The following is a 144,179-nucleotide window of genomic DNA, read 5'->3' on the forward strand; positions in this document are numbered from 1 at the left end:
AAGTTAAGCAACTTGGGCACAGATGTTTCCTCTCTCTAAAGCTGCTGGTGGCAGGGGGGTTTCATAGATCACCTCATTCAGATTCTCCTGCAGGGGCTAGTTTCAAAGTACTGACTGACCCTAATCTATTATCAAATTCACTGGCTGTCTGAGTCTATCTAACCCTTTAAAGTAACAGAATCCTACTGATGCTATGATAAACACTCACCTTGTGGAAAGAAATGTGTTTCAGATCCTGGATGGTCCAGAGGAAAGGTCAGAATGACCAATGTTGGGCAAAGTCAGCATCACAAATTTTTTTCCCTTCAAGTAGATTATTTTGTTTAATATAATCTTAATGTACCTTATTATATGTGTATATATTTGATATGGTTTTAATGTATATTATTTATAAGTAAGGAATGGACGTAGAATACACTGTTGGGATGTTTGTACCTTACACTTAACATTATAATGTGATGTTAAATTACAGTGGGGGAACAGACTTGAGAAAAGCATTTTCTTAGTTTGACCATGGCTTAAGTTCCTCTCATTCATGAAGCTTAGTGGCTTATCTCTGATGTTATCTATGATCCTGATAGATTTGCTAATTCTTAAGCCACAGGGCTAAATGGGTTAAAAGAATAAAATGCATTTGTGGTGAGAGAAACTGAGAAATCCATACCTCCTGCATCAGGGAGGACCAGTATCCTTTTCTGGATAACAAATAAAACAGCCCCTTAAGCAGGGACTGCAAACACAAATGCCTTCAGACAACAGACTGTCAGATACAAAAGGGAAGGCAGGTTGGGGACATCAGTAAAATAAAAGCCTGCAGCCATCCTCAGGGCCAGTTTGTTGGCATGAGACACTGTAGGTCCCAGGTTTTCAGACTTCAACATCCCTCTTTAATAGGGATAGTCTTGTCACTCAAACTAATAGCTGACAATCAAAAAATAGGTTACTTCAAGTGCTTAAAATTCTTAGTAAAGTTCTTGTTAATCCTAAAATTCTGTGAGCTTTCTGGATTTTCAAACATCCTCTATACCATGAACTAATCCAATCAGGCCAGCTTCCATTTCTTTCACCATGTTTATCCATTCACCGTTTAATGGGCATTTGGGTTGTTTCAATTTTCAAAGCTATTATGAAAAAAGCTGCTATGAGCATTCATGTATAAGCTTTTGAGTGAAGACGTGTTTTCATTTCTCTTGAATATATACCTAAAAGTGAAATACCTGGGTCGTATGGTAGCTGTATGTTTAACTTTTAAGGGATTCCAAACTGTTTTAAAAAGTGGCTGCACAATTTTACATTTTCACCAACCATGTGTGAGGGTTCAATTTCTGTATATCCTTTCCAACATTTGTTGTCCATCTTTTTTTTTTTTTTTATAGCCATTCTAGTGGATATGAAGTAGTATTTCATTGTGGTTTTGATTTGCATTTCCTTGTTGTCCAAATACCTTGAGCATCTATACATATTGACCATTTGTATATCTTCTTTACAGAGATGTCTATTCAAATTCTTTGCTCATTTTTTTTAAAAAAATGTATTATTTGTAGTTTTATTATTAAGTTGTAATAGTTTTTTAATATATATTCTATATATTTGACTCTTGTCATATATATGATTTGAAAATATTTCTCCCATTATGTGGGTTACCTTTTTATTTTCTTAATGTATCTTTGAAGCACAAAGGTTTTTAACTTTGATGAAGTTTAATTTGTCTAGGTTTTCTTTGGTTGCTTGTGTTTTTGGTGTCATAGCTAAAAATTCCAATGCCAGATCCAAGGTCACAAAGATTTAAACCTGTGTTTCTTCTAATGTTTTATAGTTTTAGCTCTTACACTTAGTCTTTTGATCCATTTTGAGTTAATTTTTGTACATAGTGTGAGACAGGGTCCAACTTCATCTTTTTTTGCTTGTGGATATCCAGTTGTCACAGCACTATTTGCTGGAAAGACTCTTCTTTCCCTCTGTGAATTGTCTTGTCACCCTCATCAGAGTAGTTTTACTTTTGCCCTAATTTTATTTGCTTCCAAGCTAGCCTTGACTAGCTGTGCCTTTCAGCCAAGTTCAAAGTGCATTTTCCCAGACAAAGCAGTGTCTGCCAGGTAATTAGTGAAAACATTTGGCAAAGAAGCCAATTCTGAGGAACAGTTTACTTAATGTCTATGAAAACATTTTCCAGGATGAGTGATCATAGCAATGTCCTGGGTCTATGAGAGAATAAATGATTCTGTGTAGAATCATCTTAAACTTTCCTTAATGCGATCTAGATTGGATTTCTTGAGGTTCTTATGACAGGGTGGCAAATCTCTTGACTACTTGTTTGAATTGATTTTGAAAAGTTTATTTTATATTTTAATAGTGCTTTTTCATTTTTAAGAGAAACAACATCAAAGATTAGAAATCTCTGGATTTTTTTAGGAACTTTTGAGAATGCTACATTTATTGAAAGGAAAATTTTAACCTATGTACTGAAAAGAAATTTTTTGAATATAAATAAGTCCTGAAAATATAGAATGTAAGTGCTGGCAGATATGTGAGATTATACAACATAAATCCTTGATCTTTAAAGGGAGAATAGGGAAGCCTACAAAGGTCAACTTATTTATCTAGGGGATGCTCATGTAATCAGGCAGTGAAAAAAGGTGGCAGGAGACTGTAGCCAAGGTCTTGAAAAAGTTGAAGGATGGAAGGAACTTTCAAACTTGTAGTAACTATCCAGGTACAATAATACATACAGGATGGGGCAAAAGTAGGTTTACAGTTGTGAGTATGTGAAACACAGAGTTTATTCTTGTATTATTATTTATTAATTATTGTATTATTTTCCATATGAACAACTATAAACTTACCTTTGCCCCACCCTGCAGTCAGAGAATATAGTTAACAACTGGAGTGCTTCTTCCAATATGAGAGTTGACCTGTCAGCTATCATGATATAGTAGCTAAGCCAACAGGAACTAGGTTAAGATGAAAAGAGGTATTCAGACCAAGAGTATGTTACAATAAGAGATAAAAATCAAGCAGTAGTCCTTTACTGTGGGGTGGGGAATAGCAAACAGCTGACTTGAATGTTTTAGATAAGGAGAGAATCTTGAAGAAGAGAGAGGTTAAATTGGCCATTGAAAGATGAATTTTATAGATGGCCAAAACTTAGAATAATGCTCTAATGCAAAGGCTTGAAGGTGTAAGAGGTCATGGGTTTTTGTGGGGAGGAAGACTGCAGATAATTCATTGGGGGGGGGGACTGCTTTATAGAAAAACATGAAATGTGAAGCAGGGCAGTGTAGAAAGATGAGACTGAGGCCATGGGCTAGCATTATAGTCTGTGGGCCCTTTAAATTATATATGGTTATTGGCGTGAAGGGCCATTGATGTGCCCAAACAGGATGGGAATGTTGTTGGATTGACTTGGGAAGATTTCTCGTGCAGCATTGTGGAAGACACAGCATTGAGGGAGGTGTCAGGAGTGGAGACAGAGACCAGATAGGGGGCCAGTAATACTAAGAGATGGTGAGAGCCTGGACCAAAAGTACTGGTCATGAAGGTGGAGGAGACGAGGAGTTTTGAGAGCATTACAAACAGTCAAATGAAGAGGCCTCAGCTATGGATGGAACGAGGGGTGGGAATAAGAGGACAAAGTCAGTATAATGCTCAGATCTCTGTTTGATGAGAACTGGAAGCCTTATGGATGTCACAACAGGGTGGCCATACATTCCAGTTTGCCTGGGACTCTCCTAATTTTAACCCTGAAATTCCCATGTCTCAGAAAACTCTCAGTCCCTGGGAAAACTGATACGATTTGTCACCCTTACCATGAGCCTGATATGCTGAGCCCTTAAGTCACCACCACCAGGCACCTACCTGTTCATTAAGCTGCTATCCATCCCCCAATCTCTGTCAAGTTTTCTAACAATGCATCTGCACCCTATTCTTAGTTCCCTATCTAAGATCAAACTTCTCACCTGAGCAGGACAGCTGCATTGACTGAAGTGCAATTAGCCAGGTTGCTCCATGGACCCCTCCTCCCAGTCCCGGCACCTTGTTTCCCACATTCTGGTGAGAAAGAGCAAACAAGGCAGGCTATTCAGAAGAGACTCTAGCCCCTCTGTCTTTAGCTATCTGCCCTCACTTTTAGAGCCTTGTGCTCTGTGTCCTTCTCATTAGATTGTCCTCAACTATAGTGTCCATATGAAGTCAGAGTTAGTAGTGAGTGGGGAAAAGAGCACCAACTTTGGAGTCAAACACATCTGAATTGGACTTCATTTGAGTGACCTCAAGCAAATTACTTAATGAATATGTTAGCATAAATGACTTAAAATAAATCTTGGTTTGTTTCTTCATAAGTAGTCACAAGGCACACATGCCCTTCCCTTGAACAATGAATTTCTTCCATAAGCAACCGTATTGAACCCAAACCCACCAAGCCCAAATAATGAAAGAAGCCACGTGGGGAAGAGCAGTGAATGCTGTAGCTATGCCAACAGGACATTACTGCAAGAGAGCATCCTGCCTAACTTCCTGTATTCATGTTAATGACATATTGTGAGATACTCTACACTTAGGTAAAAAGTAATTTCCAAGAAACACAGGTCAGCTTGACAGTAAACTGAATTGTGTCAGTCTCACTTACTGCACTTAAAATGAATTCACCATTAGGAACTAGGTTAACACTTAATCTTGCTCCAAGCTCAAAAGGACAATATTTGGTTGGTAAAAATGGTGAAAGAAATGCCTTTTTCTTTTTCCTGAGAGAGAAAAATAGGCACTCTGGGCTGCAAACAACAGGAAATTCATAGCTGAAAAGAGATTACCAGGGGAAATTATGTCACTAGTTTCTTTAAACTAGTCTCTAGCTACACCCAAAGCGGTTTCTGACTGAATAATGTGAACTATATGGACTTTACAAAAGGAGTGAACGCTGGGTCAGCTGGTAGTTCTGTGTGATCTGTTTCAGTGGATCCTTGGCTTCCATTTCTAAGAGTCCTAGTTTCCTAGCAATCCTCTCAGAACACCTTACACTCCAGTCCGCTTTCCCGTCTAGGTGCTGACAATAAATGCTACATCCAGGAGTCCTGGGTTAACTCCTAATCCCCTAAAATTTTTCATGAGGATTATAATATTGTCTCATGTGTCCAGACTGCTGTCATATGGCTCCAGAAATTTTAAAGTAGCTTTATTCAATTTCCTTTTCTAATGGTATACTATGTATTCCAGAATGTTCTTTCACTTCTTCCCCCTTCTCAACATCCCTCCCCCTTCCATCCCCGAGAATGTCCTCCTTTCTTCTCCCAGAGTGCCCTAGATAAAGACATGGTCAGGCTTGGATAAGAGAAAGACATTTCCCCCACCCTGATGGAGGGTATGAGCAGTAGTGGCTGGGCTCCAGCACCCAGGTGTTCTGGCAACTGTTTTTGCTGGAGGTAGGTCCGCCTCATTTGGAATTTGCTTTGATCCTCAGTTCATGGGAGTTCAGGTCCTTTCCTCATAGGACACAGTTCAGTCTTCATCTGTTCAGTCAGTCATTTACTTCATGGCACTGGAGGAATGATTATTGAAGTTGTGGTTAATAATAAATGATACCAACTTAGGTGTTTAGGAACTTGTGCATGAATCCAGAGTCTCTAGGGTGTGTTATCCTATCCTAGATAAGGACTTATCCTTTATTCTAGGAGGTGAAAATAAAAATTGATAGTTCATTGATGAGGGTCTGGAAATTTTACTATATACATTATCTGTACATCTCACTTTCACTAGGAAGATTCGTCATCTTAAGAAATAGAGAGGCAAACATAAAGACATTGAAAACATTAAAAAGTGCCAAGGTGAATGACTCTGTATGCCAGTTTAAAAGAGGGAGAAATGACCTCATTTTTATAGTATCTAAAAATGCTTTTAGGCACTGCTCACATATGGCCCTCAAAGAGTAAGCCCTTCACAGAGAGGAAGTTAGGGAATTTATGAAGACAACCCAAATGTGTAAGTGGGGGTTCACCATGAATGTGTTTCAGAATTAGTGACTAGTTGAGGCTAAGAAACAAATGCCTGTCAGGAGAAAAATCTGACTTAAATTCCTTGACTCGAGGTATTAACAATAACAATACTAAAAGGCATGCACTTTCAACTCTGAAAATCTAAGAATGAAAACAGGAATACATAGTTGAAGCAAATGCAATATCTTTTTTCTTTGTTTATATATGTATTATTTTTCAATCACAGTTGACATTCAAGAGTATATTAGTTTCATGTATGCATCATAGTGATATATAATTTACAAAGTGATTCCCCTGATAAGTCTAGTACTTTCTTGACACCATACATAGTTATTATAATATTGTTGACTATTTATGTACAAATGTACCTGACTGCTTTTGCCAACAATAAAAGCATTTTGGCCCTGGCTGTGGGGCTCGGTTGGTTGGAGCATCATCCTATGCCCTGAAAGGTTGTGGGTTAGGTTCCCCGTCAAGGCATGTACCTAGGTAGTGTGTTCAGTCTCTGATTGGGTCACATATGGGAGGCAACCAATCAGTGTTTTTCTCCCATATCTATGTTTCTCTTTTTCCCTCCTCCTCTCTCTAAAAATCAATAGGCATGTCCTTGGTGAGGATTAAAAAAAAAAAAAAAAGCATTTTGACACTGTTTTCCCCTTAGGCAAAGTGTATACTGGGTATACACACTTTCTCATTTAAGTGTTTATGGGTAATTTTGCAATGGAGCAAATATTACCCCACTGAACAAGCCATATCTCTTTGCAAACTTAAATACTCTATTGATGAGCTGCTCTTATAACCTATAATACATAAGCAATGAGAGTAATTGGTTTCCATTTATCTATACTTATAGTTAACTTTAGAGAAACTTTTCACTGAGTATTCACTTGTCCCTAGAAAAGGAAAGTAACTTAATGTCTGCTGTACTCAAAGAGTTAGAAATCTTATTGAGGACTTAAGGCTTACATGCATTATTAAAATAGTGAAAAATATGTCAGTCTACTCATGGGCCAAAATGTGACTTACAGATACTAATTCAATGATTCTTATGTTAGTACACATAAAACTATGTAGAAAGCCAATGAAACATGAAGATTTCCAAGCCACATTTTGATCCAAAAGGGCAACAAATCTGCATTTTTGTCAAGCACTCAGGATTATCTTTGATGCAGTTAAACCAAGTAGCCTCTTGAGCAGATGCACAGGGGTTTGAGCAAGGACTGGAATTGTCAGGATAAATTTATAGAAAGCAGGAAAGTTGAGATGAGGCTACAAGATCTCACTTCAAGGATGGGTGGAATTTAAAGAAAGAGAAGGGAAGCATATTCTTGGAAAAGGGAAAGGTCTGAAGAAAAGCCCAAATTTAGTAGATGTGGCCTAAGAAAGGGACAACCAAAAAACAAGCCTGAAAGAAGCATGTGAGATGGCCACATAAAAGCTGATGTCCGCTCCCCTCATTTTGGTTGTCCATGCAACTTAAGCCTCTAGGACAATCTAACTTCTTTATGGAGGTAACCAGAATACATAAAGGAGACTATTTCAACCTCTTTATGCTTAAAATTATGTCTAATTTTAAGGTTGAGGGAACATGAAAAAGCAAACTCTAGAGCTACAATCCCTAAGCCAACCAAACCCAGTGCCTGTGTATACAAACTCTAAATGTGAGAATTTAGTAGGACACATGCTTTAGGATCCAGAAAGAACTGGATTTGAATTATTGTTACACCACTTATACCTGGCACATTTTACTTGGCCATCTTGAATTTCAGTTTCCAAATCTGTAAAATAGAAATAATAACAACACATACATTCACACCTTGTATTGGGTTTTGAAAATTGAGGTGGTAAATATAAACCCCCTGACACATAGTAGATATCTGTGAGTGAATGAACACTATTTGTAATATTTTTTTATCTTTGTAAAGTAGATGTTTTAAGTGGATTCATTGATGATTACAAATTCTGTGATTCATTTTGGGTCAGAAAGATAAAACCGCACAATAGTGATGTATTAAGAGATATTTATGTTTTTCTGTACAAAAAAAAAGAGGCAAAATTTAATTGTGGAACTGGTTAACAATGTGATGTGATTTAAAGGGTTCCCTAAGGTATGTTTCCAAGAGACTCAAAGTTTCCAGTTAGAGTCTCATCCCCTGGTGATTCTTGCAGAGGTATGCTGTTAATATTAGTCATTCGTGTTCAGTGTGAATTATTTCTCAGATCTTTTCTTTTTGTCACAGTGGAAAGAAAACTGCTGAGGGACAGAGATTGGATGGAGAAAGAAAAGTTGGAACCATTCTGTAATAAGGGGCACCCACAGAAGATCCAGTGGCTAGAACCACAGGCCATAATATGAGGATCCTGCAAGCCTTCATCTGTTGAGAAACAGGCACTAGAATAGGTAAAATAGCACACAGAAAGGAGGCACTGACAAATGTCAAGTGCTTTTCCTTTAGCCTCTGTCTGGTTCAAATACTATTGTTCCCTGCACTTTAAATTCCTCATTTCCATTAAATGTCACACAAATGCTTTTTTATTTTTGCTGTCATGTCACAAAGTAAAATCATCTCATGTGAGAAAGTGAGGCTTACACGTACATTCTCACCAGATGACTGAGGGAAATCTGAGGACAGAAATGGTTTCTTCCAAAAATAGTTTTTAAAAAAAGCAATGAACTATTACATAAAAAAAATAAATATTGAAACTGCTTTAAGTAATTCTGTTTTTTAATGTGATTTTAAACACTACTTATTATTGCTGCTGTTTTATTGTTGCTCACTATTTATTGCTATTATTATTTATAATTACCTTCTCTTTCTGATTTGGAGACTTTTTCTGTTTATGTTTCACATTTTTCTGAATCATTATATGTATTATTTGTTTAGAAATTTAGACTTTTAGAGGGAAAAAATGCCTTTTCATTTACATTAAAAATATAGTGAGTGTTGGCTCTGGCTGGTGTGACTCAGTTGGTTGGAATGTTGTCCCATATACCGAAGGGTTGTGGGTTCAATTTCCAACCAGGGCACAAGCCTGGGTTGGTGGGTTTGATCCCCAGTGGGGGCATGTAAGGAAGGCAGCTGATCAGTGTTATCTCTCACATCGGTGCTTTTCTCTCTCTCTCTCCCCCTTCCTATCTCTAAAACCACTGAGCATATCTTAGGTGAGTATTAAAAAAACCCAAAAACAAATAAACAAACAAAGAATACAGTGAGTGTTGGTGAAAGATTAATTTTTCTTGACCAGAAAAGAAAGGAGAGTTACATTTGAGTGGTATTAGAAATAAGGTCTAAATGCTAACTATAGATTAGATAAAAGTGAAGTTATTCCTGCCAAAAAAAAAAGGACTCTAAATTATAGAATGAAATGTGCTTTGTTTATATCTAGGACCAGGTGCATAGTAGTTGCTCAATTGAGGTTTATCGGATGATTAATTTACAATACAATGAGAAGCAAACCAGAGTCCCTAGCCCTGAGGAGTTTCAAAATTCATCCTGCATATCTTCACACATACACACACGTGCACACACACACCCTTGGATGGCCCTCATGACTCACCTCTGTGCAGATCCCCTCATGATTATTTAGTCAGTATCAACACAATAATATCAGCTCAACCTTGAAAGAATCTTGCACGAGGGGTGCTTATACTAGGCTTTACAATAACTTCCGGTTTCTTATCAAAAGGGGCAATAGTGTCCAGGAAATACATAAAACTTTGCTTTCAAACTGTGAAGAAATCATTGTGCAACTGAGTGTGGAATCTGGGAGAAAATACTACTCAATTTCGGAAGCAGTGCTAATTATCTTTTGAGTGAGAGCCAAGGATTACTGAATGAGAGAGGTCAGGAGTTCTGTAGATCAAACTTCACACAAGCAGTGTAGAAGGTTGCCTCAGTTCATTTTCTGAGAAGTTCCAGAAAAATCCTCTGTACCAAAAACTTGCCTTTTCACTGAATTTCCTACTATTGGATTTGCTGTTTCAATTCACACATCGAAAATGTGCATTTTTAGAAAGGGCAATGGGGGCACCCAGTCAAGACTTGCTCAAGGCACCACCTAAGCATGGTAACTACTCCTGTCAGGGAGCCCTAATGTCAGGGGACACCCAAAGGGGTGGAGAGGCCTCACTGTGGCAAACTCAACCAACCCTACTATTTTGCCTTCTCCTAGACTTGGCCAGTCTATATTCCAGTTCATGTAAACACAGAATATAGGGAAAGAACAGTTTTACCTTTCAAAAGCTACACCAGCAAATGGTCTTTGATTTCTTGTAAACATTCTTGGGCTTATCATTCCACATTAATTGTGACAGTAAAACAATAAAGATTGAGATTTAATTTTAACTCATGTTGGTCAGTCTAGGGCAGAAAGTGAAGATGATGAGCTGGAGAAATATTAATCCCAGCCGGTTATTTAACTTCAGCCTCATTTTGAGGAGAGCACTATCAAAGGCACCCACTCAGGACAATGAAACTCCTCAGTTATATTTTGGTTTATCGCCGGTGTCTCTTCATAGTTTTCACTCTACTGATTTTACTGCCCCTACCTATCATCCTCCACACCAAGGTAAGTGAACCTGGACAACAGGCTGCTGGGTTTCCTGATTTATTTAATTGTCCTTCCCTATTGGTCTAGGTTTTATTTCATTTTGGTATACTTGTAAGCAATTTTCTGTTTGCTTTGAAGTGCAGTCAGTCTACTAAGTCCAAAATGATAAACTTTTGCTTATAATTTTTAATCCCTTAGCAATATGATTTGCATCAGCAGACATTCAGTGAGCACTTTCTGCCAGGCATGATGAATGTCACTCGCTGGTAAGAGGACAGGCCCTGGAGCCAGGCTCTCTGCTTTAAGTCCCAGATTGATCACTTGCAAGCTGCGTGACCTGGGCAAGTTACTTAACCTGTCAGTGCTTCTGTTTTCTCATACGTAATACTGGGAGAGTAATGGACTTGCTGTGGGAATTAATGAGTAAGCATTCATCAAGCACAAGTGGTGGCTGGTATACAGTAAGTGGGGTGATGTGGGTCCTCAAGTGCGTTGACTCCACAGCTGGTGCAATTCCTGCTATGATGCCTTTTCTCTGAGTAGAGAAAAGCAAGTATTAATAAAGGTTATACCATTCTGGGTTAAAAGAGGATTGTTGTAATTATACTACCAACGGTCCTCCAGCCTCCCTCAGAAGTTGGCCACTAATCTGAGAATCTCTGCAGGAAATCCATGTGAGCTAATGAAAAGTACTTTTTGACTCCACCAAGGTCTCCTCTATCTGCAAAGCTGGCTAGGAGAATGGCCTCTGCTGCCCACAGCTGCACCTTGTCTGCTGCCAGGGGCAACCACCCAGTGGTAGCCTCCCAGGCTGGGCCTCCACTTGCACTGAGGCCTCCTAGTCCTCTGTGGAGGAAGGAAAGAACTCCTCACTCCTTTTGGTCAAACACTGTCCTGAGCCCCCAGATTCCTACAGAATTTCTAGGGCAAACAGCAAGCACAGTCATTGTTTCTGGTTGACTATTACTCCCCTCTCCTCCCTGCCCCTCCCACTGCTGCTACTTCTGAGACTCCTGTAAGAGTCTCTGGCAACCACTAGATGACAAATTTGAGTCTCAGACATAGTGCTCTAATCCAAACACCCACCTCCAAGCCTCTTTGAAGACATGCCACTCCATCTAGCATGTATGATGGCTTTCTCTTTCCAGCTCCCCAATCCTGAAGTCCCCTACACCTAGCTGGATCCTACCATCAGCTCATCCTGGTTCATATTTGGACCCCTGCTCTAGCATAATGCCTCTGGGTTAGTCTCAGCATAGGTCCTTACTTTACAGCAGTGAAAATAAGAAATTAAACCAGTTGAGACATACTTAGGCCATGACTGCATATCATCTGTGCTGCTTCTTTGACATATAAACCCAGGACACTTTGATTATATTCCATAATTTTCAGAGAAAATGAATATAAACTTTTTGAAGGAGAAAACAGGTAAATAAATAAAAAACAATTATATCAGTGCATGATTCATTAACTGGAAAGTATAATCTTACTAAGAAATGCAGTCATTGATTTTTTTCAAGGTGCTGTGATAAGAGTACATTAGTCCTATGGGGAAAGCAGGGGCCTGGCATTTGATGAACTATGTTTCTCTTTCTTTTCCTCTAATCAACTCATTTGTTAAAACCCAAGCAATGTTGATGAGAGGGATTTTTTCTAGTACAATAACATGATTTCATTTCTTGGCTACTCTAAATACATAGTCAATCATTTAATCAACTGCCAATTAAATTCAAAGAATATTATTTTAACTGCTACTTACAATGAAAGTAGAATTTTTTTTCCCAGAGAATATGTGCCTTTGTAGGGTATAAAATTTAAGTAGAGTTTTACTTTGACATAGATGCAAGGTAATTTATTATAACTTTCTGGTTACCAAACTGGAGAACCCTATGCTTCTAAACACACAGAAACAGAACAAATAAAAATTCAAGCAAAACAAAAAGTCAATTTTGCTTTATGAAAACATAATAAATCTACATGATCTAGAGCCAACAAACAATGAATTATTGACTGATTTTGTTTTTCATTTTCCTACTGGTTATTGAGTTGTTTGTATAGACTGACCTTAACACTTATCTTAATTCCATCTCAAGTAAAAACGTGGCATCAATAATGAGAGACCCTCATTGGTTTTCAATGTAATGTTCAAAGGGGAAAAGAAGGGATTCACTCAGAAAAGCTTGCTTCTGTACCAGGTATGCGGTCAGCTGCTTTACTTAAATTATCTTATTTAACTTCATTACAAACAATAAGACAATCATCTGTGTTCTATCATTCTCACTTTATGTTTGAGGAAAATAATGCTCAAAGGCCACATGGATGTTGTGGAAACTGGATTTGATCTTGGGTTCTCTCACAACTTCTAATTGATGCTTTAATAGTGGTTTTCTTTGGTCTTTTCTGTATTTTGTATTTTTGAAGATTTACCTTCTGTTTTGAAAAGTTACATAAAGTGTGGCTTGATAATCATTTATCAACAACTCAGGCATTTCTCTTCATGATAATGCTTTAAACAGGTAAAACCACAGAAGAAGGAACATCGTAGCATTTCCTCAATTGTCATGCTACTCACTGTCTCTAAGGTAGAAAATTGCAGTGATTCTAATCATTGGGGATGGGCCTTGTTAACCAGAGGAGAGGTTCAGGCTCTAATAAAGAACAAAAGGCACGTGTTTCAGCAAAAGGATGCAATTAGGAGAGACAGGTTGAGGGAGCTACTCAACTGTGCTCTGGAGAGAACAAAATGCAACTCTTTCATGCAAGTGAAGACTTATTGACTAGGTTAACAAGAATTGGTTAGTTTCAATATGCAAATAAGGGAGATGGAAATCACAAGGAAGAGGTAAAGTCCAGGTGTGTCCATACAGCAGTTCTTGTTCCACAATGTTTATGACTTAGCCTTGAGCTGAGTTTAGCAATAGGTTTAGCAACTTAATAGCAGTTCTGAGAACTGAGGCACAAGACATGCATTTGCCCCACTTCCTTAACAGCTTCCCGACTCTCTTTTAAAGTGACTCTCTTAGCAATGCTTATTCTATTTTATTTCTCCATTATCAGCCCACGAGAACTGAAGTAGTGATGGGTCTTCTTATATGTGTCATTTGGTGAATGTTCCAGACTCCAAGCTATACAAGCTGATGATGTCAGCTTGTCAGAATATGATACCCCTTCTCTTTCACATCAAATGCTCGCTGTGAGTCATGGCATTAGGTTGGCATCTCGATATCTTTAAGTTAGAACAGACCTTAGAACTGTGTTTCAGTTTTCATGGAACTGATACTTTATAGGAGAGTATGCCTCACCCCAGAATTCCATGGGCATAAGCTCAACTTTAATCTTTATGAGTTGCAATTGGCTACACTTATCAGGTTGGGTTCCTGTCAAGTTCATCCTGTTTACAGCTGGTCTACAAAATACTGTGCTACATTTTAATGTTTACAAGAATAGCATTTAGTAAGAATGGCTCAGACCTTGAGACCCTTGTCTTAATATTTCCAATTGACATCTGTCTGACTCTAGAGCCAGTGATTGCAATCACAACTGAATAGGTATATCTTTATATCTTCAACAGTGGTAATAAGTATACTCCTAATACATTGGTGTAAATGTTGCTTTACTAATGGAATCCTATTTTCTTATTGCTTAACACTGAATCATCAGTAATGCTGTCTTTTTTATTGTTACATAGACATCAAGGTAGCCTTAGTCCTTCCCCAATTAGTAGTTATTGATCAGTAAAACAAGCTTATAATGTAATTGCTATTTATGTAAATATTTGAGTGAAATTAATAATTGCACTGACTTTTTCTCATTTTGGAGAGGAAATTTCTTAAATATTCTTAGATAAAAACTTGCTTAAACAGGCCTAGGCTATGTCCATAGCTCCGATGATATTATTTTCTGTGAAACATTGTTCTTCTGTGACTATTTCTAACATATTGCTCATTTTTACTCTTCTCAGTACTCTGTGCTATTTCTTTACTTATTTTTCCAATTCTTGGCTTTTCTTTCTATAATGAAACAAAAAGATTTAAAAAGGCTGGGTCTGAGGAGCAGTAAGAGGAGAAAACTGAATAATATTTTTGTTTGTTTGTAGAGTGCATTTCTTCCTAGTATGTTTCCATCTATCTAGTTTATCCATTAATTAGGGCCCCTTTTTGAGATAAGGAGACAGGGAAACAGCCACCAACTATTGAGCAGCATTCTCCAGTTGACTAGTTGTAAAACCAAGACCAGATTTCAATTTTCTCTCAGGTACTTCTGTATTTCTCTAGAAAATATTTTACAGCAAGAGAGACTTAAAAAGAGAAGAGAATAGGAGAGTGAACACAGTAGGGCTTTAGTGCCTGCCAAAGACTCAAGGAAGAAGCCTTAGCCTCACCCCTTAGCACTAAACCCAGACAACTCACATGACAAAATTATTTGCCAGAGGATGTGGGTTAGGGAGGGAGGAAATTCAGCTTTAAGGGCTGGCTCTATTCAAGTGTTGTTTCCTTCACCATATATTCATTTTATACATCATGAATTTCAAAGTTAGAATAGAAATTCTAATAAATAAAATAAATGATACACAATGAGAGACTTATGGTGCTGAATCTAAATAAACTAAACAGATGGGAGCAACACAGTGCTTGTAAAGAACTGTAAACTTTAAAGGGATAAAAGACCTACTTAGAAGTCTATCATAGAAAATGAAAATGAGTGGGAGAGAATTTAAAAAGACAAGTGAAAGAAGAGGGGGGAACAAATTCCAAGGAAACATAAAGAACTTTTAAAGGGCCATATCAAATAATTAAATATTTTAACAGAAACAATTGATATCATTTTAAATGTTGCTTTAAAATATTTTAGGGATGTAAGATATGTGGGGAGGAGGGATACTATAAACTCTAAGAAACTGAATATTTTAGACAAAGAGAGCATCAAAATGATGAAGGGCAAGAAAAAATAGAAAGTAGAACTCATGTTAAGAGTACTGTGGTAGATGAACAAAACCAGAAAATCCAAATTTCATCTATTTTTATCTCATGAATATTTTATGAGAACTTCTTAAGCCCAAAACGTTGTGCCAAGTGAACCGTGGGATCTAAGCGGAGGTGTAAATTAATGTTAATGCTTTCAAGTAGCTTGTAGAATTGCTGAAAAGTCAATATATACTACGGCAAACCTTAATCACGCTTAAGGTTGTGTATAAATATAAATCATTTGAACTAGAGATGTGTAATTAATAGGTGGGTAAACTTCTAACAGTTCCACTTGCCCATGAGAACCTGCTACCCTTCACCCTTTATCTCAGATAACCTGCTACCCTTCACCCCATCTTTTGGCCTGAAACCTGCATGTCATCTCAGATGTTCCTAAGCTCCCATCATGGTCTGTGTTGCTTTGCCTCTTATATCCACCCCCGCTCCAATCTGCTTCCCCAGCTCCTTTCCAGCTGGCACTGCTTTCTTGAGGCTGACTTCATCTCTTCCTTGCATAAACCATTTTCACACCCTTCCCTTAAAATCTCCAGTCAGAATACTATTTTTAAAATGCCAACCTGGTCCCATTATACCCCTGGTCACACTTCTTCAGGGGCTCCCTTTTGCATACAGGGGGAAAATATTTAAATCAAACATGTATACACTTATGGATCTTTAAGATTTTACCATTTATTTGTCCTAACAACCCTTCCCAAAGCCCCAATACCTATCTCCCCCATTCACATTTCCACACTAGCAGTATTTCTCTTAACAAGATCTCACAAAATATTCATGAGATAAAAATAGATGAAATTTGGATTTTCTGATTTTGTTCATCTACCACAGTACTATTAGCATGAGTTCTACTTTCTATTTTTTCTTGCCCTCCATCATTTTGATTCTGTGCCTAAAATATTCACATTCTTAGAGTTTATAGTACCCCCCACCCCCATATCTTACATCCCTAAAACACCCACTGTTAGTGCCTCTATCTTTGTACATGCTGCATCTCTTCCTGGAAAGCCCTCTCCTTTTGCCCTGTTCTTGGGACAGGAGCTCAGGCTGGTGTACAAACTGAGTGTCATCTTCCATGTTCTTACTGCATCGTGGGGACATTGGCCTCCTTTAGAGTATATATTCCATTTTGCTTTTACCTTTGCTTCCCATATAGACTGTACATACCTAAATAATGTGGGACATATTTAATTTGTTTCCTTCTGCACCAAACATATGCCTGTTCCATGGTAGATAGTTGATAACTCTGCTGAAGAGACGAGTTGATGATCTTGAATGACAGAGGTTTTGGAAAATAAAACCAGATCTCATAGGAAGGACAGGGCTCAGGAGAAAGAGATCATAAAAGGAAGGAACTTCAAACAGAGTGAAAAGAGTTACTAAGGGGCAGACACGAATGTTGTAACAGGAGGGTGTCTCTTCCACAAACTCTTCTTTTGCTTCTATAATACATTTTTATACTTAGTTTGGCAACGATACTAAATGTGAATGCTCCATAACAAGCATTAGAAACAGTCGATATTATCATCCCCATTTTACAGATGAGCAGAGACTCAAAGAGGTTAAGAAATTTGCCCAAAGTCACACAGTCTATAAAGGGAGCGGGAAGATTTAAGCAAAGTCTGTCTGACTCCCATTGCTTCTTTAGTGGTGTTTATATCAGACCTTTAAAAGTCTGTGCATGGGTTGCTTTACTCCATTTTCCTGCATTTGCAATTACGAAAGCGCATATTGAGATGAGGCTCCCTCTGCCTAGATTGCAGAGGAACCAGGACTTACAGCTAACCACTAGTGAAGGGAAGAAATAAACTTTGGTTGTTTAAACTGCTGAGATTTAGGGAGTTTTGCATAGCATAACCTCAACTGTCTTGATTTATCTAGCATGTTCTGAATAACTCCCCAAGTGATTCGCTCAAGCTACCCCTGGTCCATTTTCTCATTTGAAAATTAATAGGACTCTTAAAACAGTTTTAAATGTTATCTGTGTGGATCAGTGGCCCCAAATTTCCCTGAGGTACTTGCTTAAAATCATAACCTCTGGATGTGAAGTCCAGGACGCTGCTCACTTAGCAGACTCCTAACATAGTTGAAGCAGTTAATCCATGCACTGCATTTTGATCAGACTCTAGTGCATAGTCAGATTGGAGAACTGAATGATCTCTATGGCTATTTCTGGGTCCACTGTGTGCCTGGGGGGTAGAGACAGCACATCTCCATTGTTAATTAGTTGTGGAGAGTAAATGAAAAGAAGGAGCTAAAAATTTCCCAGAAATTGGCATAATGCAGCCACCAATTGTCTTTTCCTGATCTCCATTTGAGCTAAAAATTAAAAAGAAATGCTAGGTAATTTTTCTTGACTTTGTAGTTTAGTTCCTTTTGAGTCTTCATCTTCCAAGATGAGGATATTTCAAGTCATTTCAAGCTTTGCCGTATACATGGCTTAGGTCTTGAGAAATCATTGCAGCATTAGTGGTAGTTTTATCGTGAACCATGCAAAGTCTTTACAGGCTCTGTCAAATAATAATAGTGATTTTCTTGTAGCACACAGATTTAGAATGCATGATTTTTCTCCTTTTTTAATTGCTTTGTGTTCTCTTTAGAAAATCAATTGCAGTGAGTGAGGCCTGTGATTGGTCCTACTTTTCTCAGGCTGTGCTGAGAGATCATATCCACATACGTACTAATTCATCAGGCAAATTAGTACCTAATATTAGTCAGTGTGTCATTAAAACTAGAAGGAAGGGTGAAGAAACCTCTTATATTTTAAAGCCTAATTTATATTTCAATTCCATCTGGAGCTATAATTTAAAATAGAACCAAGGTGATTTTTAAATATAATCAGCCAAGATAATTTGACAGCCAGAACTTGTTGGTGGGGAAGGGGCAGCCATTGTTCAGATTGCATAGTCATAGCTTCATTTGCCTTTTCCACCTATGCAACAAGGGCCCTGGCTTCCTGTAGTTGAGGTGGTTAAGAGTAGATATGCTGGAAAAATGTAGAGTCATTCACCCACTGGGGTGAGGTTTAAGATATCTGGTGCTGACAAGTAAGAGATAAAACAGAAAAGAGAACAAGGCAAAGAAAAGAGCTTCCTATGCTAAAGGACTTTATTCCTAGCGACTAGGACTTTATTCCTAGTGACTATTTTATATAGGGATCATGATATAGGAACAAAAACAATTGTAGAATGAACAGAGAGAAGTAATTTTCATTCATTAAATATTACTGAGCACTTACACCATGTCAGGAACTGTTTTAAGTGCTGGGATTGGGGCAATAAATGAAATGAGGTATGTTTTCAGGGAATTTATGCTTTAATTGAATCTCAACTTTACCACATACTAGCAATGTGATAATTGATTCTTAATTTACCCTGGAATTTTAGTGGAGACTAAATAAGTCATGTGGAATAGCAAGTATTATATCTGGCATATAGTAGACATCATAAATGTTTTCTTCCTATCCTTTTACTTAATCATAAGTCAGAAAAAAATTTTGTTTTACTTGGCAAATATCTTCACCTTTCAAATAAGCTTTTCTATCTGTAAAGGCTATGATCAGCAGTCTAGATGAAGGTTATACAATTAGGACCCCACACCCACACCCAAAATCTTTCCTCCACTCTAAATACAAAGCAAATCACTATTTCTGTAGATCAGAATGGGTCACAAAAGCAAACAAGTGGAGTGAAGTTGAGAAGCTGTGGTCTCAAGTGCTCCCACATCATTTTGGGGTCAGAGCCAGGTTCAACGTCTCAAGCTAAGGGCTGGAGAGAGGTTTTGCATTGTCCTGGCAGGAAAGGACCTCAAGGTACCAAGATAAGGTGGACTTTAGACTGGGAGCCAGGGACTGGCTGGAGGAAGTTGTAAAACTTGTAGATGAAGGACAATGAGAAAGAAAACACAAAGAAAAGACAGCTGCTACCCAGGATAAATTTGAAAATTAAATCTCAAATTACAATGGGACAATTAAGAAAGACTGACAAAGCCCGGCTGGGCATGGCTCAGTGGTTGAGCATCAACCTATGATCCAGGAGATCGTGGTTCGATTCCCAATCAGGGATATGCCCAGGTTGTGGGCTTGATCCCCAGTCAGGGGTGTGCAGGAGGCAGCTAATCAATGACTCTCTCATCATTGATGTTTCTATCTCTCTCTTTCCCTCTCCCTTCCTCTCTCTGAACTCAATAAAGATATATATATATATATATATTAGATAAAGAAAGACTGACAAGAAAATCAACACAGAGGTGAAAACACTCCAAATGAAACAAAAATAATAGGGGAATCGGCAGGTGAGAAAAGGGGGGAAAAATCCACACAATAAATAACAAAGTATTTTTTTAAGTAGAGATATATTAATTAAGCACCAACAAAATGGATAATACAGAAGAAATGGATAAATTCCTAGAAATATACAACCAATCAAAATTAAATCATAATGAAATAGAAAACCTGAACAGATCAATAATGAGTAAGGAGCTTGAATCAGTAATCAAAAACCTCCCAAGAAAAAAATCCCCAGGACAGATGGCTTCACTGGTGGATTCTACCAAATATTTAAAGAAGAATTAATGCCAGTTCTTTTCAAACCCTTTCAAAATAATGAAGAGGAGGGAACACTTCTGAATTGATTTTGAGGCTAACATTACCCTGATATCAAAGCCAGACAAAGGACACTAAAATAAAAGAAAATTATAGGTCTGTATTCCTGATGAACATACATGTAAAATTCCTCAACAAAATATTAGTAAACTGAATCTATTAGAACAGTAAAAGGATCATACTATATGACCAAGTAGAATTTATCCCAAGAATGCAAAGATTATTTAATATACACAAATAAGTTAATGTGATTTATCACATTGACAGAATGAAAGATTTTTTTAAAAAACACATGTTTTTCTCAATAGATGCAGGCAAAGCATTTGACAAAAATTCAATATCCTTCTGTGATAAAAACTCAACAAGTTAGGTATAGAAGGAATGAACCTCAACATAATATATGATGCATATGACAAGCCCACAACTAACATCATACTTATTGGTGAAAAACTGAAAGCTTTTCCCTTATGATTAGGATTAAGACAAGAATGCCACTCTCACCACTTCTATTCAACACAGTATTGAAAGTACTAGCCAGAGCAATTAAGCAAGAAAATGAAATAAAAGACATCAAATTGGAAAGGAAGAATAAAATTATCTCTGTGTGCAGATAACATGATCTTATATGTAGAAAACCCTAAATACCCCACAAAAAATGTTAAAACTAATAAACCAATTCAGTACAGTTGCAGGATTACAAAATCAACATAAGAAAGTCAGTTGTGTTTCTATATACTAACAAGTGACTATCAGAAAAGAAAATTAAGAAAACAATCCCTTTTATAATAGAATAAAAAAATAAAATAAAATACCTAGGGATAAACTTAATCAAGGAATTTCACCTTCTGCACTGAAAACTATAAAACTGTAAAGCATTGATGAAAACAAGTAATGGAGACACAAAATAAAGGAAAGATATCCCAGGTTCATAAATTGGAAGACTTAATATAGGTAAAGTGTCTATACTAACCAAAGGCATCTACAGATTCAGTGCTATCCCCATCAAAATGTCAATGTCATTTTTTTCCAATGGCATTTTTTACAGAAATAGATAAAACAATCCTAAAATTAATATGTAACTACAAAAGACTCTGAATGACCAAAGCAATGTGAGCAAAAAGAAGAAAGCTTGAGGCATCACATGTCCTGATTTCATCAGGGAAATACAAATCAAAGCCAGAGTGAAATAGCATCTCGCACCTATTAAGATGGCTTTTAATAAGAAAAGATTATCTTGGTTATGATGCAAATTAGAACCCTTGTATACTGTTCATGGGAATGTAAAATGATGCAGTCACTATGGAAAACAGTATGGAGGTTGATAAAAAAATTGAAAATAGAATTACCATATGATCCAGCAATCTCACTTGTGGGTGTATATAAAAAAAACTGAAATCAGTATCTTGAAGAAATATTTGTATTCCTATGTTTATTGTAGCACTATTAACAATATCTATAATAACATGTTAAAGGAATACCAATAAGTGAATGGATAAAGAAAGTGTGATACATATATATGTAAATATATATATATATCAATAATATATATGTAATATATTTCAGCCTTAAAAAAAAAAAAAAGAAGCCCCTGCCAGGTGGCTCAGTTGGTTGGAGCATCATCCTGTACACCAAAAAGGTTGTGCGTTCGATTCTCAGTCAGGGCACATACCTAGGTTTCAGGTTTGATCCCTGGTCAGGGCTCATACAGGAGGCAACTGATCAATGTTTCCCTCTCCCCTCTTTCTCCCCCTTTCTCTCCTTCCCTCTCTCTCTTCCCCTCTCCCTCCCTCTCTCTCACTTTCTCTTCCTTTCTCCCCCTTCCTCTCTCTCTAAAACCAATAAACACACTCTGTAGTGAAGATTTTTTTAAAAAGGAAATCCTGCCATATGCAATAGCAGAGATAAACCAGAGGGCATTATACTAAGAGAAATAAGCCAGTCACAGGGGGACAAATACTGCATGATTCTACTTTTATGAGGTAGTCAAACTCTTAGAAGTGGAAAGTAGAATGATGGTTGCCAGGGGCTGGGTGAAGAGAGAGAGAGAGAATTGTTCAATAAGTATAAGGTTGAGGTGATAGTTACACACGGGCACGTGTTTAAAACTCAGCAAATTGTATAAATGATGTGCAGCTTCTTGTATATCAATTATACCTCATTAGAGCTTTTTTTTTTAAAAGAAATATGAAACAAGGAAGGCGAATATAAGAGAGAGGCTAGTTGGGAGTTCCAGAAATGAAAAGTGCAGTATCTGAAGTTAAAAAAATCAACAACAAATGAAATAAACTATAAATGTTAAACTAAGTACAGCTGAAGATATAATCAGTGAACTGGAAAAGAATATCAGGAATTCATCTACAAATCTGGCAGAAAAATAAAGAAATACATTTTAAGTAAAGAAAGATTAAGAGGATTAATTCAGAATTCCCAACAGATATGTAAAAGGCATTCCTGAAAAAGAGGGGACTAGAAGGGAGATTGTATTTACAGTAATAATGATCGAATTCTTCAGAATTAAAAAGTTTATAAAATATAAATGTATATGAATATACATTTCTAAGTACAAAGCAATTTAATTAAATATTAGTCCATATTGAGATACATTGTAAATGAAACTTCAGACCATCAAAGATAAAGAAAAAAATGTAAAGCTACTAAACAGAAAAGAAAATCTCTATAAAAGGATGATAATTAGATTAATTTCTCATTCTCAACAATAATGCAGATATCTGACAAAGATATACAAGACCTTGTGGAGAAAACTAGGAAATCTCATAGGAGGAAGTTAATGAATGCCTAAATGAATGGAAAAATTCATAGATGGGAATGTTTTAAGCCACATCTACACTATAAATTTTGTGTAATTTGAATAAAAATCTAAAGTTCAAAAACTCTAAAGAGTGAAAACCTAGAACTATTAAGAGAAGTTTGAGGAAAATGTAAGATTAGGGACTTGAGATACAGATGGTAAAATTTATTGAAAAGTTATAGTAATTAAAAGAGCTTAATGTTTCAAGAACTGATTTTTAAAAGGTGGTAGTAGGGGGAGGTGATTAAGGAACAAAATAAAAGCCCAAATACATATATGCCTGCATATGCTGAAATTTGGCACAGGAAATATGTAGCAATATGAATTAATGAGCAAAAAAATGGATCTTCCAATAAAAAAAAAAAAGCCAGGGCATTTAGGCTATCCACTTGGGGGAGGGGGAAGTATCAGATTTCTATATAAATAAATTAAGGCCCTACACTGGAAAAGAAAAATTTTAAACGCTAAAAAAAATACTACAATATATAATACCCAAATTTCTCATGCAAGATAGTAAAAACACAAGACATAACATAAAGTAAACACTAAAGTTCAAATGCACTTCTTCCACTGAGAAATTTCTTTTTTTTTAATTTATTTTATTTTTTAAAAAGTATTTATTTATTTATTTTTATTGTTCAGAATATTACAGATGTCCCCCCCACTGAGAAATTTTGTTACTACTTAGAAAACTTTCTTTATCCACATGGAGCTAAATACAAAGGTGTTTATAGCCTTACAAGAGTAAAAAATTGGAAGCAAGAGCCCCAAACAACCATCAGTAGAAAAACAGACAAGTGAATTATAATATATTCATAAAAACAAATAGATATGCTGTTAGAAGGCTTCTAATACTTCAAAAACTTTTAATGTCAGGGACAGGAATTTTTCATCCATATTGATTATTGGTCTGCATAGCTTCATCTCTTTGGTAGTATGAGAGAAGCTTCTTACAATAGGAAAAGTGGAGATAGTACTACATGACCCAGAGAGGCACAGTGTACACATATACACATACAGAGCAGGAAACACTAGTTAAGTGACATTACACTTCATACATTTGTGTTCTGCACAACTGCCTCTGTCTGACTGGGTGTGGTTTGCTGAGATTCTAGATGTAACTTTTGAAAGTGTTAGTGGGTATATACATTTTGAACAGAAAATTATTAATTTTATTTTTGAGAGTTTTCTGGACTTACCTTCCCATCCCCCTTGCTTCATGTAGTATTGTGAGAAGGAATCATGATTTTAAAAATCTTTATGTAAGATCAGTCTTTTTTTTTTTTTTTTAATATATCTTTATTGATTTCAGAGAGAGGAAAGGAGAGGGAGAGACAGAGATAGAAACATCAATGATGAGAGAGTCATTGATCGGCTGCCTCTTGCACGCCCCCGACTGGGGATCAAGCCCGCAACGGGGGCATGTGCCCTGACCGGGAATCAAACCTGATTGCCTGGATCTTAGGTCGACGCTCAACTGCTGAGCCACGCCTGGCCGGGCTGTAATATCAGCCTTGGTCATAATTTTGAGTCTTCTTTCTGTATTTTCCTCTACAACAAACAAAAGTAGACATTATTTGTATTACTGTCATTCAGTTCAAGAATTCATAATACTAAAATGCTTTGCTATTTTTAGATCAGAATTTGATTCAAATTTTTACTTGCTATGGTCGCAGATTTAATTTAAATAAGGCTATCAGATGTACTTGACTTTGAGCAGATTTGAGAGGGAAAACAGTTCACCCACAGTCCAATGTACTTGACAATTGGCCTTCTTTATTGTTTTACCCTTGTTTGCTTGTGGTAGCAGTAGTGGTGGTGTATAGCGATGGTGTGGTGCATAGTGATATCAGTGTTGGTGTATAGTGATGGTGTGGTGCTGTATAGTGATGGAGGTGGTGGTGTATTAGTGATGGAGGTGGTGGTGTATTAGTGATGGAGGTGGTGGTGTCTAGTGATGGAGGTGGTGGTGTATAGTGGTGGAGGTGGTGGTGTCTAGTGATGGAGGTGGTGGTGTCTAGTGATGGTGGTGATGTATAGTGATATCAGTGGTGGTGTATAGTAATGGTGTGGTAGTGTATAGTGATGGAGGTCGTGGTGTATAGTGATGAAGATGGTGGTGTATTAATGATATTATTGGTGGTGGTGTATAGTGATGGTGGTGGTGGTGTGGTCCCACTTTAGGAGCAGTGGACTGGCTAAGAAGGTAGAGAAAGAGAGGGATAGAAAAAAATTAAAGAGAGCAACAGGAGACTAAGATGATATAGTTAGAGATCTTGGGACACTTAGAATTTCTAGTGACAAAATAAAGCAATTTTTTCCTGTGACTCAGAGCTGGATGTCTTATGAGTTGCAGCACAGTTAGACAATGTCTGAGTTTTCCTCCTCATCAGAAGAACCTGTTCGCCAAAAATCACTCACTCCTATATTAGGTTTTTTGAATATATGTAAATAACAGGAAACTATAAAATGTTATCCTCTATTGTTCCTTTCTTAACAAGAATATTCACAAATCTTTGATTTAAAAAATCTCAAATAAACCTACATATTTTAATATAAGATTCTTAAAAGAAAATATTTGACACTGTGCCTGGATTAATGGTCTATTGTTGAATGCCTAAGGAGTGTTGACAGGAAAGAACACTTTCCTGCCCATGACTCCAAGACTGACCAAGAAAGATCACATAATAGAAAATGGGAATTGAAAGAAAGAGATATTTCTAGGATGAACCCATCAATAGAATGACTGTATAATTTATTAGCCAAAGAGGGATACTTTTGAGAATGAAAAGGGTTGCTAAACAGAAGGAACACCTGCACAACATGGGTAAATCAGCGCTATCCTGAGGAAATTGGGCCAGATGGCCATCTGCCCATCAGAGGGGGGTCATTCTACTATCCTCCTTTTCTAGACTTTGGGCTTCCTTAAATATGGAAAAATGGGACATTTCCCACAAATTCCTGGAAGGCAGCTATTAGGAGCAATGCAGATATGGTGCCTTAGTCAGGGACTCATATGCAAAATTACAAAATTTGTATAAGTGATTTGGGAAAGCTCCACAGACAAGATATAAATTTGAACCACACATTGAGGGATAGGCAAGTTTTCAAAATAGGTTATGAATCTAGGGATTCAGCTTGGGCAAAAGGATACTACCTGGAAGCAACTCTCTGTTTGAAACTTGAGCAGAGTTAAAGATGAAATAGAAGATATGGAAGAGGAAGTAAGCCATGCTTCTCAAAACTTAACCTATATAAGAATCACCTCAGGAACTTGCTGGTTCTGATTCCATATGTTGGAGGGAGGGCCTGAGATTCTGCATTTCTCACAGCTTTCAGATCATGCTTGATGCTGCTCTCCATGGACCCCAGAGTGAGCTCACAGAGAAATTCAAAGAAAGTGTTGATTCTGGGATAGCGAAGCAAGATTTGCGAGGCAGGGCAAGTGGGCAGCGTTTTTCTTATCCAAGATTTTACTCAAATGCTGAGAAAAGCCAAGCAATTAAGAGAATGCATGAAATGGAGTGGTGGTATTGTACAAAACTGAAAAGTACATGTCAGTCTCTAAAAGGTAAGCTTTTCTCAAGTCTGGAGAATTGTTGACATAGAAGAATCTGATCCCAATGTTACCAAATTTCTTAGTTTTTCAAGAGAAGCCAGAAATTCATATTTTGTTTTTAATATGAAATCTGCTGGTTTTTAAATCCTGACTCAAATTAAATACACACATACCATTGTGAGTCAAATAAATTGTATTTTCTTACTAGGCTTGGCAATTAGCTCACAACTACTTCATCTACTAAAGAGTCACATTAGGTCAAAGCATTCAGGAGTCCAAAATAGGGTCACAGGCAGTAGCAGCTGGCACTTAAGGACACCTGGGGACTTACTGATATGACTGCCTGGTTGAATATTATGGACTAGAATTCAGTAAAAGAGTGCATGATGAAACCAAGGATGGGAACACAAATATCAAGAAGATATGTAAAGAAGACTCTTTAAAAATAGAGAGTTGATGTCAGGAAGTAATGGGGTAAGTCTTGTTATAGTTAGACTGAAGGTGGCCTTGAATACCAGATGAGGATTTTGAATTGTTTTCAATCGACTACTGAAAATCACTGACTTGATTGTTTCAAATAAGTGTTGGGCCTGTTAAAATATGAAAGCATTAGCTCAACAGGCTAATAATTTAATACGGGAAGTTTTGCTTTTTATTCCATCCCCAAAGTTGCCCTATCTGAACAGAATATGACTGTCTAGATGAAGTAGATCCCTGTTGAAATGAAATTTCATCCCTCATGGCAGGGGTTATGTGTGATGAACAGAATTAGCTAGCACCGTTTCCCTTTCTTTCTTTCTTTCTTTCTTTCTTCTTTCTTTCTTTCTTTCTTTCTTTCTTTCTTTCTTTCTTTCTTTCTTTCTTTCTTTCTTTCTTCTTTCTTTCTTTCTTTCTTTCTTCTTCTTTCTTTCTTCTTTTTTCTTTCTTTCTTTCTTTCTTTTTCTTTCTTTCTTTCTTTTTCTTCTTTCTTTCTTTCTTTCTTTCTTTCTTTCTTTTTCTTCTTTCTTTCTTCTTTCTTTCTTTCTTTCTTTTTTTCTTCTTTCTTTCTTTCTTTCTTTTTTTTCTTCTTTCTTTCTTTCTTCTTTCTTCCTTTCTTCTTTCTTTCTTTCTTTCTTTCTTTCTTTCTTTCTTTCTTTCTTTCTTCTTCTTTCTTCTTTCTTCTTTCTTCTTTCTTTCTTTTCTTTTTCTTCCCTCTTTCCCTCCCCCATTCCTTTCTTTCTTTTTCATTTTTCTTGTTTTAGCAGTCCAATGGATTTGTGCTCCAGATAGTTGTCAGGGTGGCTAGCCCCTTAATCTGGCTTTATGCAAAGGAATCAGAAAATCAAAGTGGATTCTGGAAGATGATTTGGTTTTGGAACAGCCTTGTCTGCAGTGGAAGAAGTGAGGTCAAATCTGAGGGGCAGATTTGAGAGGTAAAATAATGGGGAGATAGAGGACAGAGAGACTGGTTGGTTGTGCCTAAAGAGCAAGGTGGTAAAAGGCTCCATTTTGTCTTGAAATTTAGGTTCTTATTATCTTTCTATGATAGAAAACATAAAGTCATCATGGGGAGCTTTGGGGTTATTCATGTGTGTTCTAAGAGAAAGTGCAGCCCTGGTCTTTCTCCTACATTGGCCTTTTAAATTAAGCTGGTAGTCACAAATTCGCTCCAGAGCAAGTTAGGAAGATTCAGTCAAGGCCTAGCTTTGTTTTATTGTTTGTTCAAAATTATAGAGGCAGACTTTGAATAAAACTGTCAACATCAAAACACCTTTATTATTTCTCCTTTAAGAAGATAACAAACCCAATAAAGATACAATATAGTCCTGGCCAGTGTGGCTCAGTTGGTTGGAACTTCATCCCTTACACCAAAAGGTGGCAGATTTGATTTCCAGTCAGGGCTCATATCCAGGTTGTGGGTTTGATCCCTGGTCAACTCACATGTGGGGGACAACCAATCAATATCTCTCTCTCTTCTTCTTCTTCTCTCTAAAAATCAATACATTTTTTAAAAATGATATAATCCTGGATTATTAAGGATGTCTTGGAAGCCCTCTAAAAGTACAGGGATGCTAGGTGAGTAAATACCAAACCCAGAGGACTCACCCTGAGGTAGGTGAGTTAGGGGGTAACAGAGCTAGAAATTGTATTGCTCTGGGAAAATCTTAAGTAAAAGGTTTCATTAAACTCAGACAGTTTTTGTAAATTTTTCAAATTTAGCTCAGAATTTGTAGAGATTTAGTAGTGTGAGAGCAAAACAAGGCTATATATAATAGATGCTAATCTTTATTGATCACTTAGTATGTTCTGGATGATTTCATATGAAAATTATTTGTGTAAGCCAAATATAATGATGAATTTCAACCATTTCTTAACAATGCCCTAAAACATAAGTGTGTAGTTTTATAGTTAGCCAAACAACAGACTTATTAAGAGTCTCAATCCTGTTGAGTCTCCCTGTGTCTCACGAGGAGCTCAGTTATCTTTCTAAAAAGCAAGGCAGAACGTTCTTCACCACCAGGTTCATATCACTTGGAGCTAATTAAGTCTCATCTATGCCATGTAAGTTGGCTTTGTCCTTTCTCTGAAACAAAGTACAGCAAAAGTTTTCTCGTAGGTTGATTTCCCACTTTTAGCAGAAGGAAAGGAAGGCAGGTAGGTGTATATGGGTCCCAAACAGCCAGGCACCAAGGAATGCAGTGAAAAGACAGCTGTACCCTGCCCCAGGGGAAAGGCAGTAACCTGGCCATTTCTGCACTCCAGAACTGGGAGTGCATTTCTTCAGCCAAACAAAGGTGAGCACTAGCATCCATATACACTGATATGAGCACAGAAACTTGACTATATGCTGCTATCTGTTTTGAAGGAAATGTGAAGGGAACTTAGTGAATGAGGAGTTTTTTAATGTTTTTGATTTTTCATGTGTATTAAATTTTTGCTCTTGGAACCCCTAAGAATGACAGTTTACTGCCCAGCTCAAAGTGCAGGGGCCTCAGAGTTGTCTCTTTCTTTGTGACATGGTTCCATTCAGCAAGTGTGGTTGTGATGTGAACTATGATTTCCCAGCTTCACTATTTCACTTTGTGTTTTGCTCTTTCCAGGAAGCAAGATGTGCCTACATACTCTTTGTTATTGGCATATTTTGGCTCACAGAAGCTTTGCCTCTGTCTGTAACAGCTTTGCTGCCTGGTCTAATGTTCCCATTGTTTGGAATCATGCCCCCCAAGGAGGTAAGTTAAATTCACTTACAAATGTTTGCCATGATAACATTCCTTGTTTTGTGCTGATATTTTCATTGACAAAGGTTACATTTAAAGGGAGCAATAATCCTGTTAATAACACCTCCACTTGCCAGGGCCAGATACCTCAGTTGGTTAGAGCATCATCCTGATATGACAAGGTTGTGGGTTCAATCTCCAGTCAGGGCACATACAAAAATCAACCAATGAATGCATGAATAAGTGGAACAACAAATCGATGATTTGTTGTTGTTGTTTTTTCTCTCTCTCTTTAAAATCAATAAATAAAAATTAAGAAAAAAATAGCTCTTCTATGTAAGTCCTTCAAACTTCCAGTTGCTTCTCTTCTCTAAAACTCTGTATGTGTGTCCACCTTCAGTTGGACAAAAACCAAACACAGGGTGCAGCTTCTTGAGTTATGCATGTCAGTAGAAGAACTGTGTGTCCAGTCTTCCCTGGCTGACATCTAAGCCTGGTGCATCACTCCCAAAAAAAGGCCAAGTCTTTTACATCCTAAGTAAGCTTTTTGTATTTAGCAGAATTCAGTCTCACACTGTGTTAGATGTCGGGGCCTGCTGGCAGAGTTGAACGGTCCTGAGGAAGGGGTGAAGATGAAGAAAAGACAGACACAAAAAAGATGGGATCGGGAGGGCTGCAGCTCATGCCTGTTGCCAGGTGCCAGCCCCGAGTTTATTTTCCCAGCTCAATTTATACAGACACTGTTAATTTTTCTGAATAGCACCCCGCTCCACATTCCTACCCCTTGAGTAGTTCCTTCAAGGCCATTGAATGCTATCTCAGAGTAAACACCCTGCCTCTTGCAGGAGCTCTGACATTGGTGCCTATCTTTGTTTCGGCTTCTAATGGGAACTTGTAGGGAGGATTGAGTCCTTGGCTTGGTATGTGGCTTGACTGTCCTTTAACCCTTCAGGCCGGGACCCATATCCTGATAAGCTTTTCTGGAACTTAAGGCCGTAAGCTAAATTAGTATTGCCTTGGTGCCTCAAGGTCTGAGTCAGGGAGAAGGAGAGCACATCGGCAGCTCACCCAGGCACTGTGCCTGGGCCACAGCAGCTCACCCACATCTCCCTGGGAGCAGGGGAGCACATCAGCAGCTCACCCAGGCAGCTCCTCTGTGCCTGGGGCCACAGCGGCTCCCCACAGTTAGAAAGCAATTTTTGTGTATAATGAAGAAAAAGCTTCCATTTTCTTTTCCAGAAACCTGACATTTCCAAAGATAAAGCCTAATTAACTTCCATGTGTATTTCTATTTTGTTCTTGCTGAGAGGTATTTACTCATGCTAAGAGGTGCTTCTTACCTTTATGCAATTTAAAGGTATCCATCTGAAGAAAATGAATTCAGTTTCTTATTAAAACCATGAAATGCATTGAAACCAGAATATCTATCTCCACACAGTCTGCAGCCACCCAGCATACAACTGCCTAAACCACAGCCCAAACACTCTCAGGAAAAATGTCAAGTTCAAGATGCCACTCTGCAATTTATCACCTTTGGGCTTATTTCTTCTTCCAAGGCCCAATATATTACTATAATGAGGCTCATCTGTCTTATAATGTAGGTGGAGATTTTTATTTTTTTTTTACTAACCGCTGATATAGTTTTTTCTTTCTCTCATTAGGAGAAGCTATTATTCCTTTCCTTATTTTCATGTTGCTCATCCCCATTTTGGAGTCCTTTTTTTTTCTTTTCACTTCTGATCCTTTCTGTTCCTCTTTTCTTACTGCATTTCCTACTCCCTCATGATCTTGACTCTTAACTTTCTAGGCACCATTGATTTGGAAGAGTGTGGCCGGTGCTGAACTTTAGTTCCTCTCATCCCCAGGCTGAAGTTTTGCTGTCCCACAGAATCCAAGAGCTATAAACTTAAGAAGTTTCTCAAATGCTCCAACACTCTATAAGGCTCTCAATAAAAGAAATATAAAAAGAGAGGGCTGGTAAGTCCTCAAAAATAGGGTGTCAGATTAGTAACCCCTCTCTTGCTGGCTTGTGTGGTCCCACTGCCAGAGAAAATTAAGTTTAATAATCACATATTTGTCTCTTATGGTTTAATAATAATCTGACTGATTAAATTAACATTTACAAGAGACTTAGATAGAAGCAAGATTAACTGGAATCTTGGGGGCATTTCTGTAGCAAGCGGGCTGGAGGGAGACAGGAGGAAAAGGGTACTTAGGAAGGCCAGGCTTTGTGGGAACTGCCAAAGAAATAACTCTGTCTCTTCAGTATGTGGAGGCCCAACGAGGGGCAGCAAAACTCTAGGCATGAATGACAGTTGCATTACTCAGGCTGCTGATAGCTGTTCAAGAGTCCTTTATACTCAAAGTGTCAGCCTCGGGCTAATTTAACAGTACAGAAGCTTAGACTTGGAAGGGAGCTGTGTGAATCATTCTATCCTGGGCAGGGATTCCCCTCCACAAGGTCTCTTACAGATGAGATCACTCAGAAAGTGCTTAAAGTCTTCCTCTGTGTGGGCTTAGAATACCTCACAAGGAAATCCATACCATTTGTGAATAATTTTAACAGTTAAGTGACTCAGCTTTATTGAGCCTAAGTCTGAAACTCAGTCACTTTGACTCTTTAAACTTTTCTCTTACAGCTAAGATTTCACCAATAAACCTCACCTTTCTTTCAAATAATAGTGCTGCTTGGATTTGAGAATAAATATAATCTCTTTAAGTTTTCCCACCTTCAGTTTTTATGGTTTTCAGACCTCAATTCCTTCCTCGACCCCACCACCCCCACCTCCATTGTCATCACCACAGTATTCTTTTCTCTGGCTGAAACTACCTCTGGTTTGTTAATGACACTTAAGGATTAACTAGTTAATTTAAAAAATGTCTTTCACAGAGTAAGCACTCAATATATGTTAGTCAATGCTAATATTATTTGTACACTGACAAAAGTGAATAGATCACTCTAGAAACATTCCTTTTATTTTTCTTTGCCAAAATAAGATTTTCTTTTGAAAGTCATGTGAAAAACACTAAGATTCAATGGATGTAGATTCCAAATTCATATTCTGTCCAATCTCCACCATTTCTTTCTGTCATGCCAAAAAGTTGCTGTCTTTGGTAATTCTTATTTTTAACTTCCTGAAGAAAAAAATCTTTTCTGTTTGTTTGTTTTTGTTGTTGTTTGTTTGTTTTTTAAGCATAAAGCTTTAGTTCTAGGAAATAGTGTGTTTATTGGAGATGAATATTTTTTAAAAAATCAGGTAGATCTAGTATGTTCAACAACATGGGGGTTGGGGTGGGAGTGAGGGAGTCTCAGCCAGAGGTGAAGTGGAAAGGTTTTCCAGGAACCTTTGCAACCAGGAATTCACATGTGGAAATGGCACCCAGGAACTAGGTCCTATATGAACTTGTTCTGTCTTTGCATTGTAAACACTAGCTACCGGTCCTCCTGTTAAAGCTGGTGCAGCTTGCAGCTGCTCCTCACGATCTTTGGAAGGAGGCTGTGATCTCTGCAGTGTTAGTGTTGACAGCAATGCCATAAATTGGAAAGTGGTTTTCATTTTCTTCCAGGTCATTTAATTCTGTCACACATAATGTCACTAAGTGAATGTCATCTTCTTGTCTGTCAAATTCACTAAGAAGGTGATGAGTAAGTTTTTGTGACAACTGCCCGTGTCACCAAGTCGCCCAGGAGGTGCACTTCCAGCTTTCCACACTGAGCATGGTTGGAAAGGATTTTATGGAGCTCGTGACTGAGAGGAACTCAGCTTTGGTGTAGGTTCCATCACAATGTGTCAAGCAGGTAGCTCACTATCTGTGTGCCTCAGGACCACAATGTGACAAGTGGTGGCATCATTAGAACCCAGAATGGAGATAGAGCTATCCTTTGAGGAGGTCATTGCAAGCTCTCTTTGCTGAATATACAGCAGGCCCTGGGGTCCCACTTGTTGAACAGACTGACCTCTGAGAAGTCTGGCTCTTTTCTCCAGAAACAAGTGGGCTTGGACAAGATCCCCCATGGCCCCTCAACCAGCAACAGCACCATGGAGGGGCATCCCTGACAGGCCCAGGAAGGCGTCTCCCCATGCTGGCTGCCTGCCAACCCCCTCTAGAAACATTCTGATTGTTGCAAAGCGAAAGTGAGTTTATCATCTCCCTTCTGGTATTTCAGCCTAAATTCATCTTAAACTTTATGTGACTTTTTCACCTGTTAAGCTTAACTGGCACTTGAAACAAATCAAAGTTCTTACCACTTTTAGTGGAGAAAACTGTTCTTTAGTCTTGTGATCTTCTGTCCACACAGGGAAACTGACCTTTTCCTCAGAAAGAGCTGATGAAGCTACAAGGAAAGAGCTAGAGATTTAGTCAGAAGACCTGAACCGAAAACCTGATAGTCACAATAATTACTTGTATGATCTTGATCATGTCCCTTAATAACTCTTATTTTCTCATCTGTAAATGGGAATGATAATGCCACACAATCCAAGGGCTGTAACAATCAAATCAAGTAATATATATGAAATGGTGAAAACTAAGTATCAAGTATTCTTATGCATTTTAATATTCACACTTAAAGTTTGCTTGATAGTGTTAAACTGTTGTTCCAGCCTATTGCAGCATTTGGGAATTTCACCTGTCATTGAAGAGAATAATATGTCTTTAATACCCTTATCCAAGTTCACAGCCCTACACATCTCTCTCTTTGGCCACCGTAGCTTTAACCTTACTTTACCTATTTATCAAGCCTGTGCTAAAGACCTATACCTTACTGCTAGAGGTGGTCTCTGTGTCCTCAGTTCTTGTCTTGCTTGTAGGAAGGAATTCAAGCAAGAGACAGTATCAAATAGCAAAGCATGCAAGAAATTATTTGCAAGAAAAGGAAATATACTCAGATACAGTCCAAGCAGGCAGCTTAGCTGGCCGAAGCCGAACCAAGTGCCCCAATTGTTTGGGTGTTTGTAGTTTTATACCCCAGAGTTGGGTTGTGCAAAACAAAAACAAAAGCAAAAGCAAAAGAAACAACCTCCTCAGGTTTCAAGGTTGCCCCACCCAGATATTAAGCTATCTCTTAGACCACATCTTGGAGGAGGTTTTAAGTGTCCCTTTTGCTCACTCTTGAGATTGCTAACTCTTGGTTAATTTTTGTTTGTCACATCTCCCACATCTTCCCTTGATCTTAGGCATCTATCCCTGCTCATGTAGATCAAATAATTACCTACTCTAACGTGACTTGCTTATTGTTGTATGAAGAATATCAACAAGTATTGAATTTCTCTCATCTGTTGAATAAAATTTGAAATGCCAGATATTTAGTGTGCCAATTAGATTTCCCCAAACAGGTTTATTATTATTATTAAAACACATTTATATATAAATTTAAATATATAAATGTAAAGATACACACATGTACAGTAAAATGTTGTATTAGATATTTACTCAGTCATTTAATAGATATTTATGTGCTAGGACTCTGCCAGGCACTTTGGAATGCATCAAGGAATCAAAACAGACAAAAAGTGCCTGTCTTCCTAGGAAAAAAGAGACAACAAACAATATGCCTAATGAATAGGTAAATTACTCAGTGAGTTAGAACGTAATTGATGCTATGAAAAAAATGCAACAGAAGAATGAGGATCAGGAGAGGGTTTCAGTTTTAATAAAAATAGAATTATCAGAGTAGACTTCAAAAAGGTGTCTGTACCTGAATGAAGGTTTACAGGAGATGAGGGAGTTAGCCATTTGAATATATGGGGAACACCATTGCTGAAGGGGAAATACCCAGTGCAAAGACCTTAAGGCAGGTATATGTCTGCTGGGTGACTGGAGCAGAGTGAATGAAGGAAAGAATGGCAGAATATGATGTCAGGGAGAAAATGTGAAGCAGAACTAGACCATGTAGAGCCAAAGTAGGCCATGATAAGGTTTTAACTCTGAATGAAGTTAGACCCTCTAAAGAGCTTTGAGTTGAAAGGTTATATGATTGATTTGACTTTTATTTTAAAAGGATAACATGGGCTGCTGTGTTTAGAACAAGGTAGAAAGGAGACTACCTATTAGGCTTTTTGCAATAATCCAGGTGAGAAGACATGGTAATTCAGACCAGGGAGAGTAATAGGGATTTTGAATATATTATATTTATTTTTAATTATATATTTTATCAACAATTTACTGAATAATTTGATATGACATATGAAAGAAGGAAAGGAGTCTAAGAGCCTCATAACTTTTTGACTTGCCAACTAGAAAAATGAAGTTGCTATCAATTGGAATGAAAGCTATGAGCAAAGTAGGCTTGTTGCAGGAGAGAGATGGACACCTGGAGTTCAGTGCTGGACACTAGTTTGAAAGACCTATTTTATATCTAAGTGAAGATGTTGAGTAGGCATTTGAGTCCAGAGTTCATGAGATAGAGCTGAGCTGGAAATAGAGATTTGCTAGTCATCAGCCCTAAGATTTGATGAGATCATTATGGACTGAGTGAAGATAGAAAAGCAAAAAGAACCAAGAATGGAGTTCTGGAGAACTACAGCATTAAGAGGTTGGTGAGAAGAGAATATGATAGAAAAGAAGACTGAGAACAAAATGTTATTGAGGTAGGAGGAAGATCACATGAGTGTGGGGTTCAGAAATGCAAATGAAGCAAATATTTTAAGAATGAGGCAAGGATCCAGAGAGTCAAATCTTCTAATAGATCAATTAATGCGAAAACTGGAAATTGACCATTGGATTTAGCATTACAGCATAAGTAAATATTCTCTTAAATATATTATCAAAATATAGGCTTTATAATTATACACATTAGAACTGACAAAATACCCTCCAAAAATCTCATTTAATTCACAAACTTGATGTGAAGTATTATTTTACTTTCATGGGTAAGTATATTGGCTTGTAGAAAGGTTGCTTAACTGGTATAAATTACATAGCTAAGAGAGAACCCAGGTACTCTGATTATAAAAGCCCATGTTTCTTGATGAAATCCCATTTGAAACAAATATAACTATCTTGATGTTGTGAATGGATTTCAAATTTCATTAGGAATTTGATTTGACATACCAATTTTGTCTCCAAAATAGATATATTTATCAGTGTCATTTACAAACCAATAGCACTTTCTCTTATTACCTCTTATACAAGTAGACTATAAACACACACATATCTACCTATGGCTAACATTCTTCTTCAAATATACTAACTTTGATGAAAAACAAAGAATGGGTAATATGATGGAAAACAGAAAAGCAAAAATTCCTTCTTAGGTTTAACAACTAATTTCACTTAGACAATTGGGCTTCAGGCCATAATTTGTTTATGTATTCTATTACAAGATTTACAAACAATGAGTCTGAGGAACAAATCAAGCCTGCAACCCAATTTTATTTTATTTTTTTATTTTTATTTTTTAAAAATATATCTTTATTGATTTCAGAGAGAGGAAGGGGGAGAGAGAGAGAGAGAGAGAGAGAGAGGGAAACATCAATGATGAGAGAGTCATTGATCGGCTGCAGTCCACAACCCGGGTATGTGCCATGACTGGGAATCAACCCCCGATCTCCTGGATCATAGGTCTATGCTCAGTTGTTTGAGCCATGCCGGCTGGGCAACGAATTTTAAAAATAAAGTTTTATTGGAAACACACACAGCCATCGTTATTCATTTACATATTATCTTTGATTACGTTTGTGCTACAAAGACAAGTTGAGTAGCTAAAGAAATCATAAGGCTCACAAAGTCTAAAATATTTACTATCTAATTCTTTATAGACAAAGTCTGTCAACTGCTGGTATAATCTAAAAAGATTATAAAAAGTATATCTCATGGTCCTGGACCTATTTCTGTGTTTAATCAATTACTAATAATGGCTTGTTTTTATGTGTTCCTTTGTGCATTTGTCCTCTCATTTAAGTATAAAGTATTGTTGAAATAGGGTCAGTGGGGCTTAATCCAATGAACAAAACTGCAAAAGAGATAAGGGTAGAGGAAAGCTCAAAAGCCTATTTATCTTACAATGATCAAATCAAGTATCAGATCCTGTAAGATTTTCCAAATTTCCCTTGGAAAAAGTGGTCACTTACTCTTGAACCTCAACTACACCATGAAGATGTAACTCTCACTCACATGTGATGCATTATTGTGCTCTTTGTTAACTTATTTTCCCTCATCTAATAACCTATAAATTCCTTGAGTTTAGACTTATTAATTCAACATCTATTGAGTGCCAATATATGCCAGTCATGTGCTAAGTCCATAAATACAATGGTCAATAAAACACATTTGTGGCTAGTCAAATGAAAGGGATGAGGGATGGTTAAGTAAAGAAATGATCTCTATATAGATTAAGATGTACTATAACAAAAGGACATACCATCTAACAAGTCTGGGGTGGTTAGGGAAGGCATCTTGGAAGAATTAACATCTGAGTTCATTCATGAAGGAAGAGGAGGGGTAACCAAGGTGAGAGAAAGTATTCCAGTTAAATGACAAGCAAGTGTTACAGCATTTCTGTGTTTGGGAACTGCACATGTAGGAAGAAGTTGGTGGAGCACTGAAAGACTAAGCTGGAGAGATGAGATGGAACTAAATGATAGAGTCTTGTAAGTCATGTCGAGAAGATTATATTTGGCCTTTAAAGACGTGGGGTCCACTGAAGGGGTATAGGAAGGCTAATAATGTGATTCACAATTTAGAAAAGTGATATGACAATGGTAAGGGGTGAATTAGAAAAGGACAGTTTATACAGTAATCAAGTGAGAAAAGATAAGGAGCTTAATGAAGGTAGTAATGTGCAAAGAGAAAAGCAAATTTAAAAGATTTGAAGGAACAGGAAATAATAAGATTTGATGACTAATACACACATATTGAAAGTGAAAAGGGAATCATGGCTGACCTTCAGGTTTCTGGCTTGAGGAACTACTTAATCACCACAAAAAGGGGTATGTTGAGTTTTTAGATATTTGTGGGAAGTTCAAATGGAAATGTCCAACTGGATATACCAGTCTGGGACTCAGAAGACTTACCTGTCTGGATATAAAGATTTTAATGTCTACAGCATTCATTCAACAAATATGTATTCAATGCCTACTATGTGCCAGAGATTATTTTAGTCACATAGAGATAGAAATTAAAATCATAAGAAGATCAGTATTTAAGAAAAAGGCAGAAGAAAAGTATTTCTAAGAAGGCCAAGAAGGAAAATTCAGAGAGGCAGGGATAGAACCAGGGAGAAAAAATGGTTCATAACTGTGAAAGTACTAGTAGATTAATAAATTGAAAGAAAACTTATACCAAGATTAAGGGTTGAAGAAGTTAGGACAGCCTTTTGGGAACAGAGTGTAGATAATTGGAACTTCGGAACTCAGTGACCACACCTTATTCATTGATTCCCTTCCTCCCTCTCTCATTTATCAAATACTATTTACTGAGCTCCTACTCCGTAGCAGGACTGTGCTAGTTGCCAAATACACAATAGCTAGCAAAACAGAATGTGTAGTGTAATAGAGAAGACATACAACAAACAAGTAAACAAACAGTATTTACACAATGTGATGTGCTAAGAAGAAAACACACAAGGCTCTGCAATACAGTAAAATAGTAGGATCTATTTAGAAAAACTTATATTTGAGCATTGAAGAGGTAGGAAGAGGGATAATTGTCACGCATTTATACCTATAACCCCTGCTTATATAACAGTTTTGGTGCATGGTAGGTGCTTATTCAACGTTAGAGTAATTAATAAATAAAATAATAAAAAATTGATATAATTATTTATTTTCTATTGTGCAATTACTAAAAAATGTAAAGAGAGAAATATATACTTTGAAAAGCATGACAAATTAACTTTTCCACTTGTCCACTTCTATGCAAGGGTAATTTTCAATTTTTATTTCTTTTTAAACCAAGCTAAGCTTAGTAAGCAATATTAAAAATGCAGGTGCAGTTTAAAATAGGAAAATCATCATGAAAATTGTCTTACTTCTATATGGTTTCAGAATATTAGAATAGTTTTGTTCCAATTCTTCCATTCTTTACTAGATATTATTTGATTTTTTTAAAAGGATTTAAAAACTGCAGCAGATTTCCTCATTTAAAAAAAATTTAGTTAATTTATTTTTAATCTTTATTGTTGAAATTATTACAGGTGTCCTATTTTCCCCCCAGTTGATCTCCTTCACCTCACTCCCACCCCCTCCCCAGGCCTTCGCCCAGTTATTGTCTGTGTCCATGGGTTGTGAATATATGCATATAACTTCTTTGGTTAATCTCTTCCCACCCTCCACCCCTCTTCCCTCTTCCCTCTGAAATATGATCGTCTGTTGCATATGTCCATGTCTCTGGATCTATTTAGTTTGTCAGATTCTTTTGTTCATTAGCTTCTTCTTAAAGAAGGCCCTTCAACATTTCATGTAGTACTGGTCTGGTGGTGATGAACTCCTTTAGCTTTTCCTTGTCTGAGAAGTTCTTTATATGATCTTCAATTCTAAATAAGAGCTTTGCTGGGTAGAGTAATCTTGGTTGTAGGTTCTTGTTTTTCATCACTTTGAATATTTCTTGCCACTCCCTTCTGGCCTGCAAGGTTTCTGTTGAGAAATCAACTGACAGTCGTATGGGAGCTCCCTTGTAGATAACTAACTACTTTTCTCTTGTTGCTTTTAAGATTCTCTCTTTGTCTTTAACTTTAGGCATTTTAATTGTGATGTGTCTTGGTGTAGGCCTCTTTGGGTTCCTCTTGTTTGGGACTCTCTGTGCTTCCTGGATTTGTAAATTTATTTCTTTCCCCAGGTAGGAGAAGTTTTCTGTCATTATTTTTCCAAATAGGTTTTCAATTTCTTGATCTCTTTCTTCTCCTTCTGTAACCCCAATAATATGAATTTTGGGTTGCTTGAAGTTGTTCCAGAGACTCCCTAAACTATTTTTATATTTCTGGTTTCTTTTTGCTCTTCTAGTTGGGTGTTTTTTGTTTCCTCATATTCCAAATTGCTGATTTGATTCTCAACATCCTCTACTCTACTGTTGATTCCCTGTAAATTATTCTTCATTTCAGTTCATGTTGCCTTCATTTCTGAACTGGTACTTTATTATGTCATTGATGGTCTCACTTGTTTTCTTAATAGTCTTACTAGTATCCTTGAGCATCCTTATAACCATTATTCTGAAATCTGTATTGAGTAACTTGCTAGACTCTATTTCATTTAGTTCCTTTTCCAGAGATTTCTTCTGTTCTTTCCTTTGTGAAATATTTTTTGCCTTCACATTTTGCTTCCAGGTGTTTGTTTCTGTGTATTAGGCAGAGCTGCCATGATTCCTGGAATTTGGAGAGTGGCTTTGTGTAGTAGGTGTCTTGTAGGGTCCAGAGGCTCAACCTTCCCAACCTGAGTTGGGCCTTCTAGGTGCTCCCCTGTGTGGGCTGTGTGCACTGTCATGTTGCAGTTGAGCCTTGGTTGCATTGGTGTCACTGGGAGGAATTGACCCCCAGGCCAATCAGCTGTGAGGATCAGCTGCAACTACAGCTAGAGAGCTGCTGTTCTGGAGACACCCCTATGGAGCAGGATTTACTTCAGTGGAGCTTTGATGTTCACCAAGTGCACCCCTTGAGTGTATCACTTGTGAATGTGGTAGGGTTGTAATCCAGGATGGTTGAGTCTGGCCACCAGGTGTATGGTCTCTAGGGCCTCCCAGGAGGTGCAAAGTCAGCCTCTGCCCAGGGTAACCCAGCATAAGCTACGCAGCAAACAGCTTGGCTGTTACTTGTGTTGGACTTGGAGGTGTCCAGGAGAGGCCAAGCTATGAACCAATACAGGCTGCCACTAGTTCCAGGCCTGGGGCCATGAATCAAGTCATATGGAGCATGCTGCTGCTTGTTTGAGAGATTTTAGGAAAGTCCTAAGCATGAGGCTCGAGAGGCCACTTGCACAGAAAAGCCGCTGGAAATGACCTGGATGAGCTTGCAGGTGGGGAGGGGCGGGGCCTCCCGGAATCATGGGGCGGGGCCAAAGGTGGGAGTCAAGTGCTGGCGATTCAAATATGGTGCCCACCCACCGGCTCCATTGGAGGAGGGCTCACCAAAGGAGCAATGGTGTCCGCCAGCTCTTCTGCCTGGGAGAAAGCTGCCCCTCCACCTCTTGGCCCGACTTCAGGCAGGTTAGTTTTTCCCCAAGTGTCACAGGTCCTTTCAAGCTGCTGCCTGGCGCTGGGCTCAGAGGGAGCGTCCGGGTGAGTCCGTGCCGGGCCCTTTAAGAGGAGCTGCTGGGGCTCCCGCAGCCTCCGCGACCCTCAGCGACAGTCCCCGCTGGTTTCACAGCCGGAATTGTGGGGATGTCTCTTCCTGGCCCTGGAGCCTTGGGCTTGGGGTCTGAGGTGAGGCTGGGACCCCTTGCTTCTCCGGGAAACTTCCACTGCTGAGATTCCCTCCTGGGTTTAACCTGTGGCACCGGGTGTGGGCCCGTGGCCACATCCCAGGATCCAGCCCCGATCCTCCTGCGTCTCCTCCCCTCCTCCCGGTCTCGGTGCTGCTTCGGTTCCCTGGTTGCGGGGCTTCTGTTCAGCCAGATTCTAGGAGGCTCTGAGTGATGGTGGTTCTGTATTTTAGTTGTAATTTTGATGTGGTTGCCGGAGGCGGAGGGTGCAGCTATTACCTACGCCACCATCTTGTTCAAGAATCCTCTGATATTTTAAAAAGGGATAATTCCTCTTATAATTCTTGTCTTTCTGGGCAGCCTTGCAATTTAATTTAGCTAAGCATTTTGTAAAGTCAGTTTCCTGAATATCAGTCCCATGAGGTACTCTACTTAAAATTTAAAAATAAGGTTTCTATGGTTAGATTAGTTTGAAAAGGGTGTTTTACATGGAACCCCACTCTTTGAGTGTGACAATATATGTTAGTATTTAAAGGTTTTGAGGAGGCCTACAGGAAAGAATATTCTAGTCTTTGAGGAAGGAATATTCTAGTATTTCAAAATTCTGGTTTCTAAACATATTTGACCACAAAATCTTTTTTTTTTTGAGAAAAATATTATATACCTGACATATTTCAGAGCATTTTTTGGTAAATACTGCTGCAAATGGTTGCCCAAATTGTCTGTACACTTTACTAAATCTGAATGGTGTTAGCTAAAAATGGATTGAAATGTTGATCCCTTTCAAGGGCATTTACCTTATAATAAATAATTTTGAAGGTAAACCATTTAAAATACAAATGGTAACAAAGATATTAGTGAGTTGGAAGCTCAACTCAGAACTTTCCCAAATTACAGTCATTGACATTCTATGATAGGAGTATAAACTGATTAACCCCAGTTTACAGATGGAGAAATTAAGGTATAGAAGGCCTGATGCTATTCAGCTGTTTAAAAACCCAAAATCCTGGGTACTATTTTTTTTTGGTATATTTTTCCTTAACACTACTATTTCTGCATAAGAATATAGAACATATTTAAATTTGTGTTAAACATATACATTTCTCTTAACAAAGTAGAAAGATTATGTAGGTGAAAGTCAAAGTTAAGAGCAGTGAAATAATGCCTTTTTTTGTGTAATATTATTTCCCCCCACTGACCTAAATAATCATGGGTTTAATTATAATTTCAGGTGGCATCTTCTTATTTCAAAGATTTTCACCTACTGCTAATTGGAGTCATCTGTTTAGCAACATCAATAGAAAAATGGAATTTGCACAAAAGGATTGCTCTGAAAATGGTGCTGATGGTGGGTGTGAACCCAGCATGGTAAGCACTGCATTTACTGTTCCAGGTTAACATTCCAAACAGATCATTTTTGTGCAGAGCAAATAAGCAAAAAAGTAATGCATAGCTAGGCAATAATTTGCATTGCAGTATAATTCATGACTTTATTTTCTCTGAAAATATGAAAGTGATATAAAGTGCACTTGACTTGTAGGAGGAGAAAAAGAACTTTCCTTTCCATGAAGGCCTAAATACAGCAAGATTGCACACAACTCTCTTACCTTTTATGCACTGTAGAAATCAAAGCTGAGAGAAACCTTGAACCTCAACACACAAGATTAATAGACTTCACAGTAGATTTTATAAAATTTTGTTGATTTGTCTCATTATACTTTCAATATTTGTTCAAGAGCATCTTTAATCACAGGGAGGATGTTAGGAACCAAAGACAAAGAGATTATTGACAAAATACAAATATGTGCAGAAAAGTTCCAAGGTGAGCATTTTTCATTTTAAATGAACTGCTGCAAAGTGAAATAATCAATTAAGAAACGTCATCTATAGGATGTGAAATCACTCACTTGACTGATTTTCCCAACCAAAATGATCCCCCCCCCCATTAAATTAATTGGCTACTTGAGTTTTAATTCCAGCTCTTAAGAATGTAGATGTAAGCCAAAAAACCTTTCCAGTGTCAAAATCATTTGCATAATGGAATTATGCTTTAAAGCCTTAGGTGGTTGTTCCCTTCTCATCTTTCTTTGAAAATGAGAAAATTGTATTGAATTCTGTTGCATAATTCATTCTAGGGTATAACCACATCTGTGTTTATCATTTATGGAACAAATTGTTTTGTTAAATACAAAAAAAAAAAATAACTCAGATGAGACAAAGGTTTAAAAATATTTACTTAAAAATTTTATAACATATATGTATTAAGGACATTTCACTTGTTTAAGAGTGAGATGGTGTTCCATGCTTCTTGGGGTGCTACAGAAATGTGTCTCTTTTCCTTGACCATCTGCTCACTGACCCCAGGGGATGCAGGAGTGCATTGCACAGTGGGGCACTGTCTATTATGCCACTAAATGGCTTTTCAATTTAAGGCATTTTTATCACACAGAAACCTTATCTGATCTCAACCATTTTTTATTGGAAGATTTTGTATCTTGCCAATGCATTGTTAAAAGCATTTCTAGCTTTCCTTTTTTAAAAAAATTGAATTTATTTAAATGATATAAAATTAATAATAAAATTCTATAGGTTTCAGGTGTACAATTCTATAATACATAGTACATCATCTGTATTTTGTATTGTGTGCTCACCCCCCAAGTCAAGTCTCCTGTCCATCACCATTTATCATCCCTTATACCTCTTTTTTTAATGAATCATTTCTTGTTTAAGCAGGTTTCTAAAAAGCTTTCTTTTGTTTTGTGTTACACATAGAAAATAATCACCTTATCTGAAGTTGAAACATATAGTGTAAAATTTTTCTTGTAGATATATTTTTAAATGGAGTCAGAGAACTTAACAAATGGCTCTATATGGAAAGATGTGCTTCTGAATGATTTTCTGGAACCTCCTACTCAAAAGAGATCATATTTTATCCCAAGTGTGATTTTGAAAGCTTATAGACATGGCTTAAAATCCTGTAGCTTTAGGTATGTTATTATTAAGGGGAAGAAACACTCTATGTATAAAAGATGATATAATATATCCAGTTCTTGACCACACGCAGGAATGTCACATTCAGAAGAGCTGAGTAATAGAATCTACAGAAAATTCTGAACTGCATTCTAGCCATTGATTTTAACCATTTCCTCCACCCACCACGTATAAACCCAAACAGTGAAAAAGTAAAAGGCAGATTTATAAAAATTGATCTCTCTCCTTGCCCTTATGTCTTCTTGGCAACATCCTATTAAACAGAGATATGACCAAAAGATAAAAGAAAGAATAAGGGATCCTTGCCCTATCCACTTTGGCTCAGTGATTAGAGCATGGGCCTGCAGACTGAAGGGTCCTGGGTGTGATTCCCAGCAAGGGCACGTACCTCGGTTGCAGGCTCGGCTCAGTGGTCAGTAGGGGCACGTGTGGGAGGCAGCCAATCAATGTTTCTCTCTCTCTCTCCTTTCCACTCTCTCTGAAAAGCAATGGGAAAAATATCCTCAGGTAAGGAATAAAAAATAATAATAATAGTAGAGGATCCTAAATTGAAAAGTGGTTGTACCTTATTTTACTATGATTTGAAGGAAAGTGTCACCTGTAAAGGACATTCAAATATTGGCATAGTAATAGAAGCTGTTATACCCTCTAGCAACTTGCAGGCTGGTTATATGTTTAGTTGTTATTCTGTTATGAGAGAGAAGACTTTTATGGTTTCCTGCAAGATAAGTCTTACAAGAACTCCACTCTTACCTCTGCCACTTTGATTTCTCTTGGCTGTGACTCTCTTCAGAGTTTGTTGTCTGGGGGGAAACCTAACCATCAATGTTTTGAAAAAAATGAATTCCCAACTCATAAGCAGCATCTTTTACAGTTAAGTAATATAGTTAGTTAAGCTAGGAGCACAGCTCATACTAAAATTCCTCTCATTTCAGGCTGACACTGGGATTCATGAGCAGTACCGCCTTCTTATCTATGTGGCTTAGCAACACCTCAACTGCTGCCATGGTGATGCCCATCGTGGAAGCTGTGTCACAACAGATCATCAGTGCTGAAGCACAGGTCCAGGACACTCAGATGGCTAATTTGAGTGGATCAACCAATCATGGACTGGAAATAGAAGGTATCACATGTAGATACGGCCACAGGGGGACTATATGGGCAATAGGCATAAACTCAAGAATTCTGGGTTATATTTTTAATTAACTTGCACACGTGCATGATGTGAATTTAACCTTCCTCTTTCTATATTTCCCAATATTTATACAAGGGAATTACATTACCTCAATATTTACCTTAATTAATGATTGAATTTACAGTTTCTAGCAAAAAAGGAAGAATGCTTTTCCATTCTGTAGCCAGTCTGATGGAACTCTCTCTCATGTCTTTATCAGTAGACCTCCAGGTTACTCTTTTGTACTGAAATTATCTTCTTGCATAATATTGGGAATCTTTAATTCCTACATTCTATTTGGAACAAGTATCTCATTTTACTGTAGTTATTTGTGCCTCTGATAAACTGTTCCGATGCAGTGAAAAATCTTAGGGGATAATTATGGTTATAAAATATGTTGTTAAGATATTATGCCAGTAGAGGTGAATTTGTTTGTTTTTAGTTTCTAGTAATGCTTCTATCACACATACACACACACGCACACACACACACACACACACACACACACACACAATGATAACCCTTCATTTAAATTATTTTTCTTGTATTTAATGTTTTGCAGAATGTGTTGACGAACATGAAACAGATGAGAAGAAAGAGAAAACAAAACCAGTTCCAGGGTAAAGAAAATTGACATTTTTATTATGATTTTTCAAATTACATTTTAATATTATAAACTGGGTCAATTTATTTTTCAGACACAGTAATGATGCAGAGAAAACTTCAAAAAAGATGGAAAAGGTACATTAAATTTGATTTTTTTCTAAATAATTACACATGAAATTGTATCAGAGCTGTAGTTAGATATGTATACATTTTTAAAACTTACTTGCTTCCTTATTTATAAATTACTTTGCTAGCCTAAGTCAAACCACAGTCTAATGGTTCTCTTTTTCTTAACCTCTAAATATTTCAGTATATATTTCTTAAAATCAAGGTCATTCTCTTACCTAGCCACCATGCAAATGTCAAAATCAGGAAATTAACATTGATAAAACACTGTTATCGAATCCACAGACTTTATTCAGATGTCCCCCATTGTCCTACTTGTGTTCAGTGGTAAGAATTTTTCAGGATCTAAGATCACGTGTTGAGTTTCAGTTGTCATTTCTCTCCAGTCCTCCTTCACCTGTATCAGTCTCCATCCATCTTCTTTGCCCTTCTCCACTTTGACATTTTGAAAAGATGGGGCCAGTTACTCTGCAGAATGACCCGTGATTGAGGTTCATTTGATATTTCATTAGATTCAGGTTATGCTTGGGTGGCAGGAATACCCCAGAAGTAATGCTGTTTCTTCTCATTGATCCTATTAGGTGGCAGGCAATTTTAACTTGTTTCCATATTAGTGATGTTAACTTTGATAAAAAAAAGTCCTGGACATGTTCTCCGGGTTTACAGTTTTCCTCTTTGTAATTAATAACTAACCCATGGGGAGATTATTTGAAGCTATGTGACTATCCTGTTCCTTAGAGTAATTGATGACTCTTACCTGAATCAAATTACTATAATGATTGCCAAATAGCGATTTTTTAACACTGTTACTCCTTCTGCATTTATTAGTTAACATTTTACCAAAAGGGCCTTTCCATCTCTCTTATTTATTATTTATTTCTGTCAATATGGATCCATGGATTTTTATTTTATTCAATGGGTTATAATCCATTACTATCATTATGTATTTTGATGCTCAGACTCTCCCAGATTTGGTCAGTGGGAGCTTCTTCAAGCTGGCTACTGTGCCCGTCATTCTGACTTCCGCACAAAATGGTCCAAGCTTATTCTCCCAGCCCCAGACCTGGACTCAGCCATTTTGCTAAGGGCTTCTGGTTCTTTTTAGTGGGTTGTGATATTAGAACCCAAGATCTGGAAACTGGGTGTGCTCACTGCTACTGAAGTGCCATTGCTGATGTCCTTTCAGTGGACAGACTGGGTAAAATAGCCATTTCATATCATTCTTGCCTTTCACAATTTCATATTTGTAACTCCTTTCTCTCACTCTGAGAAGCCTGGATCCCAACAAGATCAATATATTTGCTCAATTCTACAATACACATAATATTGCTTCAGAATTGCTACACACACACCACTATTAACAATAAACTTACTAACCCATTAAGTCAAATTTAAATTTTCTTTGCAATTCTTTTGATCCTTTTATTTTTAGACTTATGGTAATGAAAGTAATGTAGCTAAGTTACTTGGATTATTTTCCATTTTTCTTTGATATGATTGTCACCATTTGATATATAGCTAAGTTTATTTATTTCTGCTTGTTTCCAGCTTTGATGTTAAAAGAAAATCCTTATTGATTTAAGTTTTGGCATTTTTATTATGATGTGTCTTGGTGTGGCTCTCTTTGGATTCATCTTGTTTGGGACTCTGCACCTCCTGGACCTGGATGTCTGTTTCTTTCACCAGGTTGGGGAAGTTTTCAGCCATTATTTCTTCAAATAGGCTTCCTGTCCCTTTTTTCTCTCTTCTCCTTCTGGTACTCCTGTGATTCCATTGTCAGTACACTTGATGTTGTCCCAGAGGTCCCTTAAAGTATGCTCATTTTTAAAAATTATTTTTTCTTTCTGCTGTTCTGATTGGGTGACTCCCAATTCTTTGTCTTCCAGATCACTGACTCACCTGCATCAACTTATCTGCTGCTGGTTCCTTCTAGTGTATTTTTTCATTTCAGTTATTTTATTCTTCATTTCTGACTGGTTATTTTTTATGGTTTCTGTCTCTTTCTTAAAGTTTTCACTGAGTTCATCTATTCTCCGGAATTCATTGGACATCCTTATAATTCGTGTTTTGAACCCTTTATTTGATAGATGTTTTTGTCTCTATTTCATTTAGTTCTTTTTCTGGGCTTTTGTCCTGCTCTTTCATTTGGAACATATTTCTCTGCTCATTTAGGGTACCTGTCTGTGTTTGTTTCCATGAATTAAGTAAAACAGCAATCTCTCTAGGCCTTGAAGGAGTAGCCTTGTGTAGGACCTACCCCTTTGTAGACTGCACAAGCCAGGCGTCTTTGGCAGACCAGCTGTACTTGGAGCATTTCTGGGCCAAAAGAAATTGGGGGGGCAAGCTTCACTTGGGCCTGGAGCTGGAGCTGGAATGGGCATGGGCCAAGGGAAGTCCAGGGGACAAGCTGCATGGGATGCCTTGGCAGGCCAATCGGAGTTGTAGCTAGAGTAGGCTCAGGCTTCAGGTAGTCTTGTAGGCAAAGCTACACTGTGGCCTGGAGCTGGAGTGGGCATGTCTACTGGAAGTCCTGGGGATAAACTACACAGGAGCTTTCATTAGGGCAGGTGAGAAGCTGAGGAGAGTCCCAGATAGAAGTTGCTCCTGTTGGGAGCTAGAGCTAGAGCAAGCCACAGGGAACCCTGGGACAAGCCACACCTTGAGGAGTAGCAGTAGCTAGGGTGGGTGGGAAGCTGAGGGCTCCTGGGGGCAAGCAGCCTAGGCAACCTTGGCAGGCAGGCTGGAACTTGGAACTGAAGCAAGCTGCAGGGAGACCTGGGGGATAAGCAGCAGATCTTCTGGGGGCTGAGGGCACTGGAATGGAATGGGCCTGCAGCTAGAGCACCTGGATCAAGCTCCTGCCCTTGTGATTAAGGGGGAATGGGAGGGCCACAAATGCCACTCTGGTGCCTTCCAACTGCAGAGAGAGTTCCAGCAGCTCCCCTCCCACTTGACAGATGCTCTAGGGTTAGTAAGTGGATTTCCTTCCTGCATAGCCTACGTGTCCTTTAAACCACTGTGGGTTTTTTTCTGCTGTGCCCCAGGGAAGGCAAGTCTGTGTGGGAACCTTCCAGGGTCCCTCTGGACTACAGGGCAGTGTGTTGGGTGGAGTGTCCACATTGCAGTGTCTCCGGCTCTCCTACATGTATCTGTGAGCTCTTTCTTGTTTGTTGTGCAGAAGCTGTTCAATCAGCTCTCAGGTCTTCAGGGGAATTGCTCTGTCTCTGTGTAAATTTGATGTATTCCTGGAAGGAGGTGAGTTCAGCCTCTTCCTACACTGCCATCTTGGACCAGAAGCTCACAGTGTAATAGTTGATAAGTCCTTCTTCATAGATAGACCCAAATCAACATCCTAATAGAAAACATTTTATGCTTTGAAAATTAACATCATTATTTTCATCTTTTACTAAGTCCTTGGTGGTGGCAATTAGCATATGTAGTTTAAAGAAATAGAATTTCAGTTTCAGAATAGTGTTTCATTTTTTTAATTAAAATTTTGCTTGCCTGATAGCCTGATTTTCATTAAGAGCATCCTCATTTCTTCCAGTTTATGAACTTAGAGCAACTCCTATTCATGTAATTACAATCCAGTTATCTTTAGCATCCCCATTGCCACCAAAAAATTCAGTGCCGAATTCATGAGTTGCTATTGCCAAATCAGATGGGAAAGTTGTTGTAGCCATTCCAGTTATCAAAGGAAGGAAGGAGACTCTTGTAAACTATCCCATAGAATTCATTTCACTAGAATAAATCAATATAAAAATATTACACTAGGTTGTGGGAACAATATACCTCAAGACCCCAGAAAAATAATCCTGCATAGAAATAGTCCTAAAGTAAGCATGGCATTAGGAATAAGAGAGTGGGACATATGTTCCTTCCTCAGGCTATAATGCATTAGCATCAACTCAATAAGGAAAAGAGAACCCTCTCATTATTTACAGAAACCTTCAAGGAAAGAATGATTTCTATGTCAAGAGAAAACAAGTACAAAGATACATTTTAAGCCATTAGTTATAGTATACAATACAGGTTTTAAAGATAAGAATTGAATATATACTTATGAAAACATTATCATCTTTAGGGATAGAAGTAATTTTTCTAAAACGTAGAAAATTAACAGTATACCAGGTAAATTACGGAAGAATACACCACCAATGGACTTTAAAACTGTTATGAAAATTGGAAAGAATATCCTCATACTCTGTAACTTTCTGTGGTCATCTTTAGAAACCCAGTTTTCTGGCATGGTGCCTAAATTTTAGGTTAAGTCCCTTCAAGTTGATTTGACAGCCAACACTGTCCTGGGCATTATAGGAAGGTCTATTAATGAAAAGACCTCCTCCTTACTATAAGCAGCTCAGTCTTGTGAGGAACATTAACTTAAAATAAACGTGTGACATAAATACCACAACAAAGGCATGCACAGAGGCCAAGTCTTCCAGAAGCCAGTGCAACTAGCTTAATCTGGGCTTATTGCAGGGGTGTATGAGGTAAAGAGAGCTGAGTCCGGAAGGAAGGTGGGGTGTGCAGTCAGAGGAGGGCAGGCTCCATGTGTGCACAGACTGTGTCTACTTTGTTCACCATTCAATCCCTTGGCACATGCCACTGCCTGATACAGAGAAGGTATTCAGCAGGTGTTTATCTTTATTGATTAATGAATGAGTGAAAAAGGAAGAGTATCCTATTCAGAAAATACAATGAAATCAAAGACCCAAATATGTAGAGAACAGGGTTTTTTTCAGGACACATCTTCAGTGAAGGTGCTAAGGATGAGTGTTTTTGTGGTAAGTGAAATGTCAGGATAGGTTGGGCCAAGTTAAAAATAGCTGTTTGTAAATGAAAAGATGTTTAGTTTATCTTAAGGGAAATAGCATCAAAGCCGCGGGCAGCAGTGTAAGTTCTCCCCCTCAAGAAGCTTACTGTGGCATATTGTGAAGCGAAGAGGGTATGGACCTAAGTGGACTTTTTGATTAATCAGGCTTTGGGGATGAGAGAAAAGAAGTATAGAAGATGCCTCTGCTACAGTGAACTCTGTAAAGGTTGATTGTGATGCCACTGATTGAGATGGGGAACACAGACAGAGGAATACGTTTTTAATGGAGAAAAGTAAGAAAATGTGGGTGTATTTTTGGCAATAAAGATTGAGATCTGAGTTTAGGAGAGCAGAGTAAGGCCTTTGAACAATGATTCTATGGTCTTTCTAGAACCCAATGCATAAAAATTAAGCTTTATGTAAAAAACAATTAAGAGATAACTTTTTGCTCTACAAAATGTTCTTTATAAGACATATTACAAAAGTACTTTACATATTGCACATTTAAGATATGTTTTGATTTTTAACAATTATAAATCTCTTCTTAGGAATGAACATGTTATATGATTTGTGTTATAATTATAATAAATTGCACCTGTTCTTGGCCAGGTTTTTACACTAGGTAATTTAACAAAATTATTATGTAGAAAAATCTGTATCTACTTCACCTAGCTATAAAAGAAAGGAATATTTACATTTATAATGTTTTGGTCTGTTTTCTTCTTGAAGTAGATGGCACATTCTATTTAATTAAAATAAATGCTGTGTGGTTTGGCTTTGAATTTGAACTACAAGGTAAAAAAAAAATCAAATATTAATACTTTTGAATGGAAAAGGTTTCAAATAAATTTCAAAGAGAGAAAAATGGAGTTAGATTTTTTTTGGTAATTTGAATCATTTTGCCATGTTCCTACTAAAAAATTAGGTTTGATTTCTATTGAAAATTACTATAGCCCTGGCTCATTTTGGCCAGTGGTTAGAGCACCGGCCTTCGGACTAAAGGGTTTCAGGTTCAATGCTGGTCAAGGGCACATACTTTGGCTGCAGGCTCAATCCGAGCCTGGTAGTGGTGCATGTGGGAGACAACCAATCAATGTGGCTCTCTCACATTGATGTTTCTCTCCCTCTCTCTCCTTTCCACTCTCTTTACAAAGCAATGGAAAAAATATCCTCCAGTGAAGATTAAAAAATATATATGTGTATATATATATATATATATATAAATTACTACAATTTTATACATTTGAGTGATCATTTGCTTAGTAAAAAACCAAGGAATTTTTTCTAAATTTAATTAAAATATTTTTTGCTAATATGATTAAATCAATCCAAGATGATGATCAATAAGCTTACTTCATATTTTAGAATTAAATGCTTAGTTTTTAAAACTTATGCAGTATATTTTTCTCTAAAGTCAATAACATACACACTGAGTTATATGAAGTTAAGTATGTAATAAGCAGAGTTCCCCATAGTAGAAGAAAATTAAGAATTACCACCAAATAAGTTCTAAATTTAGTGATAAAAATGATATTAAGAAATATACATTTAACATTTGCTCAGATATTACCTTGTCTATGAGGCCTACCCTGATCAACCCATTTTCATTGTTGCCAATGCATCCTCCTTCTAATCCCCTAAACCTGCCCTGCTTTTTCCAAAGCATATATTACCTTCTTACAAACTACACAATTTACTTACTCTTTGCTTGCTTTTTTAATTCTCTGCTTTCTCCACTAAAATCTTTGTCCATTTGTTTATTTGTATGTCAAATACCTAGTTAACTGCCATAGTGTAAGCATTTAGTAAATATTTGCTGAGAAAATGAATAAGTTCAGTAATATTTTTCTTAAATAATTAAAATTAGATTAAAAAACTCATTCTGAATATAAATGATAATAATAGAAGAAGAAAACTGATAAAGGTTGAAAGATAAAACCATGGATCAGATTAATATCACCTTTTCACAGCTTTATTGAGATATAATTAACACATAACATGTGTCAGTTTAAGGTGCATAATGTGTTGATTTGATATACATATATTGCAAAATGATTACCACCATAGTGTTAGTTAACACCTCCAACATGCTACATAATTAATTATGTGTGTGCACATATGTGTATTTTGAAAACATTTAAGATCTACTCTCTTTAAAACTTTCAAGTATGTAAGTATTATCATAAGGTTGTACATTAGATCCCCAGAGCTTCCTCATTTTATAACAGGAAGTTGTACCATTTGAACATCTCCCAATTGCACCCACCTCCAGCCCCTGGTAACCACCACTCTATTTCTATGAGTTTGGCTTTTTATATTCCACATATAAATGATACCATGAAGTATTTATCTTTCTCTGTCCTCTTGGCATAATGGTATTATAACAACAGCCATTCTGACAGGTGTGAGGTGATATCTCATTGTGGTTTTGCCTTGTATTCACCTGATGGTAAATGATGTTGAGCACCTTTTCAGGGACCTGTTGAACATTTGTACGTCTTTTTATAAAAATATGCATTCAGTTCCTCTCCCCATTTAAAAAAAAATTGCATTGTCTCCGTTGTGGGTTTTTTTCTATTGAGGTGCTTGAGTTCTTTACATATTTTGGATATTAACCCCTTATCAGATATATATTTTGCAAATACTTTCTCCCATTCCATAGGTTGCCTTGTCCTTTTGTTGATTGTTCCTTTTGCCATAAAGAAGCTTTTTAGTTTGATTTAGTCCCACTTGTTAGTTTTTGCTTTTGATGTCATAGCCAAAAAAATCCTTGCCAAGACCAATGTAAAGGAACTTTTACTCCATGTTTTCTTCCAGGAGTTTTATGGTTTCAGGACTTATATTTAAGTTTTTTTATTCATTATGAGTTTATTCTTGTGTATGGTGTAAGCTGGTGGTCTAGTTTCATTTTTTTCATGTACCTGTCCAATTTTCCCAACATCATTTATTGAAGAGACTGTCTTTACTCCATTGTATGTTCCTGCCTCCTTTTTCAAATATTAATTGAGCATAGTGGCTTGGATTGATTCCTGGGTTCTCTGTTCTGTTCCACTGATTTATATGTCTGTTCTTGTGCCAGTACCAGGATGTTTGATCACAGTGGCTTTGTAGTATAACTTGTATCTGGTATTGTGATCCCTCCAACTTTGTTCTTCTTTCTCAAGGTTGCTGTGGCTATTTGAGGCCCTTTTTGGTTTCATGTAAATTTTCAAAGTGTTTGTTATAGATCTGTGAAATATGCTTTTGTTATTTTAATAAGGATTACATTTACTCTATAGACTGCTTTGGGTAGTACGGGCATTTTAATGATAATTCTTCCCATCCATGAGCATTATATATTCTTCCACTTTTTATATCTTCCTCTATCTATTTTGCAGTGTCCTATAGTTTTCCGAGTAAAGATCTTTGACCTTGTTGGTTAAGTTTATTCCTAAGTATTTTAATTTTTTAGTTGCAATGCTTAATGGGATTTTTTTTTTTTTAATTCAGCTCTAGCTGGTTTGGCTCAGTGGTTAGAGCATCAGCCTATGGACTGAAGGTTCCCAGGTTCAATTCCAGGCAAGCCCAAGTACCTCGGTTTCAGGCTTGATCCCAGGGCTTGGTCATGGTGTGTGCCGGAGGCAACCAATCATTATGCCTCTCTCACATCCATGTTTCTCTCTCTCTCTCTTTCCACCTTCCACTCTCTCTGAAAAACAATGAAAAAAAATATCATCAGGTGAGGATTAAAAAACAAAGCAAAATGTCATTGATTTTTTTGTTGTTAATTTTGTATCCTGCTACTTTGCAGAATTCATTTATTAAATCTAGTAGTTTTTAGGTGGAGTCTTTAGGATTTTCTATGTACAATATCATGTCATCTGTGAATAATAACAGTTTCACTTCCTCCTATACAATTTGAACGCCTTTTGTTTTTTCTTGTTGTCTGATCACTGTGGCTAGGACTTCCAGTACTATGTTGAATGAGAGTGGTGAAAGCAGAAACCCCTGTCTTGTTCCTGTTCTTAGAGTAAATACTTTTAGTTTTTGCCCATTGAGTATAATTTTGGCTGTAGGTTTGTCATATGTGGCCTTTATTATGTCGAGGTATGATCCCTCTATTCCCACTTTGCTGAGAGTTTTTAAACAAGAATTGGTGTTGGATTTTGTCTAATTCTTTTTCTGCATCTCTTGATATGATGATGTGATTTTTGTCTTTCAGTTTGTTTATATAATATCACATTTATTGATTTGTGAATATTGTACCAGCCTTGTATCCCTGGAACAAATACCACTTGGTCATGGTGTATGATCTTTTTAATATATTGCAGGATCTGATATGCTAATATTTTGTTGAGGATTTTAGCATCTATGTTCATGAAGGATATTGTAGTGTCTTTATCTGGCTTTGGAATTAGGCTAATGCTGGCTCATAAAAAGAGCTTGGAAGTGTTCCTTCCTCTTGGATTTTTTGAAATAGTTTGAGGAGGATAAGTGTTAGTTCTTTGAATGTTTGGTAAAACTTCCTTGTGAAGCCATCCTGGCCAGGCCTTTTGCTTCCTGGGAGTTTTTCCATTACTGTTTCAATTTTATCAGCTGTTATTGGCCCATTCAGGTTCTCTGATTCTTCCCAAATCTACTTTGAAAGATTGTATTTTCCTAGGAATTTGTCCATTTCCTTGACATTGCCCAGCTTGTTGGTATATAGTTGTTCCTAGTGTTTTCTTACAATCCTTTGTATTTCTGTGGTTTCAGTTGTTATTTTACCTCTTTGGTTTCTGATTTTATTTATTTGGGTTCTCTCTCTTTGTTTCTTGATGAGTCTGGCTAAAAGTTCATCAATCTTGTTTGTCTTTTCAAAGAACCAGCTCTTGGTTTCAATGATCTTTTGTATTTTTTTTTTTTTTTTTAGTCTCTATATTATTTATTTCTACTATGATCTTTATTATTTCCTTCCTTCTACTTACTTTGGGCTTTTCTTCTTGTTCTCTATGTCTTTAAGTTGTAGGATTAGATAGTTTATTAAAAGTTTTTCATGTTTTTTCACATAGATCTTTAGTGCTATGAACTTCCCTCTCAGGACTGCTTTCAGTGTGTCCCACAGATTTTGAGTTGTGAGTTCATTTTCATTTGTTTCCAGAAAGTATTTTATTTCTTCCTTGATCTCATTGGTAACCCATTCATTGTCTAATAGCATGCTATTTAGTCTCCATGTGTTTGAATATTTTTGAGTGTTTTTACTGCTCCTGATTTCTAATTTCATGTCATTGTGATCTGAGAAGGTGCTTGATATGATTTCAATCTTCTTGAACTTGTAGAGACTTGTTTTGTGTCCTAACATGTGGTTTATCTTCGAGAATGTCCCATGTAAACTTGAGGAGAATGCATATTCTGAAGCTTTGGGGTGAAATGTTCTGTGTCAATTAAATCCCTCTGATATAGTGTGTCATCTAGAGTCACTGTTTCCTTGTTGATTTTTTTCTAGCAAGTCTATCCAGTAAAATCTGTGGGGTCTTAAAGTCCCTTACTATGACTGTATTGCTGTCCATCTCTCTTTTAAAGTCCTCCAGAATTTTTTTTTTCTTTTTCAGCCTGTGTGAGTCTTTTGTTCTGAGGTGGGTCTTTTTTAGACAGCACATATTAGGGTCATGTTTTCTTATCCATTCAGCTACCCTATGTCTTTTGTTAGGAGCATTTAATCCATTTATACTTATAGTTATTATTGATAGGTACTTAATCTGTTGCCATTTTATTTCTTTATGCCTAAGATTCTCATTCTCTCTATTTCAACTTTTTTTTTTAAAACAATTACTGTTTTTTTGTGTGTTTTTTTAAACATATATTTATTGATTTCAGAGAGTGGAAAGGAGGGGGAGAGAGAGAGATAGAAACATCAATGATGAGAGAGTCATTGATTGGCTGCCTAGGCCGCAACCCGGGCATGTGCCCTGACCGGGAATCAAACCCCTATCTCCTGGATCCTAGGTCAATGCTCAACCGCTGAGCCACACCCAGTCGGGCTCTATTTCAACTTCTTATTATAGCAGTCCATTTAACATTTGTTGCAATGCTGGTTTGGTGGTGATAAATTCCTTTGGCATTTTTTTTTTTTTTTTGGTCTGGGAAACCCTTTATTTCACCATCTATTTTGAATGATAGCCTTGCTGGATAGAGTAGTCTTGGATTACATTGAATACTGCATGCCATTCCCTTTTGGCCTGTAGAGTTGCTGATGAGTAATCAGCTGACAGACTTATGAGAGCTTCTTTGTAGGTAACAGATTATTTTTCTCTTGCTGCCTTTAAGATTCTCTTTGTCTTGAATTTTTGGCATTTTAATTATGATGTGTCTGGGTATGGGCCTCTTTGGGTTCTTCTTGATTGGGACTCTCTGTGCCTCCTGAACTTGTGTGATTTTTTTTCCTCATCCAGGTTAGGGAAGCTTTCTGCCATTATTTATTCATACAGGTTCTCTATCCCTTGCTTACTTTCTTCCCCTTCTGGCTGGTACTCCTATGATGCAAATATTATTGTTTCATGTTGTCCCACAGCTCCCGTAAACTGTCCTCCTGTTTTTTAATTGTTTTTTCTTTTGGATCTCTGATTGAGTGATTTTTTCTACTTTGTCTTCTAAGTCACCAGTCTGATCCTCAGCTTCCACTAATCTGATATTTATTCCTTCCACTGTATTCTTTATTTCTGCTATATCATTCTTAATTTCCTTCATAGTTTTCCTCTCTTTTCTCATGCTGTCGAGTATCCTTACAATCAATATTCTGAACTCTATATTTGATAGATTGCTTATCTCCATTTCATTTAGCTCTTCTTCTGGAGAATTCTTGTTCTTTCATTTAGGGCTTGTTTTTTGGGCTCCGCATTTTGGCTGTCTCTTTGGGTTTGTTTCTATGTATTAGGTAGATCTGGTAGGACTCCCAGTTTTTTTGGAGGGTCTCTGGTGCAGGCCAATGTCAGATGCTGTTTGTAACTGGCCTTGAGTAGCCTGTTTGGAGCTATCAATAATCCACAGGTTGTGGTTCCCTCTGCTGGGGCTTGGTTCGATTGGACAGGACCAAGATGCACACCAAAGTCTGCTTTTCCAAGCCCTGGGTCCAGAAGCAGATCAGGCAGAGACTCAAAGCACTTGATGATCCACCTTTGCCTACAGGCTGACTGTTTTTCTGAGTGTCGTAATGAGCCTCAGGCTATATACCATAACATGGTGTAAACTCCACAGGGTAGGGCAAGAAGTTTTCCAGTTGGTGGGGAAATTGCTTCCCGCCACCCCCAGGCAAAATCTGCCTTGCTGGTAAAGGTCTGCCTGAGAAAGATGCCCTCTGAATTATGGGGGTATGACTCAACAGAGGAATCCAGATATCTGCCTTCTGTGCTTTATCCCCACAGCCAGCATCACTGAATTCTCCTCACACAGCTCTAGTCCTCTCTTCCTTCCTTCTGCCTGAGCCCAGGGTTAATGGCTGCACATGAAATTTTGTGCATTGGCCCTCTAAGAGGGTGCCTGCATTTCCAGCCATCTCTCCCTGGCAGACCAAAACCCTGGTCCTTTTCACAGCCAGTTGTTAGTAGGGAACCTTTCTCATTTCTGTTGCTCTGGACTGGGGGATTCAACTTGGGGTTTAGACTCCAGATTTCTTGATGGGAACACCCCACTGCTGAGATATCCCTCCCAAACTTCAGCTGCTGCCTGTGGGAGCCCAGCCAGTCCTCTTGTGTCTCTGCATTTCCTACCAGTCTCTATGTGGTCTCCACTTTTCATCTTTGGTTATGAGGGTGCTCTTCAGCTTGTATCCAGTTGCAGCTGATTATTCAGGATGGTTTTTCTATATTTTCATTGTAATTCCAGTTTTGTCCTGGGAGAGTATCAGTGTAGCTTCCACTTAATCCACCACCATCTTGGAGTCTCCATAGCTCAAATATTTTTAGAAAAACAAGAAACCAGAAGAAAGGAAGAGTCAAAAGTGACACTAACAGTACATGGGGCCATATATTTGTCAGGATCCAGTGGGGAAACTGAGAGACCAATCATCACATATTATTTTCTGAGAAATGAGTTCCAGGTATCCAAAGTTAATTTTTACATACCAAATGAAAAGCCAAGTTGCTAGATTTCCCCCTTCCTTATAAGCACTAGTACTATTTAAAGAGATACCCCAGATTTTTGCACTAGCTCAATTTCTAAATTTCCAGCAATCTTTGAATAAAAAGAATGGGAAGAAAATTAGTATGCTTTTAATAAGAGGTTTGAGATCATTGTTTATTATTCATCTCATATAATTTGTAGTTCCCCAAAAGGAAAAGTTCAAAGGAAAAATTTCCTTGAACAAATTGCATCTTGCTTTTAATTAGGTAGTGTTTAGTTTTGGGATGAAAATTATTATTTAAAATCAAATCCTATAAGATAGCACTCTTAAGTGTTCTTTAAGAAGTCAAAGAACCATGTAACATTAATAAGCATGATTCATGATATCAGAGACAAGGGGCATTATTTCTTCCACTTAAGGAAATATTAATTCTAAAATATCTAACCCCTAGGTCAAATATGAAAAAGGTATTTTTGATCAGAGCAGGTAGGTGCTACAATCAAAAGTTGGTTCTCCTGGATTACTCTTTCCTTCTACTAGATTGGATGAAATTGTGTGGCAAAGCCAATTGTTAGTGTTGCTCATGCCTCACCTGACACAACCTAGGTGTCTCCTTTTACTCATCCAGCCAAATCCTATAGTTTATAGTAGAGAGGTACAGAGAGATAGATAGATGATAGATAGGTAGATGATAGATAGATGATATAGATAGATAGATGATAGATGATAGATAGATGATAGATAGATAGATGATAAATGATGATAGATAGATAGATAGATAGATAGATGATAGATAGATAGATGATAGATGATAGATAGATAGATAGATAGATAGATAGATAGATAGATGATAGATAGATAGATGATAGATGATAGATAGATAGATAGATGATAGATAGATAGATAGATAGATAGATAGATAGATAGATAGATAGATAGATAGATAGATAGATGATAGATAGATAGATGATAGATAGATAGATAGATAGATGATAGATAGATAGATGATAGATAGATGATAGAGATAGATGATAGATAGATAGATAGATGATAGATAGATAGATAGATGATAGATAGATAGATAGATAGATAGATAGATAGATAGATAGATGATAGATAGATAGAAGATAGATAGATAGATGATAGATAGATGATAGACAGATAGATAGATGATGGATAGATGATAGATGATAGATAGATAGATGATGATAGATAGATAGATAGATATATAGATAGATGATAGATCAATGATAGATGATAGATGATGATAGATAGATGATAGATTAGATAGATAGATAGATGATAGAGAGATGATAGATGATAGATAGATGATAGATATATAGATGATAGATAATAGATAGATGATAGATAGATAGATGATAGATGATAGATAGATAGATGATAGATAGATAGATAGATAGATGATAGAGATAGATGATAGATAGATAGATGATAGATAGATAGATAGATAGATGATAGATAGATGATAGATAGATAGATATAGATAGATGATAGATGATAGATAGGTGATAGATGATAGAGGATAGATAGATGATATAGATGATAGATAGATAGATAGATAGATAGATATAGATAGATAGATAGATAGATAGATAGATAGATAGATAGATGATAGATAGATGATAGATAGATAGATAGATATAGATAGATGATATAGATGATAGATAGATAGATAGATAGATAGATAGATAGATAGATAGATAGATAGATAGATAGATGATAGATAGATAGATAGATGATAGATAGATGATAGATGATAGATGATAGATAGATGATAGATAGATAGATGATAGATAGATAGATAGATGATAGATAGATAATAGATAGATGATAGATGATAGATGATAGATAGATGATAGATAGATAGATGATAGATGATAGATAGATAGATAGATAGATAGATAGATAGATAGATAGATAGATATAGATAGATAGATGATAGATAGATAGATATAGATAGATAGATATAGATAGATAGATGATAGATGATAGATAGGTGATAGATGATAGATGATTGATAGATGATAGAGGATAGATAGATGATATAGATAGATAGATAGATGATAGATAGATAGATAGATGATAGATAGATAGATAGATAGATATAGATGATAGATAGAGATAGATGATAGATGATAGATAAATAGATAGATGATGATAGATAGATAGATAGATAATAGATAGATGATAGATGATAGATAGATGATAGATAGATGATAGATAGATAGATAGATAGATAGATAGATAGATAGATAGATAGATAGATGATAGATAGATAGATAGATATAGATAGATAGATGATAGATGATAGATAGGTGATAGATGATAGATGATTGATAGATGATAGAGGATAGATAGATGAGATAGATAGATGATAGATAGATAGATAGATGATAGATAGATGATAGATAGATAGATAGATAGATATAGATAGATAGATAGATGATAGATATAGATGATAGATGATAGATAGGTGATAGATGATAGATAGGTGATAGATGATAGATGATTGATAGATGATAGATGATTGATAGATGATAGAGGATAGATAGATGTATAGATAGATAGATAGATAGATAGATAGATAGATAGATAGATAGATAGATAGATAGATATAGATAGATGATAGATAGATAGATGATAGATAGATAGATAGATAGATATAGATAGATGATGATAGATAGATAGATAGATAGATAGATATAGATAGATAGATGATAGATAGATAGATATAGATAGATGATAGATAGATAGATAGATGATAGATAGATATAGATGATAGATAGATAGATAGATAGATAGATAGATAGATAGATAGATAGATAGATATAGATGATAGATAGATGAGATAGATAGATGATAAAGAAGGGTGAGAGAGAGGGCCAGAGAGAAAAGGAGAGAGAGACTACCACATATTTTTAAAGGAGCAGTGGCAAAAAGACAAGAGAAAAAGTTTGATGAGGATGTGGAGAAAAATGAACCCATGTAAATTGAGGCAGCCACTATGGAAATTAGTATGGAGGTTCCTCAAAAAATTAAATATAAAACTGCCCTATGATACGGCAATTCTGCTTCTGGGTATTTATCCAAAGAAAATTAAATCACTATCTGCACTATTGTGTTCCTTGTAACATTATTCACACTAACCAAGAAATGGATACAACCTATGTGTCTGCCAATGGATGAATGGGTAAAAAGATGTATGCATTTACAATGGAATATTATTCATCCATGAGAAAGAAGGAAATTCTGTCATTTCTGACAACATGGGTAAATCTTGAAAGCATTATTCTAAGTGATATAAATCAGACAGAGAAAGACAAACACTGCATGATCTCATTTATATGTGTAATCTAGAAAGAAAAGGGAAAACTCATAGACACAAAGAGCAAAAAAGTGGTTGTGGGTGGAGTGAATAGGGAGAGGTTCATAATAGGATACAAGCTTTTGGCTATAAGATAAATAAAGTCTGAGCATAAAATGTAAAATATAATGACTATAGTTGATAACACTGTTGTGTGTTTGAGATTGGATAGGGAAATGGTACTTTCATGTCTCACCAATTAAAAAAGAGAGAGATGTGAGGTGATGGATGTTTTATTGGCTAGATGGATGTAATCTTAACTAAGATGTTCACTTTAAATATCTTATAATTTTACTTGTCAATTATACCTGTAAAAAGTTGAAATAAATTGTAGGATATTTGAAGTGTACATCTTGGTGATTTAATGTATATATTCATGATAGAAAGATTCCCTCTCCATCTAGTTGACTGGCACATATATCACCTTATTTATTTGTTTGTTTGTTTATTTTGGTGAAAAATTTGAGTTTTACTTCCTTGAAACATTGCAGGTGTGCAGTGTAGTGTTGTCAACTGTAGTTGCCATGTTTTGCATTAGATCCTCAGTCCATATCTATCTTATAGCTGAAAGTTTGTACCCTTTACTTGGTCTTTTTAAAAAAAATCCTCATCTGAGGATATTTTTTCCATTGCTTTTCAGAGAGAGTGGTAGGGGGAGAGAGAGAGAGAAATATCAATGTGAGAGAGACACATTGATTGGATGCCTCCCACATGCACCCTGACAAGGGCCTGGGATCGAACTTGCAACTGAGGTACATAACCTTGACTGGAATCAAATCTGGGACCCTTCAGTCTGAAGGCCAATGCTCTAACCACTGAACAAAACTGGATAGGGCTTTACTTGGTCTTTTTTAACTTGGCAGTTTCCCGTGCCTCTAGAAACACAAGATGAAGATGAACTTTTAAAGAAATAACTCTTCTACTCACTAGTAAAGTTTATGAGAGCTCACTCCATTCAACTGAGAATTTAGAAACCTCATTTTAATAGTATTATATTATAAGAAATGATTAAATTTCTGACATGTAATGAGGATCCAATATGCTCCTCAAAGCATCTACACTAGAGTGAAGGTAAATGCCTGGATATAGATCAGTAGGTAAATGTAATCCATCTGAAATTCTGCCAGGTGTATTTTCTGAAAGAAGAGAGAAGTGGATGGCAACAGTTTGTGAGATAAATTCACTTCTGAATAAAGAGTTTATTTAGCATTGATTAAGAAAAGGAATTATAGCAGCAACTGGTAAACATGACCTCACTCCAGATTTCAATTTTTATTATAGTCAAAGCTTAGCTCCATTGATGGCTATAATTAGTTGTGTTTCCACAAAACATTGTGTTGTTAAAGAAATGATTGACTGTTGATGATATCTTGTCTCCATATATCTCCAAGCAAATAGCATAAGCTCTGCCTTGTTGGAAGCATCTGTACTTTCCTCTAATTATTCAGTAAACCTCCTACACTGTATAATGTATTCTAATACTATATTTTGTTTCTTAAAATTCTCAGCAATTTTTAAACATGTCTTCCAATGCTATTTCTTAACAAAGAAATACATTTATTTTGTCCCCAAATTGTTTTTGATATATTTTGAAATGAAATTTTGTTTACATATTTATAAAATGAATCAAAAATTTTAAGGAGTAACATAAAGAATAAAATGTGATATACCATACTTCAGCTTAAGAAATAGAATATAAATTTCAAGAAATCTCCATGAACTTTTCTTCAGTTCTATCTCCTTGCCTCACACAATTGCATCAATCCCCTTATCAAGATAGCCATGTCCAGCATTTTGCGTTTATCATTCTCTTATTTTCTTTTTGGTATTACCACTTTTATTAACTACTTGTTCACTACAACAAAGACCTAAATAGCAATAAAATAGCTCAGCCTGCATGGCTTAGTGGTTGAGCATCGACCTATGTACCAGGAGATCATGTTTGATTCCAGGTCAGGGCACATGATCCGCTTAAGGGCTCAAACCCCAGTAGAGGGCATGCAGGAGGCAGCCCATCAATGACTCTCTCCCATCACCAATATTTCGACCTCTCTCTCCCTCTCCTTTCTCTTTCTGAAATCAATAAAAACATATTTTTTTAAAAAAAGAAAGAAAAAATAGGCTGGTATGGTGGCTCCACAATCAAGATGACCCCGACTCTTTCTACCCCTGTTCTGCCCTCCTCAAAGTCCATTAGATCAAGTTTGCTAGATGGACTTTTCAAGTCATCTGTGACTCTACCAATTTTTTTCTACTTAACCCAAAAATTAATGAAACTGCTTTGTTAAAATCTCTTTCTATTATGTGGATATGTCTATTCTGATATTTCAGTCCAGTTTTCTGTATTTTTAGATTATTTAGATTATGTTATTATATACTTACCAAATTGGAATGTTTATATATTACTGATATATAACACTATATTACTGATTAACACTTTTAGTATTTGCGGTGCTAATCTGTACTAGTGTTTTGGGGTCTTAGAGTTTATTTTTCTGATAATAATGTAGCAATGTCAGCTTCTTTAGGCTTTTATTTGGCATTTTTTCTATATTTTCATTTTTAATATTTCTATGTTCTTATACTTTAGATGTATCCCTTGTAAAACAAAAACTGGCTTTTGCATGTTTATCTAGGTTGAAAATTTTTACCCAAAAAGTTTAATTCACTTGAACTTTTGCAACTCTGTAAATTCAGAATTTCTAATGCCATATTTCTATTTGTTCCAAATATACTTTTTATCTCTCTTTCCTTAATTATTTTCTCATTAATTCCTTTAAGTGTGTGTGTGTGTGTGTGTGTGTGTGTGTGTGTGTGTGTATCTTAAATCTGTGTATTGGTCTTTTACAATAAATCCTGAGAATTTTCAGCCATTATTTCCTCTGGGTTTCCAGTTTAACACATGTTGAACTTTCTCACTCTGTCTTCCAGCTTCATAACATCTCATTTTTTTTCTGTGTCTTGCTGGAGTGTACTTTAGATAATAACTTCAAATCTGTCTTCCAGTTCATTAATTCTTCTTTCAGTTATGTCTATTTTGTTGTTTAACCAATCCACAGAATATTATTTATTTATTTATTTATCTTAATATATCTGCTTTATTGAATTATATTCATATGCCATATAATTCACCCATTAAAGTGCAGCATTCTGTGGTTTTTAGTATATTTACAGAGTTGTGCAACAATCACCACAATTTTATTTTATTTTTTTAATTGAATTTATTGGGGTGGCATTGGTTTGCAAAACTATACAGGTTTTAAGCATACAACTCAGTAAAACATCATCTGCACACTGCATCATGAGCCCATCACCTCAAGCAAAGTCTATTTTCTTACCCATTTTCTTATCCATTGTCTACCTCCACCTCCACCCTACCCCCCTTTCCTTCTGGCTATCACCACACTCTTGTCAATGTCTATGTGTTATGTATATATATTTTTTGCTTAATCCTTTACCTTCTTTCATCCAGTCCCCCAACACCCCTTCCCTATGAAAGTTGTCAGTCTGTTCCATGTATCCATGCCTCTGTTTCTATTTTATTCATCAGTTTATTTTGTTCATTACATTCCACATAGAAGTGAGATCATATGGTATTTGTCTTTCTCTGACTGGCTTACTTCACTTAGTATAATGTTCTCCATGTCCATCCATGCTGAACCTTTTTAGCTGAATAGTATTCCATTAAGTAAATGTACCACAGCTTTTGATCCATGCATCTACTGATGGGTACATGGGCTGTTTTCAGATCTTGGCTATTGAAAACAATGCTGCAATTAACATAGGGGTCCATATCTTCTTTCAAATTAGTGTTTTGGTTTTCTTAGGATATATTCCCAGAGTGAAATCACTGGGTTAAAAGGCAGTTTCATTTTTAAGTATTTGAGGAAACTCTGTACTATTTTCCACAGTGGCTGCACCAATCTGTTTTACCATCAACAGTGCTTGAGGGTTCCCTTTTCTCCATGTCCTGTTGTTTGTTGATTTATTGATGATACTCATTCTGGCAGGTGTAAGGTGATATCTTATTGTGCTTTTAATTTGCATATCTCTGTGATTAGTGATGTTGAGCATTTTTTTCATATATCTATTGGCAATCTATATTTCCTCTTTGGAGAAGTGTCTATTCAATTCCTTTGCCCACTTTTTAAAATTGGATTTTTTTTTTTTTTTTGGTGTTGAATTGTATAGGTTCTTTATATATTTTAGAAATTAACCCCTCATCAGATGTATCATTGGCAAATATATTCTCTTATTCAATGGGTTCCCTTTTCATTTTGTCGATCATTTCTTTTGCTATGCAAAAGCTTTTTAGTTTGATGTAGTCCCATTTGTTTATTTTTCCTTTGTTTCCTTTGCCCAAGGAGATATATTGGCAAGAGATGCCTGAGATTTTATGGCCTTTCTTCTAGGATTTTTACAGTTTCACAACTTATATTTAAGTCTTTTATCCATTTTGAGTTTATTCTCATATATGGTGTAAGTTGGTGGTCTAGTTTCATTTTTTTGAATTTACCTGTCTAATTTTTCCAAAACCATTTATTAAAGAGACTGTCTTTACTCCATTGTATGCTCTTGCCTCCTTTGTCAAATATTAATTGAGCATAATGGCTTGGGTTGATTTCTGGGCTCTCTGTTCTGTTCCATTGATCTATAGGCCTGTTCTTATGCCACTACCAGGCTGTTTTGATTACAGTGGCTTTCTAGGATAGTTTTATATCAGATAGTGTGATACCACCAACTTTCTTCTTCCTCAAGATTGCTGAGGCTATTTGTTTTGGGTGTTTTTTTGGTTCCATATGCATTTTTGGAATACTTGTTCTAGATATGTGAAATATGCCATTGGTATTTTAATAGGAATTGCATTGAATCTATAGATTGCTTTGGATAGTATGGACATTTTAATGATGTCAATTCTTCCAATTCATGTACACAGTATGTGCTTCTACTATTTGAATCTTCCTCTATTTCTTTCTTCAGATTGTTTTCTTAATTTTTCTTTCTGATAGTTCATTATTGGTGTATAAAAAAATCCACCCATTTCCAAATATTAATTTTGTATCCTTCTACTTTGCTGAGTTCATTTATTAGATTTAGATTTTTTTTGTTGGAGTCTTTAGGGTTTTCTATGTACAATATTGTGTCAATAAATTGAGAAGGGTAGGTGTTAGTTATTCTTTGAATGTTTGGCAAAATTCACCTGTGAAGCCATTAGGTACAGGATTTTTGTTTGCTGGGAGTTTTTTTTTTTATTACTGTGGTGATTTCATTAATTATATTTGGTCTATTGAGGTTTTTTGATTCTTACTGATTTAGTTTTGGAAGATTGTATGTTTCTAGGAATTTGTCCATTTTGCCAGGTTGTCCAATTTGTTAACATATAATTGTTCAAAGTGTTTTCTTACAATCCTTTGTATTTCTGTGGTGTCAGTCAATACTTCTCTTTCATTTCTGATTTTATTTATTTGGGTCATCTCCCTTTTTCCCCCCTTTTTTAAAATATTACTTTTATTTCTTCATTTTTCATTTTTATTATTGATTTTAGAGAAGGAGGAAGGGAGAGGGAGAGAGAAACATGAATTTGCTGCCTCCCATACACATCCTCACAGGGGATCAAGCCCACAACCTGGGCATGCACCTTAATCGGGACTTGAACCAGCAACTCTTATGGTGTACAGGCTGATACCTAACCAACTGAGCCCCAAGGTCCAGGACTCTCTTTTTTTCTTGATGAGTCTGGTTAAACGTTTGTCAATCTTGTTTATCTTTGCAAAGAACCAACCCTTGGTTTCATTGATCTTTTGTATTGTTTTGTGCTTTTTAAAAAAGTCTCTATGTCATTTATTTCTGCTCTAATCTTTATTATTTCCTTCTTTCTGCTTACTCTGGGCTTTGTTTGTGTTTCTTTTTCTAGTTCTTTTAGGTGTAGGGTAATAGTTTCTATTTGAGATTTTTCTTGCTTCTTGAGGTGGGCTTGTAATGCTATAAAGTTCCTCCTTAGGACTGCTCTCACTGTGTCCCAAAAATATTGGGTCGTTTTGTGTTCATTTTCATTTGTTTCCAGGTAACTTTTGATTTCTTCATTGATCTAATTGTTAACCCATTCATTGTTTAATAACATGCTATTTAGCCTTTATGTGTTTGAATGTTTTCAGCTTTTGTATTGTAGTTGACTCCTACTTCTGTATCATTGTGGTTAGAGAAGATGGTTGATATGATTTCAATCTTCTTGAATTTCTTAAGACTTCTGTTGTGTCCTAACATGTGGTGTGTCTTTGAGAATGTTCTATGTGCACTTGAGAAGAATGTATATTCTACTACTTTGGGATGAAATGTTCTGTAAATATCAGTTAAATCCATCTGATACAATGTGTTCTTTAAGGTTACTGTTGCCTTGTTGATTTTTTGTCTGGAAGATCTATCCATTGATGTCAGCGGGGTGTTAAAATCCCCTGCAATGACTGTATTAATGTTGATCTCTCCCTTAATGTCCACCAAGATTTTATATATTTAGGTGCTCCTATGTTGGGTGCATATATGTTTACTAGGGTTATATCCTCTTGTTTGATAGATCCCTTTAGTATTATATAGTGAATTTTGTCTCCCACTATGGCCTTTATTTTGAAGTCTGTTTTGTCTAGTATAAGTATTGCCACCCCAGCTTCCTTTTTGTTTCCATTTGCATGGAATATTTCTTTCCATCCCTTCATTTTCAGTCTGCATGTATCTTTTGTTCTTAGGTGGGTCTCATGTAGACAACATTATTTATATATATATATATGCATCATGTTTTCTTATCCATTCAGCTACCCTATGCCTTTTGATTGGAGCACTTAATCCACTTACATTTAAGGTTATTATTGAAAGGTGCTTATTTATTGCTATTTTTTCTTTATATCTACATTCTCTCTCTATTTCTTTTTTTCTTTTATCTTCTTAAAGCATACCCTTTAACATTTCTTGCAATACTGGTTCGCTGGTAATGAACTCCTTAAGCTTTTTTGTTTTGTCTGGAAAGCTCTTTATTTTCTTCAATTTTAAATGATAGCCTTTCTGGATAGAGTAGTCTTGGTTGTAGGTTTTTGGTTTTTATCACTTTGAATATTTTATGCCAATTTCTTCTGTCCTTAAGTGTTTCTGTTAAGAAATCAGCTGACAGTCTTCTAGAAGCTCCTTTGTAAATAACAAATTGCTTTTCTCTTGCTTCTTTTAAGATTCTCTCTTTGTCTTTATGCTTTTTCATTTTAATTATGATGTTTCTTGGTATAATCCTTTTTGGAATCATCTTGACTGGTACTCTGTTTCCTGAACTTGTGTCACTTTTTTCTTCACTATGTTAGGGAAGGTTTCAGCCAGGTTCTCTTTCCCCCTTGTTCACTCTCTTCTCCTTCTGTAACCCCTATGATGTAGGTATTGTTACACTTGATGTTGTCCCAGAGGCCCTTAGACTTTTCTCAGTTTTTAAAAATATCTCTTTCATTTCTGATGCTCTGCTTCAATGCTTACTGTTATCTAGTCCTCTAAATAGCTGATCCTCTGCTTCATCTTACCTGCTGTTGATTCCTGCTAGTGTATTCTTCATTTGTGACTAGTTCTTTTTATTGTTTCTATGTCCTTTTTAATGCTTACCATCTCTTTATTTAAGTTCTCACTGAGATCATTCATTCTTCCTCTGACGTTCTTGAGCATCTTTATAACCATTGTTTTAAGCTCTGCATCTGGTATATTGGTCTTTTCATTTCATTTAATTCTTTTTCTGGAGATTTCTTTTTTTTTCCACTTGGAGTATATTTCTTTGTCTCCTTATTTTATCTCTGTGAATTAGGTAGGTCTGCTATGACTGCCAAATTTGTTATAATGGCTTTATGATGTAGGTGTCCTATTGGGCTCAGTGGCACAATCTTCCAGATCACCTGAGCTCCATGCTTGAGGAGTGTTTCTAGTGGGTTATGTGCTCTCCTGTTGTAATTGCATCTTGAAGACTGTTGGCCCTTTTGTGGGTTGTAGTTAACCCTTCAGGCTGGCTGACCATAAAGATAAACCTTGATCACTGTGTATGAGTTTCTATGGAGGGGAGGCTTCCCAAAGTGAAGTTGTTCCCAGCAGGATCTGGTGCCTGCCAGAATCCCTCTTTGTGTATGCCACTTGTATAGCTAGTTGGGACAAGTTCTGGTGTGGCCTGAAGCCAACCACTGGTTGTATTGGTTCTGAGTCCACTTGGGCAAGGTTCAGGTACATGTCAATGTCAGACATTGTATGTAATTGACTTTGGAATACCTGTCTCAAGCTACCACACTTGGGCCTGGGTGTGCGAAGGAGGGGCCAATAATAGTATAAGATTTGGTTTCCTCCAGTTTAGAACTGGGGCCAAATCTGTAAAAGATCCAAGACTCCCTGAGCTCTGCCTCCACCTGTCAGCTACTACCCCTCTCCCTGAGGTTGTCTCATCTTCCTCCAGAGCCTTCCAAACACTGTAGAGTGGGCTCAGGCTGGCCACAATCCACAGACCCTTCCACAGGTTTTGAACTTGGTAAGAGAGGACAACTGGGTTTGGGAGGAGTAGGCTAGTAAGTCTCCTACTTGGGGACTGCACGGTCAGGTACTCAATGAGGGTAATGCAGCCCCTACTCCAGAGCCAAATCATTCAGTCTCTGTCAGAGTCTCCAACTCCAGCTCCCCCAGGAGGAGTGCCTACAGGTACAGATTGGGTGCAGCCAGCCATCTCCTCTGCAGGAGTAAACTCAGCTAGGTAGAGCCACTGGGGGTTTGGGAGTGGGGGTAGATAAAAAGAGTCTCCCATTGGAGGGGGACAAGCACTTCATCCTGGTACTAGACAATAGCCTCCGAAGGAGACAAACTGGATATCCCAGCCAGGGTCAGTTCTCCCTTCCCCCATGGAACTGAGCTCAGTAGGGCAGGGCCACAGGCACTTGTGGGGGGCCGATTTAAACAGTCTGCCTTTGGGGCTGTTGCCCATAATCCAATAAAAAGGAGGGTGGGCTCTTTGTCCTCTTCCTGAGATGTGGGGGCTGAGCTCCCAGAAGAGAAAGGAATGCGCCCCGCCCCCAGGATGTAACCACACAACCCAGCACTGGCCCCTCAGATTCTTGGACAAAAGCCTCCCTTTGAGATGGTCCTTTGAAAGTCCCAGCTCTGTGCAACACTCTGATCTCTCTGCACAACTGAACTCCATAGGGCTGAGCCACAGAGTGCCAGGGTTGGCCAAGTGATTCAGTAGGTGGGAGGGGGGCAGCAGCTGTGTGCTCAAGGTGGGGAAGAATGGTCCCCCTTCCATAGTTATAAAGTTTAGTCACTGTCTGAGTTTCCACCAAGAGCTTCTCAAGAAAAAGAGCACCCCAAAAATCCTTGCTGGGTGCAGCTAGCAGACCCCTATTCAGGACTCAAGTATGGCATATTGGTGTCACCAGCAGTTGGAAACTGGGCAGTGCACTCTCTGGGCTGATGCTGTAACAATAGGAGTGCTTGACCCTAGGAAAGTGGTGTCTGGGTCTCTGTCAGACTCCCTTTTCCCCAAGGCAAACTGATATCACAATTGATTTTCACTACCAGATGCTATGTGGGCTCTTCTTCCTGTATCTGTTGTTCTGGGTTGGGGATCCCTGCATGGGGTTGAGAACTCATGCTCCTGTGGGGAGGGAGTTTTGCAGCCGAGCTATCCCTCTGGCCTCCAGCTACCACACATGATTGCAGGGGCAGCCCCTTCCATATCTCTGCCCTTCTTACCAGTTTCTATGTGGCTTCTTCTGTATATTCTTGGTTATATTTCAGTTTAGCTAGTCTTCAGTTGGTTATTTAGGTTGATTGCTCTATAATTTAGCTGTAATCTGGTTTGGTGACCAGAACAGGTGAGTGTAACTTCTACCTACTCTGCAGCCATCTTGGAATCTCAACCTTCATTGAGTTTTTAAATTCAGTTATTTAAATTTTAATTTCTATAAATTTTATTTGTCCCTTTTTAAGATTTGTTTCGTAATTTTTATAGTTTCTTTCTCCTTGCTTGTACATTCCATTTTTTCTCTAATTTTAATTATAAATAAATTTACTTATTTTCTGTATCTCACTCTAGTGTTTGAAGTCCTGTGAATCTCTCTTTTTGGCCTATTTTTGTTTCATGTTTTTCTTACTTTTGGTTACCTTATTTTCTTGTATTTTTGGCTTTTAAATATTGAAATACTAATTTTCCTTGAAACTTTAATGGGAATTCCTCAAGTTCTAGGTTACAGGTGCATAGAAAATCTTTGAACTATATTACTGTTTTTATTTTGATATACACACCAATTAAGGTTAAAAATGCTCATGGTTAAGAGTTTTCCCTTAAGTCAACTTGAGATTTCCTTGGTGTCTACTTTTGCAAAAGATACCAGCTTAATTAGTGTTTTCCTATGCAATTCCCTACACAGGACGAGCCTTAGGCATCATCTGCCATCTCCAGCTCTGCCTGCAAAAGAATAAACTGAAGCCCTCAGGTCAAAAAGCTGCCTATTCATTTCCTTAACTTAAGATTCTGCTTTCACTTTTTTGAGGTCAAGGCCAGTTTCTTACTTTTGTATCAGTTTAGTGATCCTTTTTTTTTAAAAAAAAAATATCTTTATATCTTTATTGTTGAAAGTATTATAGATGTCCCTGTTTTTCTGCTCTATTGATCCTCTCTACCCTGCATCCACCCTACCCCCAGGCCTTCCCTATACTGTTATCTGTGTTCAAGGGTTATGCATATATGCATATAAATTCTTTGATCAATCTCTCCTCACCCACCCTCCCATACCTGCCCATTTTTAAAGGCACTTTTAAATATTTAATTTATATTTTTTGGTTAACCCTCACCCAAGGATATTTTTTCCATTGTTTTTTAGACAGAGTGGAAGGGAGGGAGAGAGACGGAGAGAAACATCAATGTAAGAGACATATTGATTGGTTGACTCCTGCAGGTACCCTGATAGGGGCCAGGGATTGAGCTTGTAACCGAGATACTTGCCCTCGACCAGAATCGAACCTGAGACCCTTCAGTCCGCAGGCCGACGTTCTAACAACTGAGCCAAACCAGCTAGGGTGGCACTTTTAAATATTTTAAACAGCATTTCATTTAACAAGGAATCTGTATATCATGCAGCTGGACAGAAGAATATGCTATATTGTTTATCATTATTTCAGTCGTTTTTACCACTATAAAAAAAACAAGATGTCCCCTGATAGCACATATATTTTTACTTTTTGCTATTCACTAAGGAATTAGTGAATACAATTACAGATGAAGCTTCTAAATATTTAACATTTAGAATAATATCATTCTGTAAAATAAATTCTGTATTTAATAGAATTTCAACATTTTTGAAACATTAGAATTTTTATGAAGTCTTCATTCTGGAGTGCTAAATTTTTAGTATTTATTCATCATACTATTATTGTATAAACTAATATTCTCAATTCCCAATATGCAATATAATTCTTTATGAACTACAGTGGATATAAATCACATTTCAGGGAATTTAATTGATAACTTCAATTTTGTTACAAACTTCTCTGAGTTGTTCAGGTTATTACCGACTGCAGCTTCACCAGATCTTCATGAAGAGATTGTTGTGAAGAGTGGAAGAATCTCCTTTTACATTTTCTGCTGTTCACTTACTATTATCTTCATTCTGAAGTTTCATTACATAATTCATTTCCTATGGAAGTCATTTAAAGCCATCTACTTATTATGGGAAGGCTAGTTTAATTAAAACTGGAAAACGTAATCTGTTATTCACTTAACCAAGCACTTGTAAACTCAATATGCTGAGAGCAAACACAGGAGACAGGGCCCCAGCGTCAATCCCTCTGCATGCTTGTGGCTTTTACTCTCCACTCCACTTTTACCTACATCATCCACCAATATATGGACCACCAAAATCAGTCTGTGCAATAATAATTAGTTGATGTGCATTTATTTCCTGTGGGTTTTTTTTTAATGTAAAAAGAGAAATATTGCCTCTTGCAATAAGGTGGCAGATTGGATAGGCCCACTGACCTTCGCTCTATCCTGAATCTCCATTAAACAAGAACAGATAAACCTTTTAAGTCATAAGTCACAATTATATACACGTCAAGAGAGGAGGTGATAACATAATCATTTGGGAAGCTGAAAAGTAAAAAAATGGGTGGCAAATGACTTCGTTATCCCACAAAAGTGGAATTCCAAGTCAGCAGTGAGGAATGACAATAAGCAATTCAATTTACATAGAAGCAGCCCTCAAGCTTTTTAAAGTGTTCAAAACTGGGGGTAAATAAAATTGCTTATGAAACAGTTAAATTCCCAAATTTCTTCCCCAACTCTACATAGATGAAACTGTTCCTCTCCCACCAAAGAGAAGCATAGTCTGTAGACATGATGAAGTAGACGGTAAGGAGAACCAGACACAATTCAGGGTTGGGGGAAGGTTTCACAATGAAAATAGGGGTATTGAGTGATAGTGTTTATATGCTGAATGCTGAGAACCCTGACTTCAGTCCCACTTGCTCCAGTAGCCAGGCCTTTATCCTCCAGGTGTCAGCAGGCAGGAGACCAGAAATTTCTGCCTTGGGAAATGCAAGTAGCGCAAGAGAGACAATGAAAATATATAGCATTGGATTTTCTCAGATAAAGGTCCAGTCAGATGATACTGCATTGCAGACCACAGTCAACATAACTCCCAAAGCACATGTACAGAGCTTTCAACCAGCTTTTCACTGACTTAGGTAAGAGCAAACAACTAAAAATTCCTTGATGCCTAAAGAAAGTCTTGGGCATGGAAAGAGAGAGTCCCAAACAAATAAAAATGAAAGAGAAACTTGCAGGAAACAGAGTCTGCAAGAATATGAAAATGCAACAAACGAAACTATTATTAACCTATTCAGAAAGGTAAGCAAAGAAATTGCATCCTTGAAATATGAATGACATTCTTTTAAGATACCCTGGCCAAGTGGCTCAGTTGGTTGGAGCATTGTCCAGTACACCAAAAGGTTGCAGGTTTGATTCTTGGTTAGGGCACGTGTCTAGGTTGTGGGTTCAATATCAGGTTGGGGCAAGTACCTGATTGATGTTTCTCTCCCACATCCATGTTTCTCTCTTTCTCTTTTCCTTTCTCTCTCTAAAATAAATTAAAAAACACACACAACATATCCTCAGGTGAGGATTGAAAAATAAAATAAAATAAAAAAGGGAGAAGAAGACAAAAATAAAATACGAAGTAAACATGTAAAAAATAATATAATAAAATATAAATAGAAAATTTAGTAGGAAAAATAGGAAGAAACAAAAAATAATAGGAATTTCAAAAAAAGAATAAAAGCAAGAAGACTCCACCAAAATTCAAGAAAAGGTTTGTAATGAAGAGTATGATTTTTATAACTATAGGCCTCACTGGGCTAGAACAAGAGATGAAATGGACCCACATAGAAAAGGACATTGAGATTTCAGAATACTGTGGGTGAAGAGAAGGCCCTAGAAGTTTCCAGAAAGGGGGGAAAATAGGTTCCTTAAAGAGAGTAAAAGTATAAATGGCTGAAGACTTCTCTATAGCAACACTGGAAACTCAGAGACAACAGGAAAAAAATAACTTCAAAATTCTGAGAAACACTGATTTCCAATCTAGAATTCAATATCCCTGAAACTATCAATGAATTGAAAAAGTAACATCTAGCTCATTGCCAGTCTGGAGAAAAAAAATGACTAGATTTAGAGAAAACAGTAAGGCTCTGGAAGACATGTCTTCAAGGCAATGAAATTAGTAGACTTTTTGATGTAGATTAGGTATCCTATCATTTGAATGTTCTGGGAGATCACCTAAATCCAGTGGTTTACTGATATGCACTTAGAAAACTAAGCAAGTAAGGATGTGAGGGGAGTGCAAAACAGGAAAAGTAATATATATCCTAGTACTAAACTGATAATAGATTTGTAGACAACATTCTGAACATTGAACTCTGCTCTAAGCAAAATTACACTCTAGCCGTAATGGGAGAACGATGGAGACATGAAAAGTATGAGCATGTTCTGTGGAGTAGGCTGTGAAAGGAAGCTCAATTTGCATCTAACATAGTGGAAATTTAATTGTAATGCCTACAACAAGAGATAGTATTATTTAATATTATTAAGATAAGTGCAAATAAATATCCAAAAAGAGCTAGAATATTGTAATTTTGCTGTCTTTGACAAGCAGAAAATTGATAGCAGGAACTAACATTTTGTGCAATTAGCCTTACATAATTATATAAATAGAAATAGAAACCCTAATGTTTTTTATTTCCACACTCACCCAAATGAATTATTTTATACAGTGCTGTGGAGACCACAGGTTAAGTCCATGCTGATTCATGTATGTGTTTTTAGCACCTGAGGTTGAAAATGTGGAACATGCATGCCACTGGAACCTGCAGTCAATGCCACCAGGTGGCCATAGTGAGTTATATCTGGACCTGCAGAATTTCTGTTCTGAAATGTCTTTTGAGCATCATCCATGTAACGATGTCATAAGATTCTGAATTTGGTCATGTCCTAGATAATTTTTCACCCCAGTCATTTAGGAGAATTTGTGGAACTCATACAATCCTTAGATGCATTTGTATGAAATATGAACAAATGGACACAATTGGGATTGAGTAAAAACAATAGGTTACAACTGCTGAAGTGAAAGCAATGTGAAATGTAATTAAATGTAAAATTTTAGATGTAGGTTTAAAAACTCACATACGTAAAAAGCATTCTGGGAGGCAGGATGATACAAGGGAAATCATTGAGAGGGAACTCATACATGGATTCCAGTTTCAATCTGCTATATGACCAACTATATCAAAATTGAGATTCATTTTGCTATTCTGAAATATTAGGTCCATGTACCAGATAATCTCTAAATATCTCTCTGTTCTAATAGTCTATGATTCTTTAATGTATTAAAAACTTTTTATAATTGTGGGAGATACAAAATATATCAAGAAGGTAGAAGTTACCCCCATAATGCCATTGTTAAAATTTTAATATATTTAATTTCAGTCTTATTTCTCGGCACGTATATGTATGTGGATATATAGTTTTTATTTTCTTAATCCTCATGTGAGTATATGTCTTTATTGATTTTAGAGAGAGAGAAAGGTATATATAGAGAGAGGGAGAGAAACATCGATGTGAGAGAAAAATATTGATTGATCATCTGCCTCCCCCATTCACTCCCCACACTTTCCCCAACCAGGGATTGAACCCACAACCCAGGTAATGTGCCCTGACCTGGAATTGAACCCGCAACATTTTGGTGTATGGGATGATGCTCCAACCAACTGAGCCATCTGGCCAGGACTATTTTTTATTTTTAAAAATTACATCATTTTGTCTATTTAAATTCATTATGAAACATACAGAACAAGCATATACCCATTCACAATATATCCATGGCAATGTCTTTTGATTATTGGACATTGGAGATTGTCATACAGCACAGGAGATTTTCTCTGGCCACGTCACCTCTGACTGTCTTCAGCCTCACCCCCCTAGATATTTTGCTTCTCTTTCCTATTTTACTTTGGAATATTTTTTTCTCTCCCAAATTCCTAGGAGAAATCATCACACACACACTTCCTTCTTCATTTATACAGAAATGTTGTCATTATTGTGCTAATATTGCAAATACATGCCCTCAGTTTCAGGGCCTTACTTTCTACCCCAAAAGACTCATTCCAACTCCCTCTTAGGCTAGGGTCAAACCCTTGTTCTCAGATTGAAACTACTTTTAGTTGGTAAACTACACCTGAAAAGCTAAGCAACATCACAAACCCCAGTGTGACAGCCATATCTAGGAGTGTAAACAAACAAATAGAAGTCTGCACATAATTTGGAAAAGAAAGTTTGTTTTTTTAAAAAAAGAGGAAATTCCTTGAATTTGTGTCATAAAAGATAAACTGTTATGAACTGAGTGTTTGTATCACCCCAAAATCCATGTGTTGAAGCCCTAACTTCTAACGTAATGATATCTGGAGGGGGCATTGGGAGATAATAGGTTTATGTTAGAACAGAAGTTTGGGACCCTCATGATGGGATTAGTGTACTTAGAAGATGAAGATCTCTCTCTGTCTCTCTGTCTCTCTCTCTCCCCCTCCACATACAAGAACTATGCAGCTATAAAAAATAAGGATCTCATACCCTTCGAGATAGCATGAGGGGACCTGGACAGTATTATGCTAAGAAAAATAAGCCTGTCAGAGAAAAACAAGTATCATATGATCTCACTTATATGTGGAATCTAATGAACAAAATAAACTGACAAACAAAATAGATCCAGAGGCATGGAAGTATGGAAGCATGCAACAGACATATGAATATTAGAGGGAAGGGGGGAGGGAAGGAAGAGATTAACCAAAGAACTTATATGCATATATACATAACCCATGGACACAGACAATACTGCGGTGAAGGCCTGGGGAGGGGGCAGGGTGGTGGTGGAGGGGGTCAATAGGGGAAATAAAGGGGACATCTGTAATACTTTCAACAATAAATATATATTTAAAAAAAACTACTGTCCAGTGGAGCCAAAGACTTATACTGCCCCATTCTTTTTGTAGTTTTTGTACCCATAGTTGGCTCAATTAGCAACTCATCTCTGGTTTTCTAAGAGCTCTATTTTTCTGCCCATTGCCCTCACTATTGGCCCTGTGATCCTTAATCTTTCCCCCTTATTACAGTAACATCTCAACTATTTCAGCCCAACAATCACCTGCCCTAAGCAAAAATAATAATAGAGTTGACTATGTGGGGCTCGTGTTTACTAGCTAGATAACAAAAGTGGTGTACCTTATCCCACCTCCCAAACACCTTCACTTAACCATGTATTATGACATTAATGTTACAATTTACTGCAGAATTTGAATTTACCTTGAGTTTTTAACACATTTCTAAATTGCCTGTGATATTTACAAATATATCACCTTATGTGAATTAATGTGTGTTTTAAAGATCTTTATGAAAGAAAAAAGTATAGAAAATTCATAAGGAACTTGTTTTCAATTTTATATCTTCCATACATTTTAATCATTGTTTTATATATATATATATATAAATGTATATACATATATATATGTGTATATATATGTATATGTATATATGTATGTATGTATATATGTATATATGTATATATGTATATATTTGCCATTAAGCTAGTATATAAAATTAATTTTTTCTTTGTATTTTTGGAAGTTTTAATGTGACAATGAGAAATTTTATACACATTGCATCTTTAAGTTTTCATTCTTATTATCAACTTCATAATATCCAAATTATACATCACTTTCTGGTTTGTCTTTGAAGTCTTTCCTATAGTAAAATAATATTTAAACCCTAAATTTCACTTTGTTTTGCTAATAAGAATTTATAAACTTATTTTGCTGCTTTATTTATTTACCACTTAGTTTTCAAATTTTCAATGGAAAATCTTATAATGTGGAATGCAAATCATTTCCATCTAGGAAATATAAGGCAAAGGAAACATTTATAAATTAATTTGGGGTAAAGGGTAGATACTCCTGGAAGCTAACCTTTAAATTAATTAGAAAGTGAAAGGCAAATTACAGTTCAATGCACCTGACCCTGTCATGCTAAGTGCCATTCCCATATCCATGATGGTTTTTAGTGAGTAGGAACTTTTTCCTATCATGATTTCTCAAAAAGATCTTTCAGTTGCGGTGTCACATTCAGCAATTGAACAGGGTAATCTTCCTGTTTGTATATGTCTTAAATACATCTAGATTCTTTTAGAAGGCTGTAGTGTGTAAAGCAGATCTGAAATAGGCCAGAAATGATGCAATGAGGCCCATAGGGAGGCTATTGCAGTAACCCAAACCAGAGATGATATCAGCTGAGACCAATGCAATCATGGGGAGGGAAAAACTGAGCAGAGTCCAGAAATATTTAAGTAGATAAAATTTAGAGAACTTGGTGGGATGAGGATGAGATTGATTTCAAGGGAGACAAGTAATCTCGAACAGCAGCTGAGCTCTCCATGGATTCACAGTCTAAGTCTGCCATTCCCGGCTCTGTGACCTCAGGCAAGACACCTCTCTGGGTCTCATGTCTTTCTGTGTAGAGTGGGATAATAACATTACTGACTTTATTGTGTTGTAAGAACAACATGAATTAAACCATGTATTCAATTATAATTTAAAATAGTGTTTATTACATACTAAGCACACTATAAATGTTTATAATTATGGTCATGGTGATGGTATTATCATACATAGGTGATCCTGAAGAAGATCTAGATTTGGGAAAGGAAATAATGAGTTTGGCTTTGAACATTTTGGGATTGGTTTTATTTAAGACATTCAAATTATATTGAACAGCATATTGGATATTTAGGTTTAAAAGGGGAAGGCTGGACTAATGACAGGGGTTTAGTGGTCTAATATATTTATATTCATTAAAACAATGAAAATATGTGAGGTTTCCTAAGGAGAAATTTTACTGTGAGAAGGGACAAGTGCCCATGACAGAGTTTCAAGAAATTCCAGTTTTGGAAGAATAAAGGAAAATAAACTGGCAAGAGAGAGAGGAACAGGCAGAGATGTAGAGGAAAAACCACAAGGATGAGATGTCATGGAAGCCCTAAGGGTTTCCAGCAGAAAAGAGTGATTAACTCTTTTAGGTGCTGAAAAGTCTATGAAATTGAGACAGAAAAGTGTCTATTGGGTTTCATAATATGGAGGCTATTGATAATCATAGCAAGTGCATTTTGGGCAGTTGAGGAGACAAAAAATAGATCGGAATGGTTAAAAAAGTGGAGACAGTGAAAGTATGCAAATTTTTTGAGTAGTTTAGCTGTGAAAATGAAGGTGAGTTAAAGCAGTAGTCTAACTGAGGGGAGGATTAAGAAGCTTTTTTTCCCTTTTGTAAAGATAACTTGAAAATTGTTAAATGTTGGGAAAATTCCAGTAAGGCCTATTGTATATGGTGTCCGAGAAGACCTGAGGGATTGAGGTCCAGAAATAGGAGGTTGGAGAGGAGACATTTACTCTATTATGTATGTAGGAAAGGCAGGGCAGATGCAAACTGGTTTCTGCATTTGACAGCGAGACCTCTGTCTGCCGGCTTCTATTTTTCCTATAGAATAGGAGACAAAACTACCTGTGAAGAGTGAGGGGGAGCATTGAGAGGGAGGTACAAAGAGAATATGGAAGGTTTTTAATTTCCTTGTGAATACAGAAAGATTAACTGGATCAGAGAAACATAGGACAGAGAGGCAGCAGGACACCACAGCTGAAGTTTGTGGTTGTGAATGTTGGCGACCAGTCTCCTCTGCTAGGTATGTCATTGTTGCCAACAGTATTTTACTGCTTAAGGGCAGACATGACACAGAGAAAGTAAATGGTTGGACTGATCCAAAGCTGAAATTTTGCTAAATAACTACCACTCAAAGAGAGACAAGGAAGAGAGTTTAGGATTCTGTTAAGAAAGCTATTGATAGTGGCAATGGTTTCATTCCCAAACTCATCAAGTTGTGTATATTAAATATGTACAGCATTTTACATGTCAGTTATACTTCAATAAATTGGTTTTAAAAGCTTAAAAAGTTACCTTATTGGTGTACCATGGAATCTAAACTGGATAGGAAAGGAAGTTGACCAACCTACTGGGAATAACTAGATGCTTCAATATCCTAGACTTGCCAATAGAGTTGAAGAAGAGAAGGGATAGAAGTAATTCAACAGCAAAGTTGGAAGAAGCTGTGGTAAAGGAGCAGACCTCTTTTTTAAAAAAAATATATTTTTATTGATTGCAGAGAGTGGAAGAGAGCAGGAGAGAGAGATAGAAACATCAATGATGAGAGAGAGAGAGTCATTGATCAGCTGCCTCCTGCACGTCCTCTGCTGAGGGTCAAGCCTGCAATGTGGGCATGTGCCCTGACCAGGAGTGGAACAGAGATCTCCTGGATCATAGGTCGATGCTTAAGTGCTTACCCGCACCGGCTGGGAAGGAGCAGACATTTTTGTTAATAAGGTGGTAAAATGAGAATCTTTTTATCCCCAAAGAACTCTAATATTAAGCACATACCATAAGTATTCCCATATTGCAATTACACGGGGCTTGCAAAGGAAATGACCAAAAATCAGTTTTAGATTTTTAAACTTAGTGTTGAAATGAGAGAAGGCTGAGAGATAATCTACCTTTGGAGCAAGTTGAAATATTTCCCAAACCACCTCTAACCTGTATCACCAACAGGGAGAGAAGGGAAGAGCCTCCCACTTACCTCAAGATGGTAAGATAGAGAAACCACCACTTGGAGGACTTGAGAATCTGTTCCCTAGACTTAGAAGAGATCAATGGACTAGTATTTGATACACACTTGACAAATTTGAAAGTGAAAGTCCATGGCTGAATTTCCTTACCTAATGGTGTTTCAGCTGCACTTTTACTGTCAACAGGGCAGAGGGGCCCATTTCCTATGGACCAAATGTCAGGAATATATGGGAGAAGTGGTATTTGGTGTCATTTGAAAAGCAACGTTCCCCAAGAGAGCTCTTGATAGGGCAAGTTGACTTCAGCATGAAGAGATGTGGGTGGACCATCACATGCAGAAACCACAAGCATGTCACAAGCAACCAAGTGGAAGAGACACACCACCTACAAAGGAAGGACATGACTCTAATGTTATTATTTGAGTGACAGAAGTCTTAAGAATCCATAGAAGAACCTATCAGACATAGGAGTCATTTTGACCATCCATCAAGCCTAAAGAGCACTAATATCATATCTTAATTACATCAATCCAGTAAGACCTCTCCTAAACCTTAGTGTTCCTCTCCTGATCCTGTTCATCCTCTGCCACTTCAAATATGAAAGATTTAGATGCTGACACTAGCAAGCTGTGGAAGGAATTGGAGTTGGAAGAGAGAGAGAAAACCAAAGCCACAAACCTTCCAACTATGGGCTGTTAAGCAGGCCAGATCTAAGGGAGAAGGTTTAATTTTAAAGTTGAGACTTCACTATTAAATGGAGGACTAGTCATTTCAACCACTCAAATGAGGTTGCTTTTTTACTAAAAGTGATTGAAAGACTTTATTAAACAAAGTGACCAGAAAAAGTTATAGATTCTGCTCCAGATTTCACCTCAGGGACAGTAAAAATCAGACCAACAAGAGTGTGTTTATATAGGCCATGGGTGAGAAAAGGGTGAAGTTGCTTTTGTCTTTCACCATAGGAAGCCCTGTTCTTAAACAAAACACCTTAGAAATAGTGATTTCCAAACGAGTCATTTGAGGATGTGCTGCTGTCCAGGGTGGAACTAGAGGAGAGAGTGACTGAAGTAGAGCAGAATTGAAGGTCTCTGGAAATGAGGTAAAATAATAAATCTCTGAGACCAGGATATTTGAAGGTATCCAGCCACCAAGGTAGGGAAACACTCCAAAAAGAAGTTGAAGAACTTACTGCAATGTACTACCAATTCATCAGAAAAACAGCAGAAAAACAACAGAAAGATTTGGGAGTGATGGTGAGAAGGGAATAAAAGAGGAAATCATTGGTTTAGGAATAAGAAAGCATGAGCAAATGAGTAAAAGTATGTTTGTAAAATATTTCAGTGGTTTCAGGTTAAATATTTTTATTGTTACATTTCTATTGATGGAAAGAATAATGATGTACTATTAGGTTGTCATGACAAAATACCATAGACTGGTGACTTGGACAACATGAATTTATTTCTCACACTTCTGGAAAAAGATGTTTAAGATCAGGGTGCACTGGGATCCTTGTCTGATGAGGGCTCTCTGTGGGTTGCAGATGGCTCCTTCTCGGTGTTCTCATATGGTGGAGAGAGATCAAGCTCTCTGTTATCTCCTCTTATAACAGCACTAATCCTATCATACCAGGGCCCCACCGTTATGATCTTATCTAACCCTTATTACCTCCCAAAGATTGTATCTCCAAATACCATCACACTGTGGGGTATGGCTTCAACATATGAAATTTGGGCGGACACAAATATTCAGTCCATAACAAAGCTATTACTGCTTTTCATGACTACAAATAGAGCTATTCTGATAGTACATTTTCTTGTTGGACAGAATACCGTCACAGGAATCCCATATCGAACAAAGAAGGACCACATGATGTGTAAGCTTATGTGTTTGTGCATTACTTACTCTTCTACCATTGGTGGACTGACAACGATCACTGGTACCTCCACCAACTTGATTTTTGCTGATTATTTCAATTCGTAAGTAATATTATTGGATTGGTGACTTAATAAATGGACAGTACACAACTAACCTACTTTAGAGACTCTGGGGACAGAGATGCTATATTGGGTTAACTCTACTCTGTTCTTCATCAGGACATTCATAGGTCTAGAAACCTTCACTTCTACTGAGAGTTAAATATGTAAGACATAGTAAATTAACAGGTACTTACAGATTCCCCAGGTCAGTTCAGAAAAGATAACTCCTAGCTGACCATTCTAATCAAACAGGGAAGATATTTTTAATTACAAATAATACTGCAAATGTCAGAGGAAACAAAAAAGGGTTATTTGCACGGGACAATTTATATAGGTTTGGGAACTGGCATTTGAATTTAAATGATGAATGCCAAGTAGAGGTACTAATTACAGAAGACATGGCTTTGAATTAAAAAAAGATTTGAAGGATTAAGCAGTTATAAGAAATGACAGTAATAAAGTATTCTAAGGACAGGCATATGACCCTAAGTAAAAGTTTGGAACTGTGTTATCACTCCATTGCAGAAAATGGGGAATCTGTGGATATAGTCAGAACATTTAGGTTAAATATTCCATAATATTAAATCACTTACTTTGTGAATTTGAAAAATAAAAGAGTACATTACTCTCCAAGGCATAATTTTTCATATCTAAACTAGGGAAAGTTCACATGATTACTGTGAGTATTAAATGAGATAACTCTGTAAATATACTTGGCACTGTGTAAGAACTATTGAAACAATAGTTTGAAGTTCCATGCTTTTATGTGAGAGCTCAAACTTATTCTACACCCAAGTTATATTTTCAAGTACTAATAGTATAAATTATTGTCAGAGTTCCAAGAAGCTGGGCAACACTGGGATGCCCTGAATCAGGATTTAGGTCCTTATTACAGAAAAATTAAGGTTCAGAGGCAGGAAAGCTACACTCTAAGAAGCAGATTCACAGACTATGAGCTTACTAAAATTGTTTTCAAAATGTTGTGCATGCATAGTTTTTCCGAGAAATCCAAGACTCAAAGATATCACTCTCTGTTTTGGGAAGAGTGAGAACTTTCATACAAAGAAAACTGGTATAGCAGTTTAGGGATCATACAACACAGACCTTCACGTGTACTTATTTGTTTCTATGAGTATACAGTCATCATGTATACTCCAAAGAAGACTTAGAAAGGAACTTTTGAAAGACATTTGATTTGTAAATGGGAGACATCTGAAATTCACAGTGCCAGAGCTGATTTATTCAATGTATCGCCTAATTCAAGATAGGAAATGTACTTGGTTCCTTTCTGAAAGTAGATTTATATTCTTTGTCATGAATTCCCTAAAGAAAGAGATTCCACATTAGTCCTTTCTGGAAATTTCTGTTTCTAAAATTTAGACCAAATTTTTATTGTTTTATCCATGTTGATGTTAAAGAACTGCTGATTTCCACTATTCCCATGTAATTACTTGATATCATCAAGGAATCCATATTGAGTTTGCCCTTGGTCTTTGTTTTCTTGCACAATGTACCAACCAAATTTTCTTTCTTTTAGTTAACTGTTCCTTGACTCTTTGAATGCATTAATCCATTTGCAATGACAGATTGAGAGCACTGTAGCATTTTGAGCAAAATGCTTCAGTAACTATTTTTCCTAATTGTCTAATCTTCTAATTCTCCTCATCATGGGAATTTGGCCAAAATATTTTTTACATTTAGAAAATGCCTAAAATGTACTTTCAATTTAGTGATTTTTTTCCTTCAAATTTTAATATTAGGAATTATATTCAAACTAGAAAAAAAAATAACCCTCAAAGTATCCCTTCTTGATAGAAAATATTAGATTAGATGGGGGAAATAACCTTATGTGACAAAATATAATTGCTATTATTAAACAAACTAGGTCTTTAATAAACTTTTTCTTAAATATTGACCCTAAAAAGTACAGTAGCATCTCAAAGCAATAATAGAATAATGCATTCACTTTCATTGGGAAAAGTTTCACAAACTTAAAACTGCAGGAAAAAAATTTTCTTTTGTCCAGATGTTTGGAGCTAGAGAGAAATTTCCCTTTATTTCCAAATCCAGTACAATAATTTCACTTTTTCCTCTTGACACCGCTTGCCATAATTTTGAGCAATATCGATGACTGTTTTGTATAAATTGGGTCTTGCCCAGCTTCAAAGGGTGCATGTGCCTGAGATTCAATGATTTTCCAATATTGACATTTAGAGAAAGGTACCATCTTACAAATAAACTATGAGAGGAAAAGAATAGATAATGAATTTCTAAACCTTATCTATCATCTATCTATCTATATCTATCTATCTATCTATCACCTATCTATCATCTTTCAATCTGTTTATCCATTCAACCATCCATCTGATCTATTACATATATAATATATAATTATATTACTTATATATACATATGTAATGTTTTTGTTCTCTTTTTTACACAAAGAAAATAAGAACAATGAATTCTGAGAAAGCTATTTAGTGCAAATAAAACAGATTTTCATTCACTCTGTCAATCAACAAACATTTTTTGAGAACTCACAATGTGCAAGGCACTGTTTGGAATTCTTTTGAAGCATGAAAATAATAAAACCTACTAGAAGGAAAATTCCATCTAATTGTCTAGACAAAACATACATATGTGAAAACCATTAAAAATTTTAAAACATAAAAATATTTATTTTTTGACATACAGGGAAGACGGTAAAGTGACATATATTGAACTCTTGCCAGATATATTTAGTGTACACATGTCCTATATATATCCTTGATGTGGAAATGGTTTGTAATGGTATTTAAAAGCATGGGCTCTGAGGTTAAAATGTCTATATTCAAATTTCTGCTCTTCTATTTACAAACTAGATAACCTTGGAAAAATCTCTTTAAGCCTGTTACTTTGCCAGAAAAAAAATAAAAAATCTCTCTCTTAGAGAGTTGTTCTGTGTTTTATATAAAGTAAATGGCACTTAGAAGAGTGCCGACCACAGAGCACATGTTCATTAAATGCTGGTTATGTTTATTAGAGTTGAAACAGTTGAGGTTCAGCTTAGGAGAGAGAGGACCAGACCAAGATCAGTCAGACCCCCAAAGTTTGTATCCCTAAAAACTAGCTCCCTAGAAACATAATCGAACATGTGTCCTGCAAGAGGACTGTAGCTCTAGCTGTTACTTGATGTGGCAACACCCCTTGATTACTAAAGAAAATTTGTCCTTACAACATGATCCAATCTTAAAAGAGGTAAACACCATGTTTATGAAGAAGTGAATGTCAATAATTCATAAAATCAAAGACCAAAAATTCTGTAATAGTTTTTTTAGGGAGACAGTAGAATAGTCTGTGTATCTTTTTGCACAGTTTAGAATAGCAATGTGCATATTGATTGGCATTCTAAGAATCTAGGGACAGGAAACTAGTTAGAAGTCTATTACCAAGTGCTGACAAATAATGATGGGGCAGAACAAGGCTAATTGTGAAGTGATAGGATTTAGACTCAGAACACTGTACAGTCAGACGTGGTGAGTAATTAGGTATAAAGATTTAAGGGTAAAGATGGGTTAGGGAAACTCTGGGGATTTTTGCCAATATGGCTGGATACATAGTGATGCCATGAACTTCTAAAGAAGACATGGCAGGTTTATGGGAGAAATTAATAAATTCCAGTTTGGATGTATTGAAATGGCCTGCTAGAGCCTATCAGCAAGATTTTCAGCAGCCATTTGCAAATTCATCGTTCAAGTTTGTTATCAATGTGGGAGCTATATAAAAATGTAGAAATTAAAATCTTAAGTATACAAATGGTCACATAGGGAGAGAAAAGTCAGAATTGAGACATGGATAGACCCTTATGAAATATTGATAAGAAAGAAGTTGAGAAAAATTAATTAAGATAGGTAGAGAATGAGGAGCATGTGGTATTTTGACAAAGGAAAAGACCATTTTGGAAGTGGAGGGTGAGCCAAGAGCATGCAGGTGGGAGAGGGTCAAGCAGCACGATGGCTGAGAAGGCTTCTGGTTCTCATCAGTGTCCTCTGATGGGGCAGGTTCAGTGGGACAGTGGGGATCAGGCAAAATTCAGGCTGAAGAGAGTTAAGGAGAGAGTTCATGGTAGGGAGGGGAAGGCAGCTAGTTTAAATGATTCTTTCAAGTTTGACAAAGAAAAGAAGAAAAGAAATAGGATGGTCTATAACCAGAGGCAGAGAGTGAGATATCAGTTTGGTTTTATACTCAGGGGAAGGAGATAGTAAAAACAGTGATATGTGAGGTTTTGAAGAAAAAGAGAGAGATAATATTGATTGGCTAAGAGTCCAGTGGAAGCAGCATGGAATTAAAAACAAGAATAGACATAGTTGTAGAGAACATTTTGATAGTTGCCAGAGGGGAGGGGGGGGGGAGATTGGTGAAAACATTGAAGGGATTAAGTACAAATTGGCAGTTACATAATAGTCACAGGGATGTAATGTACAGTATAAGGAATATAGTCAATAATATTGTAATGACTATATATGGTGCCAGATGGGTACTAGATATTCCAGTGTGATCACTTCATAAGTTATATAAATGTCTAATCACTCACTGGTTTGTACACCTGAAACTAATATAACATTGTATGCCAACTGTAATTGAAAAATAAATAACTATTTTTTAAAAATCAAGAGTAGAAATGTTAGTCTTGGAAAAGAAGGACCTAGCCTCCTGAGTAATAATGTGGGGGAAGAAGAGAACACATGAAGACAGAAATTTCAAATCATGTCGACAACTCCCTCATCTCACATGAAGAACCTGAAGCTCAGAGCATTTAAGTGATGATCACTAGTCAGTGAGGAAGTGGCAGGTGAAGGGAGGTGACCTGAGTCCCAGCACCTTTTCCACTCTTCAGTCTCATTTCCTCACAGACCATATGTGAGTGGGGCAGGTTGGCAAAAATCTAATTCAAAATGCTCTCTTCCTGATCCTTATACACTGCAACAGTGGAAAATTCTTCCAGTTATCACCCAATCTGTTCCATTACTAACACTATTGTTAAAAAATACCGCCCTAAAATTAGCCCACTTCTTCCAACTCTGATTATTGAAAGACCCAACAGTTCTGCCAAGTTCTTTCTCTACTTGGGCGGATGCTATATCATTGGAAACTCTGTTCAGTTCCTCCTACGTTGCCATTCCCCTCTCCTCTTATCATAAGTGATATTCACATTTCTATTAACTTTTCTTCTTTCCACATACACAACCGCTGATGATTGCAAACTGGTAAAGTTTTCATTCTTACTCTTCTTTTAGCCCACAAGGGGCACAAGTAGGAGATCAATAAATATTAGCTGAGATGAACTCTTCCAAGGCATAAATAAAGTGCTGACTGCTCTTGTGAACCATCTAAATAACTCAATAATTTTTTGATATTAAAAAAGTTATTGAGGGAAATCTTATTAGGGACAATTATGGTTTTCACAAGAGTAGCTTTGATGCATCAATATTATTTAACAAATACAGCAGCTATTAGTTAAATACAAAAAACAAATCTACCAGATTAAGAATGGAAGCTTATCACAAGTAAATTATATAGCTTGCTGATTATCACAGTATATTATTCAGTTTGTGGGTGTCAGCTGTGAAGTACATGGGTGTACAAAGCAGCTTGGGAGGACGTTGTATTATCAATGATCAGTATAGTCACTGTTACTGATTATGTGTTAATAACTATTATAGGTTCACAAAACAACAAATGGTAAAATAAATGAGTTTATAGGTGCCCGAAATTCATAGCCCACATTCCTAACCTCTCTTCTTGGCTAATTACAGAGGGAAAAGGTAAACCAGTTACCTAGCAATAGCTACCTTCAAAAGTTACCATGATTTTTCCCTGCAGAAATGAGTAATATATATTTCTCAGAAAGAATTTCTCTATCAAATGCTAATGAAAAAATATTGCAGAGTTTGGACTGAGACTTTGATTCAGATTTCAGTCTTGTCATATATTAGCTTAACTTTTGTGAACATCAGTTTTTTCAACTGTAAAATGGGGATAAAACTCTAATTTAGAACATAATTGTGATGATTAAATGGCACAACGCAAGTGTGGCTCTTTGCAAATGGCCTGGGACATAGGAAATTGTCAATAATGCTAGTGTTGTTGCTGCTGCTTCTACTTCTGTTATTGCTGTTAGAAAGTGTGGCTTGTAAATAACTAGCAGTTAATATTTCAAAAGAAACCTCTAGAAGTACACATATACAAAACTGAAAAATGGCTTTGACTCAGAAATAACCAAAACAGTCACTAATCAAGAAGACTGTGATGAGCACAGGCACTAGCTTATAGTGATCTCAATGCCCAAATCTTTTTCAAGGCTGTAAATTTCCATAGCTACATTCATTCTTTTGAGACAGTTTTTGTGTTTCATTAGAATTATTCATCATTTTGTAGTTGGGCATAAGATCTGCAATGGCAGCACTGTCTTTCTGTTTCAACATTGACAGGCATATATGCTTTAGGTCAAAGCATGTCTGTGTTATGGAGCAATCATTTCTATAATGTTTTAAAATGTCCTTAAGACATCAAGTTTGTACTCTAGCCTCTGGGTATTTTTCAATATATGTGGAATTTTCTACTTTCACCTCGGAGCTTCAGTTGAGGACACTATGCTTCAATGAAAAGAGGTTGTATTTTAAATACTTCTCCTGGGTTAAAAATCCAGATTCACTGCATGGCCTGTGACCTTGAACAGTTAACCTTCCGAGACTCAGTGTCTTCTCATGTAAAATGGAAATATAATGCTTTTCTCACAGAATTTTTGTTAGGTCTTCTATTGCTATGTTACAAATTACTATCAGTTTAGTGACTTAAAACAGCACAAATTTATTATCTCATAATTTCTGTGAGTCAGGGCAAGAGTCTAGGCACAGTTTAGCTGTGTCCTTTGCTCAAGATCTCACCAGCCTGGGAGGTGTTAGCTGAGCTTGTAATCACCACAGAAGCTTAACAAGATCATTCAGGTTGTTGACAGAATTCAGTTCCCTGTGGTTGAATTACTGAGGTGCCCAGTTTTTTGCTGACTGCTGGCATATAGTCCCTCTCAACAACTACCAGCTACCCCCAGATCCTTGCCACATGACCCCTTACATTGACAACATAGAAGCTTACTTCTTTAGGCCAGCAGGAAAATCTCTTTTAAGGGCTCACTTGATTAAGCCATGTCCACCCAAGATAGTCTTCCTTTTGATTAACTCAGAATCAATTGATGGGGACTTTTATTACATCTACCAGACCCTTTAGTTTTGCCATAAAAGAACCTAATCACAGGAATGAAATATATTCACAAGTTCTATACACACAGAGGGGGAGAGGATTATACAAGACATGTACACCAGGGGCAGGAATCTTGGGGTTTATCTTGGAATTCTGCCTGTCACACCTTGGCTTCCACTTTTGTTCCCTTCAACAGTGAGAATTCACTCAGCCAACATGTTTTACGTAAATGACAAATTTACACAGACTTTGAATTAAATCATGTCACTAATTTCTTATTTTGTTCCAACTATTCCTAATCCCATTTCTACTAAAATTCTAATTCCTTCTGATGGCCTACAAGATTGTATATGATCTGACCCCTATTGGCTACTTCTTGGACTTTATTTCATGTCATTGTAACCTTAGCTCACTACCACACTAGCCTTCTGTCTAATCCTCGAACATTCCAAATTTGTAACCACCTCAGGGCCTTTGTACTTGCCATTTCCTGTCTGTAATACTGTTTCCCAGTTATTTACATTACTGGATCCTTCTTGCCATTTAGATCTCATTTCAAATATCACCTTCCTTGACCACATTCTGTAAAATTTCACAAGTCTGCTTATTTGTCTTTCCTCACTCAGACATTCATGATTTTAGCACTAACAACAAAACACACGCACCCATGGATACCATTTCTTGTGCATTTAATGAGTAACAGGTACCGTGTCAGGTTCTTTCACAAGCACATCCTTACAGATTGAGTCAGGAAACAGAAATCATAACATACCCACTGTTATTTTTGTGGGAAGTAGTAATAATTGTGCAGTTAAGAATCAAAAAATAAGTAGAAACACTAACTCCCATTCTTAATGGAGAATCCCCCCTCTATCTCCCTTTGGCTGGTAGCACAGGAGAGAGGTGAACTGCCCCTTCCCTCCAACCATCGGAAAGGACCCCATTTATCCCCTTCTGTGAACACTTTCCCATGTTTTCACACAGGCACTACCCTGAGTGTCGATGCATCAACTTTGGATCATGGTTTTTGCTTACCTTCCCGGCTGCTGTTATTATTCTACTCTTGTCCTGGATCTGGCTTCAATGGCTCTTCCTAGGATTGGAGTAAGTAAATTGTCTGTGTTCATCAGGTAAATGAAGGTGTATGGGTTCTGAGTTCTCCAGTGCCCTTTCACCTATTGCATCAAACTGCATTTCTGCATTTCTCTTCCCCACAAAACTGACAAGTATGAATACATATTTTAAGGATAGTCTAGAGTACCATATAACCAACGTTGGCTGTGGAAGAGAGTTTGCAGAGAGCAACTCCATCTTGGTTTCCTTTGAGTCTTCAACCAATATCATACCAATAGGCCAGAAAAGCATAAGGAGTTCATTATAATGAGAGTTAAATTTTAGGAAGTTTTCCCCTCCCCTTGGTTTAATGTGGGGATTTCCTCAGGTTATTGAGTTACTGTACTTTAAACTGTAACATGCAGGGCTTCCTGTTTTATTCTAGCACCAAAATAGATATGTCATTGAAAAAATAAAGATCTGAGAGTGCTCTGTGCAAAGAACTTTGGATTCAGAATCAGGAGACCAGGGACAAAGTTGTCTCCAAGCCAGACGAATGACCTTTGCAAGTCCTGATCCATTCTTAGTCTCAGCATCTTCAACTGTAAAGCAATGGAATTTAAGTGGGAAATTAGTAACATCACTTCCAATGCTGTAATTCTAACACATATGGGCCCAAGTTGAACACACTGAAGCCAAAGTAAGAAACACATACCAAGAGCCACTAAAGTGTCAAATGTATGTATTCAAGGAGCATTTGCAAACATTACCTTGGCTGGGACTGAACTTGATGATTCATAAGTACCAATGATGGATGCCTTAAATGACAGCCAGTATTTAAAATTATGAAGGGCTCCACAGAATAATCGAAAATGTAGCATTATATATTCAACACATAAAATAGTACTCCAGAAAAAGGAAGGGGAAAAGGCTGTATGTCAAACCTTGAGGATTTTTTCCCTGAAAAATAAAGCAATTCAAGTTCATTTTCATAAGGCTTTATTTAAACAATTTCAAGTTCATTTTTATAAGGTTTTACTTAAATAATTTCAAGGACTAATGAATAAAACAGCATGTTATCCACCAAGCAGATGAGACTGACATCAGCTATTTGTACTTCCCTTGAAAAGCAAAATACAGAGATCGGGTGCTGTTCCATCCCCCACCCAAGTTTTCCAAGTCAAGTCACATAAGGACTGATATTTTTGTCTCTCCATTCCTCATCCTGATTTTTCTCCAAAACTGCTGCAATTTTATTAGTAGTGGGAAAATGGTACTGATGATTTTTTAAAAATATATTTTGTCCAGATTGTGGGAGCAGTGTGTGGCAGTGCTCCTGCTGAAGCAAATGTGTGGAATGTCACTGACTTCAGCAGGTGGGCATCAGTGGGGAGAGGCTAGCTGCATGCTAAATGCCCCTTCTTGGAAATCCAAGCCCTGGGGGGCCTATTCAGTTGTACAGGTAGCAATGCAGGCTGCAGGGGCAAGAAACCCAAACCAATGGAGAAGGCATCTGCTCCCAGACCCACAGCAGTTTTGTTTGTTTTTTTCTACATGTAAATGACTTTATAAGATGCATATGCAACCATTGTCATTATTTGGAAATGGCCTCCCCATTTAAAAAGGAGAAATGAAGATAAAGAGAAGATGTATTGAAATGTGTCCTTTATGTGGCAAAAAAAGTCTTGTGAAGTGCATACATTAGGCAAAGTCCATAAATCACAACCAGTGGCATGTTTAAATAGTCCCCTTGTTGTCCACTGTTGGTTGGACACTGCGCAGCTTCATACACTAGCTCATTTTTCGGTGTCCTTTTCAGTCTGTCAGGGTGTTCACCTTTAGAGGTTTTAGATCGACAAACAGAAATGATCAGCCACTCCTCTGGCAGGCCACCATACATTCTGATTAGTGTGTTGGCTGTTAATACAGTTAACTCTCACATTATAAATGATCCCAACATATTGAAGATGAAGAAGCTTATCTGTCAGTGCCACCAAACTTATTTTAATGGAGAGGTTGATGCATTGTCATATGCTTCATCAATTCCTTCGTGAAGGTGTTAACCTTTATTTATAGCAATGCCAGTTTGGCTTCTGATGTAACTATTTATGGTCCCCAACCAAAGAGACAAAATACAAGTGCAGTCTACAGGATGGGGAACAGTTTCTAAGGAGACTCATTCCTTTCTTTAACTCTTCTTTCTACAGATGATTCACAAGGAGATCCATGAACTAGTTTCTTATAATAGCATTTATGTTGTGACAAGGGGTAAAATTTTGACACTGTAACCAGTCAGTAATTTAATTGATCTTAAATACTACAACATTCATCTAATTATGTTCATGGTTGGAGTGTGTACAGTAGAGTGACTATGAATGTGTAGGATGGATGACTTAAGAACTGAGGAAATTCTCCTTCAAAAGCAATAATAGTACAAACAAGTTTGAATAACAGTGTCATATGAAAATAAAGAAAGAAATAAATAAAGAAATAAATGTGTCTTTGTGTGAGAGCTACCTTCACACCACCTCAGTCTTCCTATTTACTCCCACATAAATACCCATATTTATCCCAGCAACTTTACAGAAGAAAACACTCCTGCTTTATTCTTTTTAAATACTGCTTTATTGAGGTATGATTGACATAGAAAGAGCTCTATCTACTTAAAGTATACAAAACTTGATGTATTTGGAGATAATTATAAACCATGAAACCATCATTAATATCAATGCTATAAACTTATTCATCACTTCCAAATGATTCATCACTGCCCCTTTTGCTTTTCTTTTTTTCCTTTGTGGTAAAAGCACTTAGCATAAGATCTCCCCCTTAGCAAAATTTTAAGTATACAATACAGTATTGTTAATCATAGGTACTATTCTAGAACTTACTTATTTTGCATAACAGAAATTTTGTACCCTGTGACCGACACCCTTCATTTTCCCCTCCCCCCCCTCCCCTGGCAATTACTATTTTTACTCTCTGCTTCTATGAGTTTGACTATCTTAGATTCACACAGTATTTCTTTCTCTAAGTCTGGCTTATTTCACTTTAGCATAAAGTCCTCCAGGTCCATCCATGTTGTAGCATGTATCAGTACTTTATTCCCTTTTATGTCTAAATAATATCCATTGTACTTATCCATTTTTTTATCCATTTGTCTGTGATGGACGTTTAAGTTGTTTCTATACCTTGCCTATCGTGAATAATGCTGCAGTGAACATGTGCAGGCAGATCTCTTTAAGATCCAGAATTCAATTACTTTGGTTATATATTCAGAAGTGCTTTTTATACCTACATATAATGTAATCTGAGCTACCCATAGACATTCCAAGAGATAATCCATAAGAATCTATGCATTTTCCCATTTGTTTTTTCCTCTGCAGGGATTTAAAAAATAAAATAAAAATCTAGATGCAGAGCTGTACTTCACACAAAAACTGTTCAAAGTTGTGAAGACCCTGGACTTCAGGACAGAAAAATTAGTCACCAGAGAAAAGGGTCACTAAAATAAGCAGCTAAGGAGAATAGAAACTGGTAGTTACTATTGGAAATAAGTTGAAAAATTATCTAGTGGAGGCTATCAGGATGTAAGAGGTGAAGAAACTTGAAGAAAAAATATAATAGAGTTGGTTTTAGTTCTAAGAATAGATCCAGTTTAGTCTAAGTCCATGATCAGTGTGTGTGACCCCCCTGCCCTAGTGTATAGATTGAGTGTAGCACATCGTGTGAAAATCGAAGGGTCTGACAACCAACTGTCTCATACATTTGACAAAGGTGCTGTTGAGTTGATGAATCAAGCCAAAGAAAATATCTATGACACTGCTCCTGCCCTCAAATAATTTATCTAACTAGTGAGATAAAGCTCACTCATGTGCAACAATTAACAATCAAGATATATAATAAATATATTAAAATATATAATAATCAGGTACATAATAAAGTGTTAAATTGGAGATGAATGAAGTTGGCAAAGATTTAATGGTGCAAAAGGACTTGGAAAAGGAAGAGATCAGTGGGAGATGGCATGGAAAATATAGAACAAAAATTAAGCATTGAAAATTGAGGAAACCAGGCAAAAACAGAAAAGAGGGGACAAGGCATTCAAAGAAGGAGATGGAGGTAGAGGCAAAAAGTTCAGATTTCTGTTATTAGCAGGGAGATGTGTATTTTATGAAGCTTTCACACAAATATATTCTATAAAAGGAGAGTCCTTTCCTTAACTGGCTTAATCACTCTTTTCAGTTTTAAGATGTTTAAATGTGGGAAGACCCAGGCAGTCGAACAAAAGGCTTATGCTGATGTGATTAAACAAGAATACAAGAAACTTGGGCGAATAAGGTAAGATTGATGTGAGTGCACACACACTGCTTATACTGCAAATATTTATTAAAAAGAAAAAAATCACATAATTGTCTGTAATGTATTTATAACACTTGATAAGGGCCCTGAGTGTGCTAACCTTTGTGAAAGTAAGTGCTAGCCTCAACATGACTAAAAGACATAATTTTTCTCACTAAAATTTACTAGGTAGGATGACAAGAAGCTGAAAGACCCCCTGAAGAATAAAGTCCTTTTTAACTGCCCTGATTCTCTCAAATTATCGACACATCCAGTTTTTAGTGTTTAGTGTTCTGGGAAGATTACTCCTGACAATAGCTCAGAGTTTCTACAAATGTCCTGACTGGGAAAATAAATGAAAGGATGAAACTTTTTTACAGGTATCAGGAAATTGTCACTGTGGTCCTCTTCCTTATAATGGCCGTGCTATGGTTTAGCCGAGATCCTGGCTTTGTGTACGGCTGGTCTTCACTTTTTCCCGAGTAAGCCTTTCTATGTTATGTTTGTCAACCCTTCCTCTTTTATATTCAGCTTTTCTCCTAAGTGATTCCTATGACTCTGAAAGATTGTATGAGATTTTCTTCTTCCTTTCCATTAAAAGAATTTTTAATTCTAATCCTTTCAGGGGGAAAAAAATGATAAGGAATGAAATATAAGGAAAGGCCTCAGACAAGATAACCAAACTACCATGTAACTAAAATACAGGCTTCTTTACACAAGGCTATTTCCATCTTTACAAAATTAGAAATATAATCTGCAAGAAAGCTGTGTTCTATAGTAATTAAGAGTGTAGATTTTGGAGCCACGCCACTTGGGTTCCATTCCTGCCTCATGCACTTACTGTGGGCAGGTCACATCTTCAATTTTCTTCATCGGTAAAATGAAGTTAATGATAGCACTTAGAATAGTGTTGCCCTTCTCCCTATATAAAGTGGAGTAAAACTCTCTATTATGTAAAATGTCACTCAATCTTTCTTAATAACCTGATATGAATTCCTGTTCTGTGATTTTTGCCAACTTAATTTTATTACTGCTATGGGGGATTATTTATTTCATTCAGTATCTTGTCTTTTTCTCTATTATGTCCATTAAATACTAATTCACCATAAATCCATGCCTGCCGCTATTTTTTAGATAAGGAATTCCTGGTTAAGTAATAAATCTGATTTTACAAACTAATGTTAGAAGCTGGGTCAGAGTTAATTTTATCTCTGTGTCTTATACACCATCGGTCATTGCTGAATCATGTGAAATGAGGGGGAAGATTACAGCATAATTTTCTAAATTAAGGGCCATCCTACATGTCATTATAAATACTTTGGTTTAGAGATTTGTGTTCCCAATCTATCTTTCAGTGAATTAATCTAGTTTCTAAATTCAGTAGATCTCTGATTTGGACTTCCTGTCTCACATCCCCCAGCAAGAATCCATGTTTTCGGGGGCAGAAACCAAAATTGTTTGAATCAAATGGATTCTTCCCACATAAAATAAAGAAATTCCTTTTGCTTGAATCAGAGCCTTCTGGTTATACCAGTATTGCCAGCACTTTTTAAAGGTGCAAAATCTGAGTCCAAATTCCTAGTGAGCTCAAAAATGCAGCAATGCAGTGTGGTAGCATGTTTCAAAGAGTTTGCTTCAGCTTTATGAACTTTTTGTTCCCTTTAAGATTAAAATTTTTCATTTTGAGAGGTCTAAACAAAAAACAGCCTCCAATTATTCAATGCTAGCTATTTAAAACAAACAATTGTTTAAAGTTTGATGATACTATGAAGTTTTGTAATAGGATCTAGACCAACATAAAAAATAATAAATAATTCTTCCATTTTTAAAAAATTCCTCTTCTACCATCCAAGATAAGAGTCTTTTCTAACACCAAAGTGTAAAAACTAAGTGAAATCAAACAATAGCTAATAGCTAATAAAAACCAAGCAGAAATCCCCAAAGTAAATTCAATATAATAATTTTCTAATGTCTGTTCCTTGCTGGAGGGAAATGTAATTCAGAAGATGTTTTGTTTGTAGCAGGAACACAGAGTGTATTTGGTATGAGCAGGTGCACATGTTACCTAGAATTCTGAGAGAAAACAATAGGAAAAGGAACAAAGGTTTGAGATAGGAAGGGATTTGAAGATATAAAGAAAAGCAAATAAAACTTCTGTAACCTTAATATTTTATAATACTGAAACAACCTAAATTAGTTTATGATAAACTAAAACTAAAATAAAAATAAACATGATAAAATAATATTAGTTTAAAAAATCTTTTGAAAAATAAATTATTCAGTATTTATGACTTGATTTTAAGTTTATATTTCTGTAAAATATATTTGTAATGTAGAGGTTTTAGGCATTTAGATGTTCCAAAGCTAGAATGATAGATCAAGATTTATAGCTACCACCTAATGTTTTCATTCCATCTGTTTGATCTTGGACTGAATCCACTGTGTCTTTTCATAAAAACAAAATCAGATTACATGGTGCCTGACCTAATTTGGCAAAAAATCCAACTATAACTTATAACTGAAATAAAAGAAATAAGGAACAATGAAATAATAAATATTGGCTTAGTTTATTGAATTAATCACACCAAGGTAGCTTTTTTACTCAACGATGAAATAAAGAAAATCTATATTTAGGGAAAACAAACTGCTTTATAAAATTGTCAGATTGAATAATATAATGCATTTCCTTGATTATTTAGTTCAAGTAAATTAGAGGAGTAGAGTGCTTCTACAGTATGTATGCATTGCTGAGTTATAAGGTAGCAAAATGACCTTTAGGATGTAAGGATTTCTTCTCAGAATCCAGAGTCACTAGTTAAATATTGCTGATGTTTAAAACTGAATTCTAATTATTTATGCTTGTTTCATTCATATCTAGTCTCCAGTGCTTCTTAACTGATGAGGCTGCTGGGAACCTGTCTTATTTGCTGAAATGGCCTCGTGATTCTAAATCCCCATCTGTTCCTGAATCACTCTTAATTTGAACAGTGATCACTTACGAGCTTCTCATAAGCCATTCTAATAATTAATATCCTTGATTAAGCTGCATAGGGCAAAGCATTAAATGAGTTTATTTCATTTGTATGATATGGCTAGGGCTTATAATCACAGAAGCAGATGTTATATCTTAGGAAAACAGATCATTCACTTTCACAATTTACAGAAGCATTTTCAAGGACTCTAGAAACATCCATGCCTCGCCACAATTCAATACTTGAATGTTATAAATCAATTATATGAGGCTTTGCCTAGCCTAGTAATTGTTTCAACATCAATTCTCTGCCAATATAATGAAAAGAAATAAATCAAAGAAAAAGTTGTTTACTAAATCTGTAAGCTTTACCTAAAAGGTAAATTTGCCATGTTGGCCTAGTAGGTCAGCATGTGTATACCTGATTTTGAAAACAAAAAGAAGTATAGGGAAACAATGGAAGCATGGCCTAAGATTTTCAGTTCTACTAAATTATTTAATGGAAAATCATTTAGCGGGAAATCCATAGATTTTAGAGGAAATTATCCAGAATAAATAATCTCTAGCATCACTACTACTTGTATGCTATTAGCATAGTCAATTAGTGTTTAATTCCAGCAAATTCTGGATGTCATTTGTTAATATACATATTTGTCCTTTTTTCAGGAAACCTGGTCCTCCTACGGACTCAACTGTTGCCTTACTTGTAGGACTCCTATTCTTTCTTATCCCTGCTAAGAAATTGACTAAAACTACACCTACAGGAGAAATTGGTTGAGTATTATTTATAATTCTGAATGAATCTGAAAGAAGAGCAAAAATACACAAAATTCCACTGGTTTCAGTTAGCACTTAGAAGAAAAGGAATGGACATGACACACGCCCTGTTTGCACACTGCACCCCCTATTCAGGCAGCACATAGCCTTCTGTTTCAAGAAGGATCATCTTTCCAGAAGTGAGAAGCAGATTTCCTTATGCTCCATGTTAAGACTCTGCTATTTGGTTCATGATAAGCCCACTTCCCCTCTCATAATCAAAATTAATCTTACTATTGGCAAACATAGGAACAAGTCATTACTTCATGATGAGCCCTTCATACTAAATGCTGAGGATCTACAAAGGTGAGGAGTTTCAAGGGAAAGAGCATTTACAGCCTCAAAGGGAAAAATGCAAATCAACTCTAAACTAACCTATAACCTGGTGTCACAATTGAAAGAAAAGGTATTCAGAAGGAGCACTCATTGTCTTTATAACAATGGACAAATGTGTGCATGTTTATGTGTGCACTCACCCTCCTCCCCACACACACTTCTCTTTTAAAAAATTTATCTCTATTGTTGAAAGCATTACAGATGTCCCTCTTTTTCGGCCCCATTGACCCCCTCCCCCACCCCCACCCCCACCCCCGCTCCCCCTCCACCATCCCTCAGGCCTTCACCGCACTATTGTCTGTGTCCAGGGGTTATGCATATATGCTTAAAAGTTCTTGGTTGATCTCTTCCTACCCCCCTTCTCCCTTCCCTCTGAGATTCGTCAGTCTGTTCCATGCTTCCATGTCTCTGGATCTATTTTGTTTGTCAGTTTATTTTGTTCATTAGTTTCCACATATAAGTGAGATCATGTGATACTTGTCTTTTTCTGACTGGCTTATTTCACTTAGCATAATACATAGGATTCATCTATGTCTATGCTTTATACTATCACACCATGTTTTAGGGAAGTCAGATTCCTATGTTGTCAATGTGGGACAAATGGTTTAAAATTGTTTGGAAGAGTAGGGTTGTGGTGTTTGGTTTTTCTTTTCCTTCCTTCCTTCCTTCCTTCCTTCCTTCCTTCCTTCCTTCCTTCCTTCCTTCCTTCCTTCCTTCCTTTCTTTTCTTTCTTCTTTCTTTCTTTCTTTCTTTCTTTCTTTCTTTCTTTCTTTCTTTCTTTCTTTCTTTCTTCTTTCTTTCTTTCTTTCTTTCTTTCTTTCTTTCTTTCTTTCTTTCTTTCTTTCTTTCTTTCTTTCTTTCTTTCTTTCTCTTTCTTTCTTTTTCTTCTTCTTTCTTTTTCTTCTTTCTTCTTTCTTTTCCTTCCTTCCTTCCTTCCTTCCTTCCTTCCTTCCTTCCATCCTTCCTTTCTTTTCTTTTCTTTCTTTCCTTTCTTTCCTTTCCTTTCATCCTTCTGGGATAGAACTGGGATTCATGCTCTTGGATTGACCCACCTGGATCTTTGAGTCGGAATCAATAAATGACTGAGTCAAATGTCTAGGCCATGACAAATGTAAATGGCATAGCATAGAAATAAATGTCTTTTGTTCTTCACTGAGACTAGAACATCTCAAAGTGTGTTACAATGAGATGTTGCAGTACAGATCAATGATTCCTATGTGACCCTGAGAACTCTGACCATTGCAATCCAAGCCCCATGGCCTGGCTGGGGAAAGTACTGAGGAACTAATGCTTGACTTAACATCTCTGGCTCCCACATCTGAGTCACCTTCAGAGAGAGCCTTGCCCCTACCCTTCTTCTCATTCTTCAACAATTTTTCTCCCTGATAAACACATTCACAGTAGGTTTAAAAATAACAGATAAGACATATGTTAAATTTTACATGAAACGGTACATCTCAAAGATGTTTGTATTTTAACAGGACATCTGGCCTTAATTCAAGTAAGAAAGGGCAAAACTTCAGTCAAAAATGAAGTGTAGATTTGGTTTAGGTTTGGGGAACGGGAATAGAAAGAAAGCTTGTTAGTAACCTTAGGATCTCACTATGTAGAAGATTACTTGTTACACATAAATGTTAAATGGGCGTAATGTGCTCATGGATGACCTTATTTCTCAGTAAATCTATGGAGCCATCAGGAACCAAATATCAAGAGAAATCTTTAAGATAATTGCTTTATGAACATTTTAGGGGTCTCATGAATGATACTTAAATTATTTACCCTGAACTTTGAATTATTTTAAACTAGAATCCTGATGAATCTATTATGAACCCACTTATGATTTGAAAAGAGTAATAAAATATTCAAATAAATAATAGCGAATAATAATGCAACACTGATGCTATTAGAACCATTGGACTATTACAGACATTTTGCATAGCAAAAGGATAGTATAGTCCAATACACAGTGTTACTCACAGTAGGTAAAGATGTTAGTGGAATGGAATGAATGAATAGCATTATAAATGACAATGTTATAATTTATCTAAATTTGTTCTATAATATAATCTAAATGGTTTTTGAAGTTATGACCTTTTTAAGTAATATAATGTTCCACCTAGGCCAGGTGGAAATTGCTCAAAGTCCAGATCAAATCTCCTATCTAAAAACAACATAGGACTATTAAAAACTTCTTGTGAGATGGCCACAATAATGATGAAAAAGTGTCATATTATCATATTTTAAGCAATGTGTAACTGTAGCATTTTTGTTTTGCAGTTGCTTTTGATTACTCTCCACTGATAACTTGGAAAGAATTCCAGGCATGCATGCCCTGGGATATAGCCATTCTTGTTGGTGGAGGGTTTGCCTTGGCAGATGGCTGTGAGGTAATAATCTATGTCTAAAATATTTAACAATTAACTAGGCTGTTCCAAAGGAGAACACAGGGACATTCAAGCTTTTGTCATATTCAACTTCATCCTGTCATGTTAATGACACATGTTCCAATAGCCATGCAGTAAGTATATCACACAGATGAGGTGAGTTCAGAGTTCAAAACATTTTATAGCCTCCAAGCATAAAACATCATTTTTTATGATGCACCAACATGTCAAAAGAAATAAAGCAAAGAAGGTTAGAATTCTTAATCCATGAAATAGTATTAGAAGACTAGCTTAATAAGAAAAAACATAAAAATCATACGTACAGTGACTCTTAGTGAAGCGCTTTTAGTTTATATTTTTACCTTATTTCATGATCAATTTGAGTAGCTCTCAGAGTTCTCAGAAATATATCATGGTCTTAATGTTGTCAAAGAAGGACAATAAGAAATTATTACATAATATATTAGAGGTACTGAATACACATTTATGGAATAAAGTCCTGAGAGAATTTCATATAACCATGGCTAATATTGTATTCTGTCTAATTTTAGGGAGAAGTAAAACCATCAGGAGGATTAGAGTTGGCTATTTCTTTGGCCTATCTATCCAGTTTATATAAAGTAGAAGTCTGGGGAAGTCATTGTCCCTTGAAATTGCCCTGGTCATTATAGGATTGTTTCAAAAATTCCATGAAAATCCTCTACTCTTTGACAAATTCAAAACTTCTCATTTATGGATTTTTACAGCCTTCTGTGAAACACTCAAAGCTCATGGCTGTTACATTTTCTTATTCTGCCATCAAAGTAAAAAGAATGGTGAGAGATGTTTTGTCAGTCTTTTAGTTTCTGGGGAGTTAAACTTTTATACTTCTCAAGGCAACAAAGGACCTGTTCTGTTCTCTTCTTAACCTACAGGGAGACTGGTTTTTGCTTTTGACTTTACTGTCAATATGTCTATATTGTATTTGGATATTGAGTTTTCAGCCATAAGATTTAGTAATAGGTGAAATGCTGAGTGCCACTTACAAAGTCATTTTCAGTCTAGATTTGGCTTGCCTTATAGATTGCTCAAATATAAATGAGAGAAATAGAAGACAAATTACACATTTCTACTAGTCTAGCAGTAATGAGATCTGGTTTCTCAGAATCAATATTCTCCATTCCTATGCCTGCTCATTTGAATTGTGAGGAAATGAGAATCAGCAATTCTGGCATTGATGTGAACTTGTTCATTTCTCCTTCCCAGAATATCTCTCTGGACTGGACACTCAAAGAGGTTTTAAAAGCATTGTCCAGACCCTAGTCCAGCAAAGTCTAAGGAAATGAAAAGGTGTGGACTTAGACTTATGCATTAGGCTCTCTCACTAGAAGGATGGGGAGACCATGGAAGCAGGTCTAGTTTGCTATGAAAATCCTTGCACTGCATAGACTCACATTTCTATGGGATACCCAGAATAATCCTACCCCTCAGTTGTGAGGTGGAAGCCATGAGCTTAAAAAATCTGTCTATGGCAAAGTATGCCCCTAGAAACTGGTTCTCCAAAGATTTGGAGACAGTTCATTTTTTTAAAGTTTGTCCCAAATTATAATTAGTTTGGCAAATGTCCAGAAATGAATAACCCTTTTAATTGGGAACCATGCAATAGCAGCTACTAAAGCATTCAACTCATTGCAATGCCCCCTCTCCTAAATGTCCCTTGATATGATTTAACATGATTGAACACTCATGCGCTGGTAGTCATTTTCAGATTCTTATGAGTGAATAACTCCTCCTGTCCTTTTTTCACATATTCCTCAAATTTCTTCTCCAGAGTTAAACATGGAAGATTAAACACTATTTTTCTCAGCTCCCTACTGAAATAGCAATAACAGAACAAAAAAAAAACTGTCACTCCATAAAGATGAAGAATTTATGGCATGAACAATACTATATAAGAGATGTTAATAAAATTTAAAAGATGGAAACAGGATATTTGCAGGGTAACTGACTTTGTACTGTAGAAACAGTAGAGAAAGATAATATCGATGGACCAGAAAAAAGAAAGCCCACAAGAAACAAGCTGATTCACCCACAGGATCCTGGAAGAGTTTAGGAATCAGAAGCAACAGATTAACTGAAAACTGGGGTAAAAAACTGTACTAAAAGTGGAGGATGGTTTCAAAAGTGTATAAGGAGCTGTGAGCCTCACAAACACTCTCTCCAGTCCTGAATATACAGGAAGCTGCTCTCTCTCCTCCCCAGTAGAAAATTTAAATTTACTCCGTAACAAAATTGAATCAATGAGACACTGGCTCACAGCTCAGTCACCTACAGTAAAGTATTTTTCTTAACAATCTTTGCCCAGGCACAAAGAACTTTCAGTCATTATTTTGTTGACTTCCTTGAAAAGACAGTCTGGGGTCATGAGATAGTTGGGAAAGCCTCTGATACAATAACCACTCATAAAGAAGAAAAATTGAAAAGCAAAGAAAATGTATGAAACAAAAGAAAATTTTGAAAATTTATCATTGATATCCCAAAGAGATTTTAGAAACATTTAAGACATGAAACTAAAATAGAATGTTACTTTTTAAATAAAGGATAGGCAGAAAATAAGAAAGATCCACTGAAGATAAGAAATATTATAACAGAAATTTAAAAATTCAGTGGCAGAGTTGGGAGATGAAGTTTGAACTCACCCCAGAAAGTAAAACAAAAAGATGAAAAGAAGGTAATATAAAAAAAGAGATAAGAAAATTAGAGTAGCAATCCAAAATCTCTAACAGCCAACTAACAGGAGTTTCAGAAATATAAGAAAAAGAAGAAAGAAAATAAAAAGAAATAGAAGGACATTTCCAAAAATAATACAAGAAATTTCCCAGAACTGAAGACTTTGAGATTACAGACTGAGAGAGCTACTAAGTGCCCAATACTAAAGCACTTCACATAGAATTTTAGAACCCTGGGTGTGATGATTTGATCCCAATGGCTTGTAGAGATGGGGGGATAATCTGTGGTATAATCTTTTCTAGTGGCACCTAATCATAGATAAAATCCATTCTTAAAGTATATGTAGCTATATTCTAGGATGAACTTCTGCCAATATGATCTAAATGTTAGGCACACTTTTTTCTACCTAAAAATCAAAACCAAAAAACAAACAAAAATATAAGTCAAAACTATAAATAACATACACAATATCTGGTATCCATATCTGGGGATGTTTTGCCAACTTTTGATCTAAGGGTATGTTGCTTGTAATTAGAGCTTTTCTAAAAGATGCCAATCCTACTTTGACATAGGAATAAAATTCACACATACAGTAGCTCACTGAAATCTCTAAATGGAGGGTTTTCCCTTTCATTGGTGAGGTGAGGGGTAGAGAATAGATTAACATACCTATTAATTTGAGTACAGCTGATTTCTTTGTTCTACGTAGAATGAATCAAAGATCAGAATGTCATAGGCTTTCTGGCTGGCTGAGTGATAACTATTTCAAGTCTAGAATTTTATAGAAGCAAAACTATCAAAACAGTGTGAAAAGAAAATGAGGTTTTCAGACATGCAGAAACTAAATTTTTAAAAATACTTCTCATACACTAATTCTCAAAAAAGCTATAGAAGAAAGTGCTTCACCAACACAAAGGCTTCAAGAAAAGACGATTCCCAGGCGAGAAGTAGGTGAGGGGAGTTCATAGAACACCAGTGAAGAGAGGCCTCAGAACAACAATAGAGTAGAAATGAAGGGCAACTAGTCCACATGGAGCAGAAGGAGGGAATACTGCAGGATGGACATCTCCATGAGGGAAAATAAAAAAGAACAATATGTTTGTCAACTTGTGGGGAGTTTTACAATTTTACCGGAGAATATGCTGAAAATTAGTGACAGGTACTTACAAAACCAAGTAAAGGATGAGTCCACTATTCCCTAGAAAAACAAATAACAGTAAAGCGCAAAAAAAGGAAATATAATCATAGTACATTAAATCACTTGGTATGAATAATATTCATATAATCATAATGGTAACTTTAAATACTGACTTAACAAAAAATGATATATGAGTGTAAGGGAATGGAGGGAGAGGAAATATATGTATGGTGGGTGGTGTAAGAAAGCTGAATCCTTATGTAAGTAAATAATGTCTAAATTTGAAAATTAGGAAATGCAATAATTTTGAAAAATAGCCAAAAATACGTAAACATAGCTTTAAATAGCTGATATTGGTGGAAGGTTGTTGTCTTTATGGAACACTATTTAGGAGTGGAGGGAGGCTGCTCTTTTCTTAAAGCCCTATGGTACTACTTGTTACAATGTCCGCACATATTAATTAGATACACTTAAAATTTAATTGAAAAATTATGAGATAATTCAAATGTTCTAAAGCATATTGGTAGTGTTAAAATAAATATAATTGAGAGCTTCTCCATGTCAAAGCCACCTAGATATACCAAGCCACAGGAAAATATGAGAGATTAAAATCATAGTTTAGAAACTGAGTTCTTAGAGCAAATAATGCTTTGTATAAATTTAAATTGTGTTTATTAAAATGCACTGTTAACGAATAACAAATATTGTAAATTTGTTTTTTAGAGGTCAGGACTGTCTCTGTGGATAGGAAATAAATTATCTCCTCTAGGATCATTACCAGTATGGCTAATAATCCTGATATCTTCTCTGCTTGTCACATCTTTAACAGAGGTAGCCAGCAATGCAGCTACCATTACTCTCCTTCTCCCAATATTGTCTCCATTGGTGAGTATTTCATTTATCCCATTTATACTTGTCAGCAGAAGAGCAGTGTTCTAACTTTACTTGTTCCCATATTGTGGTATAGAATCATTTCTGGCCTGAATGGAAGTAACTTATAGAGTGTCCTTTATTTGCATTAATACCTTTTAGGAGACCTCAGCTCAGGAGAACTCTTTTCTTCCACAAGCAGGATCTTAACCACTTACCTCCTCTCCACCCAGATTGTTCATTTGCAGATAAGTGGGAGGATCATTCTGGATCCTTTCGAGCTGTAAGACTTTGGAATTCAGTGTTTCCTGGCAACTTTAGTATTTCAACCTGTATCTCTGACACTTCTCCCTCCAGAGGGTTGTTTCTGAATTTCTGAGAAGTGCTTCATATACATGATTTGCAAATGAATGAAAACCTAGGCTTACACTTCAGGCTTCAAGCTTAAATATCTTAGACACATTTCTCTAGTGCCCAGAAAAGAATTTTCAAAGATAAGTAAGAAGCTGGTTTGCAAGAAGAGAGAGGGAAAGACTGTCTTCCCTTCTCCTCCCCACCTAGCGAGCAATTACAAAAAATAGCTTTAAGTAAATGTTTTTCTTATTGGGACAGATGGGTTCAGTGAAAGGAAAGCACTTTAAATTAAGAAGGATTGCCCTTCTGGAATATTTCTGCTACTAGCTCAAGGGGCATATGTTGGCATTCTTGAGCTGGTGCTTCAAATTAGAAAAGAAATGATGGGAATTTAAATTGGCAAAATATTTTGTTTTTTTCTGGTTTTTATTTCTCAACATAGAGCAGTTAGAAAATTATGTGATAAATTAATAATCATAGTAATTTTTTCTTCTGTGATCATCCCTAAGCAAAATTTTAAATTATATATGTCACAGAGGCAGTAAAGTTAATGGAATGATGAGAAGCTTTGGAGCCACAGGGACCTGAGACCCTACCTAAGCTCTACCACTTGTCAGCTATGTGTTTGATGAGTAACTTTAAACTTTCTGAGTCTCATTTTCTTTGTTATTTGGGGCAATAGTAGCCATCTCATAAAGTCATTGTGAAAATTGAGTTATATATATGTATACATATAGTTTATTATATTATTTTATATCACATATAACATTTAAACTTTTTATATTATATATAAACATATATATTTTATATATACGTAAACACTTGGCATAGCACCTAGTACTCGATAAATAATAAATGGTTGATGTTTTTGTCTAGTTTCTGGGGAAAAATGAAACTTCCATTTTCTAAATAAATTGAGCTATAATTCTTAAATGGGCACTAATAAACATATAGACAAGAGGAAGGGGCATTATTTGAAAAATATTCTTCAAGTTATAACAAATATTTATGTATAATTTTATGTCTTTAGGTTTCAGCCTGCTCCTGGGAAAGTTTGTTATTATAATTTTGCTCATTTTGATGCTTGGTGCATCTCAGAATTTTACTTAGACCCCTTCATTTGCTTTTTCAACAGGCTGAAGCCATTCATGTGAACCCTCTCTATATTTTGATACCTTCTACTCTGTGTACTTCATTTGCATTCCTCCTACCAGTAGCAAACCCATCCAATGCTATTGTTTTTTCATATGGCCATCTAAAAGTTACTGACATGGTGAGTAAGCTGAAAGGGCACTGTCAGGTTCAGGAGCCTGTTTTCATGATGTCTTAGGTTATCTCTCCTTTCACCCACTAATCAACTGCCATGAAAAACATGGCTTGAGTTCTGCTTCTGAAAGTGATTGTGTGACTGGACATAGAATTGCTTTTAAGAATGATGATGTGAAGCAAACATGTCATTGAATATATAGTCAGGAATACAGAGATATTGAATGTATCAGCAATGTCCTGGAAAAAGGAAAAGAACTTAAAACATGCTCAACAGAAAGGCTTAAACTTACATGTCAAGAGCAGATCTAACTTGACCAAGGCAAAGGAGGAAATAGGATTAATAAAATTTAGCAATAAGCACTGTGGTTTGCTATCACAAATATTTATGCAACTGATATTTGCTCTGAATAAGACACGAGGCTCAGTGCCTGACTGATGAAAAGTTGTCTTTCTTGTTCTGATTCTAATAGCAACACCGGAAGTGAAAGCACAGGCAAGTAATAGAAACACGCACTTTTTTTCCAAATACAAAAGTAGTGATAGTCAAGAATTGGCTTGAGGATATTCTAGTCTCCTCCCAATTTTGATTGCCAACTTCAAACCAAAACAAACAAGAATATAAGCAAAGTAAATTCGGGGAGCTTGCTCTGCAAATGCAATTTCAAGTTAAGTCCCAGCTCCCTTCCCTCTGAAAAAGTGCTAAACCCCTGCAAGGCAAAAATTCTGGAAATTCCTCTATGCAGAAGTCATGTACTATTATTTTGGTAAAGAAAATGCACATAACATAAGCAATGTCTTGTGCATGTGAATTAAGAAAATGAAAACAAGGTTCTGGAATAAATGAGTGGCTTGTGTGGACAGCAAAGGGGATCTCTGTAGTAACCACTGCTAGGTATTCTCCTTTTGCTTTGGGGCCCCATGTTTTACTACAGGGAATGCAAAGATAAGCAGCTTTGTCTGTAAAGACAGTAAACATTTGAGCCTCTGTCACAACTACTCAATTCTGCCATTGTAACATGAAAGCAGTCAACAATATATAAACAAATGGGTGTGGTTCTGGCTCCATAAAACTTTATTTACAAAAACTGTTAATGGGCAGTAGCTTTTCCACCTCTATTTTAATGGATAGGAAGCAACTTTGTGATTGTTTAATGGACACCAGAATGATGATGTCAGAACTAGAAAAATGGGAACTCTAGGAAAGATGAATAGAAGTGGCATTATTAAATCTCAACAAGAGAATATTGAAGGGTAAACTACTAATAATATTGACTATGAAGGATCCAGTTATCGTATAGTGACCTGGACTTTATCCACTGAAATATGAAACCACAAAACTCTAATTTTGTTTTAACGTGAAATGGTAGATTTTTTTTTTCAATCCTCACCCAAGGATATTTTTATTGATTTTTAGAGAGAGAGGAAGAGAGAGCGTGAGAGAGAGAGAAACATCAATCAGTTGCCTCCTGTCTGCACCCCTACTGGGGACAAGGGATCGAACACACAACCTAGGTATGTACCCTGACCAGGAATCAAAACCTCAACCTTTTGGTGTTTGGGATGATGCTCCAACCAACTGAACCACCTGGCCAGAATGAAACAGCAGGTTATTAAAGGAATTTTTCTCTAATCAGAATGACCAGTATATTCCTATGAGGAACCCCCCGCTGAGACTCTTCAGGAAAACGGTATTTAGTAGGGGGCTGATTCTCTTTTGACATGAATGAAAGGATGCCTTGTTTTATGACAGCAACAATTTATACTACTCATTTAGTATGCATGTAAATCTTTCCTATGCGTTCTGAAATAGTATTCCAAGTTTCCCTTAGGTTTTCTTTTTGGGAGACTGACATTTATGCTCTTTCCTGTTTAAGGTTAAAGCTGGACTTGGTGTGAACATTGTGGGTGTTGCTGTGGTGATGCTTGGCATGTTCACCTGGATTGTGCCCTTGTTTGACCTCCATACTTACCCTTCTTGGGCTCCTTCAATTAGTAACGAGACCATGCCATGAGAAGCATGAATGCTCTGACCATCCTGTTGTGAGTTTTGGGAACCTTAAGAAGTCACTGCAGAATTTAACTCTGAAAAACTGATGACACATTTGAATCAGTCCTGGTGCAGTTGCTGCACTTCCAGTGAACACCCAAAATCTGCAGTCATAACTCAGAGTCTACATTTCCTTTGAGATACAGCCAGAGTTTCTAAGTGCCTTCATCAAGAAGCCCGCGGTTCCACGGTTGTGATTTTGCCCATGGACCATAAGTATCCTGCTTCATCATGAGAATAATTTATAACTTGACCTTCAAAGAGATTAGGTCATTTGCTTCATCTTATGGTTTGGGTTCAGTGTAACATTTCAAATGTCAATTTATTATTTGAGAAACTTTCCATGAAGTTATAAATAGAAATAAAATATACAAGTTAATAAGGTACTTGGATAAATTATTTCTGTAGTGTTCAAGGGAATTTTCTGAAAATACCAAAGCTATGGTCATCTGGTGGTGTAAAAGCAAAGTTTAAATAAATGTGATTCCTCTAAACAGTAGAAAACTCATATATAAGGACCAATTTCTACTTGACCCTATGGTTAGAGTAATATAATTCATACTTTTATGATCTCAGTGCACTGAGAAATACATTTTGTAGATCTATGGTTTGCACCATTAACACAGTTAGAAAAGAAAGTTAAACACTGTAAAACTATTAACATACATATATACATATAACAATTATGCTTAAGTGTTTATCTTATTTTAGAAATATATAATGTCATATATTCAAAAGAAGGTGATTCAGAAACTTAAATGAATTATCACTGCATATATAGATGTAAAAAATGTCACATAACTCCATTATGTTAAACTGAAATGAAATACCAGAGGGAAAATAAAGAATGAAAAATTAAAACTATGGATACATTTACATAAAGAAATATAAATTATTTATGGTCAAACCAAAAAGAGAAAAGAACTGAACATTCAAACAAAAGTAGAAAAAGAATAGTCTTCCAGCACTCGAGATGTGCAAGAATAAAGTCTATTGATATTCCAAAATTAGACTAAAGGAGGAAAATGACAATCAAAAACAAAAAAGATAAGTGTATAGGAAAAGACTGAGAAGTTAAAACACAGTAATTCTCATGCTAAAGATGAAATGAAAGGTAAGGTTTAAAAAACACCCTTTGCTATTTTTAATTTTCATGAAAGTCATCAGACCTGATTTGGTTTTGTTATAAATTAAATATAGTAAAAATGATTTTTTTAAAAAGTAACTCATTTCTTTAAGAAATTATTTATTAGGATTGCCTATGTTCACTATTTGTGTTTATTAATTAGCCAATGCAAACTTAATAATTTCATTCAAGGAAAAATTTTTCCATTTAAACCTTAAAATAAATATTGCTGCTATGTGTATATCTTCTATATTCACTCTATTCACCTGTTCCCTTTCCTATCATATGTTACACATTTATTTATGATCCATAGTTTTAATTACATTTCTGTTTTTTTCTAGCCATTCAGTTTCTCACTGCTGAATTACATTATATGATGAATACATTTTTATTATTAAAAAAAGAAAAGACTTTTCAAATTATAATGAATATGTTTTTTTCTCAAGAAAATAATATAAACATTGCAGCTCGAATTATTTTAATGAATTATTTTCAACAGCTGCCAGCTGGGTACAGGAAAAATAACAGTCAAAACTTGGCTAAGTGAGTGACATAGCTCTCTTGCTACATCTTTATGGTTGGTTGATATCAAAAATGACTTAATTCACCAATTTCATGTTTGCCCCATTTACATCAAGTCTCAAACCCTGTTAGACTGAGAGTTGCATACTGTCTTTGAAAGTTTCTAAAAGGCAACCTTATGTTCATATTAACCATTGTCATCTCAATAAATTTAATTAAAATATAATTAAAATAAATAAATAAATAAGTAAAATAAAAGGCAACCTTAACTGATGATCACTGAATATTTGTCCCTCCACTCTGTGGTAGATAGTGTTTTTGTTATTATCTTGATCTTTACTTAAGGTTAACTAGAAATTCCTGTCACTTTAAATCCCAGTATTTTACTTAGGATTAGAACTTGTCTAGATAATTATAGCAATTTCAGTAAGTGCTTATTTACTGTCTGTTCATCTAAATACTTTAGAGGGCTTTGCTGACATATCCTTCACTCACCTCAGCTGCCTCAGTACATGTCAGCATCTCCAGAAGTCAGACTTCCTTTCAAATGTGTGCACTGTTTTCACCTTACTTGGTATCCAAGGCTTTGTTGTCTCCTTTTCAGCCTGGGAGGTAAGGAGGTACACTTTTAACCAATATTACTAATTAAACCTATTAGCAAAATTTGATAAAATAATACCATGTCACATTAATTGTGTCTTGACATGTGTACTACATATTGTTATCTGTAAAAGATTATTGTTAGATATGTTATATCTCTGCCATGCCTAAATATTTGATAAAAATCTTTGTGATTACACATTCCAAAGTTTTTTTGGTTGAGTGAATGAATGACTGTTATCTTTGTTTGACTGTAGATTTTACCAAATTATTATTTTTTTATTTTTACAATGGGAGGGTTGTCCTAGCAGTAATACAAACAGTATTGGTTTTATTAATCCAACATAATATAAAAAAGAAATAGTTAAAATTATTATTTCAGGGCAGTGTTAACCATGTTATTCCCAAATGAAGCACTTCAGTCAAAGTAAAAATTTACTAAGTTTTGGTGATGCAAATATAAAAAAACAGAGGTCCCCATTTTAGAGGTGAGATCAGACTAGTCCAGGAGTAAACAGTAAAAAGGGCATATAACTAAAGTAGATATTAAAAGTTTTTTCCAAATTTTAGGGATCCTCATTTGCCTAGGGAGAAAAATAAAGGGACTTTTCTTAATGACAGTATAGTAGTATAAATACTAGAGGTGAAAGGGGGGAGATCTTCTTAAGGCCAAATAATAGAAAATATTGTATAACAAACATTACTTTGTCAGCAAGAAAATAATAGAAGTCCTCAAAAAAGAAAGATGATGAAGCACCAGCAAGAATCCAGAGACTTAAAACACATTGTATGCGGGAAACGTATTTATACATTTTACGTTGACTGGTAGTAGAGCACGCGATAAAAACTACCCACAAACAATGTGTTAAGCATGAACTGAGGGTGGCACTGCTAATCTTGAGAGATTTAAATTTTTATTTTAATTGGTACACAACGTACACATGGGAGACAAATCCAGGATCCAAGCAAGTTAGTGGTTAAAGAAAAACTATATAAAGTTAAGATCTCAAAGGACTATATTCCTAGTGAAAAAATGTGAACTGGGGGGAAAAAAAACCCACCTGATAGACTGAAACATCACAGGAACTTGAATGTTTTGTCCCATGCACCAGGTGGAGGAGTAAAATCTCCCTTGAAAAGTCACAGCCACTCAGGTTAGGAACTAAAGTTTCAATACCAGTGTGTGGTGGGGGGGGGGGACCTTCATCATAAATTTTATCTTAAAACAATTCTGATTTGGTAGTATTTCCAAGTACCTGGAAAAAGAAGTAACAACTTCTTAAACCTGAGGTGCAAAGAATTTCAGAGGTTATAACGAAAACTCAGAAATCTGCCAGGATACAAAGCATATTATGCAAAAGCCAAGGTAAACAAAAGAAACAATCCAAAGTACAAAGACAGCAGATATTCTAATTCCCAAATAAAGAACCTAAAATGAGGAAGCATAATGTCTGAAAATATAGAAGAGAGAGAATTGGAACTATAGTAAGTGTGACAGGCAAAACTCTAACAATGTCCCCCTAAAATGTCTTTCCTGGTTACTCAATCAAACACCAACCTAGGTACTGCTGTGAAGGGATTTTGCAGATATAATTAACGTTATTAACCATCTGGCTTTAAAATGGGGAAATTGTTCTGGATTACCCAGGTAAGCTAATGTGATTAGGTGAGCTCTCAAAAGCAGAAGAGGAAAGCTGAAGAGTCAGGTGGGTGAGATGAGACAATGGGAAGTCAGAGAGATTTACAGCATCACAAGGACTGGATTCACTGTTGCTGGCTTTGAAGATCAAAGGGGTCACAAGCCAGGGAGTGCAGGCCACCTCAAGAAGCTGGGGATGACCTCTGGCTGAAACCCAGAGGCCTTGGTCCTACAGTTGCATGTAACTGAATTCTGCAAACAACATGATAAACCTAGAAAAATATTCTTTGTAAAAGCCTTCAATAAGGAACACAGTCCTAACACCTTGATTTTAGTCCTGTGAGACTTATTTTGGATTAGAGCAGTTTAAGATAATGAGTATTGTTTTAAGGCACTAAATTTGTGGTAGTTTGTTATGGCAACAATAACAAAAAACTACAATAAAGAACAAGAGACTGTGAAAAGTAACCAGATTAGCTATAAAAAGGTATCAAATAGAAATTTTACATATGAAAAGTATAATGACTTAAATTAAAAACTGAATAGGCTAAATAGCATGGTATGCAAAGCAGAAAAGAAAGGATGTGAACTTGAAGACACATTCCAAAAAATAATTAGAATCCAGCACAGAGGAGAAACAAGAAGGCGGCGTAGGTAACAGCTGCACCCACTGCCTCCCGCAACCACATCAAAATTACAACTAAAATACAGAGCCACCAGCACTCAGAGCCTTCTGAAACCTGGCTGAACAGAAGCCCCACAACCAGGGTCCTGAAGAAGCACCGAGACTGGTAGGAGGGGCACAGAGGTGGGCGGATGGGGCTGAATCGCAGAGACGCAGCCTCGGGCCCACACCCGGTGCCGCGGTTGAAACCCGGGAGGGAATCTAGGCGGCGGAGTTTTCCCGGACGAGGGAGGGGTCCCAGCCCCACAGCAGGCCCCCAGCCCAGGGCTCCAGGGCTGGGAAGAGATGCTCCCACAACTCAGGGCTGTGAAACCAGCGGGGACTGTCGCTGAGGGTCGCTGAGGCTGCAGGAGCCCCAGCAGCTCCTCTTAAAGGGCCTGGCACGTACTCACTCGGATGCTCCCTCTGAGCCCAGCGCCGGGCAGCAGCCTGAAAGGAACCTGGGGCACTTGGGGAGGAACTAACCTGCCTGAAATCCAGGCGAGAGGTGGAGGGGCGGCTTCCTCCCAGGCAGAAGGGCTGGCGGAGGCCATGGCTCCTTTGGCGAGCCCTCCCGGCACAGCCAGCAGGCAGGTGCCATATTTGAGTCGCCAGCACCTGACTCGCACTGTTGGCCCTGCCCCGTGATTCCTGGAAGCCCCTCCCCTCCCCACCTGCAGCTCATCCGGGCCATTTCCAGGGATTTTTCTGTGCAAGTGGCCTCTCGAGCCTTATGCTTAGGACTTTCCTAAATCTCTCAAACAAGCAACAGTGGGCCCCATATGGCTTGATAAGTGGCCCCAGGCCTGGCACTAGAAGCAGCTGCATTGGCTCATAGCTTGGGCTCTCCTGGACACCTCTAAGCCCAGCACAAGTAGCAGCCAGCTACGGTTTGCTGTGTAGCTCATACTGGGTGGCCCTGGGCAAGGCACTGGCAGAGGCTGACTTTGCACCTCCAGGGAGGCCCCAGAGATAGTGTACCTGGTGGTCAGATTAGACCATGCTTGATTACAACCCAGCCACAGCCATGAGTGACACACTCAAGGGGCGCACTTGGTGAACCAAAGCTCCACTAAAGTAAATCCTGCTCCATAGGGGTGTCTCCAGAACAGCAGCTCTTTGGCCGTATTTGCAGCTGGTCCACACAGCTGATTGGCCTGGGGGTCAGTTCCTCCCAGTGATGCCAACAGCAACCAAGGCTCAACTACAACAGGACAGTGCACACAGCCCACACAGGGGAGCACCCAGAAGGCCAAGCTCAGGTGACTGGGGAGGCTGAGCCACTGGACCCTACAGGACACCTACTACACAAAGCCACTCTACATATTCCAGGAGACATAGCAGCTCTATCTAATACATAGAAACAAACACCTAGAAGCAGCCAAAATGTGGAGGCAAAGAAACATGTCACAAAGGAAAGAACAGAAGAAATCTCTAGAAGGGGAACTAAATGAAATAGATCCAAGCAAGCTAACAGATAGAGAGTTCAGAATTTTGGTTATAAGGATGTTTAAGCAGATGGTTAGGGAAATAACTGAGAAAATCGATAACATAATAAAGTACCAATTTGAAATGAAGGCTACACAAACTGAAATGAAGAATAATTTACAGGGAATCAACAGTAGAGTAGAGGACGCTGAGAATCAAATCAGCAATTTGGAATATGAGAAAACAAAAAACACCCAACCAGAAGAGCAAAAAGAAAAAAGAATCCAGAAATATGAAAATAGTATAAGGAGCCTCTGGGACCACTTCAAGAGGCCCAACATTCGTATTATTGGGGTGCCAGAAGAGGCAGAAAGAGACCAAGGAATTGAAAACCTATTTGAAAAAATAATGACAGAAAACTTCCCCTACCTGGGGAAAGAAATTGACTTTCAAGTCCAGGAAGCACAGAGGGTCCCAAACAAGAGGAACCCAAAGAGGCCCACAGCAAGACACATCATAATTAAAATGCCAAAGGTTAGAGACAAAGAGAGAATCTTAAAAGCAGCAAGAGAAAAGCAATTAGTTACCTACAAGGGAGCACCCATATGACTGTCAGCTGATTTCTCAACAGAAACATTGCAGGCTAGAAGGGAGTGGCAAGAAATATTCAAAGTGATGAAAAACATGGAACTACAACCAAGATTGCTCTACCCAGCAAAGCTATCATTTAGAATTGAAGGTAAAATAAAGAGCTTCACAGATAAGAAAAAGCTAAAGGAGTTCATCACCACCAGACCAGCACTACAGGAAATGTTGAAGGGTATTCTTTGGGAAGAAGCTAATGAACAAAAGAATCTGATGAACTGAATAGATCCAGGGACATTGACACATGCGGCAGACGGTCATGTTTTGGAGGGGGGAGGGAGGGATGGTGGAGGGTGGGAGGAGGTTGGCCAGGGAGGTTATATGCATATATGCATGACCCATGGACACAGTCAGTAACAGGGTGGGGTCCTGGGGAAGGGGTCAGTTTTGGGGGAAAATGGTATACCTGTGATGCTCTCAACAATAAAGATAAATTTAAAAAAAAAAAAAAAGAATCCAGCACAGAGATAGACAAAGAAACAGAACTCTGAGAAGGAAGTTAAGAAAAATGCCAGCTAGAGTGATAAATATAATTTGTTTAATCAGAATTTGAAGAGTGGGTAATAAAATAATGAGGGAGATACAATCATTGAAGATACAGTGGGTGACACCTTTTCAACACTAATAAAAAAATCAATTGAGTTTTTCAGGAAACTTAATAAATCCAAAGCAGAATTTAAAATAAAAAACAGAAATGTACACTTGCCAACATGATAGTAAAATATCACTATGAAGAGGAACACTCAAGAGGAAGAAGAGATAACAGAGAATACAAACTACACATAAGGAACTACAATTAGACTGAGACTGCCTTTCCAAGAAAAATTGAAAACAGTTAAGTGTCTTCAGGTGTAAAACAATGAACTATCGACCTAGAATTATATACACTATACCCAGAAAAATCTGTTTCAAAAATGAAAGGCAACTAAGGAATTTTCAAGCCAACAAAAACTAAAAGAGCTACCACAAACCAAGGTTCACCAACATACTTCTAATGTATGCATCAAAGGAAGAAGAAAAATAATTCAAGAAAGATGTGTGACAATAAGAAATGTTGAATAACCAAATGGTAAACATATGCATTAAAAAAAAATAGCTAGAGGCTTCTGGCCAAGATGGAGGTATAGGTAAATGCTGTGTTCACCTCCTCCCACAATCTCATCAAAATTACAACCAAACTACAGAATAACCATCATTCAGAGCCACCTGAATTCTAGCTGAACAGAGGTCCCATCGAGACTGGTAGGAAGGGCAGGGACGCAACTGGCTGGTCCCACACCCACGTATGGTGGTTAAAAATCAGGAGTGATGTCTTGGCTGCAGAGGTCTGCCCTAGGAGTGAGGGGTCCTAGCCTCACACAGGGCCCCCTAGCTCAGGTAACAGTGCCTAAAAGAGAAGTTCCCATAACTTCTGGCTGTGAAAACCAAAGGTGATTGTGCCTGTGTGAGATAGGGAAGCTGGAGTCCTAGGCATTTCTCTTAAAGATCCCACACATGAACTTGCTCACTGACAGACTCACTCACTCTGAGCTTCAGGGCTAGGGTAGCAGATCAAAAGGCACCAGGGAAGGAACTGAATTGTCTTGCTTCAGGGTGAGAGCTGGAGGGGCATCTTTCTCCCAGACAGAAGTGCTGGCAGAAGCATTTGTTCCTTTGCTGAGCCCTCCCACTGAAGCCAAGGTGGGTGCCATATCTGAGTCTCCATCAACCTGGCTAACACTGTTCTCCCCACCCTGGTGATTCCCTGAGACTCCGCCCCACCCAATTTGTGGGCCCACCTAAACCACTTCCAGTGGCTTTTCCATATAAACAGCCTGTCTTGGCACATGCTGTGGACTTTCTTAAAATCTCTCAAAGATTCGCAAATCCTAAACAAGCAGTATCTTTACGTCTTGCTAAGCAGCCCCAAGCCCAGCACTAGCAGGAGTAAGCCTCAGTTGAAGTTTAGCCTCTCCCAGGCACCTCCAAGCCCAGCACAAGTGGCAACCATCTGAAAATCACTTTGCAGCTCATACCAAGTGGCTCCTGACAGAACACAGGCAGTGGCTGACCTTGGCTTGCACCAGACGCCCTCCCAAGAGGCCCTCAAATCAACATACTAGGTAGCCAGCTTTATACCACAGCAGAGAAGCACTCAACACCTCCACAAATGGCAGACCCAAGGGGCAGATTTGGCAGGCACCAGAGCCTTGCTAAAGGGAATCCTGCTCCATAGGGTCAGCCTCTGCACAACAGCTCCTCCAATGTAGTCACAGCCAGTCTTCATAACCAATTGGTCTTCAGGGTCAATCCCTCCCACTGATATGCCAACAACAATCAAGGATCAACCACAATAGGAGGGCCCACAAAACCCACACCTGGTGCAACCAGCTGAGGTGACCAGGGAGACTGTGCCATTGGGAACCACCTGACACCTAATGCCAAGACCAGGAGACATGGAAGCTCTACTTAATACATTAAAACAAAAATAGGTAGGCAACCAAAATGAGGAGACAAAGAAACATTAACCAAATGAAGGAAGAGAATAAAACTCCAGAAAAGGAACTGAACAAAATGCAGACAAGCGATCTACCAGATGTGGAGTTCAAAACACTGGTTATAAGGGTGTTCAGCAATCTCAGTGAGAACTTCAACAAAGAGATGGGAAACATTAAAATAGAGATAGAAAACATAAAAAAACAACAGTTAGAAATGAAGACTATAATAACCTGAAGTGAAGAATGTATTAGAGCAAATCAGTAGTACATTAGATGAAGCAGAAGATCAAGTCAGGCATTTAGAAACCAAGGAAGCAGAAAACACCCAATTGAAACAGCAAAACGTAAAAAAAATTTTTTTTTAAATGAGGATAATTTAAGGGACAACATCAAGTGTAACAACATGACATCATATGGGTACCAGAAGGAGAAGAGAGAGATCAAGGAATTGAAAACCTATTTGAAGAAATAACGACAGAAAACTTCCCTAATCTGGCAAAGGAAAAAGACAAACAAGCACAAGAAGCTCAGAGAATCCTAAACAAGATGGACTCAAAGAGGCCCACACCAAGACACATCATACTTAAAATGCCAAGGGTTAAAGACAAAGTGAGAGACTTAAAAGCAGCAAGAGAAAAGCAATGAACTATCTACAAGGGAGCTCCCATAAGACTGTCAGATGATTTCTCTGAAGAAACATTTCAGGCCAGAAGAAATTGGCATAAAATACTCAAAGGGATGAAAAGCAGGGGCCTAAAAAAAGATTACTCTACCCAGCCAAGCTATCATTTAGAAGCACAGATGAAGAGCTTCCCAGACAAGAAAAAGTTAAAGGAATTCATCAACACCAAACCAGGATTACAAGAAATGTTAAAGGGTCTTACTTAAGAAGAAGAAAGATAAAAAATATGAACAATAAAATGGCAATAACTATATATCAACAATTTCTTTAAATGCAAATGGATTAAATGCTCCAATAAAAAGGCATATAGTGGCTGAATAGGTAACAAAACAAGACCCTTACATATGCTGCTTACAAGAGTCTCACTTCAGATCGAAAGCACATACAGACTGAAAGTAAAGGGATGGAAAAATATATTTAATTACAATGGATATTTTTAAAAAGCTGGGGTAGCAATACTTACACCAGACAAAATAGGCTTTAGAACAAAGTCTATAACAAGAGACAAAGAAAAATCCAATAATTCCACTTCTGGGTATTTATCTGAAGAAATCCAAAACACTAATTTGAAAAGACATACACACCCCTACTTTCACTGCAGCATTATTTACAATAGCCATGATAGGAAAGCAACCTAGGTGTCCTCCTAATGGATAATGGATGAAGAAGTGGTGCATATATACAATAGAATATTGCCCACCCATAAAAAAGAATGAAATCTTGCCACCTGCAACAACATGAATGGACCTACAGGATATTATGCTAAGTGAAATAAGTCAGATAGAGAGAGACAAATATGTATGATTTCACTTATGTGTGGAGTCTAAAAAACAAAATAAATGAACAAACAAAAAAGAAACAACTCATAAATACAGAGAGCATTTTGATGGCTGCCAAATGGGAGGAGAGTTAGAGTAATGGATTAAAAAGGGGAAGGGATTAAGATGTACAAGTTGATAATTACAAAACAGTCATGGGAATGTAAAGTGTAGCATGGGGAATATAGTCAATAATATTGTTATAACTATGGTGTAAGATGGGTACTAGATTTATTGGGGTAATCACTTTGTAAGTTATATAAATGTCTAATCACTATGTTGTACACCTGTAACTAATATAATATTACATGTTAACTGTAATTGAAAATTAAAAAATTATTTTAAGAAAGATTAAAAATAAAGAACTACATTAAAATACTGGAACAGACTAAGATACAAGTTCAAAGCAAACCAAGTACTCTAATTTAACTCTCAAGCACCCATTTCTCCTGGCAACAGAATTCTTTAACTAAATCTAAGTCAATTTAGTCATTTCAGTGTTTTAAGTGATTTCAGGGTTTGACTTACTCAATTTCAACTCAGGTTTTTTTTTAGTTTTTTTTAGATCCTCTCTCTTATTCCCTTCTTGCAGTTTTTAATCTGGATTCTATGTACCTTACATACAAAACTCTCACTGAGTGAGTGAGGTGCATCTATTCTTTGTGATTAGCAGTTGTCCATTGGCTTCCACTCAGATATACAACCCTCTGAAATATATTATTCTAATTGGTGTTTTTTTTAATTCACTTCTTATTCCAAGATCTACTCATGCTCCCTGCCTGGTTCATGCACCTCACATCATCCCTGAAGTCAGTGTGTCTTCATCACTGCCACAACTTCAAGGTCTTTGGGAACTGGGATGCCCTCTGCACCTCTGTGGGGTCCTTGGAGGCTTGGGAAGAGAGTGTATCCCAGTCCCAGCTGTATGTGGACACTCCTTGCCATTAATCTACTCTACTGCAGGGCTCCATGTTAAGTGCAAGAGGGAAAGGGGCTGAAGCTCACATCTTACACCCTGGAGAGTTAGCATATTAATTAATTCATGATAAAAATAATGGATGTAACTCATAGCCACAGAACAGAGAAAATCAACCTAGGTCAAATGGAGAGCTAAACCATTTTTTTGTCTAGAGAAGTGCTTATGAGCACAGGATCTGGAGGCTGACTGCCAGGACTGGATCCTGTTCTACCACTCACCACCACTCACCATCCCATCCTTGGATATGCACTTTGACATCTCTATGCTGCAGTGTTCTCCAAAAATGGGCCACTGATGGCAGGAGAATATCTTCACAAGGCTGTGAGGATTAAATGAATTCTACACATAAAGCCCTTAAAGCTGTGACTGGCCATAGTCAAAGCTCAATATCAGAGAGTATTATTGCCGCTGTTATTACTATTCCTTATATCACACAGAAGTAAATGCCCAGATGCAATCACTAGCTTGACCAAATTTCTTCTGCAGAAGACTCTTGCCAGAATCTCCTTGAAACCATAGATAAGCAAATTTTGCTAAAGTTAGAAAGGTGACTCTTAGTCATAACACCTCAACAGAGATTTCCACAGAATCATTTAATTTTGACCAAATTACTCTCTGGGTGAGTGAGGATACTGGGTATAAAACAGTGAATGAAGTCTGCATTTTAAAAAATGAATTTCCACTTACAGAATTCAGCACACAAAGAAAACATAGGATAATTTAGACACTGTATACAATACTAAAAAACAAGTTCAATATCTTATTGGAATAATGCGGCATTTTGGTATTGAATAAACCTCTCACTCCATTAGATGATTCTCATCATTAGTATTCACTTCAGGGATTTTTAGATAGTTCAAACCTCCACACCATGTTGTCAGGGCTCCCTGGAGCATTGTCTGCAGGGTTGTTGATGAACCCAGACAGCTGTAGTTCTGTACACCTGCTGAGCTGAGCCTACCCTCTGACCTCCCCTCAGCAGCAAGCCGAAGGCTGGGCCACTGAGTCAGACTCCATGTCTCTGTGGTGATTGTTCTGTAAAAAGTATGTACTAAAGATTACCAAAATATCAGAAATGTCACGTAGCCTCTCCTTTATTCAAGTAAAGTTGATGTGCTCTTGCATCCTTGTAATAGCCAGTGTTTCCACTCTTTTCTTTCTTATTTATTCTAATAATTGCTACATTCTGTCTTTTTTTCTTAGTGTATCTTTATTTCTTGACATGTTATCTTTCTTAAGAGCTTCAAATGCGCTTGGACTCTTCAGAAGAGTCAGATACTGTGTTTGTTAAAGTATCTAAATATAACAGTGCTTAAATACTTTACAGTTCTTAGAGTGCTTCTATATAAAGAAGTTACAAATAGCTTTCTACACGTGCTCTATGGTCTATGGCCTAGGAAAAAATTTTTAAGTAGAGCTTGAAAATAACCTTATATTTAATGCAATGGTTTTCCAACTCTAAGTTGCCCTGAGAGTGAGGGAGAATTTTGGTGGAACAGAAGGGAAGAGATGTTTGAAAGACAGCATGTTTGATGTGTCTAAACATGACTGCCATGAAAACTGTTTCTAGTTTCAAGACCTCAATTTGTCAAACAAATTTTTCTTTTAGATGTTGGGCTTCCAGACTAACTTCCAGGAATCTTCCTTCCCTCATACTTCTTAAGGGTGGCTCATTAAATGGAAAATAATGACTGATTAGTCCTCAGGATCTTGGAAGTCATATTTGACTAGAGTCCTTGACATTCCTCTCTTTAAACTTTTAATCTCCATCTCAGCTGGAAAAGTAATTGCTTTCTGTCAGAGTTGTGGGTCCACTGGGAGTGGGCAGTCCTGTCATCAGGGAATATGGTAGGTTTCTCTGAATTGTTCTCACCCTCCATACAAACCCTACCCATGGCTCCGCCTTAGAAATTGAACAGGGCTAGAATCCATCATCAGAATTTGAACTTGACATTCTCTTATTACTCTAACTATCATTGGTACTACATGTGAAATTTCATGTGCTAGATAATTCATACTTTAGTCTAAAGCCAGCTTTATAGTTCATATATTTCTGAAAGCTACTGTTACTTGTATTTACTTCCCAGTTTTTCTCAAACCCAGAACTGTGAATGTTATAAAAAAGTTCAGTCTCCCCATGGACACAGAAGTCTCCTTGGCAACTATTTACATCCCATCTCTTGCATCTGTTTTCTTTATCTTCATATATTCAGATGAATAAGGAATGTAAACAAAGAAAGAAAACTATGTACATTCCTTAAAGTACTTTTGAGCATTTCTAGTAGCTTGCCTTTTAAAATCTGACATTAGTCAAGTACTTTGCAAAATATAAAGCAACTTTGCAAGAAAGAGAATTTTTAACTAGTAATCCTTAGTGTATCTCCTGAAAAAACCTATGTGGAAAGCAGAGGTGATAACTAAATACTTAGGTACTAGTTGCTATAACATGCTTTTGCAACTTACACAACCTCCCTTGAATCTATTCACCAAACATTATGGATATTGAATCACTATTTAGGTGGTTCTATGTATTCAATAAAAGCATTCAAGGAAGTTTAAAATAGACTTTAAATTTAGGTTTTTGGGTGTCAAGGCAGAGCCAGACTAAATAGTCTACTCAACTTCAAGACATTAGATACAGTAATCAAGACTGTGTGGTTTTGGCAAAGGCATAGACACATCTATAAGTGAAACAGAATAGAGAATGCAATAAATAGTCTGACATAAATATGCCTAACTAATTTTTGACAAATGTACAAAAACAACTTAATGGAGGAAAGATAGCTTTTCAACAAATGGTGCTGGAGAGGTAGACATTCATAAACAAAATAAATTTTATTTTGCTTATTTTTTAATTTAATTTAATTTTTCCCATCACCATTTATCCTCTCTAAGCCCTCTTTCACCTGCACTCTCTGCCCAAAAAATACATTTCAAAAACTTTGACCTAAGTTTCATACCTTATACAAAAATTAACTCAAAATGGATCATGGACCTAAATGCTTAAATATAAAACATAAAATTATAAAACTTTTTAGAAAAAAAAATCGAAGAAAATCTTTGGAATCTAGTGCTTGGCGGAGTTCTTAGACTTGGTACCAAAAGCATAGTTCATCAAAGCAAACATTAATAAATTAGACATCAAAATTTTAAACTTATGCTCAGCAAAAGACCCCATCAAGCCCTGGCCGTGTGGCTAAGTTGGTTGGAGTGTCGTCCTGTACACCAAAAGTCTGCAGGTTCGATTCCTGGTCAGGGCGCATGCGTAGGGTTCAGGTTTGATCCCCGATTGGGGTCCATGCAGGCGTCAACAGATTGATGTTTCTCACTCACATTGATGTTTCTCTCACTCGCTCCCTTCCTCTTCCTTCCTCTCTCTTAAAACCAATAAAAACATATCCTCAGGTGAGGGTAAATAAAAAAAGACCCCATTGAAAGGATGAAAAGCAAACTACAGAAAGAGAGAAAATATTTGCAAACCACAGGGACTAATATGGATAATATATAAGGAACTCTTAAAACTCTGTAAACAAAAATCCAGTTAGAAAACAGGCAAAAGTTATGAATATACATCTCACAGATGAGCATATACAGAAGTTAAATAAGCACATGAAAGGATGTTCAACTTCATTATCCATTAGGTAAATGCAAATTAAAACCATGATAAGATATTACTGCACACCTGTCAGAAAGGCTAATATAAAGAACAGCAAGAACACCAAATGCTGGCCAGAGTGTGGAGAAACTATCACTCAGACAGTGTTGGTGGAAATATATATAGTAGAGCCAGTGTGGACGACAGATTGCCTTTCTTGACAAAAACAAAACAAAACAAAACAAAAAACTGAACATGAAACTGCCATACGACCCAGCAATTGCAATCCTGGGCATTTATCCCAGAGAAATGAAAATGTATGTTTACACAAAAACTTACCTACAGACATTTACAGCAGCTTATTAGTAAAAGCAAAAATTGGAAACAACCCAGATGTTCTCCAAAGTGTGAATGGTTAAGCACATTGTGAGACGTTCACTCCATGGACTATTATCCAGCATTACGAAAGGAGCAAGCTGCTTTGCACTGAGATGGGTCCTTTTCAGGCCTCAGGTCTAGTGGAAGTCTTCAAGTGTCTCTGGCCACAGGAGCTGGCCAGGCATGCCTTGTGTGCTTCAGTGTTGGTGACGTTTTGTGTTAGGGTAAGAGTTTTGTGAAGTGGCTGTAAATATTTCTTACATCATTATAAGGCCACTCACCGCAAACAGTAAATTATGGGGGGGGGGGTGTGGATGTGGAGGTTGGGATGGAAGATTCTGTTGATAGATCGGGTCTGAGAGGTTCAGACGTCACTCCTCAGCTACACCTGAACTTTGGTGAGCTGAAGGGAGGGATGCAATACTCTGCAAATGCAGGAGTGGTATTGAGACTCATTTTTCTCTTCCTTTTTTTGTTCTTCACAATCCATCTGTTTTTCATTCCTACTATCTGAATGGCTGATGGAGTAGCTTTTAAAAGCACCCAGAATGTCAGCGGGTGAACTGAAAGATGCATCACACCATAATTGCATGTTCTCAAGGAATTTTCACATTGTTCATTTTTGTTAGAGTCTGATTAAGTGCCTCCTAAGAGGCAAAGCAACAATATATGAAATTATAAAAGCAATCATTAGCAGCATAACTCTAACTTATCCATGAAGAAATGTCAGCTTGTGAATTAGATTTTTCAAAAAAATTCTTGTTGACATTTTCTAATCACTCTTTTTATTCTCTTAGGAAAAAATATAACAAATGATTTAGAACTGATCTCTGTCTCTCAACTATTGTTCTAAATTCCTATAAGAATATGTACAAGAATTCTAGGAAGAGTTGAAAAAAACAGGCATTCTCCCTCATTCAGAGGTGAGAATTCATTGTAGACTGGTTCAACCCAATGTGCAAAACATTGTTTTAAAGCAAGATCTTGTGATGGGTTCTAGGAGTCCTTCATGACAACGCATCATTGTAATAAATATTGCTGTCACTCTTAGGGGAAAAAATCAACAATGGCTTCTGGAAAAGACCATTTCATCCACATTTCCACTTTTTGAATAAATATGAATGCATAAAGATCTTTGATATGAAAGGCTCATTGATCATTCAATGTTTAAAAAAGGTCAGACAAAGCTGTTGGTTTGAGTGGAGTGTGAAAGCCTGGGGGTAGGAAGCAAGGTGAAGAAAGACTTATTAGACGAGTGGGTAAAAAAACTGTGGTACATTTACACAATGGAATACTATGCACCTGTGAAAAAGAAGGATCTGTTACCCATTGAGACAGCATGGAGAGACATGGAGAATATTAGGCTAAGTGAAACAAGACAGTCAGAGAAAGACACGTATCTCATGATCTCACTTATATGTGGAATCTAATGAACAAAATAAACTGATGAACAAAATAGGTCCAGAGACATAGAAGCATTCAACAGATTGAAGAATCCCAGAGGGAAGGGAGGTTGTGGGAAGAGATTTACCAAAGAACTTATATGCATATATGCACACCCCATGGACAGAGACAATAGTGCTGTGAAGACCTGGGGAGGGGGTGAGAGCAGGAAGGAGGGAGTCAATGGTGGGGAGGGAAGGGGGAAATCTGTAATACTTTCAACAACAAAGATAAATAAAAAATTTAAAAATAAACAAAATAAAAGGGCAATAGGAAAATTTTGTACAATAGTATTAAAATATCATCGAAATGCCTTTGCACTTAGGTCATGTGTCAGAATATTATTGTTTAATTTAAGATTAGGAAAGTAAAATATAAGATTTAAGAGCCTGACTTTAAAGTAAGAAATACCAAGCTTTAAATATTATCATTTCTAGTTGCATAACTTTGGATCAGTTACTTAACTTTTTTGCCCCCAGTTTCCCTGTGAAATGTCAAAACAATAGTGCTTAATTATTATTCAGTTTCATTATCAAGGTTATGCTACTCTTATTATGTGAGTTGAATATGTTCCCCACTTTTATTATCCTGTAGAATAATTTATATTAGATGTGGAACACTTTTTTCCAAAATTTGAGAGAAATTGACTGCATAAATACCTGAAACATTTCCTCAACATTTTCATATGAAAATTCCCAAGTAAACAATGAAGTTGACAGAACTTTAGTGAATATACCTGCCACCTAAATTCTACCATTAACATTTTAGTTTACTCACTTTGCCCATTCCTTTATCCAACTAGATTTTTGGTTAGTAAGTAGATTTTAAATGTTGATTCTACTTTGATGTTATAAATCGATTCAAATTTTCAAAAATTTTGTTATGACTTTTACCTTAGCTTTCAAAATTATTAAAATAAAATTAATATGATCCTTTTTATTTTATCTACTGTATTTATAACCATGCTTCATGACTCCATTTTTTTACAAATTGATCATGAACTAGTTTACAGAATATCTCAATAAATTACAACAAATCCATTTTATACAGTGTTTTCTGATCACGGTGCAATAAAATTAGTAGCTAATAGCAAAAAGATGGTTCACAATAACCCCATACATTTAGAAATTTTAAATATTTCTAATAAATTTTAATACAATGTAAGTTGTACATCTTATGTTGTTGTGTATGTTACATATGTTCTGTGTGTTACTTGCCAGTAACATTTTTATGCTCTTGACACTTATTATTACCAGTTGACTTGTGGTTACATTCAATATGCATTTTCTTTTCTACTACATTTGCTTGGACCTCCTTTTGTGTGCTTTAATAAGATTCTACAGTGTTATTTTTATAGGTCCCATGCTGGTTTTTGTTCTTGATGTTATCATTAGCAGAACAAATACTTTTCAACTGAGCTACTCTTTTTGTGGAATTCCATACAATGTTTAACTGATCCACTACATTCAGTACATGTCCCCCTTCATTTGCTTCAACATGGCTGAAAACTGTCATCCCATCTGTTCTTGCTGGGAGATGGCATGTGTCAGTGACTGATTTTTATTACTAAGATTTCTGTTTCTATGCAGATTACTTATTCTTTTTCTGACTCTGAAAAGGGGTTGTTTGAAGAACATTTGCTGAATACAAAGAATGATAATTGTGCATTGCTGTTGCTGGTACTGATCTCTTAGAAGAATATATTCCTTTTCTAAGCAGATGAGTTTTCCCCCAGATATTTTTCCTAATATTTACAAAGAGGACTTCTAGACTGAGACCTTCCTTCAATATGCTTCCTATATTTGGTTATGCTTCCTTCATTCAGTTAGCTACAAGGCACTTGTTTCATTCAAAGCTCTAATGGGCCCTAACATTAATAACAGTAGTAGCTTACCCTTACAGAGTGTTTATTGTGCAAAAGGCTTGGTTCTGGGAGATTTGCATGTATTTAATCACATATTTTTGATGTGGATATTTTATTTCACAATAGTTACAGTAACATTTTTAACCGTCTTCCTAAAGTGTGTTGTATTTCATGTTTGTCCCACCAGCTTTTCAAAAGTAAAAAAATTATTTTAGCTCATAGTCAATGTCAGCAGGATTAGTTATAAACAAGTTTTCAGCATTTTCCTCCTGCCTTTATGGTTAAAATTAAGTTAAGATCACCATAATATATTAAGTTAGCATAATTTCAGTTACTTTTTGCATAAGCTATGGAAAATATGCAAAGTCAGCCCAAGTAATTTGTTATTTGGCCTTTAATACATTTAAAAGTCTGCCCATTGATTATAAAACATTATAAATAATTCTCACAAATTTTAAATTATTTACTTCTCCATCTATTTGGTACTGTTTACTAAAGCTATATCCACTGCCTTTGCATGCTTATTTAATAGTTTTTATTCATGGTCAGTAGATAAGGGGAAAGTACATATATATAATCTCATATACTATTCAGAAGCAGGATCTGGCCCCATTCCTGCAAGCTGAGATCTCCAATAAATGATTATTTTCTAATGTCAGTAACTATGTACTTGAATTTACTTTTTTTAGCTGCATGATGTATCTACAGGTTGCAGAGCCAAGAGATGCAGGATTTTAACTCTCCTTTGAGTCAAATTCTTTAGCCTTGCTGTTCATTTTCTCTAGTCTGGGCAAAAATTTTTTTCTTTCTAATTGCTGCAGAGGCAAGTGTTTGCCCTCAGCCAGGATCTACCCCCTTCCTATTTCTTAAAAGGACTGGGTGCCTGAACCAATCAAACAAAGCATTCAGGCTTTTACCATGCACTGGAATCTTTATTCTAGGAGATCCTGATTTCTGTTACACTTGCTCACTAGAGCTTACTAGCTCTTCAGAGACATTAAAAAATGTTCCTATCAAAAACAGCACTATTGACATCTTAGTCCAGATAAGGGTTTGTGTTTTTTTGTGTGTGTGAGGAGCTGTTATGTGCATTGTAGGATGTTTAACAGCATCCCTGGCCTCTAACCCTCTAGATATCAGTAGCAAATGCCCTCTATTTGTGACAACCCAAAATATCCCTGGACTTTGTCAAATGTCCCCTGGGGGCAAGATTATTCCCAGCTGTGAACCACTGATATATATTATATTTATTTGTAATTATAGATATTAATCTAATTTACAGAAGATAAATGAATGCAAAAAATAGGGTAACTGTTATAACACAATATGGTTTGAAATTCTATATTTAAAAGGAAGTAGAATTTTTTAATAATTGATCAGATTGACAAAATTATTAAGTATTTCAGTCCATGGGAGTGCTAATGTGAGCACGAACATTGCATTAGAGCCACCAGCACATATCAGCTAGCCTTGGGCATTCGTATCACAGGGACTGAGATGCACTACTCATTCCTTCCGTCAGCAATTTTGGAATCATTACTCTAGACACCACGGAGGGCAGAAACTGCAAAACAAGACAAACAGTCCTTTTCTTCAAGCAAAAATAGTTTTGCTGAAGATATAAGCTCTAAAAATTTAAAGAATCTAAGCATAGTATGAAGTGGACAGTGAATAAAAGTCCAATTCTAAATTTTGTCATTTTCTCAATCTTAGTCAAACTACTGTGCACTTTTGCAGGTTTGTCAATAAAAAGTAAAATTTCACTGATTTTAGTCAGTGAAAGAAAGATTTGTATAAATGTTCAAAAATTATTTAGTGCCCGGCAGGGCGTGGCTCAGCGGTTGAGCGTTGACCTAGGATCCAGGCGATCGGGGTTTGATTCCCCGTCAGGGCACATGCCCGGGTTGCGGGCTTGATCAATGACTCTCTCATCATTGATGTTTCTATCTCTCTCTCTCCCCCTCCTTTCCTCTCTCTGAAATCAATAAAGATATATTTTTAAAAAATTATTTAGTAAATCTTTTTGCATTTTCTATTGTTATTTAAACAAAATTAATAAGAACTTGCCAGTTAAAAATTGTAAAGGTCTGTTTTTATGTCTAGAAAAGCATGATTTGAAGTTGGCTTATCATTTGTTCATGTTTATATGTGTTTATTTATTTATATATTTCTCTTAACAATATATATATAATATGACATAATACTCATATTTCATTTGTTTATAAAGAATGTATCAGGGGTCTGGATGCAGGTGGAGGAATTCAGCAAAAAAAGAAAAAAAAGAAAAAAACTCATGGACACAAACAGCAGTGCGATGATTGCCAGGGGGAGAGAGGGTGGGGTGAGGTGGAGGAGGGAAGGGGGGGATAAGTGGTGATGGAGACTTAACATGGGCTGGTGAGCACACAATACAGTGTACAGATGATGTGTTGTAGAATTGTGCACCTGAAACCTGTATAACTTTGTTAAACAGTGTCAGCCCAATTAATTCCATAAAAAAAAATTAAATTCTTTTTAAATTCCATAAAAAAGAATGTAGAAAATTTTAATAAAGTTTTTAATAAACTTTATTTTTAGAATAGTTTTAGATTTACAGAAAATAGCAAAGACAGTCTAAAATATAGCATTTCCATATGTTTTGCACCCAATTTCTCCTATTACTAGCACCTTTTACTATGGTATATTTGTTGTAATTAATGAACCAATATTGGTACATTGTTTTTAACTAAAGTCCATTTAGTCAGATTTCTTTGGTTTTTAGGTAATATCCTTATTTTGTTCCAAAATACCACATTACATTTAGCTGTCATATCTCCTTAGGTTCCTCTTGGCTGACAGTTTTTCAGACTTTCTTTGTTTTGATCTTCACAGTTTTGAGGATTTTAGGTCAGATATTTTGTAGAATGTCACTCTATTGGAATTTTTTTTTTTTTCATGATTAGATTGGGATTCCCTTGTTGTTTTTTAATTTGCTTGGGGATCTGCCCTGCTCTCCCCAGAAAGCTTCATTATGTAAGCAGTGCAACTTTCCATGCCCTCTTTTTTTTAAAATTTATCTTTATTGTTGAAAGTATTGCAGATGTCCCCTTTTTCCCCCCATTGATCCCCTCCACCCCACATCCATGCCCTCTTGATGCTCCTATGGTTTATCAGCCTAACATCAGAACCAAATTTGGGGGGAGGAGAGAGTCAATATCACCTCAGTAGGGTGGCTACAACAATTACATTGTTCATTAAAACAAATTAAGACTTCTCTCTTTTGAATTGAAACTCTAAACTTTATTCTAGTAAATGTTTACAGAATAACTGGATATTCCTTTAAATGTCTCACCAGGGTATCAATTATGAAACTGTGGTGATAGTTATAGCTTCTGTCTGTCTGACTTTCCCCTGTGGTCTAACATATTACCCTCCCCGAGATCACAGTTATTCTCTTACATTTTAAAAAAGAAACATTTAAAGCTTTGCTGTTAGTATTTTGATATTTAATATAGCTTGAATTTATTTTGTACTGCTATAATGAAAAGATACTTTTTCTAGAGAAATAATTATCCCAATACTGTTTGTTGTTTGCTCCCATCTTTTCCCACTAGCTTGAGACTCTGTCATATAAAAGGTCCTATGTGTTTGTGTAGTTCCACTCCAAGAAGAGGAGCCTCTAGCTTAGGACCAGTGCTTCAAAGGGTCTGCTCTGGTTCCCCTCCAGCCATTTCCTTCTTATGGTGAGAGGGGATGGCAAGGCAAGGGACATTCCCACCCAGAGCCCATGTCCCAATTTGAAACCTACCTAGTGATAAATAGCCTGTATCCCAGAACTTCCTGTCCAAACAATTCTGAGACTACTTATAGGGCCTGCACAATCTACTCTCCAAAGAGCAGATCATACCAGCCATAAGCATGAGGGTTGCCTAAGTGGATGCCGGCTTGGGGGGTTTTTGGAAAGACTTTGGATGTATAGTCTAGGCCCCTGGAGTCCACACATATGTGTGCATAAGACCTTTGGGAAGGAATAAAACAGGGTCGGGCTAAGGCTCAGGAGTTATAGTTAGAGGCCTGCTTTTCCTGTGCCACCACATTCTGGCATAGATCTCCAGGAATCCAAGAATTATAAATCTAAACCTTGCCTTCCAGGTCACTATAAAGGTGTATCTGTCAAGGTAAAATGTATTTCATTTAATTGTTCACTAGCTTGATTAAATATTTAAGCAGATAGGATATCAAATACGCCTTCTTTATACTCTTGCCCCAGATTCCACAAGTGTTAGGTTATCTTGTGTTTATGTGTGTTTCTAGGCTTTTTATGTCATGTTTCATTGGTCTTTTTGACTGTTCCTGTTCCAGTAGTACACTGCCTTCACTAATATAACAACTAATCAAAAGGGTTATTCCCCTGCCAACTTTGTTCCAAATTATTTTAGTTATTCTTGCCCTTTTTGTCTCCAACATAAATTTTTGGGTTACCATAACAAGTTACAAAAAATGTACCTCCCTTATACTATCATCTTAAAAGATGTGTGACTTTTTTTATTCTATCCACTGACATCCACTGGATAGAGACCAAGGATGCTGCTAAACATCGTGGTATGCACAGGACAGTTCCCACAACAACTTATTTGACCTAAAATGTCAACAGTGCCGAGGCTCAGAAAACCTGCTCCATGTAACGTGGGGACATGTCGAGCCCATTATGACACATACACACAGACATGTATGTTAGGAGTGTGTGCATATTTGCCTGTGTGTGGGTACATTCTAACCAGTACTTTGTTAGCTTCTTACTCAATGCCCTTTGTCTGAGATTCTCAAAGAAATTTGCCAACATTATCTTGTTAATCCTGCTCTCATGCTCTAGAAATAGGTGACAACACAATTATGCCGTGTCATTAATTCAGAGATAGATAATGTGCTTTATCCATGTTCTTTACAAAAGAAACTATTGAAAAACGTATTTAATGAAGTCCTCTATTTTAAGTATTTTGTGATAGTTGACAGTTTCTTTCATTTCTTCTGCTTTATTAAACTTGGATGACTTTTTTTCAGGTAACAATACATTCCCTACTTTTCAACATACTGTTGAATTCCAAGTACCTAATTCTTATTATAGAAAGAAATCTGATTTTCATACACACATTAAATTTTTAGTTAGGTCGGTAGAAATATTTTCATGCTTGAAGAAAAATCTAAGGAAAACTTTTATAAAAATTGTAATGGTTTAGTGACCTTGAATCCTCCATAGAAACTAATGCCTTGAAGAAACTTACTAAATTGACCAGGATAAAACAATGTCATTAAATTTTAGACTTCTTTTATAAGCATAATATTTGAAAGCAAACTATTATGCAGTAATTCTTAAGGGATTATTACTAAAAGTATTCTTAAGAGATCATAAATCTGGATGTGGCTGTAAAAGAACATGGTGAGGGCATTGGTCATGAGGGCAAGGTCCTGGAGAGACATTCTTGGGTTTTACAACTGGCAAGAGGCTTTTAAAAGGTTTGTACCTCAAAGGGGTAGAGAAACAATTTAAATATTTTTTAAAGTAAATGCTCTAAGAAAAGGGAGATCAAGAACCTGGAATTAGAAGGAAAGAAGCCTGTCTAAAGTCAGGCAAATTGAAGTGAAGGTTAAGGCCATCTTGATCATGAGTCCATTTTAGTTGCTGCTGAACTAGAGTGTCTCCACAGTACAATTTTCTACAAAACAAAATTTGGTGGAAAATTGACCTATTTTAACTCCAGGCAAGAAGGTTTAGCCACATAATTATCTCATTGGGAGTTTTTCCTCTAAGTCAGATCTCCACCCTAGTCCCTGTTGAAAATTACATGATATCGGTATGGCTTCCCAATCTCACTGACTACTGTGATTAAAGCACAAAACTAATTTTCAAATAAAATCAAGTCACCATATGGTTCGAGTGACCTGAAGAGTGGGTAATTAGTTTCTGGGCACTGCTTTATGCTCATACATAGAGGAGAAACCCTAGAAACTTTTCTTTGTTTTAAGGATATGCAATGATGGAGTTGCTAGTTTGCTCCCCCCTTTCATACATCACAAACAGATTTTCTAATAAAAAATCAAAGGGTAGTTTTCATCCCCAACTGAAAGCCTCCCCCTCTTTCACCCATGGCACATTTTTGGTGGGGTGGGGAAGTTGAGAAGCTTATTTAACATCTTGTTTTTAAAACATGGTTTGAGTTATGTTTCTTTAGGCACCCAGACTCCAGAAGGCATCACATAAGTAAAATTAACTGCATTTTGAACCAGGCTCTAGGCTGGTTAATGGAAACGGAGATGAATTGCTTCTGAATGGAAATCAAGTCTCATTCCTGCAATCGGAACACCTGTCCTAACAAATGAAAGAACTGCTGCTTAAGGAACAATTTTCTGTATATAAATCACTCCGTGTATTTCTAATCAAACAAGCAAAGTATAAGTTAGAAAGAAGTTCACTTCCCAATAGTCAGATCTTCATTTCCCTAACACTTACCCATGAGGCCTCTTCTGGAGTTAATCGCCCATGCCTGCACAAATCGTTGTCTATAGCATTTTTGCTTCTACCAGCAGCCATCAAAAATTACCCATCCCCGGGCTAGTCTGTTGCCCTAATTGCTACTTCTCTATTCATTGCTCAGAGCCTACCACTCACAGAACTACTTTTTCTAAGGAGTGTCATTTCTTAGTATTCCTATGTGTCTTCTTTTTCCAGCTTTATTGAGATATAATTGCCATACAATATTGTGTAAAGTTAAGGTGTACAATGTATGTATGTATTGTGAGATGATAACCCCAATAAGGTTAGTTACCACCTTCATTACTTCACACAGTACCCTTTCTTTCTTTGTGTGTGGTGGGAATGTTTAATATTTACTCTTAGCAACTTTTGAGTACACAATACAGTTTTGTTAAGTATAGTCTTCATGCTATACTTTAGATCCCCAGAATGTATTTATCTTATAATTGAAAGTTTGTACTCTTAGACTGACATCACCCCATTTTCCTCACATCCTGTGTATTTTCTTGAGAGGAAATTCTATTCCTTTGATGTATATTTGGCTACTCAACTGAGTTGGGTGGTCACAGATTGCAACTTTTTAAGAATACTGATTGCCCACATTTACTCTTAACAAGTTTTAAAATTTCCATAATAATTATGATAACAGCCATCTAATCAGAAGGAAATACTTAACCTCCATCTAAGCAGGGCATATGTTTGGGGCCATTATTGTTAGCAGGGAATCATCCAAACTCTTACTCAGTCTTTGTGACCAAAAACTTAAACGGGAGAGACCATAGAAAGTCTCAGATACAGTACAAAATCATGAAATACAGTCACTTTAACATGATTAGATATTGTTATCAGTTTCTTCAAGTAACAATACACATTCTCCATGGTAAAAAATGACTTTCTGAATGTTAAATTAGTGAGAAGGAAGGCAGGCAGACAGGAAGGAAGGAAGGCAAGAAGGAAGGAGTGAAAGGGATATGGGTTATAGAATTAGTAAAACACTTTTTTTTTTTCAGAAAACATAATTCTCATTCATTATGTCATATTTTATCATATTTAAGTTATTTAATAAATATTCAATTTTAGACATTTATAATTAATATTATAAAGCCATCTTCAATAAACAATAAATATACCTTACTATACACCTAAATAGCACACAAATACTATGAGCTGGCACTACCCACACCAGACCCAGCACAGCATTTATTGGAGAAAACTGGCTAAGACTGGGGGAACCAGTATCAGTGCACAGTTCCCTAGTGCCTGTCTCATAGAGAGTCAGAGCTTAAGGCTAAAACAGGGTCAGAGAGAAGCCCTGTGGAGTTTAAAGGACCAGGACTGTGAAGCCCCAACCATTTCCCTTCCCTTAGGTCTGAGCTCTGTGGTTCCAGCAATAAAACATGGCAAAATTCTGGTCTCTTACCCTGGTCTACCCTCTCAGGATTCATGGTTGATTGAAGATCAAAGAGAAAACCTATATAGAAGAAAGAATTTGGAAAAATAGTGAATAGGTGAAATTTTTAAATCTTTAGGCTAGCAGGGTGCTTTGGGTCACTTTGTAATTTTAAGGAACAGTTATTATCCATATTCTATAAATTTTTCCACAGACTTGAAAAGAAAGTATGGTTTCTCAATTTCTTTAATGAATCCAACATTATCTTGATGTACAAATTTTGTAATAACATAAAAAAGAAAACAACAGACCAATCATAGATTACATGGCTACATACGTAAATGTCCCAGATACACATGAAAGCGGTGAAGTAGCAAAGGTGACAGGAATTGAGGCAATGGGCACAAGGCACTTTAGGCTCATGTGTAAAGTATAACTATGTTCACAAGCAGATCAATTTCAAATATTACTTATATAATTAAAACAATGTTTAAATATTAATAGCTGTCACCTACTTTTTAAAAATCTAACAATAACACCAGGATCTACTTTATCATTCAGTATAAAATGAGGAAATCTGTATGCTTATCAGCATCTCTTACCTTCCATTATTCACCTGAACTCTATTAATTTAGACCCAGTTTATATTTATTTGAATTTTTAACTATTAGGAATGGTTTTCAACATTTGTGTTTGTTTTGGTTAAGAGATTTTTTTTTATTGGAGTGACACTCGTTTAACAAAATTATATAGGTTTCAGGTGCACAATTCTACAACACATCATCTGTACCTTGTACTGTGTGTTCACCACCGCAAGTCAAGCCTCCGTCCATCAGCAACACCCCCTCTTCCCAACAGTCACCACACTGTCCTTCGTGTCTATGAGTTTTTCCCTCCTTTCTTCTTTTCTGCTCTATCCCTCTGCCCATCCCCACCCAGGCCACTTCCACCCCAGGACAGCTGTCAACCTGCTCGCTATCTATGAGTTTGTCTCTATTTTGTTTGTTAATTTTTTAATTTATCTTTATTGTTGAAAATATTACAGATGTCACCTTTCTTCCCCCCACTGACCCCTCCACTCTGCTCCCACCCCCTCCCCAGACCTTCATGGCACTATTGTCTGTGTCCAAGGGTTATGCACATAAATTTACATGCATATAAATTCTTTGGTTAATCTCTTCCCGCCTCACCCCCTTTCCCTCCAAGATCTGTAAGTCTGCTGCATGCTTCCATGTCTCTGGGTTTATTTTGTTGATCAGTTTATTTTGTTCATTAGATTCCACATATAAGTGAGATCATGTGAAACTTGGCTTTCTCTGACAGGCTTATTTTGCTTAGATAATATTCTCCAGGTCCCTCCATGCTGTCTCAGGGGTAAGAGATCCTTCTTTTTTATAGCTGCATAGTATTCCATGGTGTAAATGTACCACATCTTTTTAATCCACTCATCTACTGATGGGCACTTGGGCTGTTTCCAGATCTTAGCTATTGTAAATTGTGCTGCTACAAACATAGGGATGCATATATTCTTTCTGATTGGTGTTTCTTAGGATATATTCCTAGAAGTAGGATCACTGAGTCAAATGGCAGTTCCACTTTTAATTTTTTGAGGAAATTCCATACTGTTTTCGATACTGGCTGCACCAGTCTGCACTCCCACCAGCAGTGCACTAGGGCTCCCCTTTCTCCACATCCTCGCCAGCACTTGTCATTTGTTGATTTGTTGATGACAGCCATTCTTACAGGTGTGAGGTGATACTTCATTGTCCTTTCAATTTGCATCTCTCTGATAATTAATGACCTTAAGCATTTTTTTATATGTCTCTTGGCCATCTGTATGTCCACCTTAGAGAAGTATCTTTAGGTCCTTTGCCCATTTTTCAATTGGACTGTTTGTCTTCCTTTTGTTAAGTTGTATGAGTTCCTTATATGTTTTGGATATTAACTCTTTATCAGATGTGTCATTGGCAAATACGTTCTCCCATACAGTGGGCTCCCTTTTCATTTTGTGATGGTTTCTTTTGCTGTGCATAAGCTTTTTATTTTGATGTAGTTCCATTTGTTTATTTTTTCCTTTGTTTCCCTTGCCTTGGGAGATGTATTAGCAAACATATGGCTATGAGAGATGTTAGAGATTTTGCTGCCTATGGTTTCTCCTAGGATTTTTCGTTTATTTTGTTCTTTAGAGTCCACATATGAATGAAATCATATGATACTTGTCTTTCTCAAACTGGCTTATTTCACTTAGCATAATACTCCCACATCCATTCATGCTGTCTCAAATGATGAGATTTCCTTCTTTTTTATGGCTGAGTAGAATTCCATTGTGTAAATGTACCATAGCTTTTTTACCCACTCATCTACTGGTGAATACTTGGGCTGTTTCCAAATCTTTGCTATTTCTAATAATGCTGCAATGATCATAGGGGTGAATATATTATTTTGAATCAGTACTTTCAATTTCTTTGGATATATTCCCAGAAGTGGAATTGTTTAGTCATAAGGCAGTTCCATTTTTAATTTTTTGAGGTAGCTCCATGCTGCTTTCCATAGTGGCTTCACCAGTCTGCATTCCCACCAATAGTACATGAGGGTTCTCTTTCCTCCACATCCTTGCCAACACTTGTTTATTGATTTATTTCTGATTGCCATTGTAACAGGTGTGAGATGATATCTCATTGTGGTTTTAAGTTGTGTTTATCTGTTGATTAGTTATGCTGAACATCTTTTCATATGTCTCTTGGCCATCTGTATGTCCTCTTTGGAGTAGTGTCTGTTCACGTCTTTTGGCCATTTTTTAAATTGGATTGTTTGGTTTTTTAGTGTTGAATTTTATAACTTCTTTATAAATTTTTAATATTAACCCCTTATCAGATGTATTGGCAAATGTGCTCTCCCATACAGTGGGTTGTCTTTTCATTTTGTTGATGGTTTCCTTTGATATGCAAAACACAACAGATTTACTGAGATATAGTATATAGACCTTAAAGTTCAACTATTTTAAATGTACAATTAAATGATTTTTAGTTAACTTATATAATTACATAACCAGAACCACAGTTCAGTTTTAAAATATTTCCATCACCCAAAAAGATCACTTTTCAGGTCTCCAGTCAATCTTCTTTTCAAATGCCACTCCCAGGCAACCACCAATCTGCTTTCTGTCTCTATGAATTTGCCTTTTCTGACATTTTTATATAAATGGAATCATACAATATGTAGCATTTTGCATCTGAGTTCTTTTTCTTTCATGCATGTGTTAGCATGTATCATTAGTTCGTCCCTTTTATTGCTGAGTAATATTCCATGTTATAGATATTCAGCAGGCCTTTTCTTCAGTTATTTATACATCCCTTAGCCCATGTTAACTTTCTGGTAGATCTTATCAATGCTCTAACTTCTTGTTTTGTATACTTAAACTTGTGCCTTTGGTGCTTTTGTTTTCAAACATCCATCATTACTGAAGACAGGGTCCAAATAGTGTCTACTCCTTAGGAAGTGTGGGTGTGTCCTTACAAAGTCTCCTTATATTCTTCCCTTTGATGCTGCTGTTTCTCAGAATAAACAAGCAGATTTAGCATTTATATATCCAGCAGGATTTCTCTGATGTTTCTGCCCCATGGATGACACGTCTTCCTAGTTTCTAACACAGTAATATGTTTTAATACTATTTTATGTTACCTGGTCTTTTTCGTGGAAATCTAGGAACACAAGAGAAAGATGCCTTTGCCCACTTCTCCCACTCACCTTTACATGGAAGTCTTGTATATATAACACTAATTCCTAGAACAAGTCAGATTTCTAATCATATTCAGCTACTTTCATTATAGGTCTTTCCCATCTTTGTGCACTTGTGGGAACTCCCTTTATAGGTCCATGTACTACAGTAACAGATTTTCAGTGTCCTTTATAAAAAGGTGTATTGCTGGAAACAGACAGTATTCAGGCCAAGGCATGCTGTGGAGATGGAAACAGAAAATCTGTTAGAACAAAATATCCCCAGCAAAATTATTCATACAGAGTTTATCTTAGTGACAGTATGACCTTGTTATCTTGGCAGGGACAGCAAGACCTGCAGTGGTTATTTCCTGAATGTGTCACAGTTTGGCAAACTACTAACTCCAGGAAATCTTCGTCATTATGCAAACTGTCAGCATGAACCTTTTAGCCCCCATCATTTCTAATAGATTTCAGGAACCCTATTTCTTGGAGCCATCTCACCACCACCAGCTTCAGGCCCCATTGCCCTTTGCACACCCTAACTTGCAAACCCACAGCTGCATCTAAGGAAGGAGAGTTATATTGAAAGTGGCAAAGAGGAAGATCCTAGAGATAACTTAATGCTACTTGCTTTTTAAAAATTGAAACCTGGAATTGAAACCTGGAAAATAGGAGCCCTGGCTGGATGACTCGGTTGGAGTGTTGTCTTATAAAGCAAAAAGTGGCAGGTTTGAT

General features: G+C 36.7%; 1 protein-coding gene and 1 pseudogene across 2 annotated transcripts; one reads left to right on the top strand and one right to left on the bottom strand.

Moving 5' to 3' along the window:
* Positions 1-10,454: 10,454 nt before the first annotated feature.
* Positions 10,455-112,928, top strand: SLC13A1 (solute carrier family 13 member 1; the record flags this gene model as incomplete). The annotated part of the gene is made up of 15 exons (XM_081146839.1): positions 10,455-10,553; positions 29,566-29,694; positions 43,264-43,400; positions 45,959-46,146; positions 46,760-46,817; positions 46,896-46,938; positions 85,285-85,436; positions 93,660-93,779; positions 97,974-98,069; positions 98,450-98,551; positions 101,707-101,813; positions 104,470-104,579; positions 109,147-109,308; positions 110,783-110,920; positions 112,791-112,928. The coding sequence occupies 15 exons, from the start codon at positions 10,455-10,457 to the stop codon at positions 112,926-112,928; spliced, it is 1,779 nt and encodes a 592-aa protein (XP_081002965.1).
* On the bottom strand, positions 32,955-33,698 carry LOC308561991 (protein N-terminal asparagine amidohydrolase pseudogene; annotated as a pseudogene). The gene has a single exon. The product of its transcript is annotated as a protein N-terminal asparagine amidohydrolase pseudogene (transcript).
* Positions 112,929-144,179: the final 31,251 nt, after the last annotated feature.

This window comes from Miniopterus schreibersii (genome assembly GCF_964146895.1).
Source record: "Miniopterus schreibersii genome assembly, chromosome: 9".
Taxonomy (NCBI): domain Eukaryota; kingdom Metazoa; phylum Chordata; class Mammalia; order Chiroptera; family Miniopteridae; genus Miniopterus; species Miniopterus schreibersii.